The following is a 116412-nucleotide window of genomic DNA, read 5'->3' as shown; positions in this document are numbered from 1 at the left end:
TTTAAGTCAATATATTTAAAATGGAAACCACAGGACTTCTGGTCAAGATGGTGGCATAGGCAGGCATGGCTCGCCTCTTTGCACAACCACATCAAAATTACAACTAAAATATAGAACCACCATCCCTCAGAACCAACAACTACGGCCACATCCATGCCCTGGCTGGTCTCTCTGGACTGAGTGCTGGCCTGCGAACCAAAGGGTCGCTGGTTCCATTCCATGTCAGGGCACATGCCTGGGTTGCGGGCCAGGTCCCCAGTGAGGGGCATGTGAGGGGCAACCACACAGTGATGTTTCTCTCCCTGTCTTTCTCCCTCCCTTCCCCTCTGTCTAGAAATCTTAAACAAACAAAAAAGAAAAAGAAACCACATCCGTCCAGGCTGGCAGGAGAGGCGCAGACCTGGAACAGGCTGGATCCACATCCACGTGTGGTGGATAAAAATTCGGGAGGGATCACTCAGGAGCGAGGAGTCCCAGCCCCACACCAGGCCCCCCAGCCCAGGGCTCCAGTGCCAGGAAGACAAGTTCCCACAACTCCTGGCTGCAAAAACCAGCAGGCATTGAGTCGGTGGAAGAAACTCCTGGAGTCCCAAGCAGTTCCTCTTAAAGAACCCACATGTGGACTCACCTGCTCAGATTCGCTCCCTCTGAGATCCAGCACTGGGGTAGCAGCTTGAAAGGCATCAATTATATACAGGGGGAAACGAAGTATCTGGCATCAAGGTGAGCAGAGGCCACTGTCTCTATTCTAAACCGTCTCCCCACAGAACTGGCAAACTGGTGCCACATCTGAGACTCCATCAACCGGGCTAACACTGTTTGACCCGCCTTGGAAATCCTCAGAGACCCTTCCCCACCCCACTTACAGGCCCACCCAGCTGCTTTTCCATATGAATGGCTGGACTTGGCTCCTATTGCACTTCCTACATCCTCTCAAACAAGCGGCCACTGGCCGCTGGCCGCTGGCCCCAGGGAGCCCCAGGCCGGGCGCTAGCGGCAGCCGGCCTACATTCACAGCCTGGCTTTGCCTGGGAATCTCCAATGTATGGTCTTTACAACCAAGTGTGAGGGTATTTCTGAACCAGCCTGATTACATTGGATAGTCCCAATTAGTAATTCCCAAAACACATTTCTTTCCCTATTAGCTGCCCTTAAGTCATGTGTCCATCCTGAATTTTTCTGCTGCAGTTCTTTGGGATCAAGGACACCTTGTTACCAAACTGAAGAGGTTCGCTGCTTGGGGTGCTCTGTTCAAGGAGACGACCTGGTTGTCCCAGGGTAGTTTTATTTACTGCAGCAAGTAAAGGACACAGAATTCATATCCAAAGCTGTCCCCCAAGGGAGGCTTAGCCATCATTTATGTACCCTATTTGGTTAATTACACATTGATTTCTTCTTTGCAGTTGCTACATTAATCTGTTGGGTTCCTGTCAAGCTCATCCTGTTTACAGCTGGTCTGTAAAATACTGCTAAAATACTGTGCTACCTCTTAACATTTAACAAGAATAACATTTAGTAATAACATTTGGAGCTGCCCAGACCTTGAGACCTTTACCCTGTCTCACAAAGGCGTCACATTAGATTAGCCCACAGACATTTAATCAGGTTTTATCTGCTGCCCCCGCCCGCCGGGCGCGTTATGAATTTGAACCCAGGCACCTCTCCTGTCTTTCATAAGCTCAATGACATGCCCCAGGGCGGTCACAGAGGTTAAGCGTGAACTCGGACGCCACTGCCCCAGCCCAGGGGGCGAGCCCTGGCCCTTGCCCAGCTCCGTCTCCACCTCCCTCCCACGTGTCACCCACACTGTCCACGACACATTCAAACCCGCATGCGCGCCACTGGCCGGTGATGACCAGCAAGGCAGGAGTGAGCCTGTTCTGGCTTTGCTTCGTGCTGAACTCATGTCGAGTCCCTTTTAATATCTTCACCCAAGTTTTTTCCTTTATAGTTGAAGGCAGCCTTCAATTAACAAACTGCTGCTTTATCCCTTCTCTCGTTTCTCTGAACTCCCTCCTAAACCAAAACATCATGTGCAGGGGTGTCCTGGGTCACTCAAAGGCTAGTTGCTCGGGCCTTCGGAGGTCTAGGGCCTTCAGTGGCAAAACACTGCTCCCAGTCACCCGATGGAAACTGTGCAAGGTGCCCTGCATTTTATCTGTGGCTTTTACACAAGTGATTATCACTTATATCCATAGTTAGAATGGGGGACACTCCTCCGTTTTTAAACTCTCAATGGGACAACCCCTTTAAAGTGGCAACTTGCCGAGGGTTTGTTTTTGGCTTCTCGATGCCACATGCGACTGTCGGCACTGAGGCCCCCAACTGCACGGCGCCCGCCCCGAGGCACCTTCTGCCCGAGGTCCCGTAGGAGCCCAGTCCGTTCTCTGGGTTCATCGTCAGCCCTTCCAGGGCAGGGTGGGATGTGCCTCACACAACGTGTTTTGTCTTCTCCAGCCCTGTCATATCCCTGAGGGGGTCCCGGCAGAGCAGCTGTCAGGCCTGGGTTCGAAGCCACCTTTAAGTGACTGAAAGGCAATGTGTCAAGTGAACCACGCCCACTACGGGGCATTATGTTCCCGGGCAGGGAGGGCAGCTACCATCCCCCAAAAGATAGGAGTGTGAGGTAATTTTTTAAAGCAAAAACAATATCCTGGATTCCAGAAGATTCTCTCCTAACATAAGCATGCATGTGAGAGACATGCATGCTTATGTCAGGAGAATGTCAATCAGGCCTCCATCCATGCGGTGCCATCATCACGCTTCTAAGGACAAACGCACTGAGAAACGAACCCGGAAGAGTCCTGACACCGAGCAGAATGGGGGCTGCCCGGGCTGAGGCCTCCCTGGCCTCCCTAAAGCTCCCTGCCGGGCGCTCCCCCCACCCCCACCCCAGGGCGCCAGACCCGAGACGCCTCTTTCTCTCCGTTCCCCACGCCACTTACTGTTCCTCCCAACTTTACCACTATCTGGCAGGTGAGCCCCAGCCCCAGGCCTCTCTTCACCATGAACAAACAGGAGGCACCAGGCACACAAAGAAGGGGCTTGTTGGCGCGGTGTGGCCTGGGGTCTCCCTGTCACGGGCGTGCTGTGGACAGAGCTCCAGGGGAGCTTGGGAAGAAAACACAGCTCAAACGACACAGGGGGTGCGCACACGGCCCGCTGTGTCCAGCCAGAGTTCACGGAGAAAGCAGAGCCCCAGGCCGGCCGCACGCACGGGGACATCACATCTATCGCGGGCACGGAAATGTAGACTCTCCCAGGGCCGCACGGCCACAGCCAGCGCCATTTGAAGTACCTGACGCTAGGAAAATCAAATGAATTAACAGCAGCCTTAAGAAATGTGTGTTCTTATTAGTCCCACTCTGCAGACAGGGAAACTAAGGCCCAGAGAGGTTCACCCATCTGCTGATGTTACACAGCAAGTAAACGAAGGGGCTGGGTTCAAAGCTGGAGGGCCTATGCCCTGGAGCACAGTGCCTGGAGACAGGCAGACAGGCATGAGTTTACTCATCCACACATGTTAAAGGCGCACTGATGCCCGCCTCACAATCTAGCAGGCGGGCAAAGGTTTTAAGAAAGCTGGTACCACCACCATGGAGAGCAGCTGCGATGCGGCCATTTGCCAACACCCGGCGGTGCTCCCCGCTCAGGGTCCACCCCCAGCCCTCACCTCCCCTGCGCCCTGTGCAAAATAACTGGATCATGGTTGTTACAATGTTGCCTATAACAAAAGAGTAGAAAGTTCCTCAAGTCTAACCCAGAGACCTCCCATACACACGAAGCAGTGGGACCTCAGGCTGGGGACAGGAAGGACAAGGGAAGGTGACTTCCTTTTCCCTGTTTGCTTTTTTGGTAACTTTTGATTTTGATACCAAGTGTATGTATTGACCATGAAAACTCACACCCGGCACATGCACACAGAAGTATGGAAAGGCCTGGAAGGGTTTACATCAAAGGGTGACCGCATGGGCACAAGGCGCCTTGGGCAGTACCAGGTTCCCCTCACAACGCAAACTTCCTTCCTACTTGAGTTTGAGCATGAAATGCTTCTCCACGTTGCGGGAACTGCAGCCTCGGCGGACTGCTGGATCCACTGGGAGCGGAGAGAAGACGCTCCTACCGCCCACGTGGCTATCCTCGGACAAAGCGCCCTCAGCCCTCTGTGCGCTCCGCTGCCCTGCCTCCCTGGGGCCTGCGTGTCTGTGTCCCCAAGTGGCGGGGGCACCTCTGCCCTCCAGGCTCTCGCCTTAAGGCCGTCCTCGCACCAGGGGTCAGGTCCTGTCTCCACATCCCTCACCAGACTGATCAATGAGTTTGCACTGAGCCTTTCTTTTAGAAGAACCTTCAATATCTTCTTCTTTAATTCTCCCACTAGTAACAAAGTTTCCCATCGCTGCCCCCAGACACTCTAGCAAAGGTTGCTTGCTTCCCTGCTAGCAAGGGAGCCGCAGGGAGACAACACACACTCAAGGCTGCCCTTCTCTCCAGCTGCGAGGGTGGGACTAGGCCTAGAAGGCTGAATTGAAGCCAGAGGAAAGAGCTTGGTAATCTTACACTATGGGTCACAGAGCAAACATTCAAAGCCCTGTATTGTGCAAGAGAAGGGAAAAACCCAAAATGCAAAGAGGAACGGAAAAGGGGTCATGTGCTCCAGGAGTGGGGTGGGGTGCGTGCTGAGGCTGGGAAGACAGGTGGCTGCGCGGAGGACCCAGCAGTGAGGTTTGGCACGGGACGGGCTGCCTGGGGTGGGGTGTGGGGACAAGACTGAAAGAAGGCTCCACTCAAACTGCGCCATAAATTTGGTGGCCAAGCCGTCACCTTCTCTGTAAAATGGGGGTCATATGCGATTCACACGGTGGTCCGGAGAATCAGGCAAGAGGTGACGTCATCGTTTAAGTATGGCAGAGGGAGCAAGCTCGGCTCCACACCTCCCGAGGCCCACGGGGCGCCCTGACGGTGCCGGCTCTGAGGCTCAGCAGGTGCAGTAGTCGGGTCCCTTTCCGGGACAGTGGGCTGGCTGGCTGCAGGGTTTCTATTTTACTCTCGGCAGCACCCAGGTTTTCTGCAGTACCCTGTCTCCGTCACAATGTCACCCAGCTGGCCAAGTCCATGTCATCCTCCTGACTTCTTTCCAGAAACTAGCTCACACTGCCCTCCCCAGAGCCCGTGGCCCTCCAGTGACGTGGCTGTTCAGAACTTTCTCCAACCTCTGCTGAAACCTCTTGTCAAAATTCCCACTCCCTGGAGGTTTGGCTGATTAACAGATCTAACTACTTTTCTAAGAATTCAAAACCAAGTGAATATTGAATGAACAGTGTCAGAGAACGGCTTTAAAGCAGGCAGACTTCTGTTGCTGCTTCATATTCCAAACTACACTCCTTTCATCAGTCCTCCAGGGAGAAAAATGCATAGAACGACACGACAGTCCCTTGCCCTCTGCACTCCCACCTCTGCACCCTGACACAGCGTCCTTGTGGAGCTTAGTGAAGACAGTGGAGTCACAGACCGACGCTAACGAACACGGCTCTCAACATAAAAAGAGCTTCACACATTTCAGTGCTTCAAAACCAGAAAGACTTAATGTCTTCAATTTACTTAAAGGAATGTACCCCTGGCAGTTGCTAATTTTGGCCAATATACCACAGCAATGGAGGATGGTGGAAATGGGGATGGTAACACTGAGTGTGGGGCATATTGGGATTATCTGTACTGTTTGGGGTTCTTTTTGCAATTTTTATGTAAATTTAAAATTATTCCAAAATAAGGAGTTCATTTAAAAAGCAGGAAAACTATTGCTCAGATGAGTAATTAAGATCAGTCATTTTTTTAAAATGTCCAAAACAGGCTGGACCCTGTGTTACGTGGTTGTTCTAAGACAGGAGTTGGCCCCCTGGTCCTCGCTCTGCGGGGTCCCCTTGAGTAGAACACACTCTTACCCTGTGAGATGCGAGGGGAGGGGGCACAAAGGGCTGGGAGAGCCTCGGTATCAGCGTCCTTCAGAGCCCACTACTGTCCCCAAGAGCCCACAGCCAGGCGTCGGGGAGACCAGTGCAGGATCACGAAACTCAGCCACACCGGGATTAAGCACAACACCTGGCGCATGGCAGGCGCTCAACAAGCTCAACAAGCATTCGTTTCATCCACTAGAACAGAGCAGAGGCTGGAAGGTGCACAGGTGATGGGAGAGGGGCAGCCTGCTGAGGTGAGGCACCTGAAAAGGTTTCCCAGAGGAGGCAAGCCTTGTCTTGAGGCTTGAGTAGTTTAGGAGAGTAAGGGACTCTGGTTGGTGGAAAAAACATTCTTGGCAAAGAAACGGACAGGTTAAGGTGTGTATGTTTTGGATACAAAGAGAAAAAAATGCAATTGAACAGAAAAGGCTTGGGGGTGGGGAAATTGATGTCTTCCAAGGCCACCATCTATCTAAAAGAGAATTCGGCATTCTTTCTACCCTAAAACCCAGCACACAGTTTGGACATCAAATATGCCAATCACAGGCAAGGCTGGGGGAGGGGGACCCTGCTCAGCAGGTTTCCAAAGCGAAGGCATTTGCAAGCTCTGCTTTAATAGAGCCAGTTGCCACAAGTGGTGAACTAACGCAGAAGGCGGAGGGCAATTCATTTTAGTCACGATCTTTATGTGGGCAACTTGAAAACGTTTCCCCTTTTCATTATTCCTAGGGGACCTTTTTTTGTCCATTTCCCTGCCCAATGGCGACTTATTTTTTTTAAAGAGGGAAAAGCCTATTATTATGTAGTTCATGCCCTCTGTACATTTTTTTCATGGCCCGAGGGGAGGGGGGCGAAGGAGGGAAGGAAGCAGGAGGGGGGAAACAAATATGAGGCTTTTTGGTCTGCTCCAAACGGAGTGAACCAAATATCAACAAATCAAAGAATCAAATCAGAAGGAAAACATCGACAGGTGCGGCCCGCTCCCGCCCCGCCCGCCTGCCCGCCCGGACGCCCAACAGGTGCCTTCGGACCCCGCCCGCAGCCGCAGGCTCCTTGGGTCGCCACAAAGTAGCCGCCCGCGCAACAGTGTCCAGGCCCGCCTGTACTCACGGCCGCTCGGCGGTCCGCGCCCCGGCCCGCAGCGCCCATCCGGCCCGGGCCTCGGTCAGCGCGGGCTCGGGTCTCAGGCGGCCCCGGCGCGAACCGGGACGCGCTGCGGCCGTTGTCGCCTCCGCAGGGCGCGAGGCATCCTCCCGCCGCCGCCCCGCGGGCCGCCAGCCCTTTGTTTTGGAGCCGCGGCCCCGCCGCGCCGCCGTTAACGGCCTCGGAACGCGGTGCCGGCCAATCAGCACTCGGCACTGCCTGCGCCCCGCCCGCGCCCCGCCTCGCCCGCGCGCCCCCGCCCGGCGCGCTCCGCGCCCGGGAGCTCCGGCGGCTCGCACTCGGCCAGGCAGGGCAGGGGCGCACGTGCCACGGGGCGCGCCGCGCTTCCATTGGCCGCCCCTCTAAGCGCGGCCTCGGAGCCAGCCTGTGAGGGCCGAGGGGCGCAGGGGCGGAGCCGTGCAGGGTTGGGGCGGGGCTCGGCGTGCTCAGCGAAGAGGGACACGCGCAGGCGCGGGCTGGACAGGCTGGGTGCTTTTCAGGCAGAATTCTCTTGTGTGGCGCCCATACCGGAGGTGGCCACGGATCACATACTCTCCGCACACGTGAATTGGCCATGCATATGCTGGGCTGACAGCTCCCGGGGCGGAGGTGGGGCGTGCGGGTTGACCGTGCGCGGCGCACGGTGAACCCGCACGCCTCACCTCCGTTTTCCTGACCAGACCTTCCTTGACCCTGTCCGCAGAGTACCAGCTCCAGCGCGTTTACTTACTCCGACCACCCTCTTGTGATCTCCTTAAGCGATTCCACCTGAGAACCTCTGGACCTGCACCTGGCCCCTCGCTCTGCTCTGGAAGCCCCAAATCGGACCGACGGCGCTCTCAACCCCCCACGCAGCCCGCCCCCTCGCGTTGTCCACGCTTTGTTCCCCCACTCGTCTTAGGTTATTATTTTGTTGGCTCCATAGCTTTTCTCTATAGATTGGCCTAATTACGTAATAATTTTTTTAAACGGACACAGTTGAAGTCACAATGTATGTAACATTTTTATACATATTAGCATTCTTCAGATCTTGTTTCTTTTGTGCAATGCACTGTACAGGTCTGTGTCTTTGGGTGTCACGGGAGTTATTACTTAGAAAGCAGCTGGATGTTGCCTCTTAAAATATTTGTGGAAACTTACCATTCTCCTATGTCTCTAGCTCTCTGCTCCCACAAACCTGGTTGCAAAGTGGGAACTCATGATGGTTTTAAGATGCGTTTTTCAGATGTGTTAGCATTCTCTTCCTTAACTGTTAAGCCTTTCAGGACTCATTCAATTTCTTAAATCTTACGCTTTTGTTGTTTTTGCTATTGCAAATCTTTTTTAAACCAGTGCTTTGTTGAAAACATTGTAATTCTGATGAGCCGAAGTTTATATAATTTTGTTACGTATTTTTCTGTTATTGCAGGTTTTTCTATCCTCACCCGAGGACATGCCCATTGATTTTAGAGAGAGGAAGGAAGGTAGAGAGAGGAGAGAAACACTGATGTTAAGAGAGAAACATCTATTGGTTGCCTTTTTGTATGCACCCAGACTAGCAATGGAACCTGCAACCTAGGCACGTGCCTTGACTGGGAATTGAACCAGTGATCTTTGGGTTCACGGGATGACTTGCTAACCAACCAGGCCACCAGCCAGGGCTGTTACTGTAATTTTTTAATAAATATTTTTAGTGGCTGCACAGTATTAAACTTAGCAGATGCCTACCTACATATCTAACTATGTGGGGTGGTTGGGCACTTCTGATTATTTCTGCTCTATTTATGCAGACCCCTTTGTTCTTTGAAAATATTAGCCCTGGACTATTGTTCTTCGCATTACAGTTCCTAGCTTCATTCTTGGAGGCACAGCTTTCTGTTAGAATCTAAGTGATCACAGCATGTATGTGAATTTTGGTCATCCTTCTGGCACCCGGGCCTGTCAGCTCACTGGCCCCTCTCCTGCAAGGGTCTTGTCATCTGCATGGCCCAGATATGAACCCCCTTGCTGACCACTGACCAGTGCTATTTAAATGTTTTTAACTATGACCACAGTAAATGAGGCATTTTATGGGTATGCAGTTTCTGTTTGGGAATAATCATAAGTCTGGGGATAGACAGTGGCGATGGTTGCGTAGCAATGTGAATGTACTTAACACTACTGGATTACACACTTAAAAATGGTTAAAATGGCAAATTTTATGTTACTGTGTTTTCCCACAATAGTAAAAAAAAACGTCATTATGATCCAGTCTACACATGTTAAGAAAAAATTTCATGATTTAATACATACTCTTATTTTGTGCAATGCCCTGACATTTTTTATACTTTTCTGTTTTCATTAATGGCCCCCCATGTGATTTCACAAGGCAGCCGTTGGCCACGGCCTGCCGCCCGTCCAGTCATTGCCACGCCCACAGCCTCAATTTGGGGCAGCCCTCACTAGGACGCTGCTGCAGGCTCGGGTTCTCTCCTGTTAGTGACCCGATGTCAGCCACCTTTGCCCCCACGAGGAGCCACAATGCCTGTCCCCTCCACCTACCTGCGGGCTATCCTCCTCCCTCATGTGCTTACCTCCTCCCTCAGCCCCTTCCTCAAACCACATACCTGCCTGGCAGACCCCCGTCCTGGGGACACGGGTGGCCGGAGAAATGCTTTCCTCGTGGAGACGAGTTTCTAGGGCAGAGCAGCCCTCCTGGCAACCCTACACCCGCTCCACCTCTCGGGCCCAGTCAGGCTCCCACGCTCCTGGAAGGTGATCCGACGCCTCCTCCCCCTACTAGCTCTGCGTCCTACTTTATTGAAAACATCCATGTCAGCCGGAGAGCACGCCTCCTGCTCCCACCACCAACCTTCTGGCACCACCCCCCAGCACGAGTTCCTCACCTACGAGCTCTCCGAGACCCTGCTAGCAGCGCTAGTTGGCTCGCTCCACCCCTGTGCGTGCTGAAGGGTCACTTCAGCCGGGAGACCCTCCTTCTTCGGCATCCACAATCCTCTCTTCACTGGGTTGTCCCCCCAGAACAAGGCACGCCGTCATCTCCATGTCCCCCCGTCGCTGTCGTCATGCTTCCTGCAACTGCGCAGAGCAAGGTTACTCAGGAGCAGTGAGCCGGGCCGCCCCATTCTCAGGTTTTGCTCCCAACCACTTGCCCCGTGCGGTGTCAAACCGCATGTGTGGCCTCAGCCAGGCCTTACTGGACGACCCAAGCAGCACTTCACTCCTCCATCTCTCATTGCCTACTTCTGTCGCTGCGGGCAGGCAGGCACCATTCAGAGGGCACAGTCCACGCAAGGACCGCCCTCACTTCTGACACCAGCCGCAGGTTTGAGGCTCCCCGTGACAGCGCTTAGGTTCTGTAATTTCCTAGTACACATAGAAAGCTGTTACACTCATGGTTATAGTTCACAACAGAGAAAGGATACAGGTTGGAATCAGCCATGGGGAAAAGCACACACTGAAAGGTCTAGGGAATGTTCCAAACGTGGAACTTCCAGTTGTCCCTTCCCCATAGGGTCGCCAATAGCCTCCTCTCCTGGCATCGATGAGAGATGACACACGCGGAGCCCGGCCAAGCAGAGGAGCTCACAGAGGTTGGGGGTTCAGCGCTGTTATCGGGGCTCCATCACACAGGCATGACGGAGTGCGTGCTCCAGTGTCTTACGGGGGGCGTGACCCGAAAACACCCACCCTGAATCATGTGGTGCGTGTCCCCACTTGAAAGCGCATTATTAGACCATCCGGAAGGACACAGCCCCCTAGGAAATAGACATTCCTATCAGGGCTTACAGGTTACCTCCCAGAGCAGAGGGCAAAGGTCAGACTCTTTGGGGACGAGGTTATTATTGGTCCAATGCAGTCCCCTCGCTTACCACTCTTGACACTCCACCTCCTGGCTGCCCCTTCTCAGCAACTCTGTACTTGCTGTCCCCTTCCTGGAAGGCCCCTCTTGCTTCAGATTCTCCTTGAATGTGTCCCCAGCAGGGAAGCCATCCCCCCCTGCCCCGAGGCTCTGGGGACCAGCAGCCCTCCCCCACCACTCTCCCCCCCCCCCCCCAGCCTGCTGTTTTTTCTCCTTACCCACCTCTCCACCCAAGTCTGCGTTTTCTTGTTTGGTTTATTGTCTGTGTCCTTTCACCAGGATATGAGTCCCCCTATGGCAGGGACTTGGTTTGCTTTCAACTGCCTCCACTGTTTAGAAAATTTGCTGAATGAGCGAGTCCTGCAGGGTAACTGTGGATTCAACGAGCTCCAAGATGCCGGCCCAGGAAATGCTGGAATTCCCCCAGCTCTTTCCTCCCAGGACGCCCCGTGCCCTGGGAGCAGCGCCGAGGGGAAGCGTGGCAGTCGCCAGAGCCTGGTGTACCATGGAGGGGTGCTGCAGTGTTCAGAGGTGTCATAAAACCACTATCAGCGAACCTGCCTTGTGATAGGGGCTCAAGTCCAATGTTGGTGAATGGAATTCCGAAGTGGATGAGAATATGGAATCCACGACATTGCAGGTGGCTCTTTGGGATCAGGACTCTCCAGCCCCACGCGGCACCGCGGGACGCGTCGGCTGACACGAGCTGGAGCCAGGCTTGCCCAGGGCTCACCCAGAGGCAGGTGGCCGAGGGCTGCGACACTCATCCACAGGGGATCCAGCCTGGCTGGGTGGTACAGGCTGAATGGCGTGCCCCAAAATGTGACTACTTTGGAGATGGCGGTCTTTTTTTTTTTTATTAACATTTTAAAAAATCTATTGATTTTACAGAGGGAGAAGGGAGAAAGAGAGAAACACCAATTTGTTGTTCCACCCATCCATACATTTATCCTTTGTCGTTCTTGCATGCATGTGCCCTGACAGCAGCTCACACCCGCAACCTTGGCTTATTGCAACAATGCTCGAGCCGACTGAGCTTCCCAGCCAGGGCTGGAGAAGAGGGGGTGTCTTTAAATGGGTGACTGCATTAAAATGAGGCCGCTAAGGTAGGCCCTCACCCAGTCTGGCTGGTGTCCTCATGAGAAAAGACACACAGAGATGACCATGTGAGGACTCGGGGAGAAGATGGCTCTCGCAAGCCAAGGAGAGAATCCTCAGGAGAAATCAAACCTGCTGATGTCTTGACCTTGGACTTCCAGCGTGCAGAACTGTAAAGAAAAAAATCTGTTAATCTATCTAGCCTGGGGTACTTTGTCTGGAAGGCCTAGCAAGCTAATACACCGAGCTTCAGTTTAGGTGTCACCTAAAGGAATTCTCATAAAGGGTCCGCCAGCCTGCCTCTGTCCCCGTTCTCTTCCTAAAACCCGCACATTGGCCAGACCAAGCAGCCTGCTTAGGGGTGACGTCAGCACAGGCTGGCAGGATGCCATGCCACAGACAAGGAACTTCACCCCGGGGCCTGGGCCTTTCCTTGGCCAAATCAGGGGATGAAGGCCGTAGCCCCTAGATGTCTAAAATTCTGTGATTTTTGGCCCTGATTGATGTGGCTCTGTGCTTGGCCATTGTCCTGCAAACCTAAAGGTCGCCAGTTCTACTCCAAGTCAGGGCACATTGTAGGCCAGGTCCCAGTTGGGGGCGTGCAAGAGGCAACCAATTAATGTTTCTCTCTCAAATCCATGGTTCTCTTCCTCTCTTCCCCCCTACCCCTCTCTCTAAAATAAATAAAATCTTTTAAAAATAAAATAAAATCCTGTGATTTTCTGATAGCTCCTTTATGAGAGTCAAGACCATCAGGAAGTGCGCAGTTACCGTTGGCATAGGAACCAAGCTATTTTATGTTCTAAATTAAAAAAAACTTCCAGACTTCCAGTCAAGATGGCAGTATAGGCAGACATGGCTTGCCTCTTCGCACAACTACATCAAAATTACAACTATAATATAGAACCACCACTGCTCAGAACCGTCAGAAATAGAGTTGAATGGATGTCTGACAACTACGGAATTAAAGAAACCACATCCGTCCAGACTGGTAGGAGGGGCACAGACACGGAATGGGCTGGTCCCACATCCACGTGTGGTGGATAAAAATTCGGGAGGGATCACTCGGGAGCGAGGAGTCCCAGCCCCACACCAGGCGGCCCCCCAGCCCAGGGCGCCAGTGCCAGGAAGACAAGTCCCCACAACCCCTGGCTGCAAAAACCAGCAGGCATTGAGTCGGTGGAAGAAACTCCTGGAGTCCCAAGCAGTTCCTCTTAAAAGAACCCACACGTGGACTCACCTGCTCAGATTCGCTCCCTCTGAGATCCAGCACTGGGGCAGCAGCTTGAAAGGCATCAATTATATACAGGGGGAAACGAAGTATCTGGCATCAAGATGAGCAGAGGCCACTGTCTCTATTTTAAACCCTCTCCCCACAGAACTGGCAAACTGGTGCCATATCTGAGACTCCGCCAATGGGCTAACACAGTTTGACCTGCCTTGGAGACCCAGAGACTCTGCTCCGCCCAATAAGACGGATGCAAAGAGGCCCACTCCAAGACACATCATAATCAAAACACCAAAAGTTAAAGAGAGACTCTTAAAAGCAGCCAGAGAAAAGAAGTTAAGTTACCTACAGAGGAGTTCCCATAAGACTGTCAGTTGACTTTTCAAAAGAAACTCTGCAGGTCAGAAGGGACTGGCAAGAAATATTCCAAGTCATGGAAAGCAGGGACCTACAGCCAAGATAGCTCTGCTAAGTAAAGCTATCACTTGGAATCAAAGGGCAGATAAAGAGCTTTCCAGACAAGAAAAAACTAAAGGAGTTCATCACCACCAAACCATTATTATATGAAATGTTAAAGGGACTTTTTTAAGAAAATCAAAACTATGAACAATAAAATGGCAAAAAAAAAAAAAAAATACAAATCAACAATTGAATCTAAAAAACAAATGAAGCAAACAGACAGAATCATGGATACAGAGCGCGTTTTGATGGTTGCCAGATGGGAGAGGCGTATGGCGGAGTGGGTGAAGAGGTGAGGGGATTAGGAAGAACAAACAGGTAGCTGCAAAATAGCCACGGGGATGCAAAACAGTGTAGGAAATGGAGTAGCCAAAGAACTTACACCCATGACCCATGGACATGAACAATGGTGTGGGGACTGCCTGAGGGAGTGGGGTGCTGGGTAGAGGGGGCTCAAGGGGGAAAATCAGGCCAACTGTAATAGCATCATCAATAAAATTTTAAAAAATTCCAGGATTAAGGAAAGATGTAAAAGCAGAGATGAAATTAAGTTACTGGCAGAAGCGGTTGCCATGGCATCATACTGTCCTCTGAGTCTGCCAGCTGCCACTGTGATCTACCCCTTCTTCCTACAAATGAAGGATTCCAAGAGAAAAATAAAATGTCTTAATTTGGAATAGTAACTAATGGTGGGAATTTGCATCTTAAGAGTATATATCAACCTACAGGGTTTCTCAAAATTTAAACAGACCACCTGGCATCTTGTTAAAGTGCTAGTGTTGAAATGCAGTATGTCTGGGTGGGGGCCTGAGATTCTGCATTTTAATTGTTTTAAAAAAGACTTCATTTATTTGTAGAGGGAGGGGAAAGAAGAGAGGGAAACATCAGTGTGTGGTTGCTTCTGATGCGCCCTCTACTGGGGACCTGGCCCGCAATCCAGGCATATGTCCTGGCTGGGAATTGTCCCCGCTACTCTACCCCGTGGTTTGCAGGCTGGCAGTCAATCGACTGAGCCACATCAACCAGGGCTGCATTTTAATTTTTAATCATGATAATATTTACATACAATTTATCATTTTAAACCACAGAGGCTGCATTTTTAATGGGCTTTGGGTAATCTGAGGCAGGGGGCCCGCGGCCCACATTCTGTGCTTTAGGCTTTAATAGGCTTTGTACTAGAGCCCCAAGTAGGAGGCAGGCAAACCAAAGTGAGCAAGCCACACAGTGTGCTTTCCAGGAAGTTCCTGGCAGGGAGACAAGAGAAGGGGCGATGTCACTTCAGAGTGGCCAGAAGCTGCCTTAGAAGTGAAGCTGGATTTGCATGCTGGGTGATCAAAGCCTGGAGGACGTCACATTAAGACACTTAAGATGTTGTCATTGCTGTACTGATGTGCAAGTTTGCTAGGCCATTCCCTAATCCTGGATGTGGAAGCTGCTTTACTTTCTTTTCTTTTTAATCCTCATCCAAGGATATATTTATTGATATTTCAGAGAGAGATAGAGGAAGGGAGAGAAAGATCAATGTGAGAAACATCAACTGGTTACATCCCCCAACGAGGGATCAAACCCGCATCCTAGGTATATACCCTGACCAGGGATCAAACTCTCAACATTTCGGTGTTTGCGATGATACACAAACTGGCCAGCGCTGCTTTATCTTCTTTTTGCCATTACAAATAATGCTGGTGCAAATGCCTTTGTACATGTTGCTGTTTTCTCTACAATTATTGTCTAGGGGGAAAAAAATTTCCAGTAAGGGAATTACTGAGTCAAAACACATCTTCTGATTGGCTCCAACCTCTGCCAAATTCCACAGTATTCATCTACAGCACTATTAGCAACGCCAAAGGTTGCATACTCTTCACAACTTCACATTTGGCTTTTATAATTTTGCTTTTCCTGGAAAACCAAAAAGTAGGGTATGCACAAAATGGCACTCCATCATTTTAATTTGCACTTCCTATATACTAATGGCTCTGAATGTTTTTCCCCATGTAAGCAGACAATATTCTTTGATTGGCTATCAGCTGGGAATGAGGCAAATTTGTATTTTGGAAAATAGACTTGTATCATTAGTGGCCAGTGACAGATGTGCCGGTGGCCCCTGAGCCTGCCCCTCGCCCCACTGTTGCCCGTGCTGGTCTGTGTTGAAAGCAGATGCGGAGACATCTCTCTTCAGTTCTCCAGTTTGTCCAAGTCACTGGGGTTAATAGTTTTTTCCAACCACACCTACTGAGTGAATGCCTTACCCTGCTAGATGCATTTGTTAGAAGAGGTATTAGGTAGGTAGCAAGCATAAAAATAAGGTGACTTAGTGCCAAGATGGAGAGCTTCTAAGTCATACTCTTGCCCTCACAAGAAAAAAACTGAACTAAAAATCAATGATGTCCTGGATCCATCAGAGAATTGAGGTCACAGGACACCCCGCCCCAAACTGTGCAGACAGGCAGACAGAAAAATCACACAGCTCACCAGTAGCAGAAGTGACTGGAGCCAGGAGCTTGTATGAACACTCAAAATGGCCCCCTTAAACAGTCAGGTTGATGAAATGCTGCATGCTGAGAGTGGACTAATCTGAGAGTTCAAAACTCATGGGGACCTAGTTTAAGGGGGTCCCACAATTTCATGGGTGTTACTTTCCGGAAGCCCGAACAGGTTCTTACAGTGAAGACTAGAGCAAAATCCCTTTGGTTCTGATTACTGGGAGAGGGAAAGTATCCATTTGAAACATGCCCGGATTGTTCATTCTCCACAGTGAAGGCCAACCAGCAAAGGAGGTGGCTTCCTCAGAGCCTCAGCCAACGGGGAAAGGGATCCACCTAACTCTAGCCCCTCCAGCCTGTCTGTCTTACTTGGGGGAGGGGGGCGGGAAGGACAGCAAAAAGCCCCTGAGGAGCACTTACGAAGGCCACAGCCTGGGATCATAGGTCCACCAGAAGACCAAGATCTATCCATCTGATTAGCAAAGGCTTCCCATTCCTCCAAGCATTACCGCCCTGTCAGCTGAGCTCCTGTACACTCCACACGATTGCAGCTGAACGAATAGCAGGGCTCTGATTGTATTTAAGGAGGAGTCTCTTGGGGGCAAACACAAACACAACAGGGAAAAAAAGTAAGGACCCTGGAGGGAATTTCAGCCTCTGACACCTACAGCTGAGCAAACACAGCTTAATTCCTAGCCAGAAAAACTTTAACTTCACACTGACCACCTATCTACCTCAGTTCTATTACCCAAAATATTATGTCTGACTTTCAACAAGAAAAATTAGAATCACGCTAAAAGAAGACACATTAGAACCAGACTCAGCTATGGCAGAGATTTTGGAATTACTGCACTGGGAATTTAAAACAACTGTGATTAACATGCTGAAGCTCTAAAGGGAAAGGTGGACGTCATGCAAGAACAGATGGGTAAGGTAAGCAGAGACATGGAAACTCTCAGAAACAAAAGAAAATGCTAGGGAAAAAAATGAGCAGAAATGGAGAATGCCTTCGATGGGTTCGTCAGACACTGTACAGCACTGAGGGAAAAATCAGTGAGCCAGAATGTCTTGCCGGTGACTCCCACGCTGCTGACCCTTCCCCAGGTGCACTGTGGAGGTGTCAAGAGTCACCTGCAGCTTTGTATTCCTTCAACTGCTCTCTTTGGTGGCAGGCACTTGCTCTTCTATGGTTCCTGTGACCATTTTTTGGGTTCTTGTAGGGCAGAAACATTATGCTGTTTTATGGGAAGAGACAGCGGGGGCGGGGGGGGGCGGTCCTGGGCTGCCCCACCCTTGCTTACTCAGAGCAGGTGAACTATTACTGATTTAATCTCATAAAAGGGCACCAGTGATAAAAATATTTGAAAGCCAGTGTTGTGTGGGATGTATACACGCAGCAGACACTTTTAAAGGCAATAAAGAAACCCCCGTAATTATTTAAAAGAAACCCGCATTGGCTTTTGGGTGCCGTCTTCACATGTCCTCATCACGGGCCTCTTCCTGTGGTTTTGCACCTCCACCTCCACCTCCCTGGGTAATTGGCTCCATCTCAGAAAACCCACATTTTTCTTGCCTATAAAGTCAGCCAGTTCCTGATGCCCGCAGAACGGGAATACTTGAGTGTGGAAGTAGTGACAACTCTGGGAAAGGAGGAAAAGGGCTGTTTGGGCTTCAGAGGAAACAGAGAACAGGACACAGATGACTGGGAATGATGATGGGGCCACTGGTCCGTGCTGACTCTCCAAGCTGCCTCAGCGCCAGCCTGGCCGCCCTCTGCGAGGAAGCAGCCCGCCCCCGTGCCTCCATTCACTGTCTGCGGACCTCCCTCCGGTGCTGGCGCCTGAAAGCTTTGGCCCTGGTGCCCCAGGTCACTGCACACCCCTTCCCACTGCGCAATGGGCCTCCCCCTTCTTCCCGCCATTCCCACAGCTGAAAGCAGGTCTGCTACCTTTTGGTCTAACTAATCAAAGGGGCATGGCTTCCACGGTCCTCTGGTCAAGAGGTTCAAGAGCAGTCTTTCCCAATTCCTGCCAATTAGGTGCTTCCCTTCCCTCATGTTTTTATTTCCTGTTTCTTTCTCTAGCCAGTGAGCCACAGCACGGTTGGCTGTTCAGGGTTATCGAGCTTCAGTAGCGGGGCTCTCTGCCCTCGGACACGGCCCAGCACATCACAGGCTGCTGTCCCAAACCAGCTGTCAGGTCACCGCACCTTGCTCTGGACAGTTGAGTGGACGCAGGACACTGTTACAGAGAGACTTCTCTCTAGACTCAAATTTAGAAATTAGGAAATGGACGATGGAGGGGAAGGAGGAAATGGAAAAGAATTCTTCCAGGCACTGGCGATTTAAAATGCCTTTCATTTCAAAATAAGGAGGTCCCTGCTTATTTCCTGTGTGCGCCCACAGCGCTGTGGAGGCCTGCAAGGCGCACGTGAGGGGGTCATGATGTTCTGTAGGGTCTTTTGGGTCCTCTCAGAGAGAGACAAAACTTTGCTTCTAGATGAGAACTAGTTTTTAATATTCCTGTTGTAATCATTCAGCTTTTGAATGCGCACACTTACGGGCCCCACAGATACACTACTGCAAAGCCAGTGGACGTAATTTTTGGCCCTCGACAATTGAAAGGTCTCCTCCCCTCCTTCAGAGTCTGCAACGCTAGGGACTTCCTCAGAGACAGCCCAGGGCTGGCTCTGCGCCAGGCCTGTAGCAGGCACGCTGTCTGCTGAGGTGACCTGGGAGCAGACGGGGAAATCAGCATCAAGGAAAAGGAAACCCACATGACTCGCTTCTTCCACTGGGTGATTCGCAACTGAAAGTGAACAGGGTCTCTTCCTTCCCCGCTGCTGCTGACCATCTCATGTCACATCAAAAACGCGCAGTGTGACAAAGCCCGCGTGGGCCGCACAGTTCTCTGCACGGCCCTAGTCTGGTGACTTTCTGTTCCTCGCAGGTATCCCCCCGCTTTTCGTGCTGGGACAGTGCCCGTGAGGTAACAGAAAAATATGTATTGCTCTCTGTCCCTGGTTCCTGACTCAGGGCCCCGGAAACCCATGCCACGTCCTGGGTGACAGGGCGCTAGGAGCGTCTTCTGCTCTCATCAGTCTCTGACCTGGTTCCTGACACCGGGCTTCTGCAAACCTTCGTCTCCTGAGTGCTGGCCGTGTCCTTTGTTCTGATGAGGCCACGCTGGGTGGGCTCCTGGGCGAGGGCTGGTCGCTGGAACACCAGGCCGTAACCAGAAGCTTGGAAACGTCAGCCCGTCTCCCATTCTCTAGAGAGCGGGGTAGGACTGAACATGGAGTTTATGATCGAGAACGCCTATGTGAAGCCTTCATAAAATCCCCAGAGTACAGGGTTCAAGGAACTTCCACTTTGGGAGGTTATCGCACCCCAACTCAATGAGGACAGAAACTCCTATGCTTGGGACCCTACCGGAACTCACTCGACATACCTTATCTGGCTATTGATCAGTATCGTCATATCCTTTAATAAACTGGTAAACCAAGTTCTGTCAAATGCTCTAGTAAATTCACTGAACCCAAGGAGGGGGTTGTGGGAACCTCTGATCCACAGCTAGTCAGTCAGAAGCCCAGATCACCACCTGGGCTTGTGACTGGCATCTGAAGTAGACAGGGGTGGGGGGAGGTAGGGGAAGGGAAGGAGTCTCATGGGAGTGAGCCCTTAACCTGTGGGATCTGATGCTACCTCTGGGCAAATGGTGTCATAGTAAAGTTGAATTCTTGGACACCCCGTTGTTGTGCCAAGAGCCGCCTGGTGTTGTATGGAAAACCCCACCACACCAGCGTTGGAAATGTGGGTACCAGAACCCATACAGCTTCATTTTCAAAGAACAGAACAGGAAATCTGACCACTGCCTTCTACCTTTCCACCTCTCCTACCACATCCCCTGTATTCCAGGCTCCCCTTTGGCAACTGCGTACCAGCCCTCTAGTCAGTCACCTCACCCTCTCTCCCTAGTCTCCTTGGCCACTGCTTTATCCAGCTAATGACACTGCTGCGAGAAAAACCCTGGAGCTCCACAGGTTTACTTCCCGCCAAACAGACTTAGGAGTGTTGTCTCAGTCAGGCCCCCACAGAGCCAGGCATCCTTATTTCTGCTTTTCTTGAGGTTCTTCCTCATTCTCCATTGCCTGTGCCCTACTTCACCTGAAAAAACTGTCATGGGTACAACCTCACCCCCTTTCTTCCTCTCCACCTAGAAAACGACCTTTTGTTTTCAGCTCCCCCTTGGCACTAGATCCAGAAAGAGCCCCCATATCCCACTGTCCACCCAGGCCCACCCTTTACCTGCCCCGAGCCCTGCAAAGTCCAGCGCCATCGCCCTGTCTCTCCTCCTCACTAGACTCAAAGACAGTCGGGCCTGCCCCTACGAACACCAACCTTTCACTGCTCCTCCGGGGACACACCCATTCTCTCCTCCCTCCATGCTCAGGGCTTCCGGGGGCTCTCTACTGCACCTCCACCTGCTCCGTAACCCCTAAGGCCTGCCTTTGGTTTCTGCTCTTGTCAGAGGGCTGCTCTATAGTCACCAGTCAGCTCCGAACACCCTGATTCTGACTATACACAGCAAACAGGGCCACCCAGGGTGCTGTTCTATCACTGACTAGAAAGTCTGTATTACTGCTAAGGCAGAGAGCTCATTGTAATTAAAGTGGAAAAGAATGTGATTATTAGATTCCTGTGTTGAATAAGGAAGATGACTGTTTTAATCGCCCTCTATAGTATTTGGACAACAAAGAGTGCTAATCTGTCCAAGGGAAAGCAAATGCCATACTCCTATGTCTGTTTCAAATAGTCATTATAAACTTGCAGTTTAGGGGGGATCAGCCCAGTTTCCTAGAGAAAGTTGTGGACAGGTTTTCCTCTTTCAGATTAACAGAAAGCAGTCAGTTTGATTAGGAGACATTTTAGCCACCTTAACAACAGAATTTTAAAAAGTAAAGCATTTAGGAAGATTTGCTACTTACTGAGTACTTGTTTTTAAATTTTTATTTTTCGATTTTAGAGAGAGGGAAGGAGAGAGAGAGAGAGAAACACTGATGTGCCGTTCCACTTATTGATGTATTCATTGGCCAATTCTTGTTATGTGCCCTGACCAGGGATCGACCCCCCAACCTCTGTGTATCGGGATGACACTCTAACCGACTGAGCTACCCAGCTAGGGTCCGAGTACTTGTTCTGAGGTGCTATACTAGGCAGCTGAAATATATTTTCACAGTCCTTATCACATCCAAGAGAGGGACCTTGTTCTACCTTACAGCTGAGGGACTGAAACCCAGAACAGCACAATGACCCGCCTAAAGCCAGTTGCAATCATAAGCAGAGGGCCGGTTTTAAGCCAGTTTTATGGGCCCAGAACCTATACTCTTTCTACATTACTACACCAGAAACATTTCCAATATTTTGTCTTGTAAACATCTCACTGCATGATGCCTAATATCGACAAGAATCACGTGTCTAAGAGTCCCTAATAGTCATACATGATTTCTTGGTCTGAAAGAGGCTGCCGATGACACCAGCCCTGGTGGCAGAGTTGCTGCAGTTCAGAAAAGTAAGAAGAGAGAAATGCGGGCACTGCATTAGGGCTCCCAGCACCGCTTTCTTTCTTCCCCTACAGCCAGTGGTCTAAAGAACAATCTGGAAAACCCAACGGAGCACTAAAGTTCCAATGAACTCCAGAGCACCATCTTACGGTTCTATCACTAATAACCAAAGCCAAATGAGGAAGATTCACTTATTTTGGAAACGTTCTAATATAGGACTAGATGAGTTCATATTTTCACACATAAAATTCCAATTAAAATGTACATGCACAGTAACATGTTATTTTGGTAACACAGGGACACAATTTAATGATTCTAATTTCTTTGTAGTTTTTTTTACAAGTCAGGTGCCATAACATTCAAATAATCCATCTTTTAAAAAGTACGTTTACAACATCAAAAAGAATTAAGATGAAATATAAACCTTTCTACTTACAATTTTTATACAGATTAACCAAATCACAGATACCACAAATAAATGTTAAATTGTAACAATATAATGAATAAACATTCAGATTCTTAATAAAATCTTCCTTTAACTTCTTTTTTTAAACTTACCATTATACTAAATAATCTATGCAGAGTTTTGGGGTACAATACCAAGAAGGCACCAACAGTACAAAGCAGGTACAAAGCAGTTTCAGAACTTTCTTGAGTGCTCTACACGGATAAACAGCACAAAAAAGGCAACGAGCTTTAGGTAAACCTGGTGCAACCCTACAGAATTCCCTCTGGATGCTCAGTCGTTTCTGATCCATCCTGACAAGCTGGATTACAGTGAGAGGAACCACAGATTTACTCTACTGCTACATGCTTCTCATCTGCACTATGGGGGTATCATATTTCAAACACCAGCATAACAATTTTAAAGCACAAATGCTTTAAAAATGTATAAGCAAAAGGATTGCCCAGATTTTCAAAACCACTACATTTACAAAAATATTTCCCTTAAACTTGGGATTACTCCAAAACATTGATTTACAAATATAAAAGTATTATGGAAGGACCCAAAGCATGTGTGCATATGTATGTGTGTATTAACATACTGTTACCACACTATATAAAAGTTACCAATTTAAAAACCGTATTAACATATAAGCAAATAAAGGTAAAACAGTCGCCTCTGAATGGTCTGAATATTACGTGGCACGCGGCATGGGCAGTATACCAGTGACTCTTAAGAAATAACCACTGATGAACCACGCGTGGCTCCTGCAAGCTAACAGGTACCTCTAACTCCTATGCCTGCAGCAGAAAGAATCACTGTGAACACAACCACCACTGTGTGCTGCACACAAATACAACGATATTCTTCACCCCATGCATCAACATGGTCTGTGTGTCTCTATCAGCTCTGAAGACCTGCATCAGCACAGAGCCATCGTGAGTTCTCTCAAATCCATTCCACTGGCTTCTCAGGTATTTTACTTCACACTAAATGAAAGGATTGGAATGTTTCAACAGCAATTTTTTGCTTACATTTTAGACACCAAAAAAGCCATTAGTCTAAATGCTTATGTGAGCTTATGTTCAGTATCACCAACGTAAATTTATGACCTAATCTGTACATTTTTAGATATGCAAGAAGATCAAATGATGAGTTTTTTACACATAACAGCTAGTACTTTCTCACAGATATCTTGTTTATGACAATTCTCTGACCTATTAAACCAAGTTTGGCATGATTAATAAAAAGCACACAACATATGGTTACAGTGATTCTAGAATGCAGTTAGTGGTTTCATGCCAATCAGACTCCAGGGTACCAGCAAGGAGGATGAAAAAGAGCCCAGTCCCCAGAGATTAGTAACCAAGGCTATGGCTTTCTATTTAGAGAACTGCAGATTAACCCCTAGTAATACCAACGTTCCATTTAAAAACAAGAAACAAGAGTAATAAACCTGCCAATGCTCCTCCTAAAATAAAAGCTGACTTATCAATGTATCAAGTTAACAGTCAAATCTGCATCCTGTCAATGCTGTATGGACTCTGACATGGCAGCTCTGAGCACGGAGGTGAGGCTCACGCATTTTAGAGGCAGAATCCAGAAGTGATTCTGGCTTCTGAGGATGAGCCAGCTATCCGTGTTCAGCCCGCGAGGCGTGAGCATCAGCACCCTGGGCTGGGGCGGGTGGGCCGAGGGATGCTGAGCAGCCCTTCTGAGTGCTCAGCTGTGCCGAGCAACAGCTCGGGGGCACACAGGCAAGCCCTCTTTAGAAAGAACCAGAGAATCCAACCTGAGACGTTGGGGCTTCTTCACCAGAGTTTGACAATATTCTAGACCTATGATATGAATAAAGAAGCAGGTCAGAATTGATTTCTCTGCTGTGTAAGAAGGAAAAAAAAAAGGCTTTCTGAATCATGGCATGCAAACCAGTGTTGGGGTAGTGCCTGGGTGGGAAGGTGGGGCCTGTAAGCACTTCTGTTCTAAGCAAAAACTGAACCTGACTGTCCCTTAGGACACGCTGATCCAGAGGAAATCAACACTGAATCTTAACATGAATATGAAGATAGAAGATGTACATTTATTTCCATGAATTACAAGTGCATTTCTGTTCATATTAGCAGGCAGTCTTTATATAACCCATTCTTCATTGCTGTCAAAAATCAAACAAGAAAAAAGGACAGCTGAGAAATGAAAAGCTAAAAATAGAATTATTCCTAAGTGATCTGCTGAATAGCATTTTCCGTGGAACACAACTCAGAGGTAACAATAGATTTTTCGTTTCAATCATAGGCATGTGGCACTTGGACAGTCATCTCTGCACAGAAAGCTGTAACAGTCATGCGAGGGTACAGTAATTATTGAACAAGGCAAATTTCTCACCACAGAGAGCAGTGGGGGAGTCAAGAGGAGGCACCGCACTGGGACAGAACACCGAGTCAATGCCACAGTGTACAGTGGCAGGAACAAATACTTAAAGAGATCAGGAAAATAAGGGACTGAGCTCCAAACATGACTTAGTGCTAGCTTTTTCTGATGGTGTTAGCTCAGCAATATCAGAAACATTTGAGAGCACTTGACGACAGAACAGTGCTTCATGTCATGAGCTCATGAAGGCTTTATTACAAACTGTTATATCATAGGTTGAAAAATGAACTTGAGATGCTGACATGCTGTAGGAGGAAAATAATTGTACACTTTCTCATTTAAAGACGCAGTGTTTACCCTCTGCTAAATCCGCAGGCATTGCATGTGGTTACACCGAATGTGGCACGCCATGTGAAGTAGCTTGGGGTATGGGAACCCTGGGGACGGAGCTCCGCCCAGTGATACCAGGCAGCCTGCTGGCTACTTCTCCAGATACTTTCCTCAGCACCCTTCTGTGACCTTTGTTTCTCACTAAATCCCCAGTGAAGCTGCCACTTTAAAGCTTTTTGCGCAAGTCTTGCAAACACTCTGTTCTGCATATAACACATTTTGGCAAGTGTTATATACCTCTATAAATGGTACAAGCAACCAAAGTAAATCTACAGAGTGAAGTCACTGAGTACAGTACATCTTTCTTTTATTTAGAAAAATGACTGAGTTTTCTAAAAGCTGGGCAGATAGCACATACCTTAAATGTTAGTGACTAACATGATATGAGAAAAGACGCTGACAAGTGCCCCCAAAGATTCCCAGGATGGGAGCACTTGTTGTAGGCTGCAACGTCATCCTGGATGTTTCCACGAGTTCCTGCTCTGGGGAAACAATTACGGTGAAAAGATGAAGTGCAAAAAAGGGGCTGTCACTGACTTAAAGTGCCCAAGGTAGTAGCCTTCCCTATCATAAAGTGAGATGCCAGTGACAAGAGCCAACTTGGAAAAAATTATCTCTGGTGCGACTGCATGGGTCAACAGGGTGTCATGTAAGAAAGGATTCAGAAGAGAGAGGAACCACTGCATCTTTCAAACCAGAAAGTGATTAGTGACTAAAGCAACGGTAAGCAGTAGGTGCACTGAAAGTACATACTGCCACAGGTCACCAGTGGGTGACACACAGAGGGGTGCCAGGAACAGTTCTCTGGACTGAAGGAATTCTTTGAAAGCATAAAAGCCACAACTACCAGAAACCGCTCCTCCGAATTGCTCAAAGGAGTCAAGGTGGATAAGCCGAGACAGGCTGGAGACAGGACCAGGGTCAAGAACTGGGAAGAACACCGATGTCTGAGCACGTCCAGTCCTCTGAGCCCTTGTCCTATTGAAAAACAAACAAACCTATATGTTAAGAATGAATCACATTAAAACATCAGCAGCAGCATTTGGAAAATACTCAAATGTAAAGAATGAAGCATATTAAAGCATCACCAACAACAACATCATGAAAAACAAAAAGTGAAAAAGCAAAAAACAAAAACAAAACAAAAAAACCCAACACCCCCCCCCCCCCCCCACCCACGCACCAAAACACACAAACCAAAAAAAGGTCAATTTCCCTGGAACCAAGTGGGCATGTGTAACATGGCGGTTCTAAGAGGCAGGCCTGCCTTCCCTTTGAAGGCACTTCTCAGACATTTTTTAGAGGATGTTTCCGTAACACTTGTAGTACACACACACACTCACAGGTTGGTTGGCTTCAGTATGCCCAAGACACCTTTTATTAACCAAATACCCACTATGCTAATGGTCAAAATCAGAGCCTGAGGGTCTTTGTAATGTAATACAAAGCAAAAAAAACCACCTCTTCTCCTTCCTCCTATTTTTAGTAAGTCAGTCTCTCTCTCTCTCTCTCTCTCTCTCTCTCTCTCTCTCTCTCTCTCTCTCTCTCTCTGGATCACCAGGTAGGGAAAATCAACTGCATGGCAGCAGAAAGCATGTTGTTATTAATACTCGAGTTTTCTTTGACTGTGATACAGAAGAATAGCAAAACAAAGTGCTGGTTGAAAGAGTGAGGATGCCAGGCCCAGGTTCCAGGAAGGCAGGGAACTGTGCCATGGTTCCCATAGGCAGGAGAGGGTATGATCATCCAGGTCAGAGGTAATCTGACTTCCAAGACAGTACCCTGAAAGGCAGCAGGCAGTGACTTGCGGACAGCCTTCACTCATTTTCTACACGTGACAGGGTTCACCTGGCTCTCCAGATGTTTGCAAATGGGCCACTCTAAGAGGTCCACCAGGAGTGTCACACTATAAAAGTATAAAGAGCACACTTCCCCCTTTATTATCCTAATGTCTCTATTTTACTTAGAGAAATTACATTCCAAGTCAGATCTACCCTAACCATGTTAACAGGCTTATAGTTTTCAACTGTGAGCGTCCAAACCCCCTGGAGTGCTTGTTAAAACACAGATTGCTGGGGGGTAGGATGTAGACAGACCAAAACTTTTGAGAATCACTGCCTAAGGCACCCAATTGTATATAATGAATTAACTTCACCCCTAGGTCTCAGTTTTGTACTATCCTTGGGAGAAGTGAAAACACTGCCACTCCAGTCATGCTCTATGCTCTTGGCTCTGAAGAGGAAGCATGGCTAAGATGGCCAGGAAGATAAATACATGTGTCAAAAAGCAAAAAAGAGATCTCCTTGGAGATCTTTACTCGTGTGAAAGGTTGGCTAGCATGATGGCACAGCAAAACGTCATTTTGCTATTTCATAAGATGCTTTCAGATGGATGGTTTTTGTTTACCACTCAAGATTCAGGACAGGAAGGGTGGATGTTATGACCGAACTGTGTGACGAGGAGATGGGCTCAGATACGAGAAATGACCCCCACCTAGAAGTATGCCATTGGAAACTGCAGCCAAACTCACTGACCCAAGTCAGATGAGATCTGGGAAACTTCCTTTGAAATGCATGAAAAAATAAGATGGGTTGAACAGATGAACAGATATGTAGAAAATAAGCACAGTAAAACATTAATCATAGAATCTAGGTGGTTGAAATATGGGTACCTACAATAAAACTTTCAACTTTTGAGAATAGTTGAAAACTGTCATTTAAAAAAACACTGGAAAAAGAAAAATCAGGCTATAAGTATGAATTGTGCCTTCTGTGACTCTAGAGGAAGTGACCTAAACACAGAGGGACTGTATTTGCCACTCCTCCCCAGTGGTAACAAGCCCCAGTCCCAGACCCTCAGAATTGGGGTGGACCCTGGGAGGGGCCTTGGTTCTCGTCTGTTAACTAGGACTTCAGGAAGCATCTAGCCAGCAGCCACGTCCTGCGGCCCCAGAAGCACCCCTGCCTTCGTCCTGCTCCCTGTGTTCGCTGCACTGGCCCTTCTCCTCCGAAAGCCTGGCCAGTTCTCCCATGGGTTCCTGTTCTCTGTGGTTCCCCAACACCTTGCTGCTCAGAGTGACCTGCCCTCATGTTTCAGGACCTAAAACTATCTTTAGGGGGAAGCGGGCCCTTTAGAAAACCTGGGATTCAGCCTCTTCATAGCCTGGCTCTTGTGGGGCTCCCATGCAGGCCTGCCTCCGCACTGCATGCCCCTCCTCCACCAGCGGAGTGCCCCCTTCACAGTGCTGTGATGTCAGCCCTCCTCAATCTTTGCAGCCTGTACCCACTCACGATACAGCACCCAGCTTCGTGCCGTCTCCCGTTTCCAGCCACCAAACTTTGTGAGAGCAAAGCCTGGGTCTTACTCGTACTGTTCTTTTGTTTCCCTGATCTGGCACCAGAAAAGTGCTCAATGATGATTAAACAACTGATAACTACGTCAACCCCAGGTGCTCTTTTACACTAAAAACATGCATGACATTTCTGTCCCCTACTAGACTATGTGATCTTTTGAGGCCATGTTCAAGTCTTATTTGTTCTGCTCAGTCAGCTAACAGAAGCCTGGCTTAAGAGTAGAAAGCAGCTGCACGCATGCACTGAAACAAGGAGTTGGGAAAAAATGGAGGCCACCAGCTGGCTTCAGTAAAATGACCTGTGAAGGGACTGTGAGGGAAGAAAATCAACAGGCACAGCTCAGCTCAATCTTCTAAGCCGGGGGTCCGCAAACCTGCTCTGTAAAGGGCCAGACAAAACTTTATCTACAAAACCCAGTGGTAGCCGATCTGAGTGCCGGCACTCTGACCTTGTGCTGAAATGGGGAGGGAAGAGTAGGCTCTTGGGAAACCTCAAGAGACTGTTCATTTTACTGTGAGCACTGAGCAGAGGAGCCAGGAAGGAAGCCCCACAGGGACTCAAGTTAAGGTGTGAACATGGGTGGGTCCTGGAGACTGACTTTCTATCAGCAAGTGACTGTGTAGATCATTGTACATAACAAATACTTTGAAAGATTGTCACACCTGTGAGTTGTGCAAAGATAAATGACTTCAGCTCTCACTAGACTCTGTCGTCCTCAGCCCCCTGTTAACCTCTCCCTCTTCTCATTCAGACCCTTCCCAAGGGCTGGTTTGTCAGAGCACATCTAATTTCCTTAGTAAGCATGGGTTTCCTCAACACTTCGCTTCAAGTATGTCTTGTTTAGGGTGTGTCCAGTGATAACACCAGGCTAAGAAAAGGCCGAACAGTGCCAGCATCACTGCCCTGATGCCCAGTTGCTAGGTTTAGAAAATTTGGAGTCTTTCAGACCTTTCTTCCTTGCTCCTGAATTCACTGCTTCTCACCATACAGATCTAGTCTGAGCCTAGTCATTAGGTCTGTTCTGAGCTTATCTCTCACCTATGCCTCTCCTCCAACCATTCCTGCTTTGGTGTCAGACTTCTGAAAGTACCATTTTCTGTCCCCCAAGCTAGCAGAGTCCATACGCTACCTCTTCCCAGTCCTCTTGCTTCACCCGGCTCTCTGAGGTTGAGCTGGCCATGTCTGTTCTCAGTACTTTTTTACTCTTCCTTTGCTTGTCCTCTGTCCTTAATGACAGGGCTGGAAACCTGTCAACTGCACTGCTGGACTTCCCTGGTGGCTGGCTTTTAATGATACATGGCTTTTCAGGAGAAGTGTGGCTTCTGGGTTTTATAAGCACTGGCTGGTGAGGGTGGTTTCAGGCCCTCGAGATCCCTAACGTCAGCGGTAATACAGCCTCCTGACTCCTCTTCAGTGACAGTGATGTTCTAATGGATGCAGTGACAGCAGGTGCCTAGCACCCTCCCTTGTGCGGCGATCGAAGTCCCCAGCTAACACTGATTTCCCTTTTGCTAAAGATTGGGGACAGCTTCTGGCAGCTACCAAACTGCATATCACCCCACCTCCCTCTTTTTGCTCTCCAAACCTGATGCTTTCTGACCAATCACATGACCTCTATTTAAAATACCTCGACTCTCGCTTGTGTGGCTCAGTGGATTGAGCGCTGGCCTGCGAACCAAAGGGTCGCTGGACTGATTCCTTGTCAGGGCACATGCCTGGGTTGTGGGCCAGGTCCCCAGTACAGGGAGTGTGAGAGGTAACCACATATTGATGTTTCTCTCTCTCTCCCTTCCCCTCTCTCTAAAAATAAACAAATAAAATCTTTAAAAAAAACAACAGCAAAACACCGTGAGCAGCTTCTGCTTTCGAGCCTGGATGCTGACCAAGAGAGTCAACCAGGGATCAACCCTCAGCCTGAGCCAATGCCCCCAGGCCTCGTTATATAAAAATGAAAAGGACAAGGCATGAGAAAATGGAACAGAGGTCCAGCTAAGAAACCCCCAAATGCATAACCTCTGCAGAAGCCACTGTTCCATCATGTCACCAGGGTGGCTTCCTATTCCAATACAAGCATAATACCCCCTGGGCCCCCTGTCTGTACTCTGCACAAGATGTCACTGCTTGCCAAAGGACACCTCCAGTCCCTCATGCCAGTCTGTCTGAAGCATTTCCCCAGCAACTGCTTCAACCCTTGGTTGTAATTCTTTACTTCCCTGTTCACTTCTACAGAGTTCTAACATAAGCTCTATTCACTTTCCTTTTCTATATGTTCTCTAAAATCAAGATTTGCCATTTCCTTTTTTGATCACTTATTAAAAAAAAAAAAATTCTACCAATATCACTGTATTGGACAATCACACCTTGCAATCTAAGCTTATGAAGCTTCCATGCAGGCTCATGGAAATCCCTCTTTCTTTTAAATAACTTTTAATTTATATTCTTTTTCCTCCACTAGAGTTTATCATATGGTCAAAGCTCCAGGTACCTGACAAATTTAAGATCTGTATCCTGGCTGGAATCTAGCAGTCTCTTCAAAAATGAGTTCTTTGAGCTTCTCCTTAGGCAAGTCATCCAATTCCATGTCAAACTTGAATGGTGCTTCAGCGATGGGCTTTAAGAAAAAACAAAATTTAGCAGACAACAACTGTTTGGTAAGGAAATTGTTTATTGATTCTTAAAATGACTATGGCTTAGTCTCTGAAATTTATACAAGACTGATGTCTAGTAAAGACTGAGGACCACGGTAAGTATTTATATACCTGTGTTCCAGATGCCTGAAAGTGCACTTCCTATGAATATTTAAAACATGGACTGGGAGCAATTGAATTGAGTATTCATCTGATCTTATCCCAAAATATTTTTCAAATATTTTAAGGCACTGAAAAGGTAAAAATCACAGAAACTTGAAGTTGTAGGGGTGGTGGTGATGGTATGTTTATACAATCAAAACCCATGATACTCAAATAGATGCATTTGATTAAGTACATCACAGTACTTTTATATGAAGAAATATTATGGAACTCTTAAAAATGAAGCTGCAAGAATGATAAATACCATGGGAAACTACCCATATTTGTGTTAAGCAGAATGAATCCTATTTTATTTTAAATTTAGATACAGAAAATATAAGACTGGGCAGGACAACCTCCAAAATTTTAATAACAACAACTGTAAGAAGACTACACAGTGATTTTTATTGTATTTGCCCTGCAGGTTTCTTTTAGTGCTACCTATAAATAACCAGAAAACTTTTTAAGTATAGATTTGAACTATTTATATCAAAGAACCCCCATACATAATCAATTACAAAAAATGAAATTAGTCAATATTATTTATATTTTGATTTTTAAATACCTCTAATGGTATGTTATAGAATGAACCTAATGATGATACCAATTGTTGATCACTGGATGTCTAGTAGTTATTCATGTATTTCTCACTCTAGACCTTTAGGGGAAGGAAACAGGGAATTTGTGTCCATGAGAGAAAAACAACCTCCCTGGAGGATGGCTCTGTGTGGGATCACACTAGGTGTCCTACCTACACCATCCTTCTAATCCTTCCAACCCCTTGGGTCTGGGATATACCTAAGCTTGTGATTATAACATATGGCCTTTGGGAATCTCTATCTCACAGGGCTAGCAAGAAAGTATACCAAAAGGTATACTTTCAACTAGTTCCCTGTTTTTACTACGTTGTAGGTATCTGTGCAAGATGTCTTGGTTGTCTCTGGAGGAGAGGATAAAGGTGGAAGGGGAACATGATTAATCAATACTTCCTCTTTTTGATTTTTTTTTTTGCCTCTTTATCAGCTTTTACCTTTTAGCTTTTCCTCTCCTCTTCCACTTTCCCCTTTAATTTTAATAAATTCTCTTTGGCTCTCCCTCTTTTTAAAACAGGAGTGTGAAGGCCTGTTTTCTACATATATGAGCCTCCACTAGAAACATCTCAACTGTGGTTCATGATTGCATTTTTCTCTGCTATCTTTAGTTGGATGTCCAGAATGCTCTGGAGAGCTGTCACAATGACCTCTGGACTCATCATTTCTCACCACAATAGGCTCTTGTATCCCCATCTTCAGGGAGGCACACCAGCCATGAAGTCACCAAGCTACAGTGGGAACTGTCCAGACTGATGTCCCGCCTCCTCACTCTGTGATACCCTCTTCATCCTCAGGGCAGGCACTTTAGCTCAAGTGTTTCTTCCTGCCATAGACTGCGACAATGGTCTCCAGTACTGGAACCCCTTCCTTAACTGTACTCCACTTTATCCATCTATTTCCCTAGTCCTACATCTGCTGCAGGGGACCTGGAAAAAGTTGTCTAAAGTAAAAGGTCCTTTGGGGAATGGGGAGAAGCTTCAAGCTGGGCTGATGGAACTAGCCTCTAGGCGAAGGATGCAGGCATGGTGGGAGGACCAGGTATGGCATCATGTACCTCTCAGGACAATTTAAGAATAACATCTGGCCCCTCCTGGTTGGGCCTGCTGCTGGCTGAGATATGTCCCTGCAGAGGCAACGAGGAAGACAGGCTCTTACCTCATCACTTGGATCATAATACTGCTCCAGATATGGGTGGGCCAGAGCCTGTTCTACTTCAATCCTTTTGTGAGGGTTGAAGGTCAACATTTTGTCCAGTAAATCCAGAGCTACAAAGAGAAAGGTTTTGCAGTGGTGAGAAGCCAAAGGAATACAAACTGAAATATTTTCCTTCTCCTGTTTAAGTAAAGTGACCAAAAAACAGTTGAGCTAAGAGTTGCTTTGGGGAGAAAAGTCAGCACACTGGGTGCCTATTATATCTCTGAGCTTCTTGGAAATGTGACCATCTGACAACTGCAAACCCAGACTGAGAAAGGTGACGTGGTCAACCATAACCTGAGAGCAGAAGACCAAAATTCAAACCCAAGCCTGCCTACTAAACCTGGACTTTTTCCTAAATTACTACTCTGCTTTGTAGGTATCAAAAGCAGCAATTTTATGTATGTATTTCTTTTAAGTCAACTCCAAAGTGATTTATGCAATGGTCGATTTATCTTTCAACATACAGAAAAGACCTCCAAAATTACAGAAGAAAATAGCTGCTTGTTCTCGTACGTGGTTTTAGCCTCCCCCTTCCAGGTCCTCACTGAGAGTCTTGGTGAAGCACAAGCACCCAGTCTACTCTGCAGCTTGGCATCTCTCTCCAGAGCCCCAAACCAAACATATTCTCTTGACCTGACCACAGTCAGCAGCTGAACATGCCTTTCATGTTGAGAGTGTAGTAGAGGAAGCAAGTGTAGCAATAGGAATGAGACAAGGGGTGGGAGGGAGGCTAATGAACAATTTATCCTGAGGTACTCCATACTTAAGTGTCCAGGGACCACCTCAAGCCATGAGGATGGCCAAAGGGCATGGCTAACTGTGGCTGGGACAAGAGTTACAGGAAATGTGACAGAACACTTCCTGTATTTAGTATCAGGAGTAGATTTCAATGAGAGACAATACATATTAGAAAAGACATTATTGCTTTGATAAAGAGGTAGCAAAGGGGGGCTTCTTTTTAAAATGTCTCTTTTTATTTAACGATGCTCAGACTAGTGGTTTCAATTTAAGCAGCAGGTCCTTTCTTTAAATCCTAAAAGGAACCTCAAGACTGGGAGTAGATAAAAAGCTCCCAAACCTCTCTTAAGTCCTAGTTCGCCCCTTTGAGGAACCCCTGAGAAATCCAAGGGCCTCAAGGATCAAGTCTGACTGTATCTATTACAAGTTTGAAAAAGGACACATTATTTTTTAGAAAATGTAGTGATATTTAAAAATAAAAAACAGTCAGAGGCATCTACTAATGAAATGGTGATAAAATTAGGTTATTAACCTCATCCATGTGCAAATTAGACATGCCAATAAGCTCTTAAGAGTAGAATGGTAAAGGAAAATCATTTTACTCATTCAATCAGTAAAAAAATATTTTCAGTCCTTGAGAGAAGCAGGCCAGCGCACCTACCAAAATGACTGCTTCTGTGCCAGGAGGACAACCTTGGGCGAGCAGGTGGAGGGCTGAGGAGGGCCTGCGTTCACTCCACAGGTGTGAGTGTTTGTGTGCATGAACATGCTCACTTCTGACTCCAACCTGTGATTTTCCCTTGTTGCATGCAACCCATCTTGATCTTCAATACAATTAAAAGATAATAAATGTGGTAAACCACGTGTAGGGCATAATAAGAAATTCCACATGACAAAGAATTTTTCTCATGTCCATAAAGTGAACTGTAAAAGTTTTGTTTTTGTTTTTTTTTAAAGCACACAAAAGAAATTTTTACCTCTATTGATAATCTTTTTAAACACACAAGTGTACCTTAGGAAAACAGGCAACAATGACACTTGGCTCTACAGGCAAGAAGACTTTTCAGAGTAAGGAGGCTCTTGGGAATCTAGGTATGTTGGGCTTTGACTGAAGCACTGCCTGGGCAGTGGCAGAAGAGGTCTTCATTCCTGCAGCTGTGACATGGGGTCTTGGGCCCACAACTAGGCTCCATTTCAGAGGAGGCTCTACTAAGAGTCAGAACAGTGCAGCACAGTAGTCAAGAACTCAGGCACCTCTTGCTCAAATCTGAGTCCCATGGAATATACCAGGCAGCTACGTGAACAAATGACACACCCTTTGCTGAGTAAGATTTAGAGACTTATCTATAACATGGGTAATAAAACCTAATCTCATTTCCTGCTTCCAACCACTCCTCCCCCAAAAGAGCTCACAAACATTGCTCCAAGCACTGTCCTGAGATTAGAAGTCATTTGCCCTTATGCCCAATTAGACACCATCTGTGTCAGGAAAAGTCCAGGTGGCCCTGGCCACAGTCCAATTCTAACAACATTATTTCTAAATGGTTGAAGAGATACCTTCCAACATTGAGGCACCTAGATAATTGCAGTTTAAGCATTTCTAAAACAGCTCTGTTAGTTCCTTTAAGTTAAAGAATTCTAGGGCTTTAATCTTCCAGGTACAGTTTCAAAAGAACTTTTTTTGCTACTTGAAAAATAATGGAATCTCTAGCCTCCTTTTACTGCAAGTATTATTTCTGCATTATTCACAATCACAGAAGGGGAAAATGAGAGAAATGGGAAAAGGAGAGAGAGAAAAGGAGAGAAAAAGGAGAGCTGGCAGGTGCAGATCCCACAGTTAAGAGTGCCTGGCCTCCCTTCTCCCACGCCACACAGCAATCCACTGGCATCACTCAGATGGCATGAATCACACTGCCTGTGCATATGCGTCCTTGGATACAGGTTTTATTTCTCCTAAAAGACCCAAATCCTCCCAAGGCTGACCATGATCTCTGACTCTCCCTGGTACTCTCTGAGAACCCACACCTTCTCCTTAGCTTCAGTGGGTGCTTAGCAACAGAACCCCACTCTTCTGGCCCATCAGGCTTTTTTCTTCCCCTCCTGGCCCAGACTCTCTGGTGGGTCACCTGACTGGCTCTCCACTGTACCACTTTTGTAATGGCGTATAGCCAGCGCGCCCCCTCCCCGGCCCTGGGTATTCATGACAGGGTCAGAGATTCGGGTGTCCAAGAAAAATATATTCTCCCCACCCCAGGGCGGGCCGCGATGGGGGATGGGAGCCTTGAGCAGGGCCATTGAGTCATTTTGCATGTTAACAGGATAACTTCATTCCTCATATGCAAAGAGGGTTATTTTGTATATCACCAAGCTAATCAGGAAGGTTTAAAAGACTTAATACAGAATGTAACTGGGGGAGGAAGGAGGAGAGACAGGGGCCTGTGGGAGAGACAATGGGACTCGGACTCTGGGGAACAGTGTGAAGACCACGTGGGAAGAAAGAGGGGAGAAAAAGACTCTTGCTAGTGGGCCAGGAGAAGGTGCCACATGGTTTTGGATTAAGAACTGGAGATCGCTGCGATGCAGCGGATGGTGCTGAGAACTGCGAGAGGCCTGCCTAGCCAAGCCTTTGACTTCTGTTTTCTTCTGAAGGACGGTACCTCTGACTGGCCTGTTTGGCCTCACTGGGCCAAGGGGGGAAGGCAGGACTGTGTGTGCTGGTGATTGTTTGAAAGGGATTTTGAGGTTTAAGGGCGACATTTAACCATTAATCAAACCTGTATAACTTTTGAATAAACAGTTCCTTTCCTTTTCACCAAACTCTGCCATTCAGAGCCATAATTCCAAGGGCAGCCAGCAAAGGACCTAGAACCGAGGGACCCTGGGGAAAGTGGGGGGTCGTTGTTTTGGTAATAGCATCTGGACACCTCCCCCCCACGCCCGTGCAACGGGTCCGTTGTTCAGTAACACTTCGGGTCCATCTCACCTACCCTGCAAAACTGATTTGTCACTGTCATCCTCAACCCAAGTTTCTTAACAAGGCCCAAGAAAAAGACCTAGCTGTGCAAACTGTGTCACAACTTTATGACCACAGACACCTACTCTTAAAAACTGCTAATAATTGATTTCAAAAGGCAGCTATTTCAGCTCATTAATTCAAACTATGCAAGCACTTTCCTTGAGACAACTACAGCATTCATATGTGGCACACATGTTCTATGTGTACTTCTCATTTTGTCATAGAGTATTAACAAGACATGAAAAATGGGATTCAATAAAGTATTTATTACTGCTTCAACAAGGACATTTTTACTGGTTGGCCTGGTGTTTAGCTGTGAGGGCATGGCACTTCCGCTACCTTGTCCTGTGTTGAAGGGCTGGCAGTCTTGCTCACCACTCCTTCTGCACAGGGAGTGCAGAGGGCAGCACAGAGAAAAGGGTAAAAAATGCCTTGGTGTTATTAGAAAAACAGTTTTATTTTCACAGACACCCTGAAAAAGACTTTGGGACCTCAGAGGTGTAAGGAGTATGCTACTGAGAACTGTTGTGGCACAAAAATGCAGGATTTTAAAAAAAGTCTCAAGAAGGCCCCCAAGAGCTATAGGAAATCCCTGGTGGCCTGTTCTCCATTCTAAGATTCTTCTCAACTCATACGGCTTAAATCGTGACCTTCCTGTCTACAGTCCCTCATTACTCTCAGCAGATCTAACTGAGGGTGCTACTGAGAAAACCAAGATCCTCTGTAGTGACATCCCTGGATGTCCCTCAACCCAGATTCACACATATCCTCACTGCGTGAAGAGGAGATCCTCTCACTAATTAAAGCCCATCCTCTGCGATGTGTGGCCTTATCACAAGCAGCGTCCCTCACCTGAACCAGTCATTTCTTTTTTCTTTTTTTAAGAACATCTTAAATTTTTAATACTTTCTTTACAGGTTACCTATATCACTTTTGATTAAGAAAACTGTAGAATGTTAGTAACTGTCACAAGCCAATGCCAGGTGGTGGCACGTGTCAATTTCCACAGAGTCCTGCTTTGCGAGGTGTCTGAATGCACTGCTCGGGTCTCTGCTCAGACTCACTGGAATCAATCGCGGCAGATTTTAGTCCACAGGTTGCTTTTCCCCATATTTCTTTGTAAATTCTTCAGCATTCTTACAGGATCTTTTATGGTTCTGAGAGTATTCTTCAGCTCGGTCAGCCGGAAGAGGGTGCTCGGGGTCATTCACCAGTGCTGAGACTTAAACCAGTCATTTCTGCCTCCAGTTTCCATTTCAAACTTCTTACTTAACGCTGTTTTAACTACTCTTATGTCGTTACCAATGACCTCTTAATTGGAAACCTCTCTGTTGCATGGAGACTACCGAACATGTCCTCTCTTATAATGCCATCTCCTACTTCTGTGAAATAATTGCGCTAATTATTTTGTTGTTGTTCATTCTTTCTACAGTCTTCAAGAGTTCCTATTCCACTGCCCACTTAAGGTTCGTTTATCTAGCTTCTTACACATCTCATTCTTCTATCCTCTCAACATCTTGCCTGATTTCAAATGCCATGTGTTAAATTAAATAACTCCCAAACCTATCTTTAGCCTAGAACTCTCACTCAAACTTCAGATTAATAACTCTTCATGGATAATAAAAAAGGACCTAACTTATGATCGCATTTACAACTTATGTATTTACAAGGACAATAACAAAGTCTAGAAGCTTTTCAAATAGGTTATATGAGACATGGAGAGACATTACATTAACTATTTTTCTAATTTAAAAAAAATAAACAAAACGGGGGAGAAAGAACAGAATTCCTCAACTTTTTTTCATGCAGAAGCACTCATCTCTTTTCGTCTGCTGGCTGTGCGTGCCAGTGCCCACTGCCCTCTGACCATATGGGGATGCACTTGCCGTGGGGGGCTCTCCAGCTTGCCCATGCTCCTTGGCTGTGCTGTGGGAATGGTGACACTGGCCTGGCCAGTCACCTGGGTGGGTTCCTTTGGCCACAGTGACTAGTCTAGGATGGATACAAAGAGGCAATGAGTGCTAGCCCCATACTTGGACTGAAACTATCAGGAAATTTGTCAGTGGAGCTGCTGGTGACCATCCTGTGACCATAAGAAAGAGACTAACAAAAAAGAGCACAGAGGACAGCAACCCTGAAGTAAAAGAGTCCAGATTCCAGTCAAAGTGAGTATTTCTGGGAATCCCAACACTCCTGGGCTTGCCAGTTACGAGAGCCAGTAAAGTCTTTCTTCAGGCCAAAGTCAGTTAGCAGTAGGTTCTCGTTAAGGGGAACTGAGAAGGAGCCAATGGCTGACCCTCCAATCTGTGTGAATGACTCACCCAATATCCTTCGCCTCAGCTCCCCTAGTCCCATCATTCAATGGTAACCACTGCTTATCTTTTGACATGTTTTGCAGAATTTTTTCTGTTTTCTTGTACAAAATTGAGATCATGCTATATGTTATAAATGCTGTATTACTTCCCCAGTAAATACTGTCATTAGTATTTTCCCATGCTATAACTTTTACAAAAAAAATCATTTTTAATGACTTTTAATATTCCTTTAAGTAGATGCGTCATAATTTATTTAACCATTTAATAAACACGTCATTTACTTTGTTTCTACTGCCTAACAGGTGGCTTAAATTTAACACTGCACAAACTAAATTCTCAAATGATAACCCCCAAACTGCTCCTCCTATAATTTTCCTCATCTCAGATTTCTTAATTATGATTCTGTAAATGTCTTAATTGCATAATTTCTATAAATTGTGTTCTTGTCCTTTGCTCATTTATTTATTCAATGAGGTCTTAGATTTCTCTTTGCTTTTTATACCCTAATATTAATGATGGGCCTAACACTGGTAACTGATAATTCACTTAACCCTCCCAAATTATTCTATATTGGGGGTGGGGGGAATGCAATTTGTCCCAATTTGAGATGAGGAAATTGTGAAATAGAGAGGTTAACTAATTTTTCCAAAGTGAGAGACCAATTTCAGTGCACACAGCTTAACCACTATGCTGTGTTGCCTTCAAAATGACAGAACGGGGCTCCTTTAAAATCTTATTCAATTTAGAACATTTTATACCTATTGTCCACACTTGATCTATTTTAAGACCTGTATGTGATCACATCTGCCATCTTTATGTTTCATTTTTAAAGCTTATAGAAGTCTCTAAGTCCATGCAGAGATCAGAAAAATATTGAATGCTCTATAAATAGTTTTCAAAGGTATGATTTTTTTAAAAAGTATTTAATCATTAATTCTTTTGGATTTATTTTTGATGTGAGTAATAATTTAAACTGATTTTCTTCCAAATAGCTATTTAACTAGCCCAGCACCATCTGCTAAATAATAATTTCTTCCCCCCGCAAGGCTTTGGAGAGAATCTTAAGCTAGACTCCTTTGAAGAAACATCTATACTACTACTGGTTCAAGGGACTCAGCAATCAGAAATTTCCAACAAACATGAAAAAAATACTCACTCCCACTCTTAATTAAAGAAAAAACCAATTAAAATGTCACTTCTCCCCCATTTGGTTGGCAGTCCCAAAAGTTCAATATCCAGCCAGAATTACTGGAACGAAAGACATGTGGCAGAACTGCCAAACTGTCCTCCAGGGAGACTCAACTAATTTTCACTCCACCACCTGTCTCTGAGAACATCCATCTCCCAACAGCCTCGACCACATAGTGGGTTATCAAACTTATTGATGTTTGCTACTATGATGAGTAGGGGAAAAAACAGAATTACTGACTTTTCAAAGTTCGTATCTCATATAATGAAGAGAAATGAGTACCTTTCTGTATATTTAAGAGACATACATACTTTCTTTTCTGAGAACTATCATTAACTGAACTTAAAAGGCACTAATGTTTTACCTTGAAAAGTTTTAATTTCTTGAGTTCCCTGAGGTCCTTCATTCATTTATGTCATTTTCATATAAATCTAGACTGTTAGTTCCCTGTGGGCAGGCTCTTATTCTGTCTTACTGCTGCTGTTTTATGTCCAATGCTTAGAACCCTTGATAGAACCCTGGCACAGAACAGACAACTCAGGCCTGTTTACTGAATAAACTAATGTATGTATGTTACAATAAAACACAAAACAAAAAAACCAGAAAACAACCTGGTGGCAGATTAAATGTGGCCACAAATTCTTTATGGCTCCTCCCATCAATGGGTGAATTTATCTCCCCATTTCTTGAACCTGGGGTGAACTTACAATTTACTCTGATCCAGAAACTGTGGCAGAAGTGTCTGCTGTTTTGAGACCTGGCCTTGAGACCTTGCAGCTTCTACTCTGGTTCCTTTGGAATATTTCCACCATCATAAAAGTCCAGTCTGCTTTAGTGTAGGATGAGAGGTGAACTGACTGCAAGATGTTCTGAGGTCACCTTAGATTATGCAACTTGAAGTGAGCAGAGCAAACCCACCCAACTGCACCCAGCCTAATGGTCTTACGAACAAGCATGCGGTGGTTGTCTTAAAGACCCAAGTCGTAGTGTGGAGTGGTGTGTTATGCACCAATAGATAACTGACGTAAACTTTAATTTCCAATATGAGATTTGCTAAAGGCAGTATGGGTCATCCCTACTAGGAAACACTGTAGTCATTTTTTATAACTACAAATTTAGAAAGATGTCTAAGATATATAAATGAAAAAATTTCAGTCTTGAGATTTCAGATTCTAAACCTACAAATGCCAGTGATATAACCCTGTGATACAGGTTCTGTATCACAGCACTCTGTGATACATGTACCCTACTTTATAAATGGAAAAACCGAGTCCCAGGGAGGTTAGTCTGTCCAAAGTTCACATAATTAAGTTGCTGAACTATGGATTAAACCCAGTTAAGTCTGGCTGCAAAGCCTGTGTGCTCCTAACATACGATGTTATACTGCTCACTGCAGCACCACCAACTCCCAATTTCTCCACTTTATTCTATTTATAGTTCTTGCCTGCTTCACTGTATTCATCCAAAGCCTACATTTCAAAATTAACTTTCTGGATTTTAGTGGTGTTATTATCTGAATAGACCAATATCAAAGTTGATAATCCTAATTAACATAAAGAAAATAAGCTTTTGAAGCCTCACAAATAGTCTTATACAAAACTCATAACTAACTAAAGAGTAAGAAAACAAACAGGCGCAAAGCCTGGAAGGTTTATTATCATGAAGTCTTAATTATCCAGTTTTGTTACATATACACCTCTTTAAAAAGGCAACTCAGGAAATAGGATTTAGTTAACATGCTTGGGACAATATAATAGTTACGAGCCACAAAATGACATTTCAGTCAACAACGAACCACATATACAATGGTGGCATACCTTCCACGAAGCCAAGCTGTGTACTATACAATCTGTGATGTTTGCACAACCACAAGGAATCACTTAATGATACATTTCTCAGAATGTATCCTTTTCATTAACTGGCACATGACTGTACACAAGTCATGTATCAGGAACATGTACAATTATGTGACGTTTTAAATTTTAAAATCCTACAATTTCTAACTAAATGGGTAGAAGGTGTGCACACATTGGTACAGCAAAATGTTACAGGTTATGTAGGAATTCTGGTAATTAAGAGTATTTCTTATCCTCTTACCTATTCTTTCTATACTTTCAAACTGTCCACCATGATAATATACTACCTTTATATCAGAGATTTTAAAGGACAGTTCTTCCTACACCTAAAAGAAATTCAACTTTAAACCACGAAGTGTTTCTGAACCTTAACTTACTCTAATACATGAAACAAATTAAACATCTAAATACGTAGTTGTTAAAATTTAAAAAATACACACATGCCCTGGCTGGTTTTGGCTCAGTTGGTTGGGTGTTGTCCCACAAACCAAAAGGCCCTTGGTTCAATTCCCGGCCAGGGCACATGCCTGGGTTTAAGGTTCTGTCCCCACTTAGGGCATGTAAGGAAGGCAGCCAACTGATGTTTCTCACATTGATGTTTCTCTCCCTCTCTTTCTCCCTCCCTTCTCTTCGTCTAAAAAAAAAAAAAAAAAAATCAAAAATCAAAATAAAATATTCTATTTCTAAATACTGAAAATATTTTTAAAAATACACACGTACAATAGCAAAAATTAGAAAAAGCTGAACTTTCAAAAGAAGATTGGATGCAAGTATTGCAAAATCATTAAAGATAAACTAGATGTATGTACTGACATGGAAAAATACTCAAGACAATTCCATTAACAATGACCTTTAGGGAATAATTACTTATGTAAAAATATGCATATGTATGAAGTTAAAGAAAAATATGGAAGGACAGACAAGCACAAGGTGCTGGCAAGCCATTCTCTCTCTTTCTGGTTCCCTATTCTGATTCTCTCTTTCCACTTTTAAGGACCTTGGTCATGACATTAGGCCCATCTAGATAATCCAGGATAGTCTCCCTACTTAAAAGTTAGCTGAATTTAAGCACACTGAATTCCCTTTTGCCAGGTAGTCTAACATATTCAGAATCTGGGAATTAGGATGTAGACAACTTTGGGGGTGGGGCTACTATTCTGCCTACCACAGTTTTATATAATAGTATAAAGTTAAAAAGAAATAATTAATACATTTGATACATGTTAAATGGGAATAAAACATAATACAATTATTAAATGAAGTTATAAACATCAAAGAACAGCCCTGGCTGGTGTGGCTCAGTGGACTGGGTGCTGGCCTGTGAACCAAAGGGTCGCCAGTTTTATTCCCAGTCAGGGCACATGCCTGGACTGTGGGTCTCCTCTCTTGCAAGAGGCAACCACACACTGATGTTTCGCTCCCTCTCTTTCTCCCTCCCTTCCTCTCTCTCTAAAGATAAAATAAATACAAAATCTTTTAAAAAAATCAAAGAATAAAATCTAACGTTATTACTTTTTCTTTTTAAGAGAGAGGGGAAGGGAAGGAGAGAGAACATCAATGCACACACCCCAACTGGGACTGAACCTGCAACCCAGGCATGTGTCTTGACTAGCGAACCTACAAACTTCTGGTTTACAGGACAACATTCCCATCAACTCAGCCACACTGGCCACAGTTAATGTATTACTTTTTTCTTTTATAAATCATGCTGTTGGAATTCTATCTGAGAAATCTTCCCATAGCCTAAGGTCTTGAAGAGTGTCCTGTTTTCTTCACAAAGTTTAGTAATTTCAGTAAGTTTTTGTTCCTTTTTTCCTTTTTGCATATGGATGTCTAATTATTCCAGTACCATCTATTGCAGAGACTGGCACAAGCAACAATACAGATAAATCTCAAGTGGAAGAAACTAGGCATAAAAGGCTACATTCTGTATAATTGAATTCACATTATATTCTATAAAAGACAAAACTATAGGGACAGAAACCAGATCAGAAATTGCCAAGGACTAGGGGAGGGAACTGAGTACAAAGGAGCATGAGGCAATTTTTGGGAATGAAGGAACTATTTCATTATCTTGATGGTGGTGGTCGTTACACTACTGTATACGTTAGTCAAAATTCAAAGACCTGCACAATTAAAAAGCGTGAATTTTACTCTACATAAATTCTTCTTCAATGAACCTGACTGTAAAAACTATCAAATGACAACATGAAGAAAAAAGTAATTTGTTTTGCAGGGTCATAGACTTTCTGAACCCTAAAAAAGTAAATGTAATCCAAGTTAAAAAGTACCAAAAAAACTGTAAGGCAGAAAACTAGACAGTTACTCCCAGACTCTCTCACTCTACTGCCACTGCTCCTAAATGAAAAGGGAACAGAGCAATAAACAGTGAACAATAAATAGCCATTACCTAATAGCCATAGGCTATCTTTTCAGGCTAGTGACAATGATTTAACAAGTAAAACAAACATAAAAACAAGAAGCTAAGCCTAAAAATAAAAAATTAACAAAATAATATTTACCTTTGGAGTCAGCATTTGGGAACAGCCTGTTCCATGGCACCTTATTTTTGTGTGGGAGAGAAAGCAGATAGTTTCTAGCTTTTAAATTGATTATGCAGTTCAGGTCTTCCTGTGATGGGGATCCAAGAATACCTATCAGATAAAATAATTAGCAGTTAATCTTCAAGACCCAAGTAAACTGACCACACACCATGAGCTGTATGGCAGAATGGACCTAGATAATTAATGTCTTCTCACATCACCTCCTAATGCTTACTTTTCTTATTAAAAGGTTTTAAAACAATCCTTAACATTTTTTATTTTTTTAATCCTCACCTGAAGACAATTTTTCATTGCTTTTTTAGACAGAGAGGAAGGGAGAGAGGGACACTGTTTGCCTCCCATATGCATCCAGACCAGGAATCATGAACACTCAGATCAGGAGTAGAACCTGCAACCCTTTCGTTATGGGATGATGCTCTGACCCACTGAGCAACACTGACCAGGACAACAGGGTCCTTGACATTTTGAATCAAGGAAGGTTAAAAACTCATGTCTGTCATAGGTTAAAGTGTTGTTTGAACTCTTAATTTAATGAAATGACTAATGTAAACTGTGGGCAAATGAACCGAGTAAATCTAGCCCCTAATGTGCTCTTCAAGAACACCTTACCCAGAATGTGGTTCAGCTGGTCGAGATAATGCTTCCCCGGGAAGATGGGTCTGTTGGAGAGCATCTCTGCCAGAATGCAGCCTACAGACCAAATATCAATGGACTTGGTATAGCCCTGCAGTAGAAAATGAGGAAAGACAGAGAATATCATCTGGTGTTATGTGACACAGTGAAATCTTCTTACATGACAGGCGTGGCTGTCAGGGTGTTAGCTTCTCCTTTGGTTCTATAATTCATAAATAACTGAAAAGACATGGAAACCAATAATAATTTGGCTTTCTTAAAAGACACGGAACAACCAAGACTACTTAATTTTATTTCTCTTTGAAGTTGATTAGCTTATTAAATCAGAATTTTCAAAGTATACTTTTTTCAAATAATTTGAGAGAAAAAATTGGAATCCTTATACAATGAAGCTGGAAACAAGAAAAAGCAGTAAAACCCATTGCTTTGTGGCCCATTCACTCATTTTGGAAACGTGGGAACCAATTTTTTCAAAAGAAGGGGTGCTGTTACACTTCCAGTATATTTTTCTCCATTTTGCAAATCATTTTCAAAAAAGCTAAGCTGAAAACCCTTGATGATCTCTCCAAAAAAGTGTGTTCTGGTTCCAGTATATCTTACCAATATTTTTACCAATCCTTATTTCTTGTGTTTTTTTCCTATTAACTTTCCAGGTATAATTTTTCTTTTAAAGAAATTCTGTGAAATGACATGGAAGAATGATCTAAATCATGTAAGAGTGCAAAAAAAAGGTAAATTATATGGAAAATGCTAGGTATAGTGATAAATGCAAGAAGAAATATAAAAAACAGAAAAGAATTTGGCTAAATATTAAAGTTTAGGGAAATTTTTTTTTTTGAAAATCAAAGAATTAGCGATCAGATTTATAGCTATGATAAAATGGGGTTGAATTTCAAATATAATTCTTTCTGAAATATTTGTAAATCCAAAATAATTTTGCTTTGGGCCAAAACTACATAAAGAGGAACATTTAAAACACAAAAAAATAACTAATTAAAAGGAACCAGGGCTCCCTGGAGAAATGGCTGCTCAAGTGTGGGACAGGGGAAGCACTATAAAGTGAATCTGGAGCATCCAGTACTTGAAAGCAAGTAAGTACAGTGGGGACATGTCAAAATAGCTCACATTGAAAAATCTGAGACAGTCTGAGCATCAAAATACAGAATAGTAAATATGGACTATAAGCCACTGAATAAAATAACCATGAATTAATAAATGGAGAGGACTAAAACAGAATAAGAAGGGTTATGAAGTCATCACCGAGAGTAAAACTAGTGGCTCAAAGTTTGAAGAAGACTTGTATAGTCTTAAAGTATTTCCCCAAATTCCTATTAATTATTAACTTATTAACAATTATGGTTAATATAACTAACCATAATAATGGTGGAGACCTAGAGGACAACATCTTAACTGGAAGGTAAACATGCACTCCACTCATATTGACATAAGCCAGATGTGCCTCTGATATGAATCACTGAGAAGAAAACATTGTTTCTGTGGTCTTCGTGACTAAAATATATGACATAAACTGAGGATTATTCTATAAAATAGCTGACTTGCACCCTTCAAAAATGTCAAGGTCAAGAAAGGCTGAGAACTATTTCAGATTAAAGGAGACTAAAGAAACAGAGCACTGTGTGAGTCTGGACCGGGGGGATAAAAGGTATGAAGAGTATACTGGACAAATATCCAAAATTTGAATATAAACTATGCATTAGACAGTGGATCAGTGTTAAATTTCCTACTTTTGATTGCTGTACTAGGGTCATATTAGGGAATATCCTTCTTCTAAGGCAGGGTTTCTCACCTTTGACATTACTGACATTTTGGGCTAAGATTTTTTTGTGGGGGCTCTCCACTGCATTGTAAGATGTTTAGCAGCAACTGTCACTGTGAACCACTCAATGCCAGTACTACTTCCTTCTCAGTTGTGAAAACCAAAAATGTCTCCGAACACTTCCAAGTGTCCTCGGGGAACATTGGAACCACTGTTCTAAGGAAATAAACATGAAATGAGAACATCTACACATTATTCTCAAATGACTCAGAAAAAAAAAAAAAATACACAGAATGAAAGAGCAAATGGGACAAAGGATAAAGAGTTGGTGAATCTGAATCTGGAGTGAAGGGTATCCAGAAGTTCTATCCAGCAACTCTCCAACGGTGGTGCAGAGGCCCATATGGCTTCCCTCCACGGATCTGAGCGGTGACACCACTTTCATACTACTACTGTAATGTTTTCTTTTCTTTTCCCTCATCTCTCACAAGTCAAATCTCTTACAGGGATTTTTCAAAGGCTTCATGACATGTGATTTTATACATGAAATGTGACAACATTCAGAAAACCTGCTTAACTCAGTGAACCATTCTTTTCCAAATGCTTGATATTACAAGATCATGAATGGCTATGTGTAAGATAGACCAATGGATTTTATAAAACAATAGCAAAACTTTCAGATTCCACATTGCAACTAACCTTTCATTTGTTAAGTTGTGGTGCAGTATCAAAGAATAGCCACAAGTAGCTGAAAAGACTACTACTGTGTAAAGACGTTTCTTCACAACTTAAACCAAAACAGCATACTTCACAGACTAATCGTAGAACCAGATGAGAACACAGCAGCATTCTATTAAGCCAGACATTGAAGAGATTTGCAAAAATGAAAATGCCACTCTTCTCAAAATTAAAAAATATATATATTTATTTTTAGAGTGGGGAAGGAAGGGAGAAAAACATCAATGTGTGGTTGCCTCTTGCACACCCCCCTACTGGGGACCTGGCCCACAACCCAGGCATGTGTCCTACACTGGGAATCAAACCGGTGACCATTTGCTTCGCAGGCTGGCACTCAATCCACTGAGCCACACCAGCTAGCACTATTACTGTTATTTAAAAATTAATACTTTTTGAAGACGGACTTGAAAATTAGTGCTCCCATCTCCTCAAGCTAAGCCTTCTTGATCAATAAACCTTTTCTTGCTCCAAACTTTGATATTTTGAGCACTGGCCTTTCTCTGGAAGCATCAGGCACATGAACCTTGGGCCTGTCATAAATAGTGAGCCAGCCAGGAGCCAGTGTCCATTAGCCCCCAGTTGGGCAACCCTCTCCCCCTTATTGAGTTCTCAGAAGCTGCGAGGGCTCATTTGCCTTGAGGACTCAGCAGGGGGCACTTCTGGGTGCCATTCATCCTTAACACATCACTTTTGGAGTAGTAACACATCTTCTGGACCTTAGTCAGCTGTCTGTGGGATTCAAAGGAGTCTCCTTATCTGGACTCAGATAAATGGGAATCAATGAACTAACAGGGAACAAAGAAATTGAGAAATTTTGCACTCTTCCTTGGATCCTCTTTGACTACCTGTCTATGGCCAACAACACCCCTTCTCTCTTCCCTTAACAATAAAAGATGCCTGGATTCCACTCTCTTTAGATGGATTGAAAATTAATCCTCCTATCTTCTTGAGCCAGGCCTTCTCAATCAATAAACCTTTCTTTGCAAAAAAACCAACCAACCAACCAACAAAAAAAAAAAACAAAAAATCCTGCAAAACGCCAATACTTTGTTTCAATTTCTATATAGTAAATGTCAATAGATATAATTCACATAAACAAAACCTGCTTGGAGTCTTAGACAACTTTAAAAAAACAACAACAAAAAAACCTGACCAGGAATCAAACATGCAGCCTTGTGGTTACAGGACAACACCTCAACCAACTGAGCCACGCTGGCCAGAGCTAAGAGACTGAAGGGGTTTTGAGGCTAGGATGTTTCAGAATCACTGCCTGATACTTTTCTTGAAACCTTTCTGCAAGCTGAAAATTCCACCGAAAATGAAATGTTACAAATTTATACACATCCACACAGCTCTCGTTTGCCCAAACGTATTTAAAAAAAAAAAAAAAAAGATAATGGACAGCACATTTTAAAAAATCCATGAATCCATAATAATGTTTTAAAAACAAAAACCAAAAAAATAAAACTAACAATAAAAACAAATGTGGGAGATAGAGAAAGCTCCTCTTTACAGAAAAATGCCAGCTAATAAATGTAAAAGGAACAATAAATGTAAAACAACACCATTTTGTAAACCACAATATAGTAAGGGTCATCAAGAGATAAGCCATCATGGAAAGGCTGCTGGGAAACAGAAGATCCATCCACATGTATGGTTTCCACAAATCTGTAGGGTTTGTACCCAAAAGGTATGATCTGAACCTAATCATGAGGAACATGTCCAAAAGATTCAAACAGCAAACCATTACACAAAATAACTCATCTGTACTCTGCAAGCATCGTAATGTTATAAAGAAGACAAAGGGTGGGAGAGCTGTTCTAACTGAGCACAATGTGTGAAACTTGATTAAATCAGGGACTGAAAACAAAACCAAAACAGCATAAAGAACTCTTTTATCATGGGGGGTGGGGAGCTTGCCTGCGCACACATACAACTGGGACGTCATTAAATTAATACTGATTGTCTTAGGTATGCTAAGGGTAGTGTGGCTGTGGGGAGAGAGCACCCACCCTTTCTAGAAGTATGAGAGTATGGCCCAAAGAGTCTAGGAGTAAAGTGTTAGTTTATGTTGGTGAAATGTCAGAGGGTTTGACAAGAGAAGGGAGAGAGCAGTAAAATGTTAACAGCTGGTGAACCTAAGTAAGGTTGTTGGTATATATGCATGTTCACTGTACTCTCAATTCTTCTACAGGTTTGAGAACGTTCTAAATAAATAAAAATAAAAGTGAGAATATATTGATAGAAGTAACATTCTCAGGCTGCAAATAAAAAAAAAAAAATTTCACTATAGTTAACTCTGCAAGGAGAAGCGAGACCTAACCAGGCACCTTGCAGAACAAAGGCCATCCTCCCTGGCTACTGCCCCTGGACTGTGATGAGGAGTGAAGAAAGTGGAGGCACCTCAAGTTGGGATGGAAGCTCCAAGACCAAGAAGCCAACAGTATGAAAAGCATACCGAGAGCTCTCCTTTATAACCGGCAGGCACCAAACATGTGCGCGGAATGGCTGTCACGTGGCCAGTCCAAAGAGAGAACCTGGTATGTGGGATTATTTGTAATACAAAACTGTAAGAGAATCGATATAGTATTTTCTTCTTTAGAACATCTGTTACATCGAATCCTTCTTTATAATGTAATTTAATGAATTTTATAACTGAACTGAATAAATGTATGATATCAAGAATGAATAACTGCTTTAAACAAATTCTATTTCCTCACAAAAGCAATCTTATTGTTCATCCCAAGCCCTTCTATTTTATTACTCATAATGGATGGAGGAAGAGAATACAATTTAGGGCCTCTGGATCTGAGACACAGGTCCAATGTCTATTTTTATTACTTTTCTTCATGTTTCTTTTTTTTAAAATTTAATCTTTATTGTCTTTTTCCCTCATTGCCATTCAGCCCCCTTATACCCTCCTTCCCTCAAGCAATCACCAAAATGTTGTCCATGCTTTTCTTCATGTTTCTTAATGTTACATTATGGTAAATAAAATTAAGTTCAAGAATCTCCTAATTTGAGATATTAGAAACAGGAAGTATGTCAGACCCACTTAAGTTCTCCAAATTTGACACCTTATTCATGTATTATCTGCAAGTGACATATTAAAAATACTGAATCTCAATCTCCACAGAATCCCCTCAACGCTTGCCACTTGTTTCACAAACCTAACAAAGGTATCATACTTCACTTTTTGTTGCTTTTATATATTTATTCAATTATTATATCTGATCAAGACTCAAACATTATTAGAAGAGTTTGCTGCACACTAGATGCACTCTTCATAGCCACCTGGAGATCAGACGAACACATTTAGAAGCAAGATTATCACATAATTTTAGAAGAATCCATATTCCTATTCTTTCCACACCTATGTTTTCTCCAAATTATAATTTTGCTGGAGACATTCTTATCAGATAAATCTGACCTTTACAGAATAGTCCTCATCCATGTTCACAGAAAGACATTATTATTGGATAACCTCTACCACCAACTCAGCCTGCACCCAGCAATGGCAGCAGCAGGTGTAAAAGCTATCAGACTTCAGCAGAACTGGCCAAGGATAAAGACCATTTACTGTAACTGTGACCAGAGGGTGAGGTATGCCCTCCAATACTGGAACACCTCAGCACTACTCCAGCTGAGGTGCAGAGGCCAAAACCCAGGGCCCAGAGCTCAATGCCGAACAGGAGGTTATGACAGCACCCTGGTTCTGGCCAAAGAGGCCAAACTAAACCCAAGGGAAACAGGCCTACTGAAAGGGAAGCCTACTGCAACAAATGTCCAACGGTATTTTGCTTCCTGGTTTTCCTTTTATGCACACTTGATCCTTACCTTGGAATTCAACATAATTTCTGGAGCCCTGTACCAACGTGTGGCTACATACTCCGTCAGGAACCCTGTGTGATCATGGTCTGGATCTGCAACGCGGGCCAAGCCAAAATCACAGATCTAAGAGAGAAAAAAATGTACATCTTAGAGATTCTAACCAATTTAATATCAAAACATTATAAAAATAAAAGAGACAAGACTTCTGGTCAAGATGGCAGTGTTGGCAGACATCGCTCACCTCTTTGCACAACCACATCAAAATTACAACTAAAATACAGAACTACCATCATTCAGAACCATTAGAAATCAAGCTGAATGGAAGTCTGACAACTATGGAATTAAAGAAACCACATCCATTCAGAATGGTTAGGAGGGGCACAGACGCAGAACTGGCTGGTCTCATACCTATGTGTGGTGAATAAAAATTTGGGGGGGATATCTCAGGAGTGAGGAGTCTCAGCCCCATAACACGTCCCCCAGCCCAGGGTTCTAGTACCAGGAAGGTAAGTCCCCACAACTTCTGGTTGCAAAAACCAGCAGAGATTGAATTTGTGGAAGAAACTTCTGGAGGCTCAAGCCATTCCTCCTAAAGAACCCACAAATGGATTCACCGACTCAGACTCACTCCCCTTGAGCTCCAACACTGGGTTAGCAGTTTGAAAGGCACCAGTGGTATACAGGGAGAAACTGAAGTGTCTGGCATCAAGGCAAGCAGAGGCCATTGTCCCTTTTCTAAACCCTCGTCCCACAGAGCCAGCAAGCTGGTACCATATCTGAGATTCCATAAACCTGGCTAATACAGTCCACATCCCCAGAGATGTGGCCCCACCCAATTTACAGCCCACCCAAGATGCTTTTCTATATGAATGGCTGGTCTTGGCTTATGCTCCACAACTTCCTAAATCCTATCAGACAAGCAACAGCTGGCCTCAGTGAGCTCCAGGCCTGGCACTAGCAGCAGCCAGCCTAGATTCACAGCTTGGCTTTGACTGGAAATCTCCAATCTTGGCACATATAGCAGCCATCTCAGGTTACTTTATAGTTCAGGCAGGGTGGCCCCAAGCAAAATACAGGTAAGGTCTGACCTTGGCCTGCACCACCCAGGAAACCTCAGGGCAAGCTCACTCAGGGGACAGCTACAGGCCATGTTAGAACACCACCACAGGTAAAACTTCAGTGCCCCCTCACCCCCTGCACAACTGATCCTCCCACTGAGGGCAGGGGTTGGTGGTTAAGTGGTCACAGTCAACCTTTGCAGCTGACTGGCCTGGGTAAATCCCTCCCATTGATCTGCCAACGGCAACCAAGACTCCCCTATAAGAGGAGGTGTCCTGAACTCACACAAAGGGCACACCTCAAGTACCTGGCCTGGGTGACAGGAGGCTGTGTCACTGGACCTCACAGAGCACCTACTACATTAGGCCATACTACCAAGACAAGGAGTCAAAGCAGCTCTACCTAATACACAGAAACAAACACAGGGAGGCTGCCAAAATGAGGAGACAAAGAAACGTGGCCCAAGTGAAAGAACAGATCAAAACTCTTATGGGTCTCTGTGGGGTGGGGAGAACAAGAGCAGCCCAGTGGGATATGTAGCATCCAAGCAGAGTTGAGCAAGCTCCAGATTGAGATGCGGTGTAGGTGTGAGATGAAGAGGAAGTCCATGGGGGAGGAAGCGGCACCTGACCCAGGAGATTAAAGTCTGAGAAGGGTTAACAGGGTCCATGGATTATATTGCACAATCAATCATTTCATCGAAAGTTGCAAAATGGTAATTTTCTAATTTTATTATTCCCTTCAAATTTATTGACTGGCATTCTTTTTAAAGAAGAGCTGCCCTAGCTGGGTAGCTCAGTTGGTTAGAACATCATTCCAATATGCCAAGATTGTGAGTTTGATCCCTGGTTGGGGCACATACAAGAATCAACAAATGAATGCATAAATAAGTGAAACAACAAATCAATGTTTCTCTCCCTTTCTTTCTCCCTCCCTTCCTCTCTAAAAATAAATAAAATCTAAAAAATAAAAATAAAAATAAAGAAGAGGTATCATCAACAGGATATATATGCTTACCCTGATACACAGATTCTACTAGAAAGACAGGAAAAATGTTTTTCTCTTTAGTTATCAATTTTTACAACAATGAGTTGATATAAGGGGTACCATGTTTTATTATTTGTATACCCCACACCTAGTACAGGACACAGAATCAGCAGGTTCTCAAAATTTACTGGTTATAATTTAAAAAATAAAGAGGGAGATATGAGTTTAGACCTTTAAAAGATTTCACAACTACATGCATGGTCATCAGTGGAAAGCTCATTTTAAAAAAAAAAAAAGTTCCCATAACATTACAACACAGAGGTCTAACCAAATTTATATGGCATTAGCCAGAAAACCATAAAAAAGCAGTATTTATTATAATTTCTTATGAAGGAAAATAGACAACTAGGATATAGTTTAAGGAACATAAAATGACATGTAGCACTCCAGCTCACTATTTTTGGGTCAGCATAAATTTAAATTTTCAGAATCCTCTTTCCCAGATGTACCCAGAACACATGTGCTGTGATCCTAGCAACCCAGGATTTCTACTATGATTGATGTGGGCTCAGTTTAGTAAACAGTGAGGACACAGACTAGAAGCCATACCCTCAAACAGTTCCACTAAAAATACGCCAGCCAAATCACCAATTAGGGTTTATATCCCTTGTTTCTGTGGCCCTGCGAAATAAAGACAAAGTCTACAAGAGAAGGTCCCAGAAGGGTCCCAAGAGGCCAACATCTGCTGGGTCTCAGGGCTTCAGATAACAAGTGCAAAACATATTCATGTAAACCAAAAAGAAAGCTTATTGCTGTTGGCCTTGGCTGGTACAACCAAAAGTCAAATACACTGAGAACTGATATCCTGAGGGCTCAAGAGTAGGAAACACTGTGGTAATACAGAATCCAATGGGAAAAGGAAGAAATGACATAATTACTTACTTGAAAATTCATAAGAAGGATGTAAGGCCACAGGCTATAAACTTTCTAAACACAGGGGCCTGTGGGATGAGCAGCAAGATCACCCCAAGGTACTGAGGATGTGATGGATGTACAGTGACTCCGGAGCTCAAGCAGAAAATTCTTCTGTCCATCAGTGTTTTCTCATCCCTCATATATGTACCTGAACTGCCACCACACTGTGACCTGCCTTTTGGACATACTCACTAAAACTAACAGTGACTTAGTGACATACCATACTCATCTTTAGAATGGGATCCTCCCCTGAGTGCTTATACAATGTAAGTGAAACACTGCCCGTATGTACATTTTTAAAATGTGGGCAAATTCTAATGCTGCACATATTTAAAACCTATGGTGTTTCTGAGTCTCAGTGTTAAATTGGGTATTGAAAATGATGCCTCGATCATGCAGACAGAGTAGTGAATAAAATGGCCCTAGGTAAAGAGAAGTCCACAAACAGTGAAGAGGTAAGTGGTTCCGCCTGTCTTGAGGATGAACATTTTCAAGCAAAAGAGTCAACTTTTCCAGAAATATTACATACTTAAAACATTGGTTGAAGACTGTTTCCTCAAAAACAAAGAAAAGCAATCTTCCATAATAGGGTTGTGAGAAGAAACAGAAACAGGAGACATAAAAATATCCATTGTAATTTTTAAAAAAAAAATCACTAAGCGTCAACAAAGTGCGGCCATTCCTAAAATAAGGTTCATTTCTTTTGTGCCTACCTGGCTTTTATTTGCACAGGCCCATGGGAAAGGATCTGGTTACATCCCATGTAAAAAGTACATGAATCTAACTTGGAAGGATACTCAGGTGATGGAGCCCAACCCAACTGTTTCTGATGTGGGAAGCTGTCTTCTACATACCTCATGGGATGTCAGCCATCCTGTTTTAAACTTCTAGTGACAGCAAATAAGTTGATCACCCAATGACAGACACCAATGTCTTTTTTATATTGTTACAGAAGGCTCTCCATGACTTACTGCCAACCAACCTCTCTAGCTTAGTGTCAATGACTCTGTATTACTCACCCAAAACTGTAGCCACATAGAACAGGTCTCATGTTTATACTAGGTCCCTTACTCTTCTTTATTGCTGTTGTTTCTTCTATCTACAATACCCTATGCCCAACATAGCAATTGGTTTATTAAAAGCATGCTCATCCTTAGAGGAATACGACCTTCTTCCTGATGCCTCTCATAGCCCCAGCTAAAACCAACCCACCTCTCTTACCTGCATTTATTTGTACAACATTCTTTTCAATATCTGTTATAACAGATATTATTACAATTATTTATTGTTTCATATTTCTGGGACAGACATTCATCTCCCTTAACAGGTATACCTTACAAGACTTTCACAGGAATGTCTGTTGAACTGAAGTACAAGAAATTACCATTGCTATACATCTACATGTACTTTTTAAGCAGCTTTATTACAACCCACCTATTTAAAATATACAATTCAATGGTTTTTGGATTATAATCCCAGGGTTATACAACCATTACCACCACCTAATTTTAGAACATTTTTATAACTGCAAAAAGAAGCCTTGTACTCATTAGCAGTCTCTTTTGTATCACACTGATCAGAGGCAACAGCTAACCTGTCTCTATAGATGTGTCTGTTCTAGACATTTCATATAAATGGAAATGTACAACATGCCATCTGTTATGATTGGCTTCTTTCATTTACAAAATAATGTTGCAGGATTCATCCATGTTGTAGCATGTATCAGTACTTCATTCCTTTTTATTCCATTGTATGAATCTATCACATTTTATTTATCCACCATCATTTGGACATTTGAACTGTTTCTTCCTTTAGGCTCTTTTACTACTGTGAATATTTGTGTACTTTTTGTGAGGTCATGTTTCATGCTACTTAGGTATACACAGAAGAATGAAATCCTCACCAACACTTATCTTTTTGATTACAGCTATCCTAATTTGTATGAAGTAGTATCTTATTGTGGTTTTGATTTGCATTTCCCTACTAATGTATTTATTGGACATTTGTATATCTTCTTTAGAAAGATGTCTACTCAGATCCTTTGCCCATTTTTAAACTGGAATATTTAATTGTTGTATTTTAAGGGTTTTTTTTTAATATAGTTCAGGTATGTCTTATCAGATATTTAGTTTACAAACATTTTCTCTCATTCTGTGGGGTTTTTTTTTTCACTTTTTCGATGATTTACTGTGTAGCACAAGTTCCTATTCTTGATGAAACCCATTTTTTTCTCTTTTGTTGTTTGTGTTTTTGGTGTCATATCTAAGCAGCTCTGCCTGACACAAGACTGCAAGGATTTACTATTTAAAAAAGATTTTATTTATTTATTTTTAGACAGAGGGGAAAGGACGGAGGAGGGAGAGAAAACATCAACGTGTGGCTGCCTTTCACATGCCCCCTACTGGGAAGTCCTGCAACCCAGGCATGTGCCCTGACTGGGAATCGAACTGGCAACCCTTTGGTTCACAGACTAGCACTCAATCCAATGGGCCTCGCCTGCCAGGGCTACTCCTAAATTTTCTAAGTGTATTCTTAGCTCTTAAATTGAGATCTTTGATCCATTTTAAGTTAATTTTTTTACACGATGTGAGGAGGGACCCAATCTCATTCTTTTGTGTATGGCTAGCCAAGTGTTCTAGAACCATTTGTTGAAAAAGACTACTCTTTCGCCAATGAATGATCTTGGCATTTTTACTGAAAATCAGTTGTTTGTAAACATATGGGTTTACTGACTCAGTTCTATCCCACCGATCTATATGCCTACTCTTAAGCCAATATCACAGTCTAGATTACTATAGCTTTATAATAAGTTTTGAAATCAGGAAGTGTCCTCTTAACTTCATTCTTCTGTAACATTGTTTTTGGTTATTTTGGGTCTCTTCAATTTCCACATGCATTTCAGGAAGAGCCTGTCCATTTCTGCAGAAAAGCCATTGGGGTTTTGATAGGGATTGCATTATATCTGTAGACCAATTTGGGGAGTACTACCATCTTAACAATAGTAAGTTTTCCAATCTATGAACATGGAATATCTTTCTGCTTTTCTTCTTCTTCTTCTTTTTTGCAGGTAGGAAACACCTTTATTAATGATTCATCACGTGGTGTCCAATGTGAATCACATGTCCAGAGAAATCATCAGGCACACTCACGTCTTTCCTGGCTGTGGCTGCCCCTACAGTCCAGATACCAGGCCTCTGTCCATCACACTAAGAAGCCAACTCTACCTTCCCAGGAGTTTCTGGGGCACTGAGGGTCAAGACCGCCCCAGGATTAGAGCCTCAGTCTCTCCCATCCTGATCAGTGGTTCTGGGGAGGACAATACAGGGAGCTTGGATGATCACTTACTTTTTGGTTTCATGATTAAAAAAATCAGAAAAGACAAACATTCTATTTTAAAAAAAGGAGTCTGAGGAGAGAGGCTGTGGTCTTTCATCTGGGGAATCTCTCTTGAGGCCCAGGCAGCCGTGCCCCTTGAATTCTCCAGACCAAGCTGCAGGGCCCCGGGTGTCCTGTCCAGTCACTGGCCCGAGCTGTAGGGCCAGTTGTAGTTGTTTTCTTCCGAAAAACAGCATGTTTCGGATCAACGACTTGATGGGCATCTTGCCCACCAGGCACATGAAAAACAGTGGGAGATGAGAGAGGCTGAGGCTGGGGCAGTGCGCAAGGCAGGAAGCCATAGCAACAGGTGCCGGAGACACAGCGGGTGGGAGAGCTACTGGGCCCACATGTGCTGGGTGAGAGCCACCTGCACCTTCTCCTGCAGGCTCTCCACATACACCGGATCCAGAGAGGACACAGGCATCAGTTATGAATAGCCCAATGGCCTTGAAGCAAAGATACATGGCTGGATCTACGTGCAGGCAGCCCAGCCTATCTATCTGGTCCTGGAAGACGCACATTCAGTCCATGAAGACCACAACAGCAATGGGCGCAGCATACAGACCAGTAGTGGCCAGCAGCTGTACTGTGTGCAAGTGCAGCACAGCCTAGGACAAATTCAGCACAAAGAGCTCGCTCTTGCTCAGGTGCAGCAGTGCCACCTGGTGGGCCACTGGCAGGTCAGGGGAAGAAGGGCCCATGGCACACCCAACTCGACCTTGGTGAATAGCAGCTGTGCTGCCAAGCTCTCATATGTTACCACGCCCAGCACTGTGCCCCTAACAGACAGCTGCTGGTCCTGGAGCATCCAGCCAGGACTCAGCTCTGACACCAGCTGCCCGGGGAAGAAGTTCCTGCCCGCCCCCACTGCCACGAGCAAGAAGTCCAGGGGGCTGGTGAAGACAGCTCTGTCTTCTTGAACTCACACATACACCCTTTCATCTCATCGAAGACCTCCGTAGTTCTCCCTGTTCACTGGAAATGCCTTATTTGGGTATTACAATCACTGAGGTTTTCTGAGTGTTCTTTCTATAAAATTTATTGAAGAAAAAGGTGACCAATGAAACAGATGATTGTTTTAACTTACATGTAATTGCAAATGATCCTATTTTTATATATAAGTATAAAAGTACACATTATGTAATAGCATAGAAAAAACTTTGGAAGAAAATACACCAATTTGTTACAGTGGCTACCTCTGAAAAGGAAGAAGCAATAGGATGGAAAAGAAGAGAACTAACACTCTTTACTTGCATTTTTTTTTTTGCCATAAAAATGTTTTCATGTATTTCTGGTATAGTTTTAACATGAGTAACAATAAATATGCCCCAATCAAAGTTTTTTCAATACATATCACCCTAAAAGTAAATGACCTGTCTGACCTTGAGATCACAGGTGGTGTTGAGCAGCAGGTTGGAAGGTTTGAGGTCACGGTGCAGTACGTTTGCTGAATGGATATATTTCAACCCTCTGAGGATCTGGTAAAGAAAATAGCAGATATGGTCGTTGCTGAGGTGTTGTGTCTTCAAGAGCTTGTAGAGATCTGTTTCCATGAGGTCTTGTACTATATACCTGTTTGGACAGGTTAAGGTAACACACCATATAGCTGTTCACACTTAGTAAAGCACTGAAAACAAATGAACCCTCTCCCCAAATGGTTCATTATACATCATGAGGACCATGAGGGAAATGAGAAACGGATGAAAACTTGGTATTCCTTTATGGAAGGAATCTGAAGTAGTTAACTCCTTATTAGGTCCTGTGAGACAAACAGACATTACACGTGCTTGATATGACCCATCATTGGCCTAGGCTAAGACCTAAAGTAGGCTGTTATGAAAATACTGGCCAATCTTGAAACAATAATGTTCTTGTTCTCTGAGTTATCCATCATCAGAAAGCCCCTCGAAGGCTCGTTGGAAAGAACTGGGCGAGGGTGGTGACCAGCGAGCATCGTGTATACTACCTCCTTTCTTTAGCCCTGTGCCAACCTGTACTGTCACTGTTCATCTACCTGCTCCTCCCTTGTTCTCTTCTTCTCCTTAAAAACCAACCATAAAACTTCTGGAGATACAGGACGAAAAAACACTGCTATTAAATTCAACCCTCAGTGTATCTATTTGACTCTTCAATTAATGTTAAGATCCTAAATAAATAACACCATAAGGATGTCATACCAAGAGGGGTCTTGTGCTAGTTTTGCTCCTCTTGCTTTCTTGCTATGTTATCTGAGCATCTAGAATTTTAGCTATGGCTAATTTCTTTCTTACAGAAATTAAATTATAAAAATCTTTAGCTCTTAACTTCACCATAATTATTCCATTTGCAATGCTCTTGCATTTCTTTTATTCATTTCTATGTTAATATTATTGTATGTCTCCTATATATTCATGCTAGATGAGACACACTATGAGATTCAAAAGAAACTGACCTGAAAACTTATATGAAATCAAGATTTGATTTTTAAAAGGTAAAGCAGGACAGCAGGTGGTAAGGGCAGGGGCAGGAGGCATTTCACTTAAAATAATCACTACAACTTAGTAACAGATGTATTTAAAAATGGAAAGGGTTGCCTGGAGATAGTGAACTACCTCTCCCTGGAAAGGCAGAATGCAAATTAAGCACACTGGTAGGAATGCTGCACTAACCAAAACTGTAACTTTTTTTCTGGCAGATCCTCTTCAGTATATTTAATGTATATCTTTCAAATGTAGCCTTTACCCAGGCAGCATCCTCTGTATCTGCTGAGTCCAGGCTTATAAACATTGGTCATAGTTAATAACAATTTCAGAGATGAGTCACCTTCAAGATCATGAGCGCTAGTACCTTAATTTTAAAGATGAGAAAACTGAGACCTAGAGGTAAAATGACTTGGTCCAATATTACAACAGCCTGGATTTGATCAGGTGATGCCCAGGGTACTCTTCCTTTCTTAAATTCTCTGTATCTTAGTCTATGGTTCTTTCTTTTCTTTTTCACCACAAAAACCAACCATATATCTTGACTAGAGAAAGCATGACTGGAAATGGCATCACTACACTTAAAGGAAATCTTTCCTGAAACTGACAAGAAAAAAAATGGATTTGTTAAAAAGACACTAAAAATAGAACAGGTAAAATGAATCAGAGAAAAATTTTACATAATGGGGGCATTATAGTAAAAGGCAAACATATTATCATTTCCCCTTAAGTGTGCTTTATATACTTTTCCTTTCCTCTGGTACGTCCAGAACATTTCAAATTACATTTACTCAACAAAGTGACCAAGCAGTGGAGTCTGCTGTCTACAAAGGATACACATCTTTCATTTGCTCGATGGTTGGAGCTCTAATGATATCATTGATACCAATGATGTTCTCGTGTCTGAAGCGCAGTAAGATTTTTATCTCCCTCAGGGTTCTCTGGCAGTAGGTCTGGTGCTCAAAAGGACTGATTTTCTTGATGGCTACGCGAACTTTGTTGACATTATCATAAGCAGAGCTAAAAAAAGAAAAAGGAAAGGGAAAGAGATTGCATTAAAAACAGTTCTCAGAATTAATTATCTTGGTAGAAAGAATGCAAACTGGTAAAGTATTATTTAGCACTCTGGTTAAATACTTGTTTAATACCTGTGAAGGCAGAATGTATAGTATCCATGAAAAAGGCCTCAGGCTAGGGAAGGTGAAGCTGGAACAATGTAGCAGAGGGCCTGGCCCTGGTAACTGTGAACACCCATTTTAATAAACCCAGTAACATGGAGTTACCCTCCCCACCACACACACACTTTTTCTACTGTTTTTTAACAGCAACTGAGAGTAAAATCATTTCTGCCTCCAAAACAACTTTCCACTGTTGTATCAGATTCCCCTGACTCAGGAGAAACATTCAAATGACCATCAATCACATCTTCATCCCTAACAAAAACGGACCCAAAGGACACACCTTGAGTATTTTTATCAACTCTGTCTTGCAAAATGCCAAGACTCCCTCTCTCCTTCCAACCCCCTTGGAAGAAATTTAAGCAAGACCTTTGGATAATCTCATAACAAAACCTATAATGTATTCTTCAAAAACTACTTTCACAGCCCCAACAAAGGCCCAGTTCTTTCCAAGTTGTCACTAAGGTCTGATGAAATAGAAATCCAAGCAGGAACAATAATAATTACATTATATCTTTACTTTTATGATAAATTTGAATCTGGAATGTTACTATTATCTTTATGATCAGTATTCTATTGACACTTTTTGTATTACTAAATATAAACATCTGGCCCATTAACAGAAGCAATGAAGTGACACTGACAGGCAACAAAACATTACTGCTTGTTTCCTCAGGGTTAAGTACTGGAAATAAAAAAACAGTAAAATAAGTTTATTTCCAGTTTGTGTTTCTTTAATGATTATTTATCAGTCTCCTTATTTTGAGAATTATTTGATGTATTTGTCTTACTATCACAAAACTATGCTGTAGGGGGGACCTCATCTTACTCAGCTTCAATTCTCCCACAATACCATTAATATAGTGCACACAGATAACCCCGATACTTTAAAATGAAATGTATTTCCTTAAATACAAGCATCATTACTCAAATCTTATTTTGCCTTGGTTTGCTGAATGAATACCTAAACCACTGATGTGCAGGTAGGTAGGCAAAGGGCTATGTTAAACAAGCTTATTCAATATTGGGAGTAAGTAATTTTAGAAATTAAAACTCTTTTTGGGTAATTCAAATCATAGAGCAAGAGTTCAACAAAAGGGAACATAAATTTAAAAAGTTGTAAAATATTCATTTAAACTCAACATTATAAAATCCTAGTTTTACTGAGACATGGTAGTCAGACATGGCCATGGCCATAAATTTGCTTTCAAGAACAAGACTGTTCAGGGGGCCCTGACTGGTGTGGCTGAGTGGGCTAGGTATTGTCCTGCGAACTGAAAGGTCACCAATTCGGTTCCAGTCAGGGCACATGCCTGAGTTGTGGGCTAGGTCCTCATTTGGGTGTGTGAAACTGACTGATGTTTCTCTCCCTCTTCCTCTCTATAAATAAATAAATAAATAAATAAAATCTTAAGAGATCGTTCAGGGAGAAGTTCATGGTCAGCGTGCCCCTTCAATTGTATCAACATTCAGTGATTTAAAAAAAAAAAAAAAAAGACAACTGACCTGTTTTAAACGAGACGGCATGGGATTATTCCCATTGGTTCCCACTTCAAAAGAAGGTGTGACCCCCCTATTTATGGAGCTGGGTCTGTTCTTGTCTTTTCTACTACTCCATCCTGCTGACCTTTAGGTTTACACTATCTGCTGGCAAAACTGATCTCAAAAAGTTTATACTCTTCCCCAATAAGTCCATATTTGCTCCTGTCTCCTTGGATTTCTCAGTTTTGTTTTTTGTTTTTATTATGCTCATGCTTGGCTAATATATTTTATTGGTATACCTTTTACAATGGATCAGCTAGTGTCTCTTAACAGTGTTTTAAAGCGGGAGAAAAAGGAGAAAAACATCGATCTGTTGACTCTCATATGCGTCCCGACCAGGGACAGAACTGCAACCCAGGCATGTGCCCTGATTGGGAATCAAACCAGAGACCTTTTGCTTTGTGGGACAATGCCCAACTGACTGAGCCACACCGGTCAGGGCAATATAGTATCTGTTTTTAAAATCACTCTGGTATTACCAACTCCATTTTCTTTCTTTTTCTATGAGAACTTAATCTGCTTATCTCCCTTCTTCTAACTATCACCATGCTACAGCTTTTGCTTTCAATATGAGTCCTGTAAATAACCTATGGTTGCAGTCTGGGATCTTAATCCAATCTGTGACTACACTGTCTTTGGGTGGATTAATTTTAGATATTCACATTTCAGTTTACCTTATAGACTTGCTCTTTTCAAAAATAAAAACTCAAGGTTAAGAGAATAAAGGGTTTCCTAATTCATCTCTGTAAAGTGAATAATCATTATAAATAAAAAAGACTTTTGGTCCAAAATGGCAGCATGGGAAAGCCCTGAAAAAATGAGGGTAGACTGAACAGCTTCTGTACAATGGACGAGAGAGAGAGAGAGAGAGAGAGAGAGAGACAGACAGACAGACAGACAATATAGAAACCGGTAGGAGAGAAGAAGATATGGTACCATGGGTACCATGCTCCCAAAGCACTGATCTGCAGTAGGGAGGAATCACTAAAGGGTCTATGAGCAGACTTGCCTGCCCTGATGTACAACGAATAAATGGTGGTTTAAAGGGCATTTAGACTATACCAGAAGGACATCCAGTTACTAACTGTAGAGTATCTGTCAAATGGGAGGGGAACGGCAGGACCACTTTCTTACACCATATACATACAAAAATAAACTCAAAATGTGTCCAAAGACATATATAAGGCCTGAAACCATAAAGCCTCAAGAAGAAAAAAAGCAGTAAACTCTTTGACATGGATCTTAACTTTTTTTATTTAAAAATTTTTTTTAAATTTATTTTTAGAGAGAGGAGAAAGGAGGGAGAAGAGAAGGAGAGGGAAACATCAATGCATGGTTGCTTCTTACATGCCCTGTACCGGGGACCTGGTCCACAACCCAGGCATGTGCCCTAGACTAGGAATCAAACTGGCGACCCTTTGGTTTGCAGGAGAGCACTCAATCCACTGAGCCACATCAGTCAGGGCTTAACAATACTTTTTTTAGATGTATCTCCTTGGGCAAGGCAACAGAAGCAACAATAAATTCATGACACAACATCAAACTGTAAAGTTTTTGCACAATTAAAAAAAACAAAATATGAAAAGGCAACTTACTGAATGGGATATTTATTTGCAAATGATATATTCTATAGGGAGTAATATCCAAAAAATATAAGGAACTCATACAACTCAACAGCAAATAAACAATCCAACTAAAAAAACAGGTGAAGGACCTGAACAAAAATTTCTCCAAAGACGACACAGAGGAGGCCAATAGACACATGGAAAGATGTTCAGTATCACTAATCATTAGAGTAATGCAAATCAAAACCACAATGATAAATTATCACCTCATACCTGTCAGAATGGCTATTATCCAAAAGACAAGTAAATACTGGCAAGGGTGTGGGAATAAAGGGAAACCACATGTACTGTTGGTGAGACAGTAAATTAATGCAGCCACTATGAAGAGCAGTATGGAGATTCCTCAAAAAATTAAAAATATGCTCTGACTGCAAAGCTAAAGGTCGCTGGTTTGATTCCTAGTCAGGACACATGCCTAGGTTGTGGGTTTGACCCCTGGTCGGGATGTATACAAGACGCAATCAACTGATGTTTCTTTCTCACATCGATATCTCTCCCTCCCTTCTCCTCTCTCTCTAAAAATCAATTTAAAAAAATTAAAAATACAACTACCGTACAACTCAGCAATTCCACATCTGGGTATTTATCCGAAAAAAATGAAAAGAATAATTTGAAAAGATATATGCACCTCCATGTTCACTGCAGCACAGCACTGTTTACAATAGCCAAGGTACAGAAGCAACCTAGGTGTCCATCAACAGATGGATGAAGTTGTGATACATACATAAGTGGAATTTACTCAGCCATAAAAAAGATGAAATCTTGCCATTGGCAACACCATGAATGGACCTAGAAAGTATTATGTTAAGTGAAAAAAGCTGGACAGAGAAAGAAAAATACTGTATGATTTCACTTCATCTGTGGAAACTAAAAAAACAAAACAAATGAACAAACAAAATGAAACAGAAACAAATTCATAGGTACAGAGAATAAATTGAAATTATCAGAGAGGAGAGGAGTGAGAAGTTGCGCAGAAAAGAGGAAGAGGATTAAGAAGTACAAACTTCCAGTTATAAAGTAAGTCAAGAAATGTAATGTACAGCATAGGTCACAGAGTCAATAATATTGTAATAACTATGTATGGTGGTGACATATGTTTACTGAATTTATTATGGTTAAACTTTGTAATGTATATAAATGTTGAATCACTATATGGTCTACCTGAAACTAATAAAATAATGGATGTTAATTATAATTAAAAGGAAATGTAAAAACAGAATAAAGAATAATTTATGGCAAAGAACAAAACCCAAAGAACAATCTCATGTACAAGCACAAAAAGTAAAGTAAAAAAGTAAATAGAATTTGACAACACATTAAAATAATAATCCATTATGTCTAAGTAATAGTTAATCTTAGGAACTCAAGAATGGTTCAATTAAAAAGAAACATTAAAAATAAGACATGTCAAATAGATATTTCTCCAAAGACAAATGGCCAACAAACATACAAAAAGTTGCTCAACATCATTAATTAGATAAATGCAAATTAGAACCACAACAATCTATCACTTCACACCCGTAAGGATTGCTACTTTAAAAAAAAAGTGTTAGGATGTGGAGGAAACTGGAACCATTGTGCACTGTTGGTAATGTAAAATGGCCCAGCCACTATGAAAAGCAGTATTGAAATTCCTCAACAAATTAAACATAAAATCATACAACCCAGAAATCCCACTTTTGGGTATGTATCCAAAAGAATTCAAAACAGGATTTTGAAGAGACATTATTAGCACACTCATGTCTCCTACAGCATTATTCACAACAGTCAAGAAGTGGAAGCAAATCAAATGGCCATTGATGGACAGATGAAAAAAGAAATGTGGTATATACATACATGGGAATATTATTCAGACCTAAAAAAGAAGGAAATTCTACCACTTACTACATCATGGGTGAATCTGGAGGACATGCTAAGTGAAATAAGCCAGTCACAAAAAGAAAATAATGTAAGAGCCCACTCACATGTGGCATCTGAAGTTGTCAAACTCAGAGAATCAGAAAGTAGAATTGTAGTTACCAAAGACTGAGGGGATGGGGAAATGAGATGGTGTTGAAGGGTACAGCTTTAGTCTCACAAGATGGAAAAGTTCTACAATTCTGTTGCACAACAATGTGAATATACTGAGAACTACTTAACTGTATACTTTTTAAAATGGCAAATTTTACATTGTATTTTTTTTTTTTACACCGAAAATTTTTAAAAGTTTTAAAAAGGGAGCCCTGGCCAGTGTGGCTCAGTGGATTGAGTGCCACCCTGCAAACCAAAGGGTTACTGGTTTGATTCCCAGTCAGGACATGTGCCTGGGTTGTGGGCCAGGTCCCCAGCTGGGGGTGTGCGAGAGGCAACCAATCAATGTATCTCCCACACATTAATGTTTCTTTCCCTTTCTTTCGCCTTCCTTTACCCTCTCTCTAAAAATAAAATATATATATATATATTTTTTTTTTAAAAGAAAAATTTAAAAGGGAGAAACTAAGTATTTCAATACAGGTCAAAAAAGAACGGTAGTGGTTTCATGAACTTATATATGTGATAAAACTGCACACAACTAAACACATCAAATGAGTGCTTATAAAACTAGTGACATATGAATGAGCTCTGTAAAATTTATCACTGCCAATCTCCCAGCTCTGGCATTATACTACAATTATGCAAGATGTTACCATAGGAGGAAACTGAGGTATCTCTGTTATTACTTATTACAACTGCATGTAGCTCTACAATTATCTCAAAATAAAACAAATTTAATTTAAAAAGAGGTCTATCAAAAGGAAGTGGGCATCCATATGGTGGAATACTATGCACTGAAAAACAGGAATGCCATGAAAAGACCTTCAAGATCTATTCAACAGGAAAAAGAAAGGATTAGCAGTAGAGATTACTTTTTTCTAATAAAGAATGAAAGTAAAATATATATTAACATTTGTTTGTGTTTGTATAAAGTCTAGAAAGTTACAAAAGGAAGTATTATGAGTGGTAGTGGAGGGAGGGACAAAATACCAGGCTGGAGTGGAACAGATAGGGGAGGAAAGCCTTTGTAGTCCTCTTTATATTACCTTTTTTTTTTTTTTTTTAAGATCTTATTTATTTTTAGAGAGGGGGAAAGTGAGGGAAAAAGAGAGGGAGAGAAACATCAATCAGTTGTTTCTTACATACCCTCAACTGGGCACTGGGAATCGAACCAGTGACCTTTTGGTTTGTGGGAGGACTCCCAACCCACTTAGCCACACCAGTCAGGGCTACATTGTTTTGATTAAGGAGCCATGTCAACGTCTCTAAGATATATCTAACATTTTTTAATTAGGAAAAAAAACACAGGAAAATACTAGTGGACTACAGAAATGCCCTTTAGAGGAGAAAGCACAATTATTTTAGAATTACTGACCAATACAAAAACATCTTAATCTCCTTCCTACCTGAGAGAACAATCTTTCAAAGTGGAATTGGGTATATTATTTAAAACAGACACATACACACACCTTGCATACATGCAGCCTCAAGTCCCAGGTGAATTCTATACTGAGACCTATAAATTGAGGGGACTGGGAAAGGGTCCAGGTGAGTATACTCAATTTTCAAAACAGATTCCTACTATTCATCAACAGAGTGGAATGAACTATTAATAACACAGATGAACACTGAAATAATTATACTGAGTGAAATCAGACCAAAAGCAAAGTACTTCCATTCATATAAGTCGCACACTAATCTATGAGGACAGAAAGCAGATCAGTAGGGCTACCTGGGGCTGGAGGGAGGGCTACATAAATGGAAACTAGGTAACTTTTGGAGGTGATGAGTATGTTCGTTATCTTGACTGTGTCAATAGTTTCGTGGGAATGTATGTCAAACATTAAATTGTAGAGATATAGAAGAGACTACATATATTTAAAGTATATCAATTACTTTTGCAGAGAACAGTTAAAAAAAGGAACCAGGGTTCTTTGGATGCATGGTTTATCCCTGGGCCTGGGTGGGTGGGAACAGAGAGATTCCAGAAATGTATTTGACCAGTAAATGTGGAAGTAGAAGCCCACAAAATTCTGGAGTAGATTATTTAACAGATGTTTGTGATTGCTTGGGAAGAAAGAGGAACCAGAATGAGTCAATTATTAACAAGTCATGCTAAATTAACTTCATTTCCTGTTTTGATAGGGTTACCACAACAACATGAGAGTGATGCCAGAGATGTGGTGGACTCAAACCTCACTTGTCAAGCACTTCCCACTTGTGAGACTTCACGGTAGGACTGGTGGCAAAAATAATGATCCCACTCAAGGAAATGCCTTCACCATAGTAAAGCACATCTGAAACACAAGGAGAAGCTGGGTAGATTAAGTCCAAATAAGGGTTTTAAGGATAGGATTAAAAGGTGAGGCCTACAGAAACCATATCCTGAAGGATGAGCAGGCTTTCCAAAGAGGAGCAAGGTTACAAAGAAAGGCAAGAGTTAACATGTGGAGAGGAAAATGAGCAGAACAGCCCTGGCCAGGTGGCTCACTTGGCTGGAGCATCATAACATACACTAAAAGGTGGTGGGTTCAATCCCTGGTCGTGGGGCATATGGGAGCTCTGTGACTGATCTACGTTTTTCTCTCACATGGATATTTCTCTCCCCCAACCCCCGCCGTCCCTCTCTCTAAATACCAGTAAATATATCGAGTGAGGATTTTTAAAAAAGGAGAGAAATAAAGTGAGCAGAACATGATGGGAACAACTGGCCCTCATCCAGTCATACCCCTCATGAGGTTCATGGGGTCCAAGAAAGATGACCATCAGGAGCTCCAGAATCCCCATCTCTTGAGTCCGCTTCCAAGGTTGTGTGTGTCTCCTGAACAGTGGCTCTGCTGAAGGCAGAATGCTCCTCCAGTGTGTGCACAAGGGGGAACACCAAGGGGCAGCATTTGCAGGGAATGCACTGCACTTGGAATATCAGGCCAGGTGTATGCACGTAAGTTCAAGACTGAAGAGGTTAAAAATTTTCTATCTGAACCTGACCTTGCAGTTCTTTTATGTTTTATCGGCCCCAGTAGGAAGGGAGAATATATATTTATTGTTTCTTGGTTTGATTTACATGTTTGTGGGGTTCCACTGTAGTCTTGATCCAGGTCTTGCAAACATTAGGGGCAAGCCTGGTTTTGGGAGGTACAAATGAGATCAGGGGTTGGGGACAACAAGGACAGTCTTGAACTTCCCGATTTAGTGATCTAAGGATGCCTGTGGATGATTCAGATGGAGGAAATGAAGGCCCTGTGCTTCCAGCATCAGCATAGGAAATGGAATAGCCAAAAAACTTAAATACATGACACATGGACATGAACAATGGTAGGGGGATTGCCTGAGGGAGTGGGGGGTGCTGGGTGGAAGAGGGCTGAGGAAGAAAAATCGGGATAACTGTAATAGCATAATCAATTAAAAAAAGAGAATTTCTGTTACTAGTCAATTTGCAGATTCAGTGGAAATGGGAGACAGAAAACCAGTATATAAGTTTGTATTCAAGAAAAAGAAATGTCATTTGGGATACTGAAGGAGGTATACTGAATAACTTTAAAAACATTTAAATGTTAAAATCAATTTTATTTATCAGTATTTATCATCTACACTGTATTGCACACTATGAATATAGCAGTGTAAAAACAGAAAGGTTCCTGCTCTTAAACTTTATATAATATGGGGAAAATATATAGAAACATAATACATATTACAAATATATAAATTATAATGCAAATTATGTAATTAATGTCATCACAGATAACTAGAGAACTTGTTTTAATTAGTGACTTAGGGAAGGCTCTTCCTCTTTAAGGAAATGACATTTAAAGCAGTGACCTGAAGGATGAGCAGAAATTAGCCAAGTTGAGAGATGGCAGAGAAGGTAGTAAGTATTCTATTGAGCAGGGAGGGGTTAGGCCTGAGTCTTTGTGGACCCAAAAGAAAGCTTTTGTGGCTGAAGTGTACCAAGCAGAGAGAGAATGGCTCAAGATGAGGCTGAAGAAATAGACAATAATCTGGCAGGTGTACTAAGAATTTAAGATGCTCATAAGTGCATGTCCACTTTAAGCTGGGGACTAGAAGTGCCCAATATATATTTTCAAGTAATCTCTCCAGCTATGATATGAAGACTGAATTATATAAAGGAAAAAGTAAAAAAAGGAAACCATTTTAAGTACTGCAATAGTGAAAGATGGTAGTGGCTTGGACTAAGCAACAAGCACATAGCTGGCAATTTAAGCAGGTTAGTTTACAGTGTTAAACCATGTCACCCACAGCAAGACATTTAACATCCCAGGCCAAAGGGCACTATGAACCAGCACTTTCAGTGAAATAATTGAAAAAATAAAAACAACTACACCCCCGAGGTGAGTAGTAAAACTCCTGGAGTATGCAAGAGTGATACAGAAATTAGCAAGACTGAAAATGAAAGGTGCTGAGTGGGATCTTGTGAATGAGACAGATGAGCAGGTCAGATAATGCCATCAACACCAAAAATGAGCTGTGCAGATTGGAGGAAAAAATTGCAATATGTAGGACTTGTATTTAGAATATATAAAGAACCCTCACAACCTTCAAAAGAAGAAGACAACACAGTATTTAAAATAAGCCAAAGATTACAGACACTTCTTTAAGATAATAAACACATGAAAAAATGACTGGTGAGTCATAAGGGAAATGCAAATGAAAACCACACACCCATTAGAGAATAGTTAAAATAAAAAAGACTGACCATACCAAGTGCTGATGAGGATGTAGAAAAGCTTGAATACTCTGCAGGGAGAACTGCAAAATAATAGAACCACTATGGAAAAGTTTGACAGTTTCTGAAAAGGTATACATAAACTTACCATATAACCCCGCAGCTCCACTCCTAAATATTTATTCAAGAAATGAAAATACATATCCACAGAGACACATACAAATATATGTAGGAGCTTTATTCATTTATTGTCTCAAACTTGGAACCACCCAAATATCCATCCACAAGGGAAGGGTAAACAATACGATGGAAGGTGCTTAGCAACAAAAAGGAAAACAACCAGTGATGTATGTAACAAGGATGAATATGAAAACTGCTATGCTAAGTGAAAGAAGCCAGACACAAAAAGAGTACAGATCTTTTATTTCCATTTATACAGAATTCTAGAGAAATTGAAGCTGATCCACAGTGACAGCTGATCCACGGTTACCTGAGGTGAATACTGAATGCAAAGGGGCACAAAAGAACTTTCTGGCATTATGTATAATGCTCTGTCTCCCCACTGTGGTAGCAGTTACACAAGGATATACTTTTGCCATGGTTCACTGAACTATGTGCATAGAAAAGGTGTTATTTTATTGTACAGAAACAACACCTTGCCCTGACTGGTGTGGCTCAGTGGACTGAGCACTGGCCTGTGAACCAAAAGGTTGCAGGTTCGATTCCCAGTCAGGATACATGCCTGGGTGAAGGGCCAGATCTCCAGTTAGGAGTATGTGAGTGGCAGCCCATTGATGTTTCTCTCCCCTTTCTCCCTCCCTTCCCCTCTCTCTGAAAATAAAATCTTTTTACAAATTTAAAAAACAATGCCTCAAAAGGTGATTTAAATAAAACTAAACTGTACTATAAATATTGAAGTTTTCTTTTATGATTCATACAGTATCATTTATTAATTACTGTATTATTTTCCATACAAACTGTAAACCTACTTTTGTCCCACCCTGTACGCACATATTGAAGGCAATTCCAAAGGAAATGTTCCAAACCTGTTTTGCGCAATGGCAGTTATTAGAAGAAATGCCCAGCCTTCCACATTTTCTAAGGCTTTGATATAATTATAAAAACTGTGGTACATTCAGATTTTCTCCTTATCCTCCCCAGCCTGTCATTCTAGTCATTTCATAGCAGACTCAATAATATTTGTGGAAAATAAAGTCTGTCTAAATGAAGTAGGTATACACAAGCACCACATACTGTACCCAATGTTAAGCAACTAAAATGCCACCTATCAACTGTGAATGGGTTATTTTTAGAGAAAGCTATTAAGCTGTTCTCCAAGCTACCCATTTGGGTGAACTTTAATTATCTGAACACAAAACTACAGTACTTCGTTTCACAGATAAAAATTAACTTGTCTTCAGATACTAAATAAGTTAAGACTGATCCAAATTAATGTTCCAAAAATAAGTAGGTAGATAATACAGATGACTGCTTTAAAAGAAAATACATTCCTTACTTGAGTTTGATTCTCTCATCATTTACTAACCAAGAAAGCCAGTGCAAAGGTTTTTTTTTTAAGAGGATGAAAATAATTACCAGAGCAAATAAAAGCTAGTCTAAAGTCATTTTAGCTATAAAATCATCATAATTGTAAAGTATTTTAAGAATCAATGCTCCAATGTACTATAAATATCATAGCTTAAAATATTATGTCATTAACATGTATACAACCTCTCTAGAAAAGGAGCAGACACCTCAGAACCTGAACAAATTTGTCTACATAAGCATTTAAAAAAAAAAAGAATTTATTTTTAGAGAGAGGGGAAGGGAGGGAGAGAGGTAGAAAAATATCAATGTGTCGTTGCCTCTCACATGCCCTCTACTGGGGCATGGCCTGCAACCCAGGCATGTGCCCTGACTGGGAATTGAACCCTGAAACTCTGGTTCGCAGGCTGGCACTCAATCCACTGAGCCACACAAGCCAGGGCAGCACTTTGAAATCACTTCAGTAATAAAACAGGGCCAAGCAGCCAGACGATTTGCAAATCTGGCCCTTATCCCTTACTAGCTGAGACATCGCTGAGTTACCTAACATCTCTGAGCAACTATTTGCTTGGCTCAAAAATGAGGGAAGCACAAAAAAAAAAAAAAAAAAAGAGAGAGAGAGAGAGGACAAAAAAAGGAAAAGGGTTGTGAAGAGTGTAGAAACAGTAGACGCAAAGACTGAAAGATTATTAGGCCTTCCAAAAGAAAAGTTGTATAGCCATTTTATTTTTTATTTATTATTATTATTAATTACATTTACCATATGATACCCTAAAAAGGAAGAAACATCAAACCTCACAACAGGAGGACTGAGTTTTAGCCCTAACTTGGCTCTGTCCTGCATATCTGCTCTGATAGTGTTGGTCAAGTTACAAAAAGGAGGAGGTTCCATATTTTGTGTCAGGCTTCTTCCAAACCTTAGAAGTACAAAATAAAACAAACAAACAAAATGTAATATTTATACAATAGAATGAGGAAAACACCCTCACACCTAGCTATGTGGTTGAATGTACATAAATACGTATGCACAGATATAAACATAGAAAGATGAAGACTTGGAGTGACTAGTAAAGGTTCCACAAAGTTTTTGGTGGACTGAAGTACACAAATTATTATTTTTTAAGTATAAAAAACTTAACATTTCTCTCCCTACAAAGAAGAGAAATTAGTCTATGTTACTAGATCTAAGATTCCTTATCAAGATTTAGCACCGTGACCATCACCATCCTAAAAACCCACAACCAAGAGTTTGTTTTATCTGAAGCATGCTAGGGTAGCACAAAGTCAGAGTTAGTATTCTCTGCCACAGATATTCGGGAACCCAAAGCAGTACTAATTAGAAGTGACCTTTGTAATTCAACTGTGCTCTGAACTTCCACTGAGAGAGAGAGAGACCTTAACGGAGGAGATGGGTTACTCACTCTTTGATCATTCTGCTAACATTTCCTTCGTCCTCAGTCATTCCCTCTCACCTTCACTAGGCAAAGAATTTTGGAATGGTTCAGGTCAGGCTGGCCAGTAGTGAGCTCTGACAACAGCTAGAGATAATCAACAAAGACTAAGAACATGAAGTCTCCACCAATGCCAAGTATTCAAGGGTAGCAGCATAGGCAGCTCCATGTGCCTCTGGAACTGAAGTAGAGTAAAAAAATGAGAAAGGACCTCATTAATCATAAGGACAGTGTACTGGGCACTTAGGACAGAGCTTTAGAAAAATCCTTATATATTTTCTTCACCAGAACCCTATGAAGCATAAACCCCTATTTTATAGATGAACAAACTGAGATAGAGGGGAGGAATCAATTAACTTGCCTATGATTACATAACTAGCAGCTAACAGAACTATGATTCAAACCCAGGTGTGCTGACCTCCAAAACCCATTGCTCTCCACCATTGCATCATAAAAGAGCCAGTAGTCCGCTCTTTTATGTAGTCCACCGGCCATGCTCTCTTGGTGGTGATGAACCAAGATTAGGCTCAGAATGGAGCCAGATTCTGAGAGGACAGCTGAAAATAAGTTGAAGAAGGCAGACAGTGATTTAAAAAAAAAAAAAAAAAAAAAAAAAAAACCATAATGATCATGTTATAGAAAATGTTGTGCTTCACAAGGCTATTTAGATCTTCTTTCTCAGGATAAGCCAAAATCTGTCTCCTCTGAAACTAGAGGCAAATATGTGCTGTCAAGAAGTATGGGAAAGCAGGTTTTAGGCAGAAGCTGTAAAAGGCAAACCAGACACAAGGGAGCTAAGAGATCTGAATGAGGACAAGTAAAAAGATCATGTTGAACACCAGCAGAAATTAGTATCCATGTATTTTTAGTGATGCCAATCATGACAATTAAGTGATTTTCTCCAGCATATATTGTCAGGCTGTAAGACTAGACAAAATAAAGTTGGTTCTTGTAGAACAGAAGTGGAACAATCAACAGAAAGTGAGAATCTGGTCAGAGGTGAGGTCATCAGACAGAATCCAGGCCAGACAGGACTAGTACACTGGGCAAATAAAGGTGAGGGTCTCAAATCAGGAGGTGCAGGGGAGAAAGGGCAGGAGGGTAGGGAGCTACAGTTTGAAGAGGATGATCTACTTAATAGCACTCCTTTGAAGCTATATGCAAACAGGTCAAGGGGGAGAGGCTCAGATGACTGGCCTCATTACAGAAATACAAAGGTGTCAAGAAATTTAAGTCTCTTATGAACTGCCTCATTGTTAGAAATATTACACACCTGCCCCAGACAGGTGGCAATGACTCCCTAATAAAATGAGGGAAATGGTTAAACTTGAGGCACACAGTATTAGCAGCTAAACTCAAAAGAGCTGCCTGCACAATTAAGCAGGTGGTGAGATATTACATAACAGGTGCTAAACTAGGTGAAGTAGAAAAATGTAACATATAATTATAACTCCAAAATGCCAGTAAGAAAACCTCCAGTCAGCTCTGAAAAACTATTTTTATTTCTTCCCATTAAAAAAGTTTCTGCAGTGAAAGTTTTTTGCAAACCATCATTATAGAAGAGGAAGTAAGCAAGGAAAGAACAAAATGTGAGAATCGTTCACATGCATGTAAAGTTTCAAAACATGCAAGCAGCTCTCATACTGCTGGCAGGAATGCATATTATAGAATCCTTCTAGACAGTAATTTGGCAATATCTACCAAAATTATACATCTGTGCACCTATCTTTTGATGCAGCAACCCCACTCCTAGGGCTCTGAAGAAAAACTGCAACATGAAAATACATATGTACAAGGTTATTCACTGCAGCATTATCTGTAATTACAAAATGCTGGAAACAACCTAAATGGTCATATATTGGAGGGAGGTTGAATAGGCTATGGTACATCCACCTGTATAAATAAATGAGAAAAATCTCTAAGAACTGCTACTGAGTGACTTCCAAGATATAAGCTTTATACTACGTTATTCTTCAAATGAATGGTAATAAGAAAATATACATGTATCTGCTTATATACACAACAGAAATGTAGAAAGGATAAAGACAGAAACTAAAGAAACTGACTACCTATAGGGAGTGGGTGGTGAAGGGGTGAAGGGGTCTAATGTGAACACGGCGGCAGGGATGTGGAGGGAGTGATACACTCCTCTGAGTATACCATGTGTGTACCTCTGACCCTCAGAATCACATTAATGTATCACATATCCCAAAAAACAAGGAATAATTAAAACCAACCAGAATGTGGGAAGACTACAAAATGCAACACAAATCGTAACAAATGAACCTAACAACAAATGAGTAACATAACCAGCCTAAGTAACTTTAGAAAACAGTATTTTAGCTGGATACTGTAAATCTAACATCACAAAGAACTATAGATAAATCCTGTAAGGCAATTGGTAAATTTGTTTCTCACAAGGATATCTGGTTAGCAATTCTGAAACTACTTTATGTACAGAATGGGAATGAACAAATATGTAAACAAATGGAAGATGATAGCCAGGGAGGTAAAAGAATTACAAGTAAGAAGGAAGACCAGCCCTAGCTGGTGCTGCTCAGTGGATTGAGCTCCAGGCTGCAGACCAAAAGGTTGAAGGTTCGATTCCCAGCCAGGGCATATGTCTGGGTTGCCTGCCAGGTCCCCAGCTGAGGGCATTAGAGAGGCTACCAATCGCTGTTTCTCTCACACATCGTATTTCTCTACCTCTCTTTCTCTCTCTTTTTCCCTCTCTCTTAAAATAAATAAATCTAAAAAAAAAAAAAAAAAAAAAAAAAGAAGAAGGAAGCCTAAAATAAACTACATGGTGTTGGATTAGAATAAGATTATTGGTATAAACTCATATACAGAGATACAGAAATAAATACAGATGTGACTGTATGCGTGGGTTGGTATACATACATCTATTTTCCTAGCTCTATTTGGTGAGAAGACCTAGAAGTAACATCCCAGTAGCAATGAGTACACTTTGTACCTCAGAATATACTTTAAAAAAAAAAAGGGTGAGGTTTATTGAAAGGACCTATGAGTCTATCTGAACAAACAGAGGTCAAAGCTGCAACAATTTTGAGTAAAAAGATAAACAATGGCAGTACTGCATTGTAACGTACAGAATAAAACAAGTAGAACTGAATAAATAAATGAGAGAGAGGAGATAGTTCTTTCTTATAAGAGCACTGCAATTAGTAAACATGGAAGGAATGAGGGAAATAGAAAAATCATCATTCAGCAAATACCAGAACAGTAATTTTTTTCAGACACCATCCATGGATGGCTGTCTAAATTAGTGAGTGAAAATCTGAGAAGAAACAGGATATACTTGTAGTTTTAAAGTACTTGGCTACAACACACTGTAATGACCTATGGAGCTTTTAAAAATTGCCTAGTCACACCCAGAAATTGATTGAATCAGTTTGGTATACAGCCTGGTCAATGGGATTTCCTGCACCCCGTCCCCGTCGTCCAAGGACCCCAGGTGATTCTAATGTATAACTAATGAGAATCATTGTTCCAACTTTTTTCAGCCCACTTTGGCCTGGGCATGTACCTCATGGTTTTAGGTCTATTGTAGAAGAGCCCTCCCTATAGAACAGAGCTAGGCAAGAGAACACAAAGTTTTCACTTTCCCTTTGTAGCCTATCCCCTTCTTTCCTGATCTACAAGTGTTGACTTCCACACAATTATGCTGATAAGAAAAAATGAATTACACTTGAACAATTAAATACCAAAAATTAATAACAGAAACAGAGTGACACCTCAGTTATCTTCAATATCTTAAAATGAGGGTGTTATTTTCTAATTGTGAGGCCAAAGAATTCTTTCAATTTTTAAAAGGACTAAAAAATTATTTCAAAAGAGAGAGATCTGTTTATTTGATTTTATAAAAAGAGGTATTTGTTCCCTCCCTGCATTCATCCATCCCTATCCCATAAGCATTTTATTCGTTTCTTATTTACCCTTCCATTATTTCCTTATGTGGATACATACTGATTTATTTACGTATATTAAAGTAAAGTGATTTCCAAATCTGAACAGGCATCAGAATCATTGTGGGAGCTTTTAAAAGTGTGAGTACCCAGTTTCTATTCCACATGTACAGACTGAGCAAAACCTCTGGGGAACAGAGTCTGGAACTCTTTTTACAAAGTTTCCCAGGTAACTGTCTGCGACAGACACCTTTTGGGTCCTGCCTAGCCTACATCACATTTACTCAGAGAAATCTGCTCCATCACCTTATCTGTGCCCCTTAAGAATACTGCTCCTGACCTTGGCTGATGAGTTAACACCCAGCACAAGGAGCACCCATCCAAAGACTGAGCTGGGTGAACTAGCTTCTCTTCTCAGAGAATATGGAGCTGGGACACAGAGACTTCAGGACACCCGAGGGGCCAAGCTGGTATAGGAATATTTGGAGGGCTGAGAATGCTGGGATTGGGCTACATACCCACCGTTAATTTTGCACAGGAATATGAAACAAACAGCTTCAGAAACTGGGTCTGCTGCTCCAGAGAACAACAGAGGCACTGCCTAGATTCCTGATGACTTTCCAATTCATGCCTCAGGTCATAGCCTGAGTTTCTGTGTCTCCGTAATCCGACAGTGTACACAAAGAGTCGCCAAAGGACTTCAGAGATCTACAAGAATTCCGTAGGATATGGTCAGCAGAATTATGCTTTTTTTGTAAAATTACTCAAATTTTTCTTGGCTCAAGTTACTATGGAAATCTTATCTCAAATCAACTCCTTTTCTTTTTCCCTCACTTTCACCCTTGAGCAATACATCTGTTACCAAATATAATCAAACATCTAGATAGAAAGTGCTGCCAGAGACAGTGGCTGTCCCCAAGTAACTCACAACACTGACCAGTAAAAATCACATTGAGAATTACATGATTTCCAGGACAACTGCTGAAACTCATGCCTTTTACTCATTCCAGAAAATCTGCTGAAGTGATAGAGTGACACATAATGAAGAAATAACCTTAAAACTTATTTTGGGTCAAGTCACAAAGTTCTAATCTCGGAAGTCCTTGAAATCTGAAATCAAGTTCTTACACACTGTCACAACTCTGTCCTTGTAACCTTGGGCAATTCTCTTAATCTTGCTGAACCTCAGAATCTTCTTCTGTAAAATGGAAAGACTACCTCTCACATACAGGGTTATCTGGAAGAATAAGTATCTGCAAACTCACATCATAAATCCAATACAAATGCAAACAATATCGTTGCCACCTAGAAGAAAATTTTGCCAGGGTCTCAGCCCTAATAACCTCATGTTTTGCTTTATCATTTAAACATAATCATCAAATCATTTGAAATAAGTTTATCAGTTTTCTACTGATCATTGTAAATGCATTATTTTAATGCTCTTTATATTGTCATTACATGTAGAAATTATGCTAATTTTTAAGAATACCAAAACTATATAAAACTTTAAAAGAATTAAATTCCTGCCATAGAGTCTAAGTAATTTAGCCAAAGCCACTCAGTAAGAGGGCTCGGATCAACTCTTGGTCTTTACTATGAAATCCGCATTCTTTGCATTATACAAGAATGCCCAGAAAGTCTTGTTCGACAGTACTTTGGGAAGCTTTAAGTGAGAAATGATACAGAATGCCTCCTCTTTCAAAACCCAACAAAACGAAGAAACACAATATAAACAAAGAACAAAGATAAACTCAATTGAAGGAACACAGCAAGCAAATTTTAAAGGGCAACCCAGGAGCTGGGAGTGGTAACTAAGGCCCACAAGAAAAAAAGCAGGCTTGGCATACGGCCAAGTCTGTAAGAATGGAGATAAAGACAGAGCAGAGCTCACTAACATTTCAAATGTTATATGCAAAGGGAATGCTGAATGAGAAGAGACCAAAATATATGTTGTAGACCATAACATATCACAAAAGAATTTAAAAGATGTCTGTGAATAGCAGAAATGGAATTTAAAAAAAAATAAGCCAAGCAGAATGTAAATTATAAGACAATAATTTATAATGAAATAGTGACAGAAATCAGGCAGTTAAATAGAAGACAATGCAGGTGAAACTATCAGAGCTGGAAAACATCAAAAAAAAAAAAAAATCTAGTGATAGAGGCCTACAGAAAGAATTAAGATTATTTAGAAATCACTAAGAATAATCAAAAACATTTTCTGAATTTGAAATAAAACAAAAAACAAAGGACATCACTGGCAAGAATGAAAGAACAGTGTGTCTACCAATCAGAGTTAAAAACCCAAGAGGCTCAGAATAGGGAAGAATAACAAAGTTAAGTAACGGAGGAAAACAAAGATCTGAGAAAAGAACTAGAAGACAACATACACTTGGGCCCAGCTAAAAAAAATTAAAAATAGGTAAAGATGATTATTCTCTATCTTGATTTTATGAGTCAATGCCAAACAGTAAACAATGACTCTGAAAAGTAAATCCTGACAACTTAAAATAGTAAAATGCAAGTGGAAAGATAAAGAAGAAAGACTGCAAAAGGATACGTGCACACACAAACAGATATGGAGAAAGTGGAACCCTTGTATGTTGCTGGGAATATAAAATGGTGCAGCTGCTTAAAAAAAACACAACAAAAACCAAAAACCAAAAACCAGTATCGCCCTGGCTGGTGTGGCTCAGTGGATTGAGTGCCAACCTGCAAACGAAAGGGTTGCCGGTTCGATTCCCAGTCTAGGGCAAATGCCTGGGTTGCAGGCCAAGTCCCCAGTAGAGAATGCGCATGGGGCAACCACACACTGATGTTTCTCTCCCTCTCTCCTTCCCTTCTCCTCTCTAAAAATAAATAAATAAAATCTTAAAATAAAATTTAAAAAACCCACTATGGTGTTTCTTCAAAAAATTACACATAGAATTACCATATGATCTGGCAATTCCAATTCTGGGTATCTACCCAAAAGAAATGAAAGCAGGGTCTTACAGAGATATTGTACATCTATGTTTGTAACAACATTATTTAAAATAACCATGAGATAAAAGCAATCCACGTGCCCACTTACCACAAAGAAAGAATTCCTACCTTTTGCAACAACATAGGTAAACCCTGAGGACATTATACCTATTTGATCTGAGGTACCCAGAGTAGTCAAATTCACAGAGACAGAGAGTAAAATGGTAGTTGCCAGGGGCTGAGAGGAGGTGAGAATGGAAATAAGAGTCACAGTTTTACAGAATGAAAAAATTCTACAGATCTGTTGTATAATAATGTGAATATACTTTACATAACTGTAAACTCAAAGATGGTAAAAGGTCATGGCCAGGTAGCTCTCAGGTTAGACAGTCGCCCAATATACCAAGGTTGCAGGGTCAATTTCTGTTCAGGGCACATACAAGAAGCAACCAATGAATGCATAAATAAGTGGAAAAACAAATTGATGTTTCTCTCTCTAAAATCAGTAAAGTTTAAAAATATGGTTAAGATGGTAACTTTTATGTCATGTGCATTTCACAGAAATTTAAAAATAATTTTAAAATCTCAAATAAGCTCCACAAGTTACCTACTTACACAGGTGTCCAGCCTATACTCCTGAGTCATTCATTTCAATGCTTTATTCTGTACCCCTATATTGGGATGTAAGAAAAGTTGCTCTCAGGGTTACATAGTAGTTTAGCTGAAGTAGTCATTTCAACACCCAAAAGGCATGATCCCTGTTTCAAAAAGTGAAATAACACTCTAAGAAGTGAAATGACATGCTCTAAGTCACCCAACTATTAATGCCAGAGCTGAGATTTTAAATGCCATTTTTAAACTGATAAATGAGACACGTGAAGAACTTATTTCTTCCTTCATTCAGGTATTCAAATAATATATGGAAGTGAATGTAAATGTGACAAGAAGTTAAAATCTATGAGGACAGCACAGAGCTAGCAAACCTCAAATGTACTGGTACTGTATCTGGCTGATTCAACAAATATTTGCCGGGCACCTACTGTGTGAAATGTGTACTAGGTGGTGGGTATACAGCAGGAAACAAAGTCCTTACTTTCAAGAAGTAGGGCCAGTCCTTTGATACACCTCTAGCTCTCCTTCAGGCACACAACAGCTGTTCCAAACTTTCCATGCCTCTCATCCTTCATGCAATGCACTTTGACAGACACCTGATCTTACTTCTTCCTTGACTCAGAAGCTAAGGCCACCAAGCAAAAAAATCCCTCATATCCATTCAGTTTGGCATGGTTTCCTTTCTACAGCACCCTTAACTTCCTTCTCTTGAGCTCAGGGACAGGAAAGACCTCCTCTATCCTTCCCATCTGTAATCGCACCACATTTACAACAGCTCCAGAGACAATAGAAGTGCATGCAATACAGCTAAAGGCTTCCTTCTTCCTTTACTGGGGCTTCCTCACATGAATATCCCTTCTTCTAACAGTGTCAATCTAGCCAGCAGAAAATAGATGATAAGATGAAGTTCACTAAACTATGAGATAGAAATTATAAAATAAAATCAAAGAGACTCCATAAAGAGAGTGAAAAGGCAACTCTCAGATTGGAGGATATTTGCAATACATAAATCTAAAAACACACTCATGTCTAGGATCTATACATTATTCCCATTACTTAATAAAAGACAGAAATCTAATAGAAAAAAATCTGCAAAATACCTAAACACTTCAGGGAAATGCAAACAAAACCCACAATGTATATATCAATTCATACCCACCAGGATGGCTAAAAACAAAGATAGAAAAATACCAAGTGCTGCAAATATGGAGCAGTCTGAACTCTACACTGCTACTGGGTATGAACATGATTTAACCACTTTGGAAAACTGTCAACATCCACTGAAGTGGAACCTAAGCATACCATGATGCAGCCATTCTGCTCCCACATATATGGAGTGGGCAAAAGTGGGTTTGCAGCTGTAATACAAATAAATAATACAATGACTAATAACTGATAATACAGAAATAAGTTGTATTCCATATAATCACAACTGTAAACCTACTTAAGAAAAAATAAAATACATAAACATACTTTTGCCCACCCCTGTGTACACAACAGAAATGTGTACACATGTTCACCAGAACACACACACACTAGAATGTCCATGGTGGCACTATTAAAGAGGGTCAAAAAGTGGTAACAACCCAAATATGTTTTAACAGCAGTTAACGTGTACTAACTTGTGGTATAGTCATACCATAAAATACTAACACCACAATCAGAATGACCAATCCACAACCACACAAGCATGATGTTGAATAAGAGAAGCCAAACACAAGAGAACAAACATTATTTAGGTGAAGTACCAAACAAAACGAATCTGTGCTGGTAGATGTCAGGATAGAGGTTACCCCTGGAGAAGGTAACTGGGATACAAAGAGAGCCTCTGACGTGCTGGGGTTCTGATTGTTGATCTGGACGTTGATTAGCTACATGGATGTGTTAGTTTGTAAAAATCTATCAAGCTGTAATCTTATATGCACTTTTATGTATGCATATCATAGTGAATAAAAGTAAAAAATTAAAAAAGAGGCTGAAAAGCACAACTGTAAGGTTGTGACAATTTTTTTTATAATTTGTACAATAACTACATGATCTTCACATTTTTTAAACAGTACATGTTTTACACATATCTGAATACTTATTAAAAGGGGTAAGAAAATGATGCTTCAGTAAATGTAGAAAAAAATTCCTAGAAAAATATAAATTATCAAAAAGAATTAGAAGACGGAAAGTCATCTAACCATTTTTAAAATAATTTGAATCAGTAGTTAACATGTTTCCAATACAAATAAACACCAAAACAACAACAACAACAAAACATAAAACCACCCAGGTCCAGATTGCTTTACAGGCACATTCTACCAAACTTTAAAGGAACTGGTCATTCCAATCTTACAGAACTACAGACAGAATAGAAAAAGAAGAAACATTTCCCAACTAATTTTATCACTGGTCTAATTTTAATACCAAAATCAGAGGAGAACACAGTAAAGGAAAAATTACAGGCCAATTTCATTTAAATATTTCATTTCTTTTTTAGAGAGAGCAGGAAGGGAGGGAGAAAGAGAAGGAGAAAACATCAATCGGTTGCCACTCGCACACCCCCAACTAGGGACCTGGCCTGCAACCCAGGCAAGTGCCCTGACCAGGAATCAAACCAGTGACCTTTTGGTTTAAAGGCTGGTGCTCAATCCACTGAGCCACACCAGCCAGGGCCAGGCCAATTTCCTCTAGCATTTATAAACATGATGAGAAAACTCTGATCAGTTACTGGCAAACCAAATTATGACAATTTTATCACTTTACATTATTTCCAGCAATATGTAATAATGGTAATACATCATGACCAATCTAGGCTTAATCCGGGAATACAAAACTACTTCAGTATTAGAAAAATCTATTAATGTAATCCAAAATTTTTAACAGATTAAAGGAGAAAAAGCATATAAAATGTCTACAGATGCAGTAAAAAAACAGCTGTGGAAATTCAACAGTCATTCAGGATAAGAAGAAAAACAAAATCTTGTCTAACCTAAAAATAAGAGGACTTTTAAAGTGAAAGGCAGCAAGCATTTATGAGATCAGTAAGAATAGCTATTCTGAGGCACAGATTCAGGCAGTAGCCCAAATAGTGTTCCAATTAGGAGACAAAGGCAAGGGTTATTTATGAGAAAGGAAAGGGGAACAATTACATCAACAGAAGGAAGGCATTTCTATTGGCGCTGATAACATAGAGATGCTAATTCTAAACAATGTTTTTAATTTTCAGTCTGCAAAATCATCCATCCTTCCAGGAGTCATAATATCTACTTTGTTCTTATCACTGCAAACAGTTTTCTTTTGGGGCACAAAGTTGGTTTAGTCCCAGCCCAAAGGTTATTTTGCCCTCTTTTAAACATTCCAGAGATTTGAGGCATAAAACCTGCAAGGCAATTAATTCCTCTAGCATTTCAGCTCTGGCTCCATTTTATTTATTTTTAGTTTTATTTTTTGAAAATTCTGAAAAAACTTGAAAAGGAAAACCTAATAAGGAAAAGTACACTAAAACTGACAGCCCCCCTCATTCGATTAGAGCTTTTCTCTTAACACAAGTCAGTGATTATCACTATCACCACTGCTCTTACGATAGAAAACATGTAAGTAATGCAAATAAATTTGTCATAATTTTCAGATGATATAGTTGTCCAAAAAGAATTTAAACAAAATTAATGGAGTAAGACTTTGGCTTAGGTTGTAGGACATAGAAATCAACAGAAGTCTAATGCATTTCTATAAACCAGCTACAAACGGATACAAATTGCAACAGCAACAACAAATGTAAGATACTAAGGAATAAATTTACCAAAAGGTGTACAAGTATAATAGCACAAAACTTTACTGGCAAAACTACTTAGGAAACAATGAGGCACTACCTACTGAATAGGCATATGTCCTACCACTCAGCAATTCTACTTTCAGGGGTGTGTGTAAAGAAACTCTTGTATATCAGGAGAGATGTACAAAGTTATTCTCAGAAACACTGTAATAACAAGAAACAATAAAATATCCATTAATACTAGAATGGATAAATTGTGGTATACGTATACATGATATTTATAAAACAGTGAAAATGCATAACTATATTCAGAAACATGAGTAAAAATAGCAAGCTGAAGAATAAATACAGCATGATTCCACTTATATAAAATTCAAAACCAGGAAATATTAAGTACTATATTGTTTAAGAATAATCACACATAAGAACACATGAAGATGCTTAATGGATAATAAGCTCTCAAAGAAATAGTAGTCATGGTGGTGAATTACCTGGAGAAGAAAGAGAATGATGGCAGAGATCAGACAGAAACCAAAATGGGAGGGAACATTAAAAAAGCATCAGGCCAATCGTATCACAGGGAAATTCTATCACTTAAAGATAGGGTAGGCCCAATGCTATCTCAGGACACCAAGAAAGAAAATTGCCGAATTCACTTTACAAAGCAAGTGTAAGAGTAAATCTTACAAAGCAAAGAAAAGGTTGTTTGCAGAGAAAAAGATACTACAAACTAACATCACTTGTGACTATCAACACAAAACCCTCAAACAGAATCTAAGGGCACATAATAAAAAAGAATACAACATAATGAAGCAGAATTTATTACAAGAATGTAAAGGAGGTTCAATATAAGGAGATCCATTAATATGACCCTTATATTAATAATGCTAAGGAGAGAAAAGTCATACAATCATCTCCATGGAGACAGAAAATAATTTGACAAAATTCACTCTCTTACGTTAAAATGACCGAAATAAGAAGTGATGGATACTTCCTTGAGTAAATAAAATATACCTCATCCCAATGCTAGCTAGAAACTTACTTAATAGGAAAATACTAGAGCCTCGCCTGGTAAAGTCAGAAACCACATAAGGCCAAAATATTTTCCAATTTATAGGTAAGCATTACATTATACGGCGCTAGGCAAACACTTACCAGATCCTAAATGCTACATTTGGCCTGCTGGGATAACCATAAGCCTTCTTTTCTTAAATTTTACTTCTTCTCTTTTTTAATCCCCACTCAAGGACATGCTCATTGATTTTAGAGAGAGGAGAAGGGAGGAAGGGAGAGAGAGGAAGAGAAACATCCACATGAGTGAAACACTGATCGATTGGTTGCCTCCCGTACGCTCGCTCCCTGACTGGGAACCAAACCTACAACCAATACAAGTACCCTGAACGGGAATAAAGCCCAAGACATTTTTGGTTTACAGGACAATGCTCTGATCAACTGAGCCATACCAGCCAGGGCAACCAAAAGCATTCTTAAAGCTCTATGGCCTTTGGCCTTCTCATGGCTCATTCTGTCTTACACTTCCTTGGTGGCAGGAAATATGTGTACATGGCTCTTCCTAGCAGATACCAGAGTGGACAGAGACTCACAAATATCTTTTCTTTCTATCTCCCTTTGGTCTAAAGAAAGAATTTACAACACCCCTAAAGAATATCACTTTTATTATCACTTGAATGGTAAAGGATTGGAGCAGCCCTGAACAGATGCTTCAAAACATTAGCAAAACATGACAGGCAGAATGACTCAATGAGGAGATGAAGGTTCCTGGGAACAGTCTTAGATTAATCTAGCATTACTACTGACTAGTTTTTCACTGGTCTGAAAGATAACATCAAATAATTTTATATGCCTATTTAATCCTGCAGTAAAAAATAACATAGGAAAAGATTATATTGATTCTTAAAAAAAGAGAAAGAAAAAGCATCTGCTTCAACCACAGAAACAAAGATAATTTAATGGGGGAAATGTGAGTTTATTTGAGGATAGATCTGGCACTGCTAGATTGAAAAGGGAAGAAAATTTTCAAATAAGCCCCCAAACTAGACATTTTCATTTTCTATTGAAGTAATAAATAATACCAACCCTAGTTACTGACTCAAGATATATTTTTGTGACCAAGGTAAATCTGTAGGTTTTACTTTCTACTATGCAAGCCTGACCTGTGTTCAGTGGCAATTTAGATATAATTGGGGAAATGTATTGTTTATTTTCTTTAGCTCTGCAGCAAAACCTATTTCTTCTATAAATATGACTGTACTGTTATTTTTTTTCAGAATTACTTTTAATCAGTTCTATTTTTTTAAAAAATTTTAATCTATTAATTTGAGAGAGAGAGAGGGAGGGAGGGAGAGAAAGAGAAATATCAATTTGATGCTTCACTTATTCATGCATTCACTCATTGATTCTTGCATGTGCCCTGATTGGGGTCCAACCAGCAACCTTGGTGTTTCAGAACACCACTACCAACTGAACACCTAGCCAGGGCTAATCAGTTCTATTAAGTACTTCCCTATCTCTGCAACTCTACATTTTTTCATTATACATTTGTTTCTAATGACAATATAACAGCATTAACACATTCATTCCAGTTCCTAGGTTAAAAACTCATCAAACATGCATGAATAATATGATAACTTGATGTAAACTAGTAAGTGTTCTCTGGTATAGTGTACTAGTAAGTACCAACTTTATCTTTAGAGCACAGAAAATAGTCATTCTCCTCAAGGGTTTAATTGTGGGCTTTTAACATTAGAAGTAAATCATTTTGCCAGGTGTTTGGTTTTGTTACTACTTTATTTATTTATTTTGTATTTATTTTTAGAGGGGAAGGAAGGAAGAGAGGGAGAGAAACACTGATGTGTGAGAGAAACATCAACTGGCTGCCTCTCGCATTCCCCTAACTGGGAACCTGGATCACAACCCAGGCATGTGCCGAAAGGGAATGGAACCCTCAACTTTTCGATTTGGAGGCCCACACTCAATCTGCTGAGCCACAACTGCCAGGGCCATTTTGGCAGATATTAATAGAAGTTTTCCCATTTTGTTTTATTGCAGTAATAATTACCCAGAGGTTTCTCAGGTAAACTACACTAGGCAGCTTTCTAGTTATGGAAACAAAGAATCCATACATAAGTCCTCTTCATATATGAATGTATGTATGTGCTCATTTCAAGTAATGTTCCTGACAGCAGTGATACTGGAGCTAAAAGGGACCCTAGGACTATCCTAATCCCTTAATTTTACAGATAAGAAAGACTAAAACCTGCAGAAGCAAAGTGTCTAGCATAAGCCCATACAACAGGTCAACAAGCACAGAGCTCTTTTACTTGATTGAAAAACATCTTTTACAGCTTCCCCCAAATTCCAGCACACTCTCACACAAGTATCTTCCTGAGATTTACCAACTCTCTAATGAAATCTCAAACTACAGAACAGTTGTAAATACAGGTCATTAAACTTTCACTCTCTGAAGCATCTTAAAGTCTGCCAATATGATGCCTCATTACCCCTTAATACTTTAGTTTATTTCCTACAAACAAGACAATTTACATAGTTTAAATACAACCATCTAAACTGTTAACACCAAAATATTACTACAATCTAATCTTCAGACCCCATTCTATTGTGGCAATTCAGAACTACGGATTACTTTTAGTTGTCACAATGGGGGAAAATGGGGGAAACTGTAACTGACCAACAATTAAAAAAAACATTCAGTTGTCACATCTCTTTAGACTTCTTCGGTCTGGGACAATTTTCTTTTTCTTTTTTTAGTTCAGATTATTTATTTATTTCCTCAACTGAGAACATCCTTATTGATTTATCGCCCCCCCCTCCCCGAGCAAAGGGAAAAGAGGGAGAGAGGGAGAAAACATCGATGTAAGGGAGAAACACTGATCAATTAGTTGCCCCTCAGCATGTGCCCCGATTGGGACAGAACTTGCAACCCAAGCATGTGCCCTGAGGAGGAATCAAACCCACAACCTTTCAGTTTATTAGGACAACGCTCCAGCCAACTGAGCCATGCTGCCCAGGGCCTCAGTCTCTTCCAAACTTTTATGGCCTTGACATATTTGAAAATTACAGGCTAGTTACTTTGTAGAATATCCCTAAACTCAGGTTGCTGGCTTGATTAGATTTGGATTATGCTTCATACATTGCTGATGGAAATGTAATATAGTATGATTACTTTGGAAAATAGTTTGATTTCTTGAAAAGTAAAAACACCAATTTTCTAGTGTTTGATCTAGTGTCTAGATCAAAGCCAAAGTCTGAGGAACTGCTCCGGCGTGAAGAAGAGACCAAAGAGAAAGGGCAACTAAATGCAACAAGTGACTGGACAGACTCTAAAGAGTAGGAATTTGTGGGGTGTCAGTGTTAACTTCCTGATGGCAATGGCTGTGAAAAGTAGGAGAGAGTGTCCTCATTTGGTGAAAATATACACTAAAGTGTTCTGGTGAGATGCAGCATTTTTATCAGCAATTTACTCTCAAATGATTCAGCAAAAAAAAAAAAATTTGCACTGTCCTTGTAACATTTCCATATGTTTTAAAATGTTTGCCCTGGCCAGTGTGGCTCAGTGGATTGAGTGCCAGCCTGCGAACCAAAGGGTTGCCAGTTCTATTCCCTGTCAGGGAGCATGCCTGGGTTGTAGGCCAGTCCCCAATAGGAGGTGCTCGTGAGGCAGCCGCACATTCTATCCTTCTCCCTTCCCTGCCCTCTCCCTAAAAATAAATAAAATCCTTTTAAAAAATTAAAATGTTAAGCATTCAAAATGTTATAAAATTTGCCCTGGCTGCATAGGTCAGTTGGTTAGAGCATTGTCCTGATACGCCAAGGTTGCAGGTTCAATCCCCCGTCAGGGCACATTCAAGGGTCAAAGAATGAATAAATGAGTGGAACAACAAATTGATGTTTTATGTCTCTCACTCTAAAACAAATAAATTAAAAATTTTTAGAGTCAACCAATGAATGCATAAATAAGTGGAATAACAAATTGATGTTTTTCTCTCTCAAAAAAAATCAATATAAAAGAAAAAGAATATTATAAAATTACAGGGAAAAAACCCTCCCCCTTTCCACTCTATACCCTTACCCACTTTAACTTTCTTCATAGCACTTATCAGCAAGTGAAACATTGAGTATCTGTGACAATTTATCTTCAATGAAAAATAACAGTTTGCCCCAGGGCAGGCACTATGTTTGTTCACCTCTCTATTTTCAGTGCCTAAAACAGAAGCCAGTACAGAAAGTACTTATACTTGTTCAATAAATCTAGTTTTATTACAGTTTAAAATAAAATCATTTTACCATCCTTTCCTCCCCCAAAACACACACACACACACACACACACACACACACACACACACACACACACAATCACTTACAACCCAGCAACTTCACTCCCAAGTACCCAAGAGAAATGAAAACATTATGTCCACAGAAGAACTTAAAAATGAATGTTCATAGCAGCATTATTCATAATAGACAAAAAACTGGAAACATTCCAAGTGTCCATAATCTGGTACAGCCATCCAAATTTATCACTATTTGATGACAAAAAGATACAAGCTACTAATCCTGGCAACGACATGGATGAACCTCAAAACACTGTAAGTTAAGAAAACACCAGATACAAAAAAAAGTACAACTTTATTTTGCACAATTCCATTTTCATGAAAGTTCTAGAACAGGCAAAAGAGAGAGCAGATCGGGGTTGCCTGGGGGAGGGAGTAGGAGTGGGAGTGACTACAAATGACAAGAGGAAACTTTCTGGAATGATGGAAATGTTCTAAAACTGGATTGTGGTGATGGTTGCACAATTATGTAAGTTTACTAAAAAAAAAAATCATTAAACTGAACATTTAAAATTTTATAAGTTTTATACTATATCCATATAACTATTTTAAAATAAAAGGTAAAAAGCCACAGACAGCCTCCTTTTACTTGCTGTTTGATTTTTTTTTCCCCTTTAAATCAGTCTAGTATAAAGGGGTTAATGAGGCTTCACCCTGTAAGGAGAATGAACATTTTAAAATAGTTTCTTAACACAAATTAAGGTCCAAACTGCAAACTGTAGGACCCTGATAATTGGTAGGAGGTGCTGTCTTCACACTGTATTTGCCTGGCATAGAAGATGCTTTCTGACTGTTAGATCAAAGAATGAAAGTGAGCTGCCCAAGGTCACACAACTAGAACTTGACACACAACCTGTGTGACCCCAAGTCTAATATTTTTATTCCTGCACATTCTGCTTTACACTCCAAGAGGATATTCTGAGAGACTGAGGGGAGGAAGGATCAGGTCTTGCTAAGCCCATTTACTTCAAGGGAATAACAACAGAGCATTAACCAGAGATTGTGCGCTCAGCACTTCACCTACACATCTCACTTAATCCTTACACACTGAGGTGTGTTACCACTATCCCCTTACTACAGGTGAGGAAAACAAGGCTCAAGTCACATATACATCGTCAAAGCTCATGCTCACACCCAGAGTCCCAGAAAGAAGACAGAACTCTGGGGTAAGGACTGTGGCCAGGCTTCAGAATGCTGGCCTCAGTCAATCTAGTCAAGAAATCACTCACTGGGTGGCGAAGTCTTACACATTTATTATTAGATTGTATAACTCATATATATGTCACAAATTATATATATAAAATAAATTTAAAGATGCCACCCAGTTTAGCTGCCACCCCCATATTGCCAGAGACAGGAAGGCAGAAGAGCCCTAACAGCAACCCAAAACCCTTCCCCTCCCTTAATTACTCCCTCTCCTTTTCTCCACTCCCCTAGAGGCTTCATTCAACACCAGTGAATGGTTCCAGCCTGGAGAAAAGCAGGGGAAACAGCACAAAAAATTTTAACCTGTCAAGGCAGTAATCAACGGGAGACATCTTTTGACCACCCAACGCCCACCACTCATACCTTAGAAATGTCCAGTCTTATCAAATGACCCCACTTTGGGCCTTGGCTGACTGGAGGTGGACACTATCCAAAGCTGGATCAGATTCTCCCCCCTCTCCAGGAATCCGACTTAGAAAACTGAAAACACATACTTTGGGGACGCTTAGGTCAGCTCTCTTATGCTAAGTGCATGGAGAAGTGGTAAAGAGAAAAATTTTAAGAAACAAAAAACCCAGCTGTGCAGAGATGCAAGATACAGGAAGATTTTGTAAATGTAAAGAGAAAAAGAGGTAGATGCCTTTCTGGTTCCTGGTGCAACCTTACCTGAAGCTTTCACTACACTTCCTTTTCCTTCAGCACCATGAGATGGGCCCCTGAATCTTAATCATTCGTTCCGTATCTACAAGGCACCATGTGAAACACTCCAGCACTCTACTCTACCTTTCACTCAGCTAGCTCCGAGTTATTTTCCAGGTCCCAGCTTAACACTACTTCCTCCAGGAAATCCTCCCAGACTACTCCTCAAAGTACCTTAATCTGCCTCTTATATCCTTTTCTATCCTGTGGTAGTACTCTGCACCTCATCATATTCCGTAAGTGTTATTATGTGCCTGTTGGACTGTAAATACCAGAGTAAAAACCACTTCTGTTCACCACTTTGATCCTATCACCTAGCACATAAATCAGGTACATGCTTTATAATGTTAGTAACGAATGAAAATTTAAAAAAACTAGTAGAGGTTAAGTAGGAGAAGAAATCAACACTACCCCTCTGATAAAAAACTAAGTTGCTTTGACCCTACCGCCCTTCCAGTTATCCAGTTTTTCCCTCTTCCCCCTCCTCAACAGGCTCAAGTCAACTATGACAACCATTATTTTATAATTTGGTGCCAATGGAGGAACAAAGGCTATATACTGGAAGCATATTTCCCAGTAATTTGGTGTAACACAGAAAAACCTATAGAAGTTAAAGAAAAAAAAATCACAGGTTTGGGGGTCTAAACAAATCTCAGTTCTGCTGTGTATTTATTTATTGGCTGTGAATCTTGGACAAGTTACAGAAGACTTGGTTTCCTTATTTGTAAAGTAAAAAAAAAACAAAAAAAACCTGAAAGATGAGGATGAAAATGAATTTCACACCATGACACCTAAGGCAAGACAGGCTTGCAACAAATGTTAGTTGGTCATGGAATATCTCATGTAGATCCCCCACCCTTACATACCACTTCCCAGATCCTACAAGCTAATAGCTTTAGAACCCAGAGTCTGCTCTAAGACTGAGAATCTCAGAGGGAACTTGGAAAACATCTATTTTGTTGGTTTTCTAATGTGTAGGAGCCCCAGGAAGTAACAGAAAAGAAAAGCAAAAAGGGATAATCAGCACCTCAGGATTAGACAGATAAGTGGGTGAAATACATATACTGGATATAGGGTGGAGTAGCTCTGGATGTTTACTGGCAAATCAGTTGGGTTTTTTTTTTAACTTAGTATATTAATGTGAGTAAGGCAGGAACATATTTTACATAGTTCCTCGGAAAACCTAACTTGGAGGCTTTTCATTAAAGTATTTTTATAAATACTTTAGAACTGAAAATGCACCAATTAAATTCATGAAAATGGTGTAACAATTATAACTAGTCACCATGAGCACATTATTAGGGATGTCATAAATATAAAAATTAATTTTGTTCTCAGTTTCATTTGCACTCAAAACTCTGTTCAGGAACACTGGATTTTCTACTGTTCACATAAGTTGATATCCTTACATCTTTGAGCTCCAAAAAGCGTACAAGAGACTACTTTATTAAAAATTAATGGTTAACAAGCAAAACTAAGAATCTGAATCCAGATGTTTCCAAGTCCTGAGCTTTTATAGATGATACATATTACTGCTAGTCTTGCCTTTCAAACAGGTGGTGCCAATACTGGGCTGAATTCCAGGGAGGGAAGAAGGGAGTGGTATGGCAGGGAGTGATGTCAAATTTATAGAGCAGAGGAGCCTTAGAGGAAGGAAGACAGCACTTAAATAGGGCCCACTGTCTCTTGGAGATGGACTGAAGGGCTGTACTACTGGAATCCTGACAGGATGATTCTCTAGCAGCAGGACTACAACATGCATTGCAAGTTACATAGTTTGCCTACCCCCACCACATCCACACCAAAGGTCAATGACACCCCCCTATCAATGTAACAACCATGTCCACATACATTTCAAAATACCCCTGGGCAGAGGGTAAAAACACACCCACGGAGAAAGAGTAAGACAGACAAAGGGGAACACAAACACAAAATTTGATGAGAAAGAGGGCCATCCTTTAGCGATTCTCATCTATAAAATCAAGTCCAAACTCCTTAGTACACAGTGTCTTTCAGAAATCTTGCCCTGCCCATCCCAGCTGTCTTAATTTCAGCATTCTACCTAAGGCACCCTATATTCCTGCCACCCCAAACAACACATTCCTGATGTGCTATTGTCAAATTTCTATGCCTTTACACATACATTTCCTCTACCTAGAATGCACTTCTCAAAGCAAACTCCTAGTAATACATAACACCCAGCTGAAGTCTGTGAAGCCATACAAAGACAGTCCCATGACACACAGACCTTTTTCTCTTACAGAACTTCACACATTCCTTCTTTACAGGTTCTGTATACCTTCTGGTATATCCTCTGTATTATTGCCCAACTCCACGCCACTATTTAGAGTAAGAGCTACTAAAGGCAGGGACCATGTGAATCCTGGCACATGTAAAGGTACTCAATGTTTTGAGTGAATGACCTTGCATGAAAGGTTTTAAAAAAGACTAAAAAGTAATACAAGCAAAAGCAGACAACAACTATATTCTATTATTGAAAGCTTGTATTTTTCACCTCTAATCTTTGGTTGAGTGTCACTTAGGTACTAGACAGACTGAGATGACCTATCACTTCCTAGCTGGGTGTCCTTGGGAAACTTACCCTTTCTGTGTCCCATTTCCTCACTCAGAAAGTAACCACCTTTGCAGTGTGGTTATGAGGATTATTTAATATATATTTTAAAAGACACAACAGCAGCCCTGACCTGTGTGGCTCAGTTGGTTGGATGTCACGCCAAAGTGAAAGATCGCCAATTCAATTCCTGGCCAGGGCATGTGCCTGAGTTGCGGATTTGGTCCCTTGTCGGGGCATATGCAAAAGGCAACAATCAATGTTTCTTACAACTATGTTTCCCTCTCTTTCTCGCTCCCTTCCCCTCTCGCTAAAAATAAATAAATAAAATCTTTAATAAATAAAAATAAATTAAAAAAACAAAACAACAGAAATGGTAGTTCTATTGCTTTGTCATAATCACAAAAACCTTACTAGAGAGTGATATTGTATTAGACTGGCCAAAAAGTCCGTTTAGCTTTTTCCATAAAATAAAAGACACATTTTTCATTTTCACCAATAACTTCATTGATTTGGATATTTTGAGTATGTTGGCTATCTCCTGTTATTGGTTTCTAGTGAGTAGAGGCCAGGGGTGCTGCTAAACATCTTCCAATGCATAAGACAGCCCCACGGCAAAAAACTGGCCAAAATGTCAATAGTACCAAGAAATTTCACAAACCACTTCTGACTCATTCAATCTGTCACAGCACTTTGTCCATATACTGCACAAATCTTTTTTTGTGTTTCACTTGCCTTTTTACCTTTCTTGAAATAATAAAGCATAGTACACCAAAAATGTTGTGTATCTTCCTCCATCTTCAATATTAAAATGGCTGCACAAAAATTCACCAATTTTGGTGTGTTTTTTTTAAATGCACACTGATACAACATCTGTCACGACACAATCTAACAAAATTGTTTTGAATGAAGTTAAAGACAACTAAGCACTACTAGAGTCACTGCATAGAAAAAACGTAACTTTTGTGCAACCCAATACCATCAGGAATATGATCACAATGAAATTTGAAATTTTGGTTGGAACCATCTGTTTCTTGGGGGAGAGTCGAAAGTCAACAAATCCAAGAGCTTTGTCTTCAAGCTCCTTTGTTTGTCCTATATTCATATTCAATACCAATCCCTTAGTGACCATTATCTCCCCTGGCTCCTTTGATAATGTACACTCAGGGTTCTCTGGTCTACCTGACCACACCTCTCTGTCCTGTTTTGTAATTTTCCCTCTGTTGACACCTCAAATCAGGCTCTGTTCTCACGTTTTTCATCTTGTCCACTCTCAAGGCTTCAATTAGTCTCTCTATGGAGATGACCCTATAAACCATCAGTCGTATTCAGAAAGTGTTTCAAATTTAACTTACCCAAAGTAGGTATTTCTTACCTTAATTAGATGATCCAGAATACAGCTTCGATTTTTCCTCTCATACCCTTCTTTCTTTTTTTCTGATTCTTATACATCTCATCAGTCCTCAGGTTCCTCTTCCTTTGCCTACCTCTTTAAAGTGTTTACCAGAGTTACCTCTTCAGTCCTTCTATTCTACCTCATTGGCTCTTAACGTTTCAGGGACAATGGAACCTTTTGAAAATCTACTGAATGCTATGGATTGTTTACTAAACAGGCAAACAAACCCGTCATCTGCATGCAATTCACTTAACCAATGACCTCAAATAAGAATCTGTGCCCATCCACGCAAGACTAAAATTTACAGAAATTTTCATCTTCAGGTTCTACTTCCCTGTTGTAAATTTCAAGATGCCTTATGGATACAGCCTAGATGGCCAACAGGCACCACAAACTTAATCCAAACCAGAGCCCACTATTTCTCCTTAACAAACCTGCTCTACCTATGGTATTCCTTCTTGGATAATGGCACCACCATCCGCCCTGGCTCCCAAGCAGCCGCTAGAAGCAGCGGAATTAACAACTATGCCCATATCCAGGTAACTAAGCCTTGTCTCAGAAATCCCCCTCAAATCCAAATTCCACCTCTCTCAGACTCTTACCCTTTAAGATCTCTTCATTACACACTGCTTCTTTCTACCACTCTTCTAAAAAGAGCCCCTGTTACTAATTCAATCTTTATAAGGTCGCTGATCTCCATCTGCTACCTTCCACTGCTATTACATTATTTCACCTCTAGATAGCTACAACAGCCTAAATGATTTCTCCACTTCAGTTTTTTTTCTTATTATTTCCACCAGTGTTCATCTTCCTCTAAAATTTCAAAATTGACGATGTGACTGCCTCTTTTCGAAACACTGATGCTTCTCCATTGCTCCAATATACAAACTCAACTTTGCCTTTAGAGTCCTCTACAATTTGCCACCTAAGTACTCATCCAGGATTAGATTCCACTGCTCACACTGATGCTTGTGCCTATTACCTATCAAAACCACACCCACTCTTTAAGGCCCAATTCAAACTCCATTCACTCTTCATCTTTATATCTTTCACATAATGATTAGGAAAGAGCTCTGCACACAAAAGGTAAAATTCCTAATGAACTGATTGAGGAAACGAAAAAAGAATGCTTGAAAATCCTTAAAACTTTCCGGAACCGTTACTTTAAAAAAAAAGTATCATTATTCAAGTATTAATATTTCAATCAAGAAGTCCTCCATAAACTCAGCACTGTTAATCAACATTTATTAAATCCTAACAATGTGCAACACAGAGTAAAGTCTTACTAGTGTCTATCATCAACCCAAAGGTAAAGAGCTACAATCTGGATGCAGGATTTTAATTCCAATTTTATTTGACTTGTATTTTACTTAGCAAAGAAAAATTGCAGTAAGAGGACTTTGCCATTTCACCTGATAGACTTAGAAGTCTCTACAGCAGTGAAATAGTTAACAGACTTAAATCATTTTCAGACTAGTAAAAATTCTATTAGATGGGGGAGGGCAGAATAACTCTTTCAATTAAAATGTCCTAAACCTAACCCTGGCCACATGGCTCAGTTGGTTAGAGCACTGTTCTGATATACCAAGGTTGCAGGTTCAATCCCCAATTAGGCAATATACAAGAATCAACCAATAAATGCATAAATAAGTGAAACAACAAATAGATGTTTCTCCCCCACCCCTTCTCTCTCAAAAAAAAAAATTAAAAAATAGAAAGTCCTAAAAACTTAAAGATTTTTTTTCAGTCTTTATTTTAGAAGCTAATTTTTTTAAAAAAAAGGGCGACAGTACAAGATGGGCAATTCTGAGCCTCTCATAATGAGACGTTTACTGGTATATTTACCAACAGGTATGACAGCAATCAGATCTATGACAAAGAAGTGATGCTGCAGGCAGGATTTTCTGTTACTTTCTAGTGCCTTATTTCTTTTAAGCATCACCTAATTTAATTTCTCTTTTGGCTCCTAAGCGTCTGAGTTCACATTAATTCCCACAGTTCTATACTGTAAAGAATTTTACTCCTGAAAAGAGTGAAAATATTCAATATTGAATCAAAGTTTTTTGTTTTGTTTTGTTTTAGATAAGAATTTTAGCTGTGGCTGATATGGTTCAGTGGACTGAGTACTGGCCTTGCGCACCAAAGGGTCGCTGGGTCTATTCCCAGTCAAGGCATGTGCCTGGGTTGTGCGGTCCCCAGTTGGGGGTGTGCGAGAGGCAACGACACATGGATGTTTCTCTCCCTCTCTTTCTGCCTTCCTTCCCCCCTCTCTAGAAATTAATAAATAAAATCTTTTAAAAAAAAGAATTTTAACTAATCTTTCTAGCTAACATACTTGGTAAAATGCCTTCTGTGACGTTTCTAAAATTATGATCATTCAAATTTGGATGAAATAAATTTGCTTTTAACAGTAAAATATGCTAAAATTCCAAAATTATTAGTGACACTTAGGACAACAGAGTAAATGGAAAGAGCTGCAACACTTGAAACAGGGTCTCAGTCTACAATCTCAAGTCTGACACTAGTTAGGAATTGGCTTCACATCGAAATCTTTCTCACCTGAAAGAGGGATATTACCTTTCCCTCCTCGAGGTGGCTGTTCAAATAAAATGAAAATGTACAGTACGTGCCATTAAATGTTCAATAAGCTTTAGCGTGCTTCCTTTCTTCAACACAAAAGACAAGAAGATTTAGGTGTCAGGAAGTCTACACTTCCATAAGTCTTCAACAGCATAAAACACTACAGTTAGCTGATTCCATTAAAAACAATACCATCACCCTTATTCCACCCTTTCTGAGGGAGCTGGATTAAGATAAGGCAGCATGCAAGAACTCCATTAAGGCTGCATACATATTTGCCATTAAAACATTACCAGTAAAAGTCCACAGTAATTGTGCTATAACGTCTGGATGCGTTTATGCTGGTAAGAGAGCTCACTTGGGGTAAAGAAAGAGAGTCACATTAGGCCCAACTCCAAACGACTCTTTAATAAGTCAAGAGAGCGATGCTGACTTATCCTTCCTGAAACGTCAACAGTAGAATACTGAAATCCATTTAAAAACTTGAAGATTGAAATATTCCACAACTAACCCTGGTGCCACTAATGCTTTTTAGAAAGCATACGTAGGAGAGCACCATTAGCACCAATGAAGATATTTAATGAAAGCCGTTCGCAGAAAACACAGGCGAGGTACGGAAAACAGATGATCATTTCGGTGTCCTGCACACAAGCCGAAGCAAACCGCTTTCACGACCAAGGCCCCCGCCACCACCGACAAGCATCTGGAGGAATTCCCGGATTTACAATCGGGATGTCAAAAAGACGACCACTATGCTAGCAAATTGGAGGTTGGGGGTGGGGTCCCATCTCCTTCCTGGGGTCCGGACTCTAAAATCCGCGCTTGCACCGGGGTCCGGATGACCCAGGGTTCTGGCCTCCACCACCCGCGCCCTTATCAGCGGCGAGCGAAGGCCTGTCCGCGAAGTGCGGGGAGCAACACTCAAACCTCAGTTGACCCCAAGGCACCGCCCGAAGCCCCGGAACGGCGAAGCCCGGGGTTGGGGGCGCGGTGGCGCGCGAGGCCTGGGGGGGCGAGGCCGCAGCTACATCCACTGCGGCCCCAAGAAGTGAGGTGGGTGGACGTGGACACTCACCACACCATGCCGTAGGCGCCCTCGCCAATGTAAGAGAGGTTGGTGTAGCGCGGCCCCACGTCGAACACCTGCCCGCGGACCATCTCCGGGCCCGCGCCCGCCGCCGCCGCCGCCGCCATGTTGGCTGCCGGGCCGCCGCCGCCTCCGCCGCGCTGGGCTTGACGTTCCGCGGCCGTCACTCGGCCCACGCCGCGCCTCCCGGAGGGACCGCGCCGCCGGCGGTGCAGCCGCCGCCGTTGACCGGGAAGGAGCAAAGAGGGCGCACTCAACAAGGATGCAGAGACCAACAGCAGCTCGGACCGACTGCCTGCCTGACTGACTGACGGGCGGGCCGGCGGGCGGAGGGAGGGGCGCGCGCTGAGGAGGGCGCTTGGGCGGGGCCAAGAAACGTGCGCGAGGATTGGCTCTCTGCGATTTGGGGGCGGGGCTGTGCTGGCCGGCGGAAGCGGAGAACTCTGGGCGGAGCCAGGCCGCGGCGGCGGCACCGACACCGCCCTGCGCGGTCACGTGCGTTGGCGGAGAAGAGCGCTCGGGGGTAGCTCTTGAGACGCAGGAGGTTTCCTAGGCGTCGGGAAAGAACTGCTAGGACTGATGCTGAGGGACGGCCAGGGGCATGGAAATTCCCGGAGTGTGGTCCGGATAGAGCCAGAGAGCGACTCAGGACAGTGCGTGGGGGACTACGAAGCTCCACGCACGAGCTGCGGCCCTGGGGCAGGCGTATGAGAGCCTGTGGCCCCCACACAAGCTCTTGAGAACAGGACTGAAACCAGAGGCATGACCGAGACCGAGAAAAATATTTGCATACTGAGAAAGTGTGAAACACAAAAGGTGGGAGGATCCTCTAATCAGACAGAGGTTCCTTCAACAAGTGTATTGAGCACCTACGAAGTTCCTGGACATACATCTCATAGAAGTTGTATTATGGGGAGAGGAGATGGACAAATCAATATACATAATACTCAAGTTATGATGACTACTGTGAAGAAATATAAAGCTCAGTAAAAGGTTAGGGAGTACAGTATATCCTCACTTAACATTGTGGAAAGTTTCTGAGCCCTCAAATGAAAGAGGTGTAAGGAAACCAATTTTGCCACAGGCTAATTGATATAAACAAGAGGTCAGTTCCTACAGCACCTCATCAGTCGTTATAACCAATCCACCTTATTTAAGAACCTGCCGAAGTAGACTGAGACACTAGAGAAAGACAATGGGATTCAGAGACTGAGACTTAGAGTGATACAGATGGGTAGAAACTGAAGAGGACATACTGACATATGAACATTAAGATGGAAATGCTAACCCAAAGCATCAAGGTCTAGAGAAAATGAAAAATACACACTGAGGCTCAGAAATAGCCACAAACAACAGAGGTTGAAAAATAAAAATTGGAATTCTGAAGCAGGTGAATGCGAAGAATAGCCAAGATGAGACAGAAATGATCCAGCCACTGCTTCTGAACCTTTTCACATGCCATCTTTAGAGGGGAGTGAGTGTGGAAAACACTACACGCTGATTGTGCAATGCTGTGATCTTGAAAACAGTCAACTCCGGCCTTGCAGACATCTGCAAAGATCAACTAGTCAACCTCAAAGATGAATAAACAACTGTTTAAAAAGCCCTGTGGGAAAAACATATGTGACACATGAGAAAAGAAAGTGCTAGAGCCAAAAATTACTCCTTTGAAATATATTTAGTCCATGAAGCACAATCCAGTTTTAGAAAACACCTAATTCTTATTCTTGGTTTTAAGAGGACATTGTGCCTTTTAAAAACAGGCCAAGATCAATGGAGAGTACTATGAAATTAAAACCACAATAACCAAAGTAAAATTCATTGATCAAAGTGGTAAAATGTAGATTTGACAAGAAGGCAAATCAGCAGCGTGGAAGATAACTGAGTAACGGGATTCTTTAAGAGAGAAGAAAATGGACAGGAGGACATCATGGAGATTCAAACTATAGGCATCCCCAAAAAGGGACAGAGCAAATCAGTCAGAGGCAATAACTAAATTACATTAAGAGAAAATTTAACTTAGGTCTAAAAGGATCTGAGTTGGCAGTGGAAAACTGAGTTCACTGGGATCCAGAAAAATTAATAATTACAGACCAACTTCAAGACATAATCTAGAAAAATTCTTAAGTGTCAGGGATAAAGAATAAACAGTAACAGTATCCAATGAGAAAACAATTATAAAGCTAAAACCTTTTTTTTTTTTTTCAGATCCCTCCTTTGTAATACTTAAATGCCCAAAGGAATATGGAACAAGATAGAACTCTGACAGGCGAGGCTGTAATCTCAGATGGTTTCATCCCCTCTAATGCCTTAATTATTCCATATTTTCTAAAAGTTGTATTTATTTTTAGACAGAGGGGAAGGGAGGGAGAAAGAGAGGGAGAGAAACATCAATGTGTGGTTGTTTCTTGCACGCCCCCTGCTGTGCACCTGGCCTGCAACCCAAGCATGTGCTCTGACTGGGAATCAAACCAGCAACCCTTCGGTTCACAGGCCGGTGCTCAATCCACTGAGCCACATCAGCCGGGGCATCTTCCCATATTTTTAATCATTGCTCAGAGTATCTCTCCTGAATTCCACCCAGTTCAGCATACACCCCTGGGCAGCTCAACATAACATCCCACAGGTGCTTCAACTCAACATATCCAAACTGCCAAGGGTTAACTGTACAAGTTCTGCATTCACATTGCCAGAGGGTTTGAATCTTGGTTGCTCTGCTTACTACCTTATGACCTTGCCCTCAGTTTCCTCATTCTTCATAAGTTTGTTGTACAGAGTAAATAAGACAACATATGCAAAGAACCTGGCACATAGTAAGTACCCAATATATGTTATCTGTTGTTGTAATCTACACTACCCAGACCTGTTCTTCACCTGTATCTGTGGATAGCATCACATTCACCCAGATACTCAAGCGGGAAGCTGGGGAATGATCCTTAACAACTTATTTTACCTCCTTACCAACCCCACCCCCAAACAACCAATCACAAACTCCTGTCATTCTATTTCTTTAACATTGCTGAAACTGTTGCTACTCAAAAGATGGTCTCCAGGCCAGCAACATCAGCATTACGTAGGAGTTTGTTAGGAATTCAGGATCTCAGGCCCTACCTCAGATCCACTGAATCCAGGACCTGCATTTTAACAAGATCCAGGAGGTTCTTATTAAACTTTAAAAAGCACTGTTTTAAATGTACCCACTTTATTTCCACTGTCATTCTGCTGCTTAAACCCTCCTGCATCAACTCTCTTACCTAGGCTACCACAATAGCCTTAACTGTTCAGCCTTCAGTGTTGCCTATCTCCAATGACTTCTCCTTATTTATACAGTCTTTCCAAAACTGACCATGTAATTCCCTTTCTTAAAGGAGTAAGTGGCTCCCAAAGCTCTCAGAGAGAGACTGTGGCAGATTACCCCTCCACTCCAACTCCTTTTACTCTGCCCTTCCATGTTCCAGCCAGACTAGACTGTTCTCAGTTCTCTTTTGTCTTTCTGTCTTAGCACATACCAATCTCTCTCCACTCTCCCAGCATTGGTGGACATTTTAAAGTCACATCATGGCACATGTGGACTATCATGGTATGATGCACCAGACCACTGACTCTCTCCAGAGAACTTCTCTTTCCTGGTTGCATCGGAAGTAAATAACCTTATAATTAGAGTTTTGCTTCACTTGTAGTTTATTGTCAGAGAAAGTACATTGACCGGAGGACAACCCTATTCAGGTCCTGCAGCAATTACTCTTCATTCTAAGATGGGTTTTAGTTATACACCAGCCTCTGCTGAGTCAGATTAGCATAAGCTAGTCCCAGAAGGAAAAATTATCTATCTACAGTGACAACAAATTTCTGGAGGCACAAAGGTGAGAACTAGGCTCTGGAAAGCTGAAACCAAACTAAGCCACTATGAAAGAATAAGAACCTACTTGGATGGCTAGCTGGACACCCGAATGTCTTCCTTATTGTCTTTCTAGGGTGTTGACAGCTCACAGATCAGTAGAATCTTAGAAAACAATGGACATCTGTTATTTTTGCCTGCACAGCAATGACTCTTCTATCTCTGGTAGCACAACCCAGTTTTTTATGGTGAATTGTCTTTTCTGCACTCCTGTAAATCTGTGACCCAGGGCTCCCCAGTCAGAGTCACAGACATTAGTCTGAAGGATGGGCATGTAACTTGATCCAGGACAATGACACTCAGCCCAGACTTTTTAAGAAACTATTGGGGAAGGGGGTGCTCCCTTTCTGCTGGGGCGCTAGGGCAGTGATTCTGAGTCTGGGGCCAAACATGCCATGATGTGAGAAATGACCTCTGAGAATGAAGATGATACAGGAGAAACAAAGTCCAGATTTGGAGACAATTTTCTGATGACATAGTTTGAGACTATATTCAGCTGAGCCTGTAAATTCCAGGCTCAGCTGAATATATCATTATTATTATTTTTACTGAAGTCAACTTGACTTAGTTTTCTGTCATTTGAAACCACAGAGTTTCTGACTAATGCATACCCAATTAACTCCCTTTTCTGCAAAAATTGCTCAGAATTGTACAATAAATCACCAAGATGTGAATCAGAAACTCATGAATGATGAAATGAGAAAAGAACTGGCAATGAGCCTTGAAACTAGCTAAAGATAGAGAGATAACTGAATAAAAACACCACTCAGTATAGACTGTTTGATGCTGATAGGTTGAAATAATCGTTGCTATGGTAACAAATAAAATGCAAAAGAAAACAAATTGAGAAAGAGGATTTTTTTTTTAAATAGCAGGGTTTTTAACCTTAGATTAATGCAATGAAAACCAGAGAGGGAGGAAAGAGGTAGAAAAAACAAGGCACACTAGGTCTTGTTTCACATAAAATAAAGATAAAAGTTATTTTCAAAAATAATATAATTTTATATGATTGTTTAGTGTAAAAAGCTTTTTCATAACATAGAAAGCTTTATGCCTACCTTATAAATTATGACAAAAGATAAAGGGGAAAAGGTAATTCACATAGCAGAAGTCAAGTCCTGTACCAAGAAATGTACTAGACACTTTCCTCACATTATAAATGGAAAACAAATGGCAAAGAATCATCAATACAGTATCAAAACACCGAAAAATTAGATGATGGAAAGTTAGACTAGGTGTAATAAGTAAGACAAATGTAAATAAGAACATGTAAATAACTAAAATTCCTCTGTAAAAATATGAAAATCTCAGGTCAAAGGGCAAACTCTGAAGATGTACTTTTGTTAAAAAAAGATGTGCCAAGAAATACATGCAGTAAAAAAGGCATTGTGAAATCAAATGCATCACATAACAGAGCAACACAAAACAATAAACAAAAATCTTTAGAAATACAACACAACCAATACAAACACAGTTGTAGTAAAATATATTACCACTATCACACTGTGATATATAAAGTAAAAAAATAAATAAATGAAGATGAGCTAAACAACATGATTAATAAGACATAAAAAAATACATGGTGAGTTCTATCACCTACATAAAATATAAAAAGTATCCTACCCTGGACCACAAAAAGTTTTAATAAATTCAATAAGCAAATATTGTTTAAGTTAAATCCTCTGATTGCAATTTAACAAATAATCACACAGACTTAAATTTCAAAATCCCCAACCAGTGGGAAATTAACAAACATTAGAAATGATGTTTCAGTCAGGGAGGAAATATGAACACAGTAACATACCCTAGAAACTCATGAAAATAAGATGACTACTACTGAAAGCTTGAAAGGCAATTTCTTTACTATTAGGTTGAAGGCTGGACTAGCTGCTGGTACAATTGTTGTATAGCATCGCTCTAAGCCAAACAGAGCAGCTGTTTCTCATCCCCATGTCTAGGTTCCTCTTATCTGTCCATTCCTTACATTTCAGCGTCTTCTGCTTGCCAGTTAGAAGGTTTCAGATGTAGGTCCAGAAAACCTTGAATCAAACAGGGTCAGGACTAGGATAAGGCCAGTAAGGGAGGCACCTAGGTTGCAACATTTAAGGGACACTCACTCTCAGGGTTATGTAACTGCAGCATTAACATCTGAGAGTAAGCACTTCCTTAAATATTGCATCCCAGGCACCTCAGATGCCTCACCCTAATCCTGTCCCTGCCAAACCAAATGGGTATAAACAGGTAAGACCCGCACTTTCTAACAAAAACCCCACTGGTAAGGCTCTTGCTCCTCTCTTCTGCCTTTCTAGGATCTGTCCTATTCTGGGCATCATCCTCAGGCAAGTAGGGAGATGGCTGCAGCTGTTCCAGGACATACATGGTGCCACACTATTCAAAGGCGGGCAGAAAGGCACTGCCTCCTTTGGGAGTCTTCTAAGGAGCGAGGAACCTCTTCCGAAGCCGCTCAGTAAACTTCCCCTCGTGCCTTATTGGCAGACTGGGTCACATGTCTATCCCATCTAATCATCAAGAAGAAGAATGAGATCACCATGAGTGTCCTAGGCCAATCAAGATTTACCCTGGGAACCCAGGAGAGGATGATTCCCTTAGTCACATGGGGGAGGGATGGACACCCTGATCAAATTAGGGCTCCAGCATCCAGGAAGAAAGAGGAAATGGATGGACAGCCAAGAGGGCTGCCCACTTTCCTCATGTGACTCACTCCTCGCAGGGGTAGCTCATCATCTTCACTACCCAGGTGCCCAAGTCTCCCTCTCCATCCCAAGTCGTATGCATCAGCTCCACCCTCAAGTGCACAACACCTCGTTACAGATCTCCACTGAACTCCTCACCTGCCCGCTGTTTCCTGTCTTACCCAGGAGCCCCTCCATCTTCCCTGTTCCTCAAGCCAAAAAGTAAACATATTCTTCAGCCTCATTCTTCACTGACCCCAACGTCTAATTCACACCCAGACCCTACTCACTGAACTGCATAAATATTTTGTAGATTTACAGAAAAATTGCAAAGAGAGTACAGATAGTTCTCAATACCCCACACCAGGTTTCCCCTATTATTAACATCTTACATTTGTATGGTACAATGAACAAACCAATACTGATACATTATTATTAACTAAAATTCGTACTTTACTCAGACTCCTTGGTTTTTACCTAGGGTCCTTTGTTCCAGGATCCCACATTACAATTTAGTCATCCCTAGGCTCCTCTTCATTTTGACATTTTCTCAGACGTTCTGTTTTTGATGACCTTGACAGTTTTGGGGAGAACTTGTCAAGTATTTTGTAGACTGTCCCTCAATTGGGATTTTTGTAATGATTTTGTCATAAAGATGTGGGTGTGTGGATTTGAGGGAGGAAGACCAGAGAATTAAAGTGCTATTTTTATCACATAATGTATCAGGGCTACTCTATATTAATGTGACATCACTGTTGATGTTGATCTTGATCACCTGGCTGAGGTAGTGTCTCTTAGGTTTCTCCCCTGAAGAGTTTACTCATTTCCCCCCCTTTCCATACTGTACTCTTTGGAAGGAAGTCACTATGCAATGCTCATTCTTAAGGAGTGGGGAGTTATGCTTTATCTCCTTGAGGGTGGTGTTAGTGCAGAAATTATTTGGAATTTTTCTGCATGGCAGATTCATCTCTAATATTTTTTCATTTTTATAATTTATCATGAAATAATATTAAACTTAAAAGTGGCAAGAATAGTATAAAACATATCTCTCCATATATATTATGCATATATGTACATGTATATATTCATATGTAGATATATATCACCATTATCATAATTTTTTTTAACTATTTGAGCAGAAGCTAAAGAGCTGATGCCCCATCATGCCTGAATTCCCCTATAGGTGTTTCCCAAAACAAGAAGTTTCCTACATAGCCACAGTACAATCATCAGAATCAGGGACTCAACACCAATGTAACTGTCATCCAATCCACAGACTCCATTCAAATTTCACTGACTGCTGCACAATGTTTCTTTTACTTTTGTGGTCCAGGATTCTACCCAAGGTCATGAACTGCATTTAGTATTTGTGCCTTTTTAGTCTTCTTCAGACTGTGACACTTCCTTGGTCTTTCCCCATCTTTCATGACCACGTGTTTTTGTTTTCTTTGTGCCTTTTGTGAACTGTTTTTAAATTTATTTTTAAAATCACACAGTAATGTCCTGGCCGGGTAGGTTGGTTGGAGCATCTTCCTTAAATGCTAAGGTTGTAGGTTTGATCCTCAGTCAGGGCACATATAAGAATCAACCAATGAATGCATAAATAAGTGGAACAATAAATCGATCTCTCTCTCTCTCACTCTCTCCCCATTCCTCTCTTTCTCTAAAAAAAGAATCAATACATTTTTTAAAAAAATACTATTGTTCCACTTCCTTCTGGCCTCATGGCTCCTGATAAGAAATCTGTTGTCATTTTGAATTATTGTTCCCCTTTAAGAAATGCATCTTTTTCTCCAGCTGTTTTCAAGTTTTTTTTGTTGTTTTTAGTTTTTATCAGTTTGATTATGATACATCTGAGCATGAGTTTATTTGGAATTATTCTATTTTGGGTTCACTGAGCTTCTTGAATCTGTAGGTTTATATCTTTCACCAAATTTGGGAAGTTTTCAAACTGTGATACAAAATTTTTTTCTGTACTACATGTTTTCTCTTCTCCTTGTGGAACTTTAGGAACAAATATTAGATCTCTCAGTTTTGTGCCACAGGTCTCTGACTCTATTTATATTTAAATCCTTTTCTCTCTGTTGTTATGATTGTACAATTTTATTGTTCTATTTTCAAGTTTCCTCTCATCTCCATTCCATTATTATAATCATCAATGAGTTTATTTTCATTATTGTATTTTTCAGTTTCACTTTCCATTTGATTCCTTTTTTTTCCCAGAGATAGCCTGTCTTTCCTTGTTTCAATACTGTTTGCCCTTACTTTCTAGAGCATTTTTATAGTAGCTACCCTTAAAGTCTTTGTCAGATAATTCCAACACCTCTGTCATGTCAGCATTGACATCTACTGATTGCCTCTTCCTAGGTAAATTGACATTTCAGTCTGTAGGAGATTCCCAACCCAGAGATGCATTATGACTTTTTTAGGTCCTAGGTACTTTTGCATTATGTGGGCTCCTTCCTTCATAAAAGATTAATGAAATTTTGTATTGCATTGGTATAACAATGAATATAGTCCAGGATGGATTATTATTCCATTATTTTCCTTATATCAAAATAAATTAAGATTAAAATGTTTTTATGGGTCTCTAAAAATATCATGGGTAATTTGGACTGTTTCCATCTGCTCAGTGTTTCCTCATGATTAGACAAAGGCTGTGCGTTCCTGGTGGTAACACCACTAAAATGATCCTGTGTTCACGGGGTATGATGGCTATGACTTGGTCATCATGGAAACCTTAATTGGTCAGGGGAAAGTTGGTTCCACAGTTGAGTTACTGTCTGCCAGACTTTTTCTGCATAAAATTAGCATTTTCACCGTTGTGTTGGATAGGTATTTTGAGGGGAGATATTTGAGATTAGGCCAATGCTCCACTTGTCTATATTTGCCGAGTACACCACCCTAAAATGTAATGACACTACATAAGCCATTTTTATTGTGCTCATAAATTCTGTGGTTCAGGAATTCAGACAGGGAACAGCAGGTCTGGCTTATTGGCTTATCTCTGCTCCTATATGATGGTAGGGCCTCAGCTGAAATGTTTCGAACTGCTGGAAGTGACTCAAATGGCTGGTGGCTTGAGGATCCAGTTCCACGTTGTCACCTGGGCTGGAGTGGCTGATGCATAGGCTGAGTGGGGATGGTTGCCACTGTAGCTACCAACATGTGGTTTTTCTGTGTAGTTTGGGATCTTGACAGCATGGCTGCGGGGTTCTGAGAGACAGCATTCCAAGAAGAAATGCTCCAAGACTCTAAGGCAAAGGCTTCAAGGTCTTCTGACCTGGCCGTGAAGTCACAGGTCACTCCTGCTGTGTTCTGTTGGTTAATCAGTGAGTCTCTAGTGGCAGAAGAATGCATGGGGTGGGAGATTTTGTTAAAACCAATTTTGGAAAATACATCCTATATTTTGCAATATTCTACCTATATTTTGCAATATTCTGTTCCTCATCAAACCCCTACCCACCAGCCTTAGGTCATCCATGAAGTCTCTTGTCTGAAGCAACCCACCACTGCAATGGTCTCTATTTCCATCACTCCTTGGCTTTGTACTGTAAGAGATTTCCCTTTTCCTTAATCAATATGGACCCACAGAGTCCTATGTTATTCTGTGGGTTGTAGTATGTTACCATTTTTATTTGATGTTCCGGTTGCTCCAGACTTGGTTAGAGTGAGCCACTCTACTGGCTCCTCTATCCTTTTGACAGCCACCATTATTATATGAACACTTTGCTACTTTCTAGGTGCCCCAGCCCTAGAATCAGTCATTCCTTCCAGGAGCTCTAATTCTTTTTGGTGTTAGATGGTGTCCATGATCTGGGTGCCAGGTGTGCTTGTTCCTAATAGGATGGCATTGCTTCTAGGCCTTGTCAGTAGACAGAGCTTGAGAAAAACAAATAAACAAACAAGTAAATGAATACACATACACATATACGACAGTTCACACTCTCCAGTTCCTCAGGGTTCTTTCCAGCCTTCTGCCTTTCCAATTCTCTTCTCCAACAGTGAAAACTCCAGCTACCATTATGCTCAATATATTTGCCCAACTCCCTTACATGTAACTAATTTTCCAACCACACCAGCTGCCTCCTTGGCTTCCAGCCATGTTTCTGTCTCCAAGGAAAGGGAAGGGAAGGGAGGAGAAGAGAGAGAAGAGGAGGAGGAGGGTCTCAAACAGTGTGCAAGCCAGTCGTCCGCTCTTTCCCTACTTCCCTTGCCCCAGTTGGTCCTGACCACTGCTTGCCTGGTTTCTCCGTGGCAAGCAGCCCTCTCGGCTCGCCCTGCCTCAGCCCATTCACTCCTTCTGGCTTCCAAGAGGGTTTCTTTCTATTTTATGATTTTTTTAATTTCAAAAATATTTCATGCTCATTTTTACAAATTCAAATAATGCCAAGCGTGTAAAGCAAGGCATGACAGCCCACCTCCAAGAGGTAACCAGATTTCTTTAGGTCCACACTTACATGTATTTATACAATTTTAAATATTAAAATACGATAGTTTTATATATTTTCATTACGTTTTTTTCCCTAGGCCTGAGCAGAATAAATCTACTGCAGTTTTTTAAAGACACATGGGAATCCATTGTAAGAATGTACGTAATGTATCCTTTTACCTACAGACTATGCTTTTAAGGGTAACTTTCATTTGTGCTAGATGCCTTTCATAGCCACTGTTCCCCTGGGAACCCTGTTCTGCATCTGCAGGCAGGCTTTTGACTGGGCTTGGCAAGGGGAGGGTGGCGGGAGTTTGAAGGGAGAACAGTGGGTCTGGTTATTTATGCCCTAGCTCCTTCCTTCTCTACACTGTAGCACCTGGCTGGCCACAACCCTCACAGCTCTGCAGGGGTCGCTGTCCACACAGCTCCGCCTCTCACCCAGGGAGCAAAAGGAGATTAACAGACCCCTGCCCCCGACCCTTTTCACTATGCCTTGTGGTTTCCCTCTAATTTCCCACACTTTAGTAAAGAGTCCCTTTATAAAACTCGGGCCATCTGATTTGCATGTGTCCTCCATTTGCACATGGGCAAGCAAGGTATGGTCTGGTTTGCAAAGCACCCACACACACCATCCCAAGCAGTTCTACCTACCACGGAGGGCTCTTTTAAGTGCAGATGCAATTACTGCTGGGTCCCCACCTTCTTAGACAATCAAGGGCTTGTTACTGTGGCGGAATAGAGAAGAAATCCTCAGGTGCAGCATTTAAGGCCCCTGCTCTGCCACAGGTCTACAGCCACCAGAGCCTCTGCTCCAGCCGTACCAGGAACAGGCCCCACAGTCTCCCACCCTTGCTGACTCTATATTTACCTTCTCAATGAAGCAACTGATCCGTTGAGACCATGAGATTTCAGTAAAGCGTGTTTAAGACTAATTGCCACCACACACAGAATTCTGATTTCCAACAGATTTATTCTGTTCTGATTCAGCCACATGGGCAGTCATGTAGTGCACTCCCTCGCTCGCTCGCTCGCTCTCACACATACACGCACACATGTACACACGTACACAACCACACTGCTATTCTGTGGTTCCCCCGCTATAGCAGGTGATGTCCAGATGTGGGGAAGCTCAATTCTAACTCTGGGAGAAGGCAGACTAGGTTTCAATGCCTCCCAGCTTCCCTGAAGCACCACCTCCTCCTTCTCCTCCTCCTGTGCCCAGCATTCATGAAAACCTTCAAGGCCACAGTTGTAACCCAGTGAGCTTCAGTCTCTCAAGCCCAGGGCCTGGCACATAGTAGGCCCTCAGTAAGTTCTACCTACCTCTTCAGCTAAGGATTTACCCAGGTTCCCTTGTGGCTCTCTTGGCCCAGTGATCATCCCTCAGCATGGGCCATGGTCAGTGGCCGTGACCTCTAACCACCACTGTACCCTCGGCCACTGGCCTACTGATCATCCACGTGCATGGCCACCTTAGGGCTCCACCCACGGTGCTGCTTGGGGTACCTCCCCAGGTGGCCTTCTCTCTCAGTTTTCATGATTCCCCCAACCATACTGCCTGGATTAGTCAGAGTCTGACCTGAGTCTATTTTTTATCAAGGTGTAACTTATATACAGTGAACTGTACCAATCTTACGGGTGGACATGGTCTAATGAATCTGGACAAAGATATTTATCCATCTCACCAAGAACCAAATAAAAATGTAGACCATGTCGATCACCCCAGAACATTCCCAGGTGTTCCTTTCCTCCCATCCCCCATCCACAGGCAACCAGTCATTTGGCCTCTAAGATTATGGATTACTACTGCCTGATCTTGAGCCTTCTATAGATGGAATCCCCCAGTATATTGTTGCAGGTTTGTCTGCAGTCTACCCTGGTACCTGGAGTGCCCCCACCCCACACAGGCTGGCAGGAGGGAGGCTGAGCGGCTGCTGGGGAACCCAACATGGGGTACAGAGGACATGCTGTCCCAATCACAAAAGAACGGGAGGGCAGCAAGCAGTTCCTCCCCATGCGGACTTAGCTTGGCTTACTGTTCCCTCCGCCCAGAATGCTGTTCCTTCCCTTTCCAGCGATGAGGTACCCACCCTCTTTGCCCCTGGTTAAGTGTGTCCATGGTGGCTTCACCCCTTGTTCTGCCCCACATCTATTAGTTTGCGTGTCTGTCTCACATCTAATCTACAGACTCAGTGTGAATAGACGTTTGTTAAATGGGGGGAGAATAAAATAAAAGAGAGGCCTCCGTGGCTCCGGTCCACCTTGGACTCCTAAGTGCACCTACACCACATCCTACCCCCGGGCCCAGGCTCCCTGACTCCCTCTGGGTGAGTCAGCCCCTCTGGCCTCTGAGGGGCCCTGGACCACAGCTTCCCATCCTGTTCTCCAGTAGTAGCCAAAGGGAGCTGGGAAAACCACCAGCCTGGCCACTCGCTAAGGCCTGGACCGTCCAGCAACTTCCAGATACACTCAGAATATCACAGGCCACCAGGACTTGTGGTCTGGCTGGAGCCTCCCTCTATGGCCACCGAGCCTCTGACCCCGAGCTTGCAACCTCCCACCCTCACCCCATCTCCAGGTCTCCCTGGGCTTGCCTCCCTCAAATTGGAAGGTACAGCCAAAGAGCCCAGCCTCCGGGCCTCTGCTCGCCTGCTTGGTCCTCCAGGCACTTCCCATTCACTCCCAGATCCACTGCCCTGCCAGCAGCAGAGAGCCCGGAAGTGGGGCCTCCATCTGTGGGTTCCCCACCCCAAAGTCCAGACCAGCAGGCTAGCAAGCATTTGTGAAGGAATGAACCGTTCTGGTGTCTTGAAAGAATATTTTTTAAAAATCCTGATTTTAAAAGTAAAACATACTCATTATCAAACATTTAGAAAAAAACAAAAATTACAAAAATATAAAACCAAAATAAAAATCCAACCACCCAGAGGTAATTATGCTCAAATTAATAGTGTGATCCCTTTTAAGTTTTTTCCTATGTGTGTAGAATATATGCATTTCTTTGTATAGTTGTATACTTATGTACATAATTAGACACACACTTTCATACACTGTCATTTAACATCATTTATCCTGTTTTTTTCCTAACCCTAATTTATATTTTCCTAATTACTTATATTTCCTAATTTTTCTATTTAAACTTTAAAAAATTATTTAGCCCTTGCTGGTGTAGCTTGGGGACTGAGCGCTGGCCTGCAAATCAAAAGGTCACTGGTTCGATTCCTCGTCAGGGCACATGCCTGGGTTGAGGGCCAGGTCCTCAGGTAGGAGTGTGTGAGAGGCAACCAATCACACATCAATGTTTCTCTCCCTCTCTTTCTCCTTCCCTTGCCTTCTCTCTAAAAATAAATAAAATCTTTTAAAAAATTATTTAGGAACAGCATTTTCAAATGCTGAGTAAGATTCCACCCTACGAAGGACTCCAGCTGGTAGAAATCTAGGCTGTGTTCCATTTTTGGCTACTGCGGCAGTGCTGGGGTAACTATGTTTGTTACTCATTGTCCATGCCTCTTGTTATGCACAGTGACCAGATGTCCTGGTATCTGCCTGTTGGCCCTTGCTCACTCTCAAAGGTCACCCTTTGGACAGTCGATTACGTGGATCCTCTTTAAGAGGGCTCCGAGGCATCTGGAGGTGACCAGGGGTGGGCAGGATAGGGGGAGGCAGGTGGAGGTGGCTCCTGGGTTCTGTTGTGGGGACCTCGGTGAAGGATGGTGACACTGATCCCTGAGATGAGGTGGAGGTTGGTGGGAGGGCAGCGAGTTTTGGACACCTTGAGTCTGAGGTGTCCAGGTGACCTTCCAGGGATATCATCCAGGGGTGGCTGGAGATGCAGTCCTTGCTCACCAGAGGTCACTTGGTTAGTCCGGGGACAGCACTAGGGATCCCCACTGTTACTTTCCTGGGGTCACTCAGCAGCTTGGTGGAAGGATGAAGTCATCCACACATTTCACCAACACCTATGTTAGGGCACCAGTAAGCTGGGGGCTGGGGAGAGAAAGGATCACTGTTTTTGACAATTCATCACCATCTCGCCCCTAAACTCATCACACACACAGGTTTCAGATGGTCAACAATGCTATGCAGTGTTATTGTAAATTGTACCTCAGTCCAAAAAAAAAAAAAAAGGGGCGGGGGCATGGTGATCATCTCAGCCAGAGCTCTAGCTTGTTGGGGTTTAACTTCTCCAACTTTGAGCCTCTGTCCCTGTCAATAGCTCTGGGGCCCATGAGTGGGCAATCAGTGATGGGTCCACTCTCCTCACTGACAGAAAAATGATCTGGGGTCCAGAGAGAGGAGTAACCCCTCAAGTTCAAGGTCAGACCTATGGAATGCATCCTAGAACTCAGAGTGAGAAGAATAACCATGAATTCCACACCCAATTCAATCGTCAAGGGAACCCTAGCAGCAGGATGCCACCCTCCCCGTCTGCAGGTGAAACGCGGGGGCTCAGAGAAGTGAAGTCCCCTTCCCCAAGGTGGCAGAGATGGGCAGAGGCCGGCTTTGACCAAGGTCTTTGCTTTCTGCCCCTCCACCTGCCACGCTCCTGCTTCCAGAGGGAAGTCCCCAGCCTGTGTGCCCTAGTTGACACTTAGAGAGCCACCTGGTGATTTACAGCCTTCATTCAGTAGATGTGACGGATGCATGTTGACACCATGTTGGGGATAGACTCTGGGCTGAAGATACGAAGGCGAAGAGAGGTTACAATGTAATGGCAGAACTATGAAGCAGCATGTCTCTGTGCTCAGATAAGAAAAACG

General features: G+C 42.1%; 1 protein-coding gene across 1 annotated transcript; it reads right to left on the bottom strand.

Annotated features, from left to right (window-relative positions):
- Positions 1-22045: 22045 nt before the first annotated feature.
- Positions 22046-100944, bottom strand: MAPK1 (mitogen-activated protein kinase 1). Its single transcript, XM_054592732.1, has 9 exons — positions 100615-100944; positions 61252-61434; positions 59338-59527; positions 51563-51679; positions 45187-45301; positions 44536-44667; positions 32858-32967; positions 30806-30931; positions 22046-25945 (listed from the first exon to the last, which is right to left on the bottom strand). Exons 1-8 carry the CDS (start codon positions 100731-100733, stop codon positions 30815-30817), a joined length of 1083 nt encoding a protein of 360 aa, XP_054448707.1. The 5' UTR covers positions 100734-100944; the 3' UTR covers positions 22046-25945; positions 30806-30814.
- Between the last annotated feature and the right edge of the window lie 15468 nt (positions 100945-116412).

Source organism: Pteronotus mesoamericanus, unplaced genomic scaffold, assembly GCF_021234165.1.
Source record: "Pteronotus mesoamericanus isolate MK-2021 breed Mesoamerican mustached bat unplaced genomic scaffold, CSHL_Meso_final scaffold_371, whole genome shotgun sequence".
Lineage (NCBI taxonomy): Eukaryota > Metazoa > Chordata > Mammalia > Chiroptera > Mormoopidae > Pteronotus > Pteronotus mesoamericanus.
The sequence above is the reverse complement of the archived record's forward strand: the minus strand, read 5'-3'. Positions and strand labels throughout refer to the sequence as shown.

Bases quoted from the DNA above. Each gene is read 5' to 3' on its own strand.
- MAPK1 (XM_054592732.1), bottom strand. From the start codon at position 100,733: ATGGCGGCGGCGGCGGCGGCGGGCGCGGGCCCGGAGATGGTCCGCGGG. The intron at 59,528-61,251 runs GTATCCTTTGTA...CTGTCCAAACAG, and splicing joins ATCGAGCAAATGAAAGATGT to GTATATAGTACAAGACCTCA. The intron at 30,932-32,857 runs GTAAGAGCCTGT...TTTTTCTTAAAG, and splicing joins ATTATGATCCAAGTGATGAG to CCCATCGCTGAAGCACCATT.